Raw genomic sequence first — 134170 nt, 5'->3', positions numbered from 1 at the left:
TATTCGACCTCGATCTAATTGGCTCGCTCAATTCGCGCCAGCGACGGGGATTCCCCTCTTTACGTAAGTAAACACGCGACCTTCCCTCGTTCGCCGGAAACGGAGAGCATCGAGGGTGAAACGATAAAAACGCAGGATCTCCAACCAGGATGTTAATGTTCCCCTCGCGCATCGCGCTCCGCGCGAGGTCGGAGAGAAGCTGGAAAAAGTGTGTACTCTGGATATTCGTAACATCAAGCACGACGGGATGAAATTCGTTTTAGGAACGAGCGGCGAGAGCAAGCTCTCGCTATCGGCGGACTCGATAGACAGCGAGGGCGCGCCGTTCATGGACCGTTACCGAGTGTCGAGATCGATCCTGAAGAAGTCCGACAGCGGCAGTAACTACTACAGCAATGCCGGCGACTCGGACACCGAGAAGCTGATCACGGACAATGTGTCCACGACGAGCGTGTGCGACAACGAGACGAATACGTGTGACGCTTTCGTCAACGTGAACGGCACGCGCGCGCGAAAGCGCCCGGTATCGCCGTTACTCTCGCGACAGGTCCTCGAGTCGATATTCCGCACCAACAATAACACCGAGAGGGAGTACACGAGCGACGAGGGGGACGGGAAGATCGGCGTCACGAGGACACCGAAGATCCTGTTCGGCGACGTTGCGGAAGGTTGGTGCAAACGTCTGCTGATCGAAAGAGAGGGCGTTGGTGCGATAATAACGTATTAGCTTCTAATGACATGAAGTTAATTGATGTTACGTGATGTTGGGTCCGCTCTAATTACAATCAATATTTTCTTCAAAGAAAAACATGCACGCGATGAAGTGGTGGTGGAGAACCAGAATAAAGAACCGGCGGAGGAGCAGCAGCCGCGACGGCCGAGGGTGCGCTTGCAGGAGGATTCCAAGGACAGTCAGACCACGTTGATACTACGCTCATACAAGACGAAGAAGTCGTCCGCGACGGACGAGAGAAGAAAAATCGGCGGTAGCAAGTCCTCGAGCGCGCACGGCTGCGCGACTTACAAGAGCTCGGGCGCGCATGGCCTGCCGCAGGAATACCGTTTCTCGTCGTAGCGTTTCTCTTCCTCCGCTTCAGCAGCAGCAGCAGCAATCTCCTTTGCTATTACGCGCTCTATTACACGCACAGTCGCACATCATCATCGATCGATTAGCCGACGACCGATCGGTCGATACACACTCACGGAGCCGTGTAATAGCTCATCGTCGTCTGTGCCTGATAATTGCGTTACCTTCAGTGCCGGTTGCACCGACAGTCTTGGTCAATTAACCGCGCCGACGGAGTCCTGGTTAATTAACTTCGTCATCCCGCGCCTGTGTTCTCTCTGTTCTCTGGGAAACAATTCTGATGTACCTCCCTCGATCGCAATCGTGGACGGAAGAGGAAGAGGATGAATTAATTAATCACGATGCGCGGTGCAATCGACCCTTAGATATTGAGAGCGAGAGAGAGCGAGAAAGAGAGAGAGAGAGAGAGAGAGAGAGAGAGAGAGAGAGAGAGAGAGAGAGAGAGAGAGAGAGAGAGAGAGAGAGAGGAGAGAGAGAGAGAGAGAGAGAGAGAGAGAGAGAGAGAGAGAGAGAGAGAGAGAGAGAGAGAGAGAGAGAGAGAGAGAGAGAGAGGCGTGTCGAGTATTTTGATGCGTAAAGATTGCAAAATATAACAATCACGTTAATATCAGAGATATCGAGAATTAGATCTATTTTTTCCGTTCGGGTTCACGACTTAGTCATAGATGCCGCGCCAATACGCGTGTTGTCAAAGCGAGCATTTCAGCCGAACACTTCCGAGACAAGACTTCCAGAACGAATCGAGAACCAAGTTCTCACAGACAACAACGGTCTTGCGGAATTGCGATTTCCACGAATCGTGGTTGTCCTGTAAAACTGATACCTGTGATTTTCAACGTTTCACGAATGATACATACCGCATATGTATGCCCATATACGAATCAAAAGAAATCTGCCACTTGATTCGCTCGCGCTGTTGTACAAAGCGACGACAATAGTGGACGGTCATATGTCATCAGGGTGTTTCATCCGAAGACGCAGTCGCGCTAACGGTCGTGCTTCCTGACGGGAAAGCAGAGAGAGAGAGAGAGAGAGAGAGAGAGAGAGAGAGAGAGAGAGAGAGAGAGAGAGAGAGAGAGAGAGAGAGGGAGAGAGGGAGAGAGAGAGAGAGAGAGGAGAGAGAGAGAGAGGAGAGAGAGAGAGAGGGAAAAAGGCATACCTGTAGATCGCATCGTAGTTTGAACCGTTTCAATAATGAAACATGAATGAGATGTGATGTCTCAACGATATCGCCCGAATTCGAATCGCGCCTCGGGTCGCACTCGCGAGTTATCATCTTCACGGCAAGAAGTTCTCGCGATCGACGAGTGAGTATATCTCTTTCGGGGAGGTGCGTATTCCGCGCCGGGGCTTCCTCCGCGACGAGCCCAAGCCGTGCACGCGCGAGCACGCGCACCCCGATTCTAGTCTTATAGATGTTCATCGGTGAAGTAACATATCTGCAACATGTGGCATTTCTAGTCATTGTTATAGTAGTCTAGGGAAGATGAAATACAAAATGTACAAGCGTGTACCGCGTATCCCATGGGAATCGGTGAAGCCCGTGACGCGGCCCGTTGTTACGCTGACGCTCCGTAAATCGAGCCTCAAGTATTTTCTACCACATTCGTAAACTCGCTTCCGCTGCGTATGCGCGCGTTCACACGGCTCACATGTTCGAAGGATAATCCATTTCCGAGTTGTTACCGCGTTCGTTCCGTAGTCTGAAGCGACGAGCAGGGAGACTGTTACGCAACTGTGAACCGGAAAGGGTGCCGCTTTAGCCGGGAAAAACGGCTGAATTGTCAAAGATGTAAATTCAAATCGCATATTTTTACGGGAGGGAAGTTCCACTTTGAGGTAATAGATATATCCTCAGAACACCGTAGCGGGTCCGATCGTCTTAAGACACGCCGAAGGGCCACGATAGGAGCTAAGAGCCTCCGAGGGGAGCGTGATTATATCGGCAGCCAATTACATCAACGTCCATTAGTCCGATCGAAACGCACGATTGCGCCGAGGGAGTAATGTCGAGCGAGCGCATCCTTTCCCATTCACGGGCGTACCCCGTGCGTCGTTTACGTACCTGTTATTCGAAGTCGGATACCTTTTATGCCGCTTAGGATTTCTAAGTAAACGAAATCGATGTCTTCTGCGAGCTAACATAGTCGAATGTAGGAAGTTCCTAGACTGTGTAAGAGAGAATGATCTATCGTTTATTATCGTGTAACTGTAATTTAAGCAACAGTGGTACTGTTTAGCAGCGACATAGTACAAAGGACGCCACGTCGTAGGCATACGCATTGCGAGAGGGAAATCGTTCGCAGACTCTCTCTCTCTCTCTCTCTCTCTCTCTCTCTCTCTCTCTCTCTCTCTCTCTCTCTTTCTCTCTCTCTCTCTCTCTCCACGAAGTCGCTACAGATATGTACGAAAAGAGAAAGAGAGAGGAGAAGAAACGTGTATATTGTCTTCATGTTAATTAAGTTAACGATGCTCGCGAGTTATCACGCTTACTCGAGAAACTTCAATTGACGTTTGCTTACGCGGAAGACGGGTGATTCTGGCCGTTTTCGAAGAACCCCGTCTGAGGAGTCCCTTCGGGACGATACAGATATTACACAGATATTTATTTTTTACTTCGACTTCTATTTCCCGCGCTGACTATATATGGTGCAACAAATACAAAATGGATGGATCGTTATCGCGAAGAAACGGAAAAAAAGTCGACTCTTTAAGCGCTAGCTAGTCTGATTTCGCATTAATCGACCGGCGCGAATCTTATTTTTGTTGGTCTTCTATATTGGCCTATTCCCTCCTCTCCCCCTACCCGTAGCTATAAGGGCTACAGTAGCGTACAAGTGTACAAGAGAAAAATGAAAATAAAGTTGTAACTTGCTAGTTATTGTTCCTTACACAGCTGTGTTCAAATCGTCTCGATCATCTTCTACGAACGCGTCCGTCGCGCTCAATAGCGAGCGAGATATATCGAGAACGAAACGTATCCATTTCCACGTTCTGTATGCCAAGGATTTGATTTATTATTGCATTGTTTTGTTACACATGACCGGCACGTTGTTTCCTGATTAAAACAGGAAGTGTCGTACTGGTAGTAGCGCGAAGTCGTGGTCCATGCGATCCGGAGAAAAGACTGCGAGGAGACGAAACCCGTGGCAATGGCCATCGCGAACATCGCACGTCTTATCATGCTGCGTTACCTATCGAAGCACGTTGTCCTTCGTAAGGAACACAAGATTAACATAAGTACCATTGCGATTGACCTCTGTCACGGTTACAGTCTCGTTTACGAAATTGGGTAAGACTTAAGCCGTCGGTGCGTTTATCATCTCAGTCGTGGTGCTCTGAGCGTCTGCGGGCGGCTTCTCCTGCAGCTCCAGCCACGGCAACCGTTTCTGTAGTTCCAACCTGTTATGGAACAAAATAACAAAAAGTCAAGGAAGATCCCCAGGAAGAGTAGTCGACATAATTCTTCGCTGTATCGTTTACCTGTATCTTGGATGGCTTATAGCGTAGACATACGGGTCCAAGCAGGCCACGAACTTACACGTGCACGCCGGTATCATCGTAATGCCAGGTGTCAACAGCGCTTTGTCCCCGAAAGCGCCAATCATCGCGAGAACGCCGTACGGAGTCCACGAGAGAACGAAGAGGAAACAGATCGTGATCGCAGCCTGCAGCCGAGAAGAAAACAGGATGCAGGGTTGAGAGATTTGACAAACTCACGAATTTGTACAGAGGCAGAGAAAGGGAAATGAGGATATGAGGAAAAAAAACCATTATACCTTGGCTATACGTATCTCCGCGCTCTGAGCGTTGGTGTTCGCATTACTGCGCAAGCTCTCGACATTCATCTTCTTCGCCTGCTCGCGGAGAGCTTTCTCATGATCGATCACATGGCTGACGATTTGGCTGTAGTAATATATAATGAGCGACATCGGTATGCAGTAGGAGAAGGTGAAGATTGTAGCCACGAAATATCGTATCTCTTGCTTGTCCGTCAGGTAGTCGAAAGTGCAGCTCGTGAGAAAACCCTCGGGCACGAAGCGACCCCAAACATGCATCAGCGGCATCAACGCCCAGGGTATTGTGTACGTCCAGATCAGTACGATGAAGAGAATTACTTGACCGCGCGATAGCTTCCCATCCAGTGGTCGGGCTATGGTACTGATAATTGGCGAATGTTAGGAATAGGTGGCACAATCTACCATGTCCAATCTGGCATGTCTGTTTCTCAAATTGGTTGAAGATCAATTTGACACGTACACCAGAAGACGATCTCGCGATACCTGTATCGGTCGTAAGCGATGGCAGCGTTCGTCATGCCTGCTCCGATGCCACTGAGCGACCCCATGAAGGCGAAGATCTGACATCCCACATGACCCGTCGCGAATCCGGTGTTGAAGGAGTTATATATGAAAATAGGCGCCTTCAACATCATGATGAAATCGCAGAACGCCAAGTTCACCACGAACAGATTCGAAGGTGTCCTCAGCGACTTGGCTCTGTGTGCAAAGATGAGAAGAAAAAAAAAGCTTTAGATATGATACAAACTCTCTTAAACTTTGTTTAAATTTGAACTTCGATACTGCAAGTTGTTTGCGATAGTCAGATAAAACACTTACGAGCAGAATATCCATATGACCAATCCGTTCCCAAGCAGCGCGACGAAAGTGAAGAGAGTGTACAAGATGGCTAGCAGGTAGTGAAGGGAGGGATTGGGTTCGGGGTAGACCAACCAATGTTCCGGTATATGGACCAATTCCTCGGCAGGGACGTTCCATCCCAGCAATCGCGGTGGCTCTGCTGGTAGGATCCTCGCCGCCCAACGAATGCTTCCGTTGGACATGTCGATCGTTCGCCAATCCCTCGCCTTATTTCGCTCCTTCGTATCGCCGTATTTTTATATCTTTCTCGCGGTGATTCAAATCCGCGAAACCTCAATTCGCCGGCTTAAATGGCTTCGTAGCGGAGGATCAGCTGAGGATTATCTCTAACTTTGCCGATGGTCAGCAAATATATGCGCCTCCACGCCTGCGTCGGTTAATCATCGACGCTATCTGTTAGCAATATCGCTCTCATCTCACGCTATGGTTGGACAATTCTTGTCGACAGTTTTTCTCTGATTGAATTGATTTATTCTTCGATATGATACATAAGCACTTGCGGACGAAGTGCGCGTTAAAAAAAAAATATTGAGGAAGCTTCAATATTTTTTCAATTGATTGCTAATATTCATAAAACTGTGTTACTCATCTCGTAATTAAAAAAAAAATCGATATATCTGGAAGAAACTTAACAATATTAAAATTAATAAAAATATGTAACAATACTGGTGAACGCCAGCGGTTGTGCGTGAAATTCACTAAGAATACCAAATTCAAATTCAAACACTAATCTTGCTTTGGTGCTTTATCACAATCTGCCTCTTCTTTCGGCAGACTTGTCAGTCAAAGTGTATGCTGGTAAGTAAGACGAAGGATCGTTGGGATCTTTCAGCAGCGGATTCTTCATCGTGCTGCTCCTGTTACCGAGGCTCGTGTATCCCTGATCGTAAAGCGAGCAATAAGGGACATTGTGCTTCAACAGGAACGCCCACACCTGATTGTACGACCAATTTAAAATAGGGTTGGCACGCATCAATTGTGGCCAGTCCGGATCGGTGAGCGCGAACGGTTGCAGATTTGCCGAGCCCGGGTCGTCCTTCCTCATACCCATGAGACTTGCTTTCAAATTGCGCTTCTCTTCCAGTAAAGTCAACACTGCAGATCGCACGGGCCGTGGCTTCCGAATGATCGCCAAACCGTAATATTTGGATGCTAGGTCTACGAATGCTTCCACCTGTGCGCGAATATATAAATAAAGATTAAAGTCTTAATTTTGACACTGCTCAATCGTTAGTCCGGAACTTACTTCCGGAAAGGAATCCGCTGTCACGTATAGACACAACAATGACGAGATATCGCGCGATTTGGCGACAATGGCAGCTAAATGCAAGACTGCCGTGCAGTCCTTACCACCGTTGAAACTTATAAAAATCTCATCAGATTTATATCTGGAAAAATATACATACGTATTGCGAACATATAACGTATATGTTGAATTCAAAATTACAGCTATTCATCGCGCATACCTATCATAACATTCCTGTACTATATTCAACGCACACTTAATATATGCTTCATTATCCTCGAGAAGAGCATTCATTTGAAAATGACTCAATCCATGCTCCAGGTTCATAAGTTTTTGCACTGGCAGATAATATAGAAGTTCTTCCTTTGCTTCGGCCACTGCTTCTTTCGATCCTTCCAAGGTAATTTTCGTAAAAGTCTGTGGTTCTGATTGAACGTAACTGCCAATTCTCACTTTGCCATCCCATCGTTTTGCTTGCTTATCTAATATATCCACTATAGACAATTTGTTCAATTTGATATTTATGTGTTCAAAGTGTAACGGCGTGAATCCTTTTAATTGAGGAACTATCGTGTCTACTGCAGCCTCAAAATATTTAGGAGATCCAGGCAGTATATAAACATTTTTTACACTTATCACTGGAAAAACTTCTGGAAATTATAATATAAAATATCATGATTAAAGACATTAAACTAAATAAAGCTCCATACATCGTAGATTCTTCTAATTTTGATCCACACATTCAAACAGAAGTATATTCTGTGGAAAATATCAAATAATAGAAATATATAAATTTTAATATATCATTATAGAACATGTACCTGTAGACTTGACATTAATTATTTTGCAAGGATTGGGGACAATAGCGAGTCGTTTTATCTCTGGCTGATTAGGATTCATCCGAATATAGGTATCAAGTAATTCTTGATGTGATTCAAGTTTTAATCTGAAAGCCTTTGCTACAGCTTCATAAGTTACATCATCATGAGTAGGACCAACACCACCGGATGTAAATACAACAGGATACTCCTGTGAGGCATTTTTTACTTTTTTAGCAATATCATCCACCTAATAGAGAAACGATTGTAGAAACAACAGAAAAAGCAATAGATATCATAATTATTGATATAAATTACAAAAATTACATAAAGATTAAAAAAAATATGATACGTACCACATCGGGAACGACTGTAACTCTCTGCAAACTCAAACCAGCAGCCTTCAAACTTCTTGCTAAATATGATGTATTGGTATCAACAATCTGTCCATTTAAAATTTCATTTCCGACAACTATCAAGCTTGCTGGACATTGATCCATTTTAGCATGCAATTCTACATATGTAAAACAAAAAAATGAATTTATATATTTTATTTCTTTTATGCAGAAAAACAGAATGTTATAACAATCTATTTTTTCTCAACTATACATAACACACACACACACATTTCTGATACCCTTACTTTATCTATTTTTAGTATTTTGTATTGTAAAATTTCGACAAAATAATGACATGTAAGACCAACTAGATATTAGTCTATTAAAAAGTCTATAAAAGAGAGAAGATAATCGGAAATAATGTCTTAATGCACAACTAGAAATATGTATATAATATCTTAATATATATAACGTCTTAACGTACAATGTAATTCAAGTCTATCAAAGGAATAATTTGCAAATTGTCTATTGTAAATTTCTTATCGAATTTGTTTATATATACATTCACATATATTCACATTCATTCTGGTAACGGTTATTCTTATGAAAAATATATGACCAAGTGAGGCAAGAAAAACATAATATTGAAAGAAAATGATAATTTTATTGTCTTGTACTTTTTTTATATACACATATGTAATGGAAATATATACATATACATACATACATACACACATATATATATCTGAATTAAAATATACATTACATTACATTAATCTATTATTTCCATCAAAGTTGCATTTGTTCTATCATTGCAGCTGTTTCATTCGTTTGCTCTAGTGCAATCTTAGATACTACACGTTTCTTATTTGCCTTGGTATGTTTCTTTTGAGTGGTATTCGCCTTAGAGCTGGACCCTTGCATGTCTTTACGCAAATCCTCAAGTAGCTGGTCCATATTGACTGTTTTATCTTTTTTTGCAATCTTATTTCCCTTTGCATCAAGCTGGTTTCAGAGTATAAAAATAATCGAATTTTCCGCTAAGTATTTTTAACACTTTATTATTGTGAACATTTTCAGGTATTTCTGCATGCATGTGAGTTTCAAATCTTTTGTATAAAAATGGAGATAGTTTAAGAATTTTACACAATTATAAATTGTAATCTTGTAATGATTATTTCACTTGTTAATGCACAATCTGCAATTATCCATTACTTACTTTTTTCAGATTAGTGACTACCTTTTGTGCTTTAGCTTTCAACTTGATACTGCGAACTGTAGCCACTTTAAAAACATTTTTATTCTTTTGATTGCTCTTCTTCTTTCCCATTATTTTCTGTAATATCGTTACATACGAATGAATTATCACACAATACTTCTTCTATTTTAGCTTTCTTCATTGCTGGCTCCTTGCCTTCGAGCATGCTTTCTTTCAGCAAAAATGATACTCGAACCATTTCTTTGTTTGTTGAAACACCTCTAACATTATGTAGACTGACAAGAGAATCATGACACAGTGTACAATCAATCTTTTTTTCAACCAATAATTTTCCAAGCTTACAAATATCATCTGTTTTATCCGTTTTTACAAAACAATATACATGGAATGTAGGTGGTTTAAGACAGACCTTTTTAAGCTCATCTTGTGTAAACCAATCAGGTAATATATCCAAAAATTCAACAGCCGACGAGGGTAAATTCATGATTATATGCTCGGAACCATGTAGTTCTCGATCGCGTCTAGATAGAATATCATTCTTAACAATGTTCCTTAAAAAGTCTCTCCCATCCATGTTAAAAGCTTTGAAGTTATTCTTTATTTTGTTAGCAGTAACATTTATCTGAAGCCATTTGTACGACTCAGGATTTAAGTCATTTGCGAGTACTTTGACACCTTTACGCGCAGCAGGCACAGCAAAGGGTCCCACTCCTGCAAATACGTCATATAGAACATCGTCTTTCTTCATGCATGCTATTAAACGTGTATGTTCATTAGATAGACGTGGATTCCAGTAAACTCGCGCAAAATCAAACTGATATGTACAACCATGTTCTTTTGTGGTTGTTACTGTATTCTTTTCACCAGCTAGGATCTCCATAGTAAAATATCGAAATGTTGTATCAATAGCATTTACTTTGTTTACTACTGTTTGTACATTCGGAGTCTTGTCAAGAAACACTTGACCAATAATAGTTTTGTAGGGTAAATGTATATCACGCAGATTTAATTGCATAATATGTCCTACCAAGCTGTATGCTGCAGGAGGTTGAATGTCTTCTGGCAAAATTGCTTTTAATATCTCATGGCCACGCCAATTCTCATACTTTAGTGTAATGCTCTTAGTGCTAAAGTATTCATACTGACCCACCAGAGATTGTCTATCATTTTCGGTAATATCCTCGAATTTTGTAACAATTTCTGGATTTAGATAAACAATAACTTCGTCGCTTGTCTTATGAATTGGTTTAAATTCAGGTAGCTTTAAGATGTACTTTTTTATGATAGGTTTAATGTTTGAAATAATGGTATTACTTTTTAATTTTAATATTGGTATGTTCACGACTGTTGCAAATGCATCACGATCCAAACAAGTCATTCCACGGACTGACATCGGAGGAACCAGCAAAGAAGTCATAGCAGTTTTATAGAAGTTGTACTGGTTTTTCAAACAGCAGCTAGAATGCACCACAGTACTGAGAGATTTGCCCACTGCCATATATTAACAGGATCAAACACTGCACAATAATACAAATTAGTGATATATAGATATGACTCTTGTATCATATAATTCCCATTGTTCAGTAACGATTAAAAATAATAATATTATCATTCTAATCGAGCCTTGTGTATATACTAATATATTTATATGTAAGTGTTACACTTACAATATTTATAGCATCTTTGCAATTTCTAGTATTTTACTATAGTGTATTTTTTATTAATTCATCAAATATTATATTAAGGTGATTAAAACATACTGTCAATATCTCATTAATGAAATTTATCTATCCATAATCTGGCTCTTAGTTTTAAATTGATTGTTATATACATTTTGCTTATTCTTCAGCAAATAATAAGTAATGCTCTATATTTAACAATAATAAATTTAATAATAAATAATAAATTAAAATATGTTATTCAGTAATATATTACAATTAATATAATATAATTGTAATATAATATATTACAATTAATAAATCTCTCTGTACAGTATTTGATCCTGTATATTAGCAGAGGTCCTTTTCAATTAAATATGAAAATCTTCTTTTTCCACTTTCTTCTTCCAAAATTTAGACACATTTTCTTTTATTTAACAAATTTGTAAAATGTGAAGAGATGCAACAAAGAACAGATGCAACTAAGATACAAGATGCAATCTTGATGCAGCCATATCATCGCATATTTGTATCTTCACGAAATAATGCATGTGTTTTTCACGAATTGGGACAATAATAATTATTAATAATAAAATTAATGTAGAAACCGCAAAGATGAAAAAAATGATGTTTCTCTAAAGGTTATGTCAGGACATACCATTCAATAATGTAGTGTAAAATACCGAACGCTAATAAAAATGAAGATAAAAATGTCATTTACCTTGCTGTTAAAAATCTAGCGGCCGTTAACAAAGTTAAATATGTCCGTTAATTCTTTAATGTATAATTTTCTTTCCAAATCGTTACGTCCAGCAAGATTAAATAGCTTCTTTCATTGGACCGTGGACCAAGGACTGTGATCCCACCGACCATATGTAAAGCCAGCGGCACACAGTGGGTGCATTCAGTACTACAACCGCTCACTGAGTGCTAAGTGAGCTCTTGCATCTGATTGGTGTATATTTTTAAATCTAAAGGAATATACCAATCAAATGTAAAAGTTCATTGAGCGCTCAGTGAACGGTTGTAGTACTGAATGCACCCAATGCTTATTTTCGTGCTGGATTGCTTGCTGGATGAAAATATTGCGTTCTGATTGATACATTTCCGAAGATGGATGGAAATGCACCAATCAGAACGCAGTATTTTCATCCAGCAAGCAATCCAGCTCGAAAACAAGCACCGTGTGCCGCTGGCTTTAAAGTCGAACGATGACTGCGTTCAGCAAAAAAACTATTTTGCAACTGTGTAAAATTTGTAAATTTGATTGATACGTGCTTTTAGATTCAGCTGAAATTAAGAGTATGCACCAATCAAATCCACAAATTTTACAATAATTACAAAACAGTTTTATTTTTTTTCTTGCTGATCGCCAATATGTGCCCAATATCGAATATCGAATCAAATATGAAAGAATCGAGAATGCAATAGAGCCATCGATTTAGCAACGAGTAGAAGAAGCGATTATCGACTCATCGATCGAGTATCTCACCCTCCATGATGAGAGATCGCTGTTGCGTAGTATGCGCGACTTTTGTGTAAGGTGCAAGAGGGCTTGACGGGGAGGGCGAGGAGGAGGAGGAGGAGGAGGAGGAAGAAGAAGAAGAAGCAGGAGACGGCAATATCGCGGTAAGCAGAGCGCTTCTTCGGCGAGGAGTCGGCCGAATCGCGAATGATACGCAGGAGGTAGTAGTGGCGTGCGCTGGTACCCACCGTCACCAGGGTAGCGCAACGGAAAAGTGCAGAAGAGGAGAGAAGTTGTCGCCGACAACAGTGGTGATCTACAATGCGGTGATCTCCCGGTGAGAAAGGAAGAGAGAGAGGGGGCAAGCGGCAAAGAGCGAGAGATAGAGAGAGAGAGAGAGAGAAAGAGAGAGAGTGCATCGACGTGAACCTTGCCCCGTCGTGTGCACCCGGCCAGGTGATTCTCGCGCTGGCGATATCTCGTCTCTCGGACAGTTGTGGACAATTCGCGCAGTGGTAAGAGCGATATCCCGTGTCCCGTCCCTGTGCATCCGGCGATCATCTACGGGGGAGAATCCGATAGGCGCTTTCATGGCGCGCGGCGGACACGGCGGGGATCGTGCGTGCGCCGCCAACGAAATACGAGACAGGACGAGCGACGTGAGAGGGCCACACGAGTGAACGAAGGAGCGAGCGAGCCAGCCAACAACACGCCACCCGTGTGTCAGCAGGAGCATCGGCCGAGAAAAAACACACGACGACGACGGCGACGTACGCGCCGCGCACACAGGCACGCACTGGAGTGCGTCACCGCCCATATGTGATGTGTTCCATGCGTGCAAGCGAATGAGTAATCATGCACTGTCCGGACAAGGGCTCGACTGCCTCCAAGAGCAAAGAGGGTAAGTCGTGCGGATGCGTGCACCGGGCACGCGTTTCCTCATTGCGTTCGTTCAATGACGTTCCGGCTTTTTTTTACCTTATCGGCTTTCAGTTGCTTTTGTGCGCGCATGTGAACGAGGTGAGGGGAGAGAGAGAGAGGGTGAGAGTGACTAAGAGAGAGAGAGAGAGAGAGAGAGAGAGAGAGAGAGAGAGTGAGTGTGAGTGAGTGAGTGAGTGAGTGAGTGAGTGAGTGAGTGAGTGAGTGAGTGAGTTCCGTTCCGGGATCGCGAAGATGGAAGAAGGACGGAGTGACAACCATCGGTAGTGCGATAGCGATGGGAAGAAAGGAAGAGAGAATACATGTACGCTTGCGTGTATGTGTGTATGTTCACACATGTGCACACATGTCCCAGTATCGCTTACCGATGTTACTTCAGAGGAGGAAGAAAGACGAGGCTCCAGTACCTCGCACGAGAGAAACTCCGATCTCGCACGCATCTCGCATCACTTTTCTCACCCGGCGCAACAAACGGATTCGCGTAGATTCGTCGGTCGCGATAGAATTGAGACATGCTGCTACTCATCGGACGCGCTTTTTTATCATCCGGAGACGAGAAGTAGAGAACACGTAGAAAAGAACGGAGTATTGTGCTGCTGGAGAACTATTGTATATTTTCGAATTGTGCGACACGAATGCTACGAGTGGTTCAACAGCGCGATCTTTCGCACGAAATGTAACGTGCGAGGACATGCAAGAAACGGAGGTCGCTATGTCAATTGGCACTCGAAAACCTTCATGTAATTTTGCCTATAATTATTCGACGAGTGGGACTAATATGTATTAGTTCATTGACCTGTGCTGCAACTGCAACGTATGCGTGCTGTATGTGTGTGCGCGCGCGTACGTCGTGTGTGTGTGTGTGTGTGTGTGTGTGTGTGTGTGTATGTATGTGTGTGTGTGTGTGTATTATGCTACTGTTTGCCTACGTGATATGTGTGACTGTACGTGACGTATATATGTATCGTAACGAAGTACCAAAATTTTAATTACGTTTAGTAGCTGTTGCTGAATTCGCTTTGTTGTAAAACTTACTCCAGGAAAAATAACAGTTTGCTGTTTCAGTTGAATTGATGCTATATGCCGAATGCATATACTTGCGTATATAGTCGAGTATATACTTTCACCTTTGTAGAAACCTGTTGTCCTCCATGATCTTATGAATGAACAAATAATCTGTATTCAGAATGAATCGAATCACTCTGTCTTAGTTGCTCCTTACATATCATATTTGTTTTATCAGCTGTGACAGGAACTGAACAGGATCTGTTTTACTTTATTTGTTATTTGTATATATATATATATATATATCTCACCCCTTTTTCCTTTCTTTTTATGTATATTTATACAAAACAGTCTAAAAGTAATATGCTTTGTCCCATCTAAAAATTATCTAATAGGTTTGAATGAAATTTTTCTATAATTGCTTATATATAATTATAATAATTGCTTATACACTTATAAAAATGTTTTCAATGAATCAAGGTAAATAATATGGCCATATGTTTTCTTTCCTAATAAATTATACAACAATTTCTTAAGCCATTATATTCCTTGTATAGTATCACTTAAGAGGAATGTCCGTGATACATATATGCCTCTATCATCATTATTAATAAGATCCAGGAGCACTGGCATAGCATAGTGTATGACATCATCATACATGTAATAATCTGTCATGTCTGAATTACTCTGATGTTCTTGGCCTTCCATCATGATATGTCATGCTGTCTAAACTTACTTGCTTGACTCAGTGTTTCAATTCTATTGCTGTCTAAATATTATGTTCATTGTGTGCAGGGCCTGTGACAATGCGGGAGAAAAAAGGCGGTGCTCTCAGCAGAGTACAAAAATTAAAGAAACGCCTCAGTCACAGTTTCGGGCGACTTTGTAAGTATTTTATGCCAAAATGTTATGTGTAATGTGCAAAAATATATATAAGAAGATATATAAAATATAATACATTGTGAGAGGCTTAAAGTGACCAATATATCATTTATGTTTTCCTTAACATTTTTTTTTAATATTAATAGAGATTGATTTTGCCAAACTAACCATATTATTTTTACAAATAGATTAATACATGAAATATTTTTATGTACTTGATTATTATTGTTACAGATATGCCTTAGTGGAGTATAAAAATCTTCATTGTATAATATTTATTAGTATAATCATTAGTTATTAAATTAAATAATTATTTGCTAGTTAAAAGTAATCATCATAATATCAAAATATTTATTTTGTTAAAGCTATATCAAAAGAAGAGGCTGATGATGCTACAACTAGAAGCCAATTACCGTACAATGGCTATTCTGAGGAGTTCCTAGACCGTTTGGAGCCAAATGGCAATATTCCTGCGGACAAAGATCGCCGTTATGGTGAGTTTATTAAAAGAATAAGCTCTCAAATATATGATATTATAATATCTGATAATAATTACATTATAATATCTGATATTATTCTTTATAAGTATGTAAATATATCTCTGAATCTTTTATATATAAATAAAATGAGAACGAAAAGTTAATTTCGTGTGTAATAACAAAAGGAAACTTTTTGGAAATCATGGGAAATTATTTGGTTAATTTCTGTAAAATAGTTATTTCTTATAATTATTCAAACACGTAGATAACATTGGGAAATGCGTGTGTTACATAAAATAACTTTTACAAATAGGGTATCCATATACTGCAAAATTTTCACATTAATATCGTTGACCCAGCGTGTATTTTCTAGTGCTATTATTTTAAGAATGTTCTAAGGACAGAAATTGGATGTCACAGAATGGACAGGCGTGGGCGATCACGAAAGAGTGCACCGGCAGCTTTCCGTTTCTAGCGATTCTAAGCTTCTCGACGACGACATACGGGAAGAAGCGAGAGTAATCCTACGACCCCGACGTCCGCCGCGACCCAAATCTGAGGTTTTCCTCGGCCCAGACCCACCTCCTAGAAGAACTAAACGATTCTCTGCCTTTGGGGTAATAATAACATTACATTTGTCGCGCGCGTTCCGACGTTATTGAAAATATATATCTCTGATTTATTTTGTTTCTCTTACAGGGAGATTCGCCGTTCGGTAAATCCGAAGCTTACATAAAATTAGAGCAGTTAGGAGAGGGATCATATGCCACAGTGTTCAAAGGCTACAGCCACCTTACCAATCAGGTGGTGGCTCTTAAAGAAATTAGACTGCAAGAGGAGGAGGGAGCTCCTTTTACTGCCATTCGCGAGGCGAGTCTTCTCAAAGAGCTGAAACACAGCAATATCGTGACTCTGCACGATATCATTCATACACGCGAGACACTCACTTTCGTATTCGAGTATGTTCACACCGACTTATCGCAATACATGGAGAGGTACGGGAGCGGCAACGGTGGGCTGGATACACGTAACGTGAAATTGTTTCTCTTTCAACTGTTACGAGGACTGGCGTACTGTCATCGCAGGTAATTACCGAGTAATGTGCCGATATATCGCAATATCTCGCGATGTCCCGTCCCGTGATGTATGTGACTAATGTGTGTTAATACATCTAGGAGAGTACTGCACAGAGATGTAAAGCCACAGAATTTGTTAATCAGCGAAATAGGAGAACTTAAATTGGCAGACTTTGGGCTAGCAAGGGCCAAATCCGTGCCATCGCATACATACTCACACGAAGTCGTGACCTTATGGTATAGACCGCCCGACGTTCTTTTAGGTTCTACAGAGTACTCCACCTCGCTCGACATGTGGGGAGTAGGTTGCATATTTGTGGAAATGTTAACTGGCGAACCAACATTCCCAGGTGTACGTTGTACGTACAACCAACTCGATAAGATATTTAGCGTCTTGGGCACACCTACCGAAGAGACTTGGCCCGGTGTCACGCATCTGCCTGGATACAAGGCACACAGACTGTTATTTTATCCGCCGCGGAAGCTAGGTCTCTCGTTCCCACGGTTATACGATATCGCCGAAGGTGACAGTATGGCGTCGTCGCTCCTACAACTGAATCCTGATCAGCGGATAGGAGCGGAAGAAGCTTTACGACATCCCTACTTTGCCTCTCTTCCTAGGAAATTATATGAATTACCTGACGGTGAGATTTATTCGCACGAAATTCCCTTTTGCACAGAAAATGCTGCTTGCAGGACGATATATCTCACGTGCCTATTCGTTTTTTTTTTTTTATTCTCTGTTGCAGAAGTGTCGATATTCAGCGTAGAAGGTTGTCATTTGTACACAAACTCGAGGCACGGGTGCGCAGACTCTTGTCACAAGACTCTTAAGACTTGAGGTTAAAGTAAACGTTAAAAGGAGTAACTAATAAGTAAATTCGCAATTTACACGTTGAGTGATGAAACGTTCGTTTTCATGAGATCCATATATTCACACGTACACATACAAAAACAGACAACAGACATGCAACACACACATTCACACTTACACAGGCGCACATGCACTATTCCCAGGCGCGTTGTTCGCTCTCTCTCAGGGCTGCTCCATGATTTCCCGCTGTTCTCTTCTTTTTACATGTATAGAAACTCGATGTAATGCTATCTCTTGGCTACTTATCGTTCGTGTATATTTTCACTAATTAGATTCATGCTTCGTCTATGTATCGGAATAGAGCAGCTTGCTGACGTGCAAGTAAAAAAACTAAGTAGTCGCTTGCGAACATCTGCTCTGTCGGTTCTGTGTGTGCAAGTAGCACTTGACATTGACTTGATGTAGTGCCATCTTCTTTATTTTAACAAGTATCTGTCTTATATATAGACGGGACACACAAACGGTATCATTGGTTAAGTTTAAGAGACAGCATAGTTGTATTTTTTCAACGCAATTAATCATTTTTTTCCATTTTTTATTATTTCGTTTGTAGCGATATTTTTAAGTATTAGCACATTTTTTCATAACCAATCCCAAACTTGGGAATAGAGAATGATAAATTTGCTGAAGATAATTGTCTAATAAGATAGTAGATTTCTTGTAATTTAAAAATGCTCTAGAGAGATTCAGCATGAAATTAGATACTCTAATTGGTCGATTTATTCATGGTGCCACTTTTTGAGAATCTCTTTTTGCAAACTGAGAATTTGTTACCCTTACGATTCATACTCGCGAGTCTGGCATTACATCGAGCTTCCGCTGTAATAGCGATATTCTCTTTCTTTTTACTTTTTCTTTCCGAGGATAATACGTATCGTATATAAATTAATTAACAAAAGTAAATCGTAAAACTGGTCAAGGAAAAACAAGAAAGTAAAAAGCTTACGGCTAAAAGTAAGAAGAAAAAAAATGAAAAAAAGATTGTAAGGATTTCGCACGCTCGATTTAGGAAGCAAAAGCACGCACGACCCATCCTCGCACTTCGTCCAAATACTAGATTTAGATCGAATACCAATCAAAAGAGGAAGAAAGAAAGAGAAAGGAAGTACCATACCGCCGCCCCATGCCTCCCGATCCTAGCCCAAGCCAAGTGGGGCGAAGCGGTTGCAGGTTAGCAAAACTATTACTACGAAGTAATTACTACTATCTTAGAAAAATTGTGGAAGACCTGTAGCACTCTATATAAACAAATTGTTACCGCTGTCTCGAGCACGATGTTGGTCGCTAGGACAGTTGATAGAATATTGATAGATCAAATAGGGAAGCGTTGTTTGAATTAAATTAATTGTTAGATGCGTATGTAAAGCACGACGATAGCGGATAGGTAGGCGAGAAACTTAGGGGAGAATGAGTCAGCGTCATTCAGTATTAGTGTCAAGTGTCCGTAGCTGCCGACATCGCGATACGCAGCGAGAAAAAACTAACTGAAAGCTCATCGTTGATAGTACCGATGGTAGTGATTTAGACGTAAGTGATTAGATATTAGCTCGTATTTAATATCGATCGAAGTTTATCGACAACGTCGCGAAACGTAGCATAATTGATAGCGAATCGAGAGGAAAAACAAAGAAAGAAAGGGAAAGAAACGAGATAGCGATTCTAGACTCGTCGAAATTTCATTTGTTCAATTCGCTGTTAATTATTATCGACAGCCAAATGGTGCTCGACATCGTAAACTGTGACGGTTTAGGTCGATTCGTACTCGTGATGTAGAGAATAATCATTTAACGAGTATCCGTTCGATTTTCTAAAACTTGATAAAAATAGCGTTGGCAATAGTAGAAATAGGAGAAAAAAACGCGAGAACAACGGCGTTACAGTTCTTCCAAATTTTGTCTAAGCTACGATGGACTATTGCGATAATATTACTCCTTTTCGTAGGTTTACATTTATACCGATTTTTCAGCACATTTATTAAAACAAAAAAAAATTTAAATATATATCAACGAGGTGAAAGTGAGAGAGAGAAAGAGAGAGAGAGAGTGAGAAAGAAAGGAAGAGAAAGAGAGAGGGAAGAAGAAATTTTGAAAAGATTTGAGATACGTTATTACTATTAATATTATCAATTATTGTTTTATTTCGAAAGGAAAGAAGAAGACGCGCGCGCGCGCACAGTCGGTAAATTGTACATAGAATTAGCAGGTTCGTATTATCGATGATGCTAAAATAGCTGATGCGAGATAATAAATGTGACTTTGTAATAAATTCAAACGTATGGTACTCTGGACCCCGTTCATCTCCGTGCAACCCGGCAGTGGTATTACAGAGCTGGGCGTAATATCCTAAAAGCTGCTCTTTACAAATTAAAATTGTACGAACGATGATTACACATTGTAGAACTACACAACTTCCTGAAACAATGTTAAACCTTAGAGATTTGCATTTTCGATATAAATTTAAAGATTCGTTTTTATTACAAAAGAAAGAGCGCAAATAAGAGCTATGATCAATGATATTTCTTACAACGAAAGCCAAAATTTCAGAATATATAGTACTGTTAGCATAGAAAATTTCGTTTTCATTATTCACGAGATGAGAATTTTTACTTGCTTATTTAGTTTCTGTGGAATATAGTATTGTTAAGAAGTTTCATTTTCCTTTAATGTAAATAGATGTGTAATAGTTTTATCACATTGAATTTACCCGCATATCTAATATCGATTTAACGCGAAATATATCGTATAGCATTATTAAAAATATATTTCTCACGCTATTTTGATGCAGCTCGCATTATCGTTTGTATAAAGTTAAGTTTAAGAGTTTTACGTGTTCAGTAAGATTCTTCGCATTTTTTTATTCTGCCATTTTATGAAGAATGAGCGCATTTATAGCGTAAATTAAATACGATAATAAATGATAATCATAAGTGTTAGGTTCTATATTTATAAAAAAAATGTTCGTAGATCTATTATTGTTTAGACACGAAATGGTACTAAAGTCTTTTGTCTCTCATGTTATACCGGTTATTCAAAGCTAATGGCGCTTGTCTGTTTTGGATTTTATGACGAAATGCGAAAAATATACTCAAAGAACAATTATATTTAAAATGCAGGAAGTGAATTTTAATTTGGCTCTTAAAGTGAGAAAAGATAAAATCGTATTTTGTACTATAAATATTGTAATTTGCATTGTACATATATAAGAGCATTTCTATCTTTCGTACAGGAATGTATGTATACGTTGGTGTGTATTGGATGTATGTGTGTATGTATCTGAGATGTTACACATCTCTAGTTCTGGTGATATAATGAAATCTTTTTGATTTCATGTCGGACGCATTTATCTCTTTCTTTTTTCTTTAGGACTTTTTTTGTCTTTATTTTTTGTCGATGGATATCTAATAAAAGTGTAGAAAGAAAGTTTTTTTCTTTTTTTTTTTTCAAAATGAGCATTGATTTTCGGATAAAATGGAAAAATACCAGAAATTCATACAGATTCTAGAAATCTCATCGCTTCTCATCACTTCTCATCTAATGAACAAATTTACACCGGCATCCATACCACTGCCGAGTTCAGCGTTTACCATACAGACGACGTTTCGTTCACTTTTGTAGGATTGTAAAAGAAAATTGTAATTTTAACACATGTACTTACGTTGTGCCTAGGTGTGTCTCGATTTTGTACGCGCGTTACGTCCAATCTAATTGTAAATTTTATTTGTATAAACTTTTTATACGAAAGAATCGCCGATATATCCAAGCCGCTGCGGAATTGTTTAACAGGAGGGTTAGGGGAGAAGAAATTACGAGAGAGAATTCTGTTTTCACACGTACACCTTGCGTTCGAAAGTGATTTTTCGACACCTCACGTTGTTGCGAACATGTGGTATTGCATATGTCCGACGTTTAGATCGATTGATCGATTCCGGGTTCATCAAGTGCCCTGGAAGCATTAAGTTGAACGTATTGTGCCTGTGCTACAAATATTTGAAATAATAAAGATACAACTCGCTATTAATCGTTCGATTCAACATCAAATGTGCATTGGTTCTCATAATGCGAAACGCACGTCATCACTATTGTCGATCAGTCAAGACTGAGCAATGTTTAGAAACAATTGAAAATGAGTATTCTCTTTGTTTTCACATTATTTTGTATTTTGCATGATTGAAGAGAAGTTCAAAGTAATTTTCTCTTCGTTCGGGATATATTTATTGGAAGCTTTTTTTTATTTTTGTACATAACATGCAAAACAATGATTATAATGTCAAGATACAAAATAGATTAAACTTTTCTGCAAAATTCGTTACTTGTTTGCGTGCAGAAATGCTCTTCCTAAATTTACAATTGCGCAAACGTTATTTAGAATTTGCAAAATGTGGAAAAACTTAGATTTTATTGTCGTAAGACAATCTCTCTATTAAATTTGCGTTACTTCTTTGACACTTGAAATTTCATCATTTCAATTTTGACAAAATCGACGTGAAGTTGAAAGGATGAGATAAAACTGCAATTTTTACTTTTACGTAATTCTCACCGCAGATTCAAGTGTTACAAAGTTTTTTTACAAACCAAACTAATACGAACTTAACACGTTTTTTAATTTTAAATAAATACCAAAGTTATATAGTTTGCGCAGACGCAGTGGCCCACATCGGGATGTATCGCGTGAAGTTGCATCATCGACCGCAGTGTTTGATATCGAAAAGTTCCAGAACGCGTTCGGCGTCCAATGAGGGAGCCAATTTACCGCACATCTTCCGACGAACGGACGCTCCTATTGGATATCGAACGTTCTCTCGAAATCTATCGAAGCGAGAGTATCGCAGTCGTTTCGTCCGCGATTGTAACGTCAGACATCGGACGTGAGCCTTTTGCAACGTGAAATCTCGTCGTGTGCATGCCGTGCCACCAATTACATTTGTGCGCGTTCGTCATGGCTGGCGAGGGATGAATCAGTCGGCTTTGAGCGTCGTGAAATATCGTCGTGTATGCGCGCGTCAGTACTCGCTAGCGAGGCGTATTACGCGTACGCACGATCGCACGACAATGGAGTAAATGTTTATGTTTAGGAGCAGCGCAGCTTTGTGGTACAAGGATCGATGCACGCCGCTGCCAATCGTCGCGACACGCACCGCTTCGCGCGTGGAACATGTTCAGGAACGTTTCCCACACTCCGTATTTAATCAGTGTCACTTGATACAATCACGGTGAGACGCGTGGAGCATTGAGACGGCCTCGACGAATTCTCCTGCAGGTGAGTGCATTCTTACTCGCACTCGAGAACGCAAGCACGCTTGCTCTTCTCTCCCTTTTTTCTCGGGTGTTAAGCACATTCTATAATCTCGCCGAGAATATCTAGAGGATAGATGAGATCGATTTTTCGCTTCGATACACACGACAGTTTCCCGATCCACGGAGTATTATTTTTTCTCTGTGCGATGATTCACGTACCTTTCTTGCTTCGCCACAGTGCCCGGTGATTCATTCTCGTTCCTCTATCTCCCTGTCTCTTCCTCCTGTCTCTCTCCTTCTCATTCTCATGCCGGATTTATGGGGAATGGATATAAGGAAAAATTGCTTTGACGAGACTTGAGCTCACGTAGCGCGCGACCTAGTCGCTCTCGATCACCCGAACGAGAGAATCACTTCGGTTCCGCGATCGCCGTGATCTGATATCGTAAATCAGGCCGTTGTCCCTCACGTTGGAGGATCGTCTGAAACTCGCGCGTCTTTATTCCCGTAAACAAACAAAGAGCACGCAAAGATAATACGATAGAATTCATTTGAGTCTTTTGTGCCTTAATAGTAGCGCAAGTTACCGTCAATTTTGCATTATTAAGCGCCACTGTTCTTTTTACTAAGAAACGATTTCTTACTACTAACACTTCCTCCTCGTTTGCTCCTGTGAATCAGGTATGAATAAGTATGAATAGGTATGAATAGGTATAATATAATGACAAGATCTTCTGGTTACATATACTTACTACGTCAACAATGATAAAGTTACTCAATAGAATATTTCTTTTTATAACTAATTATTTTTTCAAAATTGCACAATGTTCTTTATAAATAAATAGTTATTAACTCATTTATTAGATATTTAGAAAAATATATATCATTCGATAGATAGCTATAATTATTCATCAGGAGGATCCTTGAAGATGTTTAGGATATCTTAAGATAAAAAAAATATACATAATATAAGTAAATGTATATACATACATGTATGTATATACATTTTTTATTTATATATTTATAATCTTTTCAGGCTTGCACAAATATCATGGGTCGTTATACAGGCAAAAAATGTCGTCTGTTAACAATGTTATGGCTGACAGCTTTGTTCTTCTTAGTGGAAATAGTAGTGGGTTATGTGACCAATTCGATGGCATTAATAGCAGACAGTTTCCATATGTTATCAGATGTGGCTGCTTTAGTAGTAGCATTTCTCTCTGTAAAGGTAAGCTCCAAAATTGTTGTCTGATCTTGTCAAACTTTATTTTTTGATATTTCATTGCAATAATGTTAAATCTGTATGTTTTAAATATTTCATTTTTGTATTACAGATGTCACCAAAAAAGTGGTCAAAAAATACTTTTGGCTGGGCTAGAGCAGAAGTATTAGGAGCATTAGTAAATGCTGTCTTTTTAGTTGCTCTGTGTTTTAGTATTACTGTGGAGGCATGTAAAAGATTTATTGAGGTAGAAGAAATACATGAAGCCAAACTTCTCGTGGCAGTTGGAGCTCTTGGTTTATTGGTGAATGTGATAGGCTTATGTTTATTCCGTGGTAAGTATTGTTGCTTGTATTGTACAATAAATTTGATTTGTTTTTAACAAGCTCTGGAAAAGTTTCATACTTATGAATATGAAATATATTTGGAGGCACTCAAAGAAGTGTGATATGTATTCTTCTTGTTTTATAAATACTGTCAAAGATTATTATAATTCAAACATTTTAGATAAAGAATCACATAATAAATATTTATTATTTATATATTTTAAATGCGTATTAAAAGTTTGAAATATTATCAAAAATTGCTGTTATTGTCTAGCATTGTTAGACATACCATTTGATAGACAATACTAATTGTGTGAATAATAATTTGATAGAAAATACTATTTAAAATATTTTGTTAATATCTTATATATTGACTACTTATAAATATATCGAATATCTTAACATATGTCATAATCACAAAAGAAGATATTATGTACTATTTACAAGTACTGTTAATTGTACATATAAATTTCTTTGTCTAACAACTTCATGATGTTATCTTGTTATTGATGTTCAAGAGGTTTTGTCTTGAATCAAGATAAAGAAGAAATGATTATTGAGTGTGTATTTTTATATGTATATGTACATATATACGTATACATGTGTATATCCAATACAGAATAAAAGTATTGACACAGCAGAATTTGAAATACGAAACTGCTGCAGATATATGATAAGGAACAAAAAAATAAAAATGTTTATAATACAGATGCTGTGATGAATTTATATTCAAAAATCACAAAGTGATATATTACATTTATAACACTTGACTAATCTCATATTATAAATTTCCTTTTAATTGATAAAATAGATTAATCTTATCTGTTAAGTAAGACATAGCTTTACTAACGTGTGTGTGTGTGTGTGTGTGTATATATATATATATATATATATGGATATGTTTGATCAAGAGAGACAAAAAGTTAGTTCTAGTGTGCGTGTGTGTGTACGATTGTATTTTGTACAAACAAGAGAGGAAATAGGTTTACTGGTGCAAATACATTTATATCTATTAGAAGTATTTTGTGTTTATATTATCTAACAAGGCTATAGCAGCTTTTTGCTTGCTGTTAATTAGTGAAACTGCCTTATTTGATAGATAAGATTAATCAATTTTACCGATACAAACTGCAAATATTTATACTATTCAATGTAATTGCAGAACATGGAAGTGCTCATGGTCACTCGCACGGTATATCTCGAAGTCATAATAGACTGAGCACTCTAGTAGGTACAGATGATAATGAGAACGATGAAGCTTACAGACCCTCGACACCTCAAGTGAAGAAAGCGCACGGTCATAGCCATGATGCAAGTCAAATGAATATGCGAGGTGTTTTCTTGCATGTGCTTTCTGATGCATTAGGGTCTGTTATTGTGATTGTGTCTGCCTTGATTGTATGGCTCACAAAATGGCAATACAGGTGATTACACATAATAAATACTCTATTACGTATATCTTATATAAATATTTTATCTTAACATATTTTTTTGAATATTTGATTAGTAACATAAAATCGAGATATCGTTGATAAGTTTATTGACAAGTTCATTGACAAGTTTGATTTAAATAATAAGAAAATATTTTACAAATAGAAAATTCTCAATGTAAAATTAACATTTCTCAATGCGTACTTATAACTATACTAAATATAAAAAAAAAATATTCTAAAAAAAATTTTTTTTTTTTTTTCAAAATATGAAAATATTAAAACTATTTCTTTTTAACAATCCACAGTACTCTATATCTCAGAGGATTTTATTAAATCATAATATATTAAAAATGATTATCGTTTAAATATATAATTTCAAATTCTGTTATTTTTATAGATTCTACATTGATCCCGCACTATCACTATTATTAGTCATTCTGATTCTACATTCAGTATGGCCATTACTCCAAGAATCAGCTTTAATTTTACTGCAGACTGTGCCAACACATATTCAGGTAATTTATTAATTTCAGTGCAATTTGTGCTAGTGAACAAAATTTTGTTATAAACTGAATAGAGTATACAGATCGTTTTAATTTGTACATCTTGCTATACAGGTCGATGCTATACAGCAACGTTTGTTAGAAAATGTAGACGGAGTATTAGCCGTACATGAGTTCCATGTGTGGCAGTTAGCGGGTGATCGTATTATAGCTAGTGCGCACATAAGGTGTAGAAATCTTTCCGAATATATGAAAATCGCCGAGCAAGTTAAAGAGTTTTTCCACAATGAGGGTATACATTCTACAACTATTCAGCCGGAATTTATTGACGTGAGTAGAATAATACAAGTGTAATACAAGCAATATACATATAACAGTACAAGAATATTGTGCACAAGATATTAATAAATCAATATTTGTTATATGTGGAGTAAAGGGTAATTATTAATATTTATTTTACTGTATTTCAGTATCATTCTAATAGCGAAATTAAAGAAACTCCCTCGGAAGATTGCGTATTGGATTGCCCAAAGACTGATAAGCCTTGTAATCAAGCGACATGTTGCGGTCCTTCAAAACAAGTGAGTGCCGTAATTTATTTCCGTATCGTTCATATCTCGAAATACTATATTCCTCGATTCTTTAGTCTAATGCGGAGACAGATAGAAATTCCCGATCTTTGTCCCTGTCAAAATACTTCAGCCGATGTTTAGAAGGCATAAAATCAGAATCGAGTACGACTATAGGTGAAAGTTGCGACTACTCGTCTACTATATCCGGAAGCATAAATTCCGTATTTCATCCAAGTAGTTGAAAGTACAGTTATATACATTTTCTGCAAAATAAAAATCTTTTATAAGATAAAGTTTCATTCATACTTGATACGTAATTCGTACGTTGGTATCACACTTGAATTATTCAAAAAATCGACGTCCTATTTTACTCAGATTCATATTCTTTGAGTGTACTCTGACTGTACGAATTTCTCCCAATTGATTTATAAACATAAGAGGATGACGTAATTAATAATACTTTATTATTAATGTATTATTAATGTATTTTTATATTTGTGGAAAAGAAAACTAGAAAACTAACAAACATTCGTTAGTATATTTGATACATGTATATATAACTCGCGTATTATAAAATTAATCTATTTTTTTGCTCCGTTCTATCCGCTAATCTTATATCGATGAAGCTTACAAATATAATATTCATGGATGTTAATTTATTCGACACAGGGTCGTGAAACTCCGTCACCTGGAGAAACGCCGTACATGTGCAGACAACGTAATAGCCTGGCACGTTCAACTGGCTCTATAGGAGGCGTAGAACAACAAGAAGTAAATGAAATGGAACGCGGACATTTGCTGTCACTGCCCACTTCGCATCACTCCGTCCAACTTCCTCACCCTCACGTTAACACACCAACTGTCTGAGTTCTCATTGCATTATCAGATATCTACCTCCATAGCAAAATACGCGGCGCGTCACGATTTATTGTACAAATGCAATAAATGAGTATATCTACATAAAGTTCATTAATATTGCAGTTAATGGCAGAAGTTAAGCCACATATTTACAATCAAGTTTTTACTTATAGAGATGCGTATAATTAAGATATTTGATAATTAAATGCCAAAGGCATGTTAATACCAAATATATCGTGTTAGATAATGTTTTAATATAATAAGAATATTTGTTTTTGGACGTATTCTTTAGAAATAACAAAGCTTCGGATATTCAATGCATAATTTACAATGCAGAAATTATTTTTCTAATTTAAAACTGTAAATTGTGTTCAATAATTAGAAAAATGGTTTTTGTTTAAATCTCATATATTGGTCAATATTATAGTACGGACGCTACTTTGAGTTTTATTTATATGTACTTTTTTATCGATTAGTTTATACTGGGTAGTTTTTAACAAGGTAATATATAACTCTATAAGCGAGAGTACCAAATCTCTTCAGTATACTTATCTATATATGCTTTTCTCCGTATATAATTCTCAAATGTTAAGTATGTATATTTTTTATGTATTTCTAGTAAGCTTGACCAATTACAGAAGAGTATTGCAAAAAGCGAATGTATGAATTGTTTAAGCGTTCTACATGTAATGACCATAACATTTATAATTTCAGAAACCAAAAAATGGCCCTTAAAACTAACAGTCACGATAAGATACGAACATTTTTTTCCTGTGGATTTGTCTCAAAAATTTTTTTCCATTACGTAAACTTAAAGTGATGACGCTACAAAAGATCAAATATCAACAAAAATAAATTATTTTATCGCATAGTATCTATCTTTCTGTTTTCCTTCGGAAGACTAATAATTATACCGATTAAGTAGCCCACCTCTTCTCACTTTTTATTGTCTAATAAAATATTTGACTTTGTATGGCTCGTCGTTTCCTTTTTCTTTGATACAAATTGATACTATAATGATTATAAATTCTAATGTAATAGTAATAGCACATAGGAAGAAAAGAATATAAATTCACACCAATATTTGCATTACTATATATAGTTATCTATTTATAATACTATGTATTAAATACTCTATTCTACACAATGAGAATACACAAGAATAATCTCACATCCGATGAATACAAAATTTATATCTAACAAAAGCTATAAAATAAGTGGCATGGCATCAGATCGTCATTTCGCGGCTTTTACGTCATTTGTTGCATAATCCAAGAAAGGAAGTTGAATACGTTGGTGTAAACACCAGGTATTCCCGCACTCGCGCAGCCAATACCCCACGTCACTAAACCGACGATTTGGAACGGTCCGTTATTTGTCGAACATACCAGCGGTGAACCTCCGTCGCCCTTTAAAAAGAATTCACATTGACTCTTGCTGCAGCCTCGTAATTAACGAATAAACGCTAAATTGAATATAAACGACCCGACGTTCCCGATTTAAATTTAGCATGCTTGTATTTATAAGACACGCATTGTATATCGTATTCTCTTACAGTGCATGCATCTTTGCCCGCTTCCCCGCCGGCGCAGATGAAACTATTATCCAGAACGAAGAATTGACCAAGTCTCGTGCTTCGAAGAGCAGCTTGGCAATTCGCTTGACTCATCATGGGAACATCTACCTCTTTCAAAATGCTCTGGTACTTTCCGTTAGGTCCAAAGGCATCTTTTCCCCATCCCGATACCCAACATCTGAAAGATATCACCATCCTTTTAATGGCAGTCTCGGAGTTCGTTTATCGGAACCTTGTTACAAAATTGGAGTAAAATTCAAATATCTTGGCATTCATTAAGTGTTCAGAGATATAAAATCGTAGCGAGTATAAAAATCATGCGATCAAAATCGCATAAAACAAATATAAATAACAATTGCGTTTGTGGGTGAATTTTAATGTTTTAAGATTCAAACGGTGAGAATTACAAGCGATCATAAACATTTGCATCTTCTCTGAATACAGAGTGCGTTAATTGTGTGAACGTACCTCGTTCCTGCGGCAGGCGCAGCAGACGGTAGACAAGCGGTGTTAATGTTGGGACTAGTTGCAATCGGAGCGGCTGAACTTAACTTAAGCACCGCTACATCGTTTTGCAGGTTTTGTGAATTATACTGAGGATGCAAGGTAACTCTCGATACGGAAATGTCTACGTACGGGTCGGGTTCCGAGGTGGATTGAGCGTCCCACTCACCTAGTCTTGCTTTGATACCGCCGTTTCTGCAACACCGTTTCGATGAACTGTAAACTTGTACTTCTTTAAGATTGCCGGATTAAAATATGTCTATTCACATCTTGAAGGAGAACAAGCAAATGTTCATTTCTTTCAAGATAGAGCTGTATATGATGTTAACAATAAAATCATCTATCTGACAAACCCTTCGTGAATCTATTAGAAACAAAAGAAATATCTTTAGAAGATAAAATCTATTTGGAATATCTAGCAAGATGATTTTATGAAACATTCTTTCAGTATAATGCTTACACATAATTGGCGACTTTATGGGCGACGGTAAGGACATGCGTCGAACTGATCAGCACTCCGCCTCCGATGTAGGTGTTATTGTTATTGGTTAAAATGGCTACTTGCCATGGGTATGCACCATACGCAGCTTGTCCCACCGGATGCGACGAAAGTGCGACTTTTCGGATACCGCAGGATCCACTATTATCAGGTGTACAACAAAATACATATCCAGTGGAGCAAACATTTCCCTAAAAAAAGTTATTGTTAATATGATAATAATGATGTATTTTTATGACAAGATAGATCGAATAACTCGATAGATCGATCATTGTAGCATTTACTTTCGGACCAGCCTAATAACAATGACAAAAAGGATAATAGAAATTATGTGTTATAAACTTTTTTACAACATTGTAACACATGATATATCTTAAAAGTATGAATTGTAAAGACGAATTTTTCCATGTCCTTATAGAATGAATTAGAATTTCTTTCTTTTAGAATTTCTTCAAGTGTATTTTAACTTTTGGTCAATTACAAACAAAATTCTACTACCGTATTGACGATTCTGATGTCGATGTCACCAGGACTGCTGGGACAGGTGCTTCCAGGGATACACATGCATTGCTGGTTCGCGGAAGTAGCTAGAAAAGAATGATAATGAGATATCTCGAAACGTTAACAAAATAATTCACAAACTGAATGAAATGAGCCGCGTTATTAATTTTGTCTCTTTTTACATGTAAATGTGATTTCTGTATCAAATAACTGTTATATCTCTTGCCGTTAATGTGTTATGTCATCTCATAACAATGACATATATACTTAATGCAAAACATGTACTTGTTGCCATTGTAGTAGTCGTAGTAGAACTAGTCGTAGAACCAAAAACGATACCGTCCGTTTGTGGGAAGGCGTAACTTCGCTGCAACAGCTGGCACAGTGGCAGCAAGTACAGCAAGGCTCTATTGTTCATCTCGAAGATGATCCACCGAAAATCCAACGAGGAATGAGCTGTGGTAAACGAGACGCTACCGACATCCAAATAAACCGTACACGGAGCGAGTGTGGGTTTTTACGCATATATATATATAATCATAAATGCATTGATACGCTGCGATGCGACAGAGCGCTTCCGTTGCTCGTATCTTTAGGAGGAATGTATTAGTTCGCGTATCCTGCCGGATAGGAATATAATGGCATGACCTTTCACGGAACGTTAAAACGCGGTTCTCAGTAACGATACTATGCTCGTGTCGCCGCTGTGGCGGTGTTATGAACGGTAGCTAACACGTGTGAAATATCTGGCGTAATATGAACAAAAAGAAAAAAAAAAGAGAATAAAATCGCTTCCGATAATCATAATTGCGCGCATATGTGTGTGCGATAAACCGCAGCACGTGTATTCAGCAGCGCTGGTATTCCCCAGATTGAAATAGCCGCGTGCGCTCAACCGGCATGGAGAAGGAACAAGGTCGTCCCTGTCTCATCGGCAAATACGCGGCGAAGGTCAATAAACAGGACTCACCGGTGCGAGCAGAGATCACGCATCACGCATCGCTGATTTTATTCAGCGTATTCAACATTATGTATCGAAATCCGTTAAGGAGCGTCGATCATCCCGCAAGTAGTAAAATGCTAAATCCTTTCTGTAGATGTACCTGACTCGTACTCGTACACTGACTGAAAAGCGAGATTACATAAACGAGATGCGGATTGAGGAAAAAACTTCAGTGAACAACTCATCCAGGAAACCTCCTATCGAAACATTCGTAATACGTCGGTCGCAGAAATTCTGAATGTGATGTTGATTAACAAGTTGACAGGAAGGAGCAACGTGCCGCATGAGAGGAGAAGTCATTGTTTCTTACTTATACCCTTCACATAATTTATTTCTAAAAATTAAAAATTAAAAATAATAATAGTAAACAATAATATGTAACTCTTTCCCTTTTAAAAGGTATAATACAGACAAAAGTATAAAAATATTACATTATTTCATGTACATATTATCTCTGCAATTATTTGTATATTAGGAATGTTCAAATTGTTATATTCTTTGCAATCATGCATTTTTTTTGGAATCATGTAGCATGTCCCAAATATACTAAGTTCACCTACCGTACGATGACTTACGATGTATAAAAATACATACTGTTAATATATTCTAAGTTTCTCTTAAGAGAATTCATCAATAAATTAGTAAGAGGCACAGAGGCAGATATCCTATCAAGCAATATGTTTATTTTAGCACGGCCATATTTCTCATAAAATGGCGACTTTAAAATATACAGCAGCAAATTTATCTTTCGACTTATCAGTTCTATATTCTCCTCTTTGCTTAACACTGTATTCCGAGAACAGTGAGAAAAAGTGTATAAACTGTACAAAAAGAATATTAATTTAGTTATTTACAAAAGATCACCTGCAACTTATTAATTGCAAATAATATACCACACTTACCTAGTTATATCAACAAGAAGCGATAACATCCACGGTTGCCAGTGCTGTTGACTGGTAGCAGATATACATCCAAGATAAATCAATGGCTTCATTACATAAAGACTCTGGAAAATATAAATTTTGTGCTAAATTTTCAATTGAATTACAAGATTTTGGTTCTTCTTCTGTATCAAGACACTAATTATAAATATCCAATTGTATGTAAAATATACTGTATAATATGATTCAACCAACCTCAGCCAACTTGAGACTTATATCAGACCACTGATTTTTACTAAGATTTTGATTTTCATCTGCATCACAAGGTAGAGCTTTCCAAGTCCGTAACTGTATAGGTTCCGCATATTTTATAGCTCTAACAACAACACCAGATCTTTTTAATTTAAATCCTTCTTTCAATTGTAAGTTACCAGTAGCTTTATTAAAGAATTTCCTGTTAAGTGGTGGTACTGAAGGATTCTTTGTTATACGTTCTTTACATACATAAATCAATAAAAGCCGCAATAGTGTTCTATAAAAGAGAAAAGGATTACTTATATAAAACACTATAAAAATTTAATATTATATATGTGTGTATATATATATATAAATGCATTATATTGTAGAAGACATTAAACACATACTTGGTAAACTGTACAACTGCAATAATTAACCACCTGCCTATTTCTCCCCCCAACTTCTTGCCTGTTGCCTCTAGCAGTGTCTGTGTATATTCCAATACAGTTAACAAAATTTTAATTTTTGATTCATACTGTGGTATCTTTGGGTGCAAGTTATTACTATGATACATAAGCATATCATTAGATAACATAATCAAGTTTGGCATGGAATAAATTATTTCCAAAGCCAAATTTGAATTGTTGAAATGTCCTGTGAAGAGATTATATGTTTAATATTACATTTGTGTAATAAAGAAAAGTTGTAGTAAAATGCAAGATTAAGACTTTTTTTCTCTAACCAACACTGAAGTAAGACAACCATTTGATTGCAACCTCAACTTCCGATACCAGCTGAGGATTTTCTACAATCCGCTTCTTATAAGCCGCAAATAGTTTGTCAATCTTGACTTTGAGGGAATTTGCCATTGTGCTACAATTATTTTAAACTTTATTTCAAGTGTCACAGTGAACGTACTCAATTCTTATCATGACATCACAGAGAGAAGAACCCTTATACTTTTGTTGGTTATAGTTATTCCTTTTCTAGATGGAGCTGCGCGCACAGATCCTACCATAAACAAAATAATTCACAGACGAGGAGCCCAATAAATTTTCTTGCATCATAAGATTTTGTACTTTTATAATATGTAGTACATTTGTTTCTTTCAGCCATTAATATTAAATCAATTCTTCTTTAGGATCCATTAATTCTTTGAAGTCAATTAATTGTTTAAGACCAATTAATTGTTTGAAATCGTCACTATATCAGCTGAGGATCACTACTCATCAGCTGTTTATTGGCTTTGACGATGAAAGAAACGAAACGCAGCGCCAGTGCATTTCACTGCTGCCAACTTTATTTTCTTTACTGGCAGTAGCCAAAGCTATTTTCGAACGGAAAGGATGTCAATAATGGTACTGTATACGCCATAATTACGCGCTATCAAAGCTGTTCCTTCCGAGGTAGTGCGTCGGTAACGTTAGCATTTGTAAGCTCCGTGAACGATTAAAATGCAGTAAAGTATACATCTGTTACTGTACATGATTGTCAAACGATATTGGCACATTGCATTTAGTATTTGATCGTTACTCTTGTACGTTTTGGACAATTGCGTTTAAATAAATTTTCGGCATGTTAAAACCGAAGGGAGATTTAAACTACGGAAAACGACGCTGTAACGCAGTTCATGCTACGCAGTTGCTGTTTTTGTGGAGCTCCCTATCACTATGCCCTATTGGCTCCACAATCAATTTGGTAGTGTTTGCGTTGTAAAGCTGATAACAACATTCCCAACGTACCATAAAGCGTTCTTTTTAGTAGAGATGATGTCTAGATGAAAAATTTGAATTTGGAATCTATGCACATGATGATTTAAAATTTTGAAGAGATGACTATTAAATATTAATATAAATAATAATATAGATATATATGTATATATCGGATCATGAAAGTAATCTTTTAAGTTTAATTTTTCCCTTTGAAGAAGATGCATACAATTAAGTTATTTGAAAGAACAGAAATATTACACACCATGCTAGCTACTGCGTTATTTCGTTCTTTTTATTTTCTTCTGTACTCGTGTACCCTAATGAATTTCTTCTATCGCGGTTTTTACTTCCGTCCCAGTGTAGTTAAAAACAAATATGCTAACGATAATTTCATTGACACGTCGATTATTGTTCGTTTGGCCATACTGATAATGATAAACAATATCTTCAAGAGTAATATACGCGCACGCGTATGGTGGAACGACGTATCGGAAAATGTATAAATAAGCGGGCTCGCTCGCGAGCGACAGCATTCAGTCTGTCACAGTCGATCGGCTGGTTAGTTGGTTTATTATAACAGACTACTGTTGCTGTTGCTTTTGTTTGCCGGTGTCTTACGAGCAGAAATGTCATCGCCTACCCAAGTGGTAAGAGACGATCGAAATCGTAGTGGTTTTACTTAATGACACGTTTCACCATTTCACCTACTACAGTTTCACCTACATTTTTATCAGTTTCATTCTTTGTTAAACCGAGTCATATCATTTCAACTTCGTCATTGTGGTGAACATACCGTTCCATTCAGGAAAAGTTCCTTCGCTTTATCTTCCATATGAATACACATTCGCGTTATATTTATTTGATGGATGTACAAAAAATAATCGAATTTATTTAAAATTTAAAGGTCGATCTATTTTATATGATAGAACCAATTGAAAATCAAAGAATAATCAATTTACACAAGAATTTTGTACAAACAAAAAATTGTAGATTGTGTATAAAAAAAATATTAAAAAATCAGGTAGCTTATATTTCATATAGAATATTTCAATAGAAAAGAATTGTTAGAATATTTCAATAGAAAGGAATTTTTTCACAAAGAATCTAACTTTTAATAAAAATTTACGATTGCAAATATATTTCTTATGCATGTTTGTATTATATTAATTTTTTATTTTTTGTAGAATCTAAAGAAAACAAAACATTTGATACCATTTCTTTAATTATACATTAAAAAATATTTCAATATTATATACATATAACTTTCAACTTATGTATACATTTTTTTTATAATTATCAATATTAATGCTTAAATTGTCTGTAAATATTACATGAAAAATTTAATTTATATGTTTGTAATTTTTTTTCTTTAAATGCCACATATTTAAATGGTAAATATTTTTTTCAATATTTTAAGTGATTAGATAATTAGATAATGTTAAATAATTAAAATATATTTATTAAGTAGTATCATGCTAAAATGTAAGCATGAATAATGTATAAATTAGTTACAGCAAAATGCAAGGACTTTCGCATTATGTAAATCCTGCTTGAAATTCCTTAAAAAATCCAATCCAATGCAGTTGTTATTGTAATAGTGTGCTATTAGAGAAACCACCAGATTGGCATAAAGTGGCTACTCTATATCAGACTATTGTGCATCCTGACAGTACCAGTGCTAGATAATGTATTATCATGCAACCAGCTGAATTAGATCAGTGATTAAACTTCACTGACTATGAATAGATCTTTTTTACGCATGCACTCTTGTTATTCTCCAGTTTCAAAGATTAAGAACAGCTGGAAATGTAATATTAAGCTTATTGAAAATTTAGATACATTATTTTTTCATATATATTTAAATGTAAAATATACATATATATTTAATATATATTTCATATATATTTAAATGTAAAATATACATATATATCAATCTATTTTTTATATATGTAAATCTATTTTATCATATGCATATATCTTTGTTTTTTGAAAAGAGAAAACTAATATCAATTTGATCAGTTTTTAGTTATATATTATTATAATAATGTACAAATTATATCAAGAACTTTAGTATACTATTAATATATTATTAATATACCTGGTATATTGTTAATATACTATTGACAATAAAAAGTTGCTTGCATAAGAAATATTGTATAAAAGTCTATCTTGACATAAATTTTCTTAAATTCCTAAGAGAGAAGTTATATAAATTTATCTTTGGTAAAATATCTAGAGTTATCTCTAAGTACGAAATAATAAAGGCAAAGATCAGTGATAACTGTGATAATAAACGGTTAATAACAGATGTTTATACAATATCTTTAGATACCATATCTTTTTAAAGATATTTAAATTATGTGTAGATTAATTGTCTTATAGTCTTCAGTTTAAATAATAAAATATATTTTTAAATAGATATATCTTTTTTCTGAGAAATCAGGCATTAAACTTGTTAATATGTGATTAAATTGATATTAATATGCAAGTGAATTCACCTTGTAAATTTCTTGCATATAATTGTTACTTTGCATTCATAAATATTTATTAGTTAATTTCGAGTATTTTTACCACCGCATTTTTACTTGTCAGCATGACTTGTCAACAAGACTATCTGTTATGTTTCAGATAAAATGTATTGGACCAAAATTGGTGCCATTCTTCAAGAGCGTGTCCGTGTACTTTGTATTACTTGCTGAACAGCCATCTGTACTGACGGCTTGTTTAAAATGTTTACCAATAATAAGCCTCATTTTTTTTGTTTTGTTACACGGCATCAGTTTGTCCAAAGAGTAAATAAATACATTTACGTCTACGAATATTAGATAACGATTCTATAAGTACATTAAAACTGTAAATAAAATAAATTAGATCAATTTGATTTCGAATTAATTTTCTGGTTCATCATTACTAACGTAAAATTCGTTTCTTTGCAGATATACTTTTTCCAGACGTATACTGACGGGATTGGTGTTTAGTTGCATGGGTGATGCATTTTTAGTATGGCCTAATTGTTTCAACGCGGGGATGTGTATGTTCGCCGTAGCTCAGATTATGTACATAATTGCATTTGGATTTAAGCCCCTCAACTTAACTCTAGGCGCAGTACTGTACACGTGTTGTTCTATTGGTAAGATTTAACGAGTGTTCGATATTTCTTTCAATGACCAGATATTAATCAATTCCTATCAGTTGTTGATTGATGATATCATTATTTTCTAGTTATATATGCTCTGATGCCCGGATTAAACGGCGTTTTAGCGATAGGAGTACCAATTTATACAGTATTACTTACCACTATGTCATGGAGGGCGATATCACGAGTACAATTCGTTGGGGTAAATTAACATGATAATGTACCCCAACTATAAGAATAATATTTAAATATTTTATCTTGACCACTTTTTATCTTATCTTCTTGTTGGAATGTTATACACTTCTCTGATACTATATATGTTTCGTAATCTACATTCCTGATATAATAATCAGTTCCAATTACTATGTATATACGTGTGCTTAACGGTGTATCATATAGTAGTCAGTCTATTGTATGTATTTATTAATTAATTATCACTTAATACTGTATCAGTTAAATAACATGATATTCCTATTTTTTTTTAGGAATTATGGACATGGACTAAATTATGCAGTTGTATCGGAAGCATTTGTTTTGTGATATCCGACACTTTGCTCGGGTTTCACCACTTCCACACTCCATTACCTTATTCTCAGGTATTAAATGCGTAGTCGCTAGCTTATCATAAATATGTATTCGCTAATTTACGTCAACAGATATAATAATCTTTTATTTTTTGCTTTACAGATATCTATTATGTTGACGTACTACGCGGCGCAATTAGGCATTGCATTAAGCGCGGTAGATTCGAAAAACAACAGTAATAACAGAGTACCTGCTAATAAAGGCTGAAATATCTACATTTAACAGGTGTTATCTATCAGATGGAACAAATACAGAGCAAATACGAAGTGGACTTTTAATCTGTCCGCTTTTAACTATATGCATAATTTTCCTTCAGAAATCGTTGTGATAATGTGTCTTAGACATGTTAAATACTTCATAGCCATATTATCGAAATAAAGAAGCTCAAGAGCGTTTAGAGCGGTGGGATGTACCTTTGACTATAGACAGACTTAGACATACATACATGTATATTTTTTGTATCATTAATATGATACAAAGGTAGAGACTTCATACTAACTATATATTTGTTATTGTGATCCTATTTTTTTGTATTTATAGGAAAATATTTGAAAACAATATTACAGATAAACATAGCAAGAGAATATTTTAATAGGAAAGACCAGAATTAGTTATTTCACAAGAAGTAGTGAAATTAATTTACATATTACATAACGTCAGGCGAACCCTCAATGTTAGAATCAATAAGACAGAAAGATATAAAAAGATAGATTAGAAAGATATAAAAAGATAGATTATAATAACTAGTTCTGATCCACTTGACTCGTAGTCAACATCTTTTGACGCATGTTGATGTGACGTTGGTTTTATCATTATAAGAAGTGTCACAGTGTTATTAGAATTATTTCATGACTGAGGAAGATTCCTTTAAGTGTAAAGAGAAGATATATTAGATCGTTACTCTTAAATATTTGTTACGGATATATAATATTGCATTTAAGATAATAGAAAGATTATAAAATTACAGTTCCCTCGTTTATATATTCAAGCCAAAATACAATAGCCTATACGCGACATATGCTGCGAACAACATACATATGTAATATGTTCTAAGGAAAGATATTCTTGTACACATATGTTACATAAGTGATCTACATTCATTATCTTCGTACGTCAATGTAAATTATCATCTTACGAACCGTTAGTTGTAACATAGCTATAAATACATTTTATCCGTATTATAGAAGGACTATATTGATATATGTTGTGCATTATTGTATATATATCATATTACATGATACAACTTGTATCTTTATTGTAATATGAATCGTTAGCACTGCCATTTTTTTTGGCAAACAAAAATTGAACAATTGCATGTAAAAAATACACACACACACATTTTTTTATACACAGAAACTGAATTATGGTTTACAAGAGATTCAACTGATATGTATAGCCAAATTTTATTTACATTCCTATGTAACAAAATTTATAAATTTCCGTATTATGTTACAATCAAAGCCGAAATCCGACCATTTCTCGAATTGACTAAGCTCTTCATGTTCTAAATGATTTTATTAGACACATCACGAAGGAATACACATCAATAAGGAAAATGGATTTCTCATTCTAACCAGAGGGAGAAAGAGAGAGAGAGAGAGAGAGAGAGAGAGAGAGAGAGAGAGAGAGAGAGAGAGAGAGAGAGAGAGAGAGAGAGAGAGAGAGAGAGAGAGAGAGAGCTATAGAACCATGGAAAGTATATTTGTTGAATATAGGCCAATTCGATCAGCCAAATCTAGGAATTAGTTGTGCTTTGGGCTTTGGCCATAATAAAACAAAGTTTTTTAAAACTTTGAGAAACTGATGTTATGAGAATTAAAATAGTAGTATTTGCTCCCCTTATGCTTGTTTCAGGAATGAATGTCATATATATTCTTATTCCGACTGTGCCATAAAGAGAGATTATTAAAGAAACATTTATATGTATATATATATATATATATTTCAATTGTTGAGTTTATTTTATTACATAGATACAATAAAAACGGTTCTTTAAGTAAACTGGTAAGAAAATAGTTATATAATGTAATCTATATAAGTTTATAGAGATATAAATTTTCTGTATGTTTTAATATAGAACTATTTGTAAATGGAACAACACATTATATTATGTATCCATGAAAAAATATACAATTTTTAAATTGTATGAAGTTTCTTTAACGAGGACACATAGCATGTCTACCTCCATCCACAGGTAATGTTGCACCTGTGATGAAACTAGCATCCTTGCTTGCTAGAAATGCAATAGTCTTCGCAACTTCTTCAGGCTTGCCTACTCTTCCCAAAGCATGTGTCTTTCCACTATGTTCGAAGAAGTTCTTCAGTTGCTCATCATTCATTCCACTGGTATGATGAAGATTCGTCACTATGACACCAGGATTAACAGCATTCACACGTACCTTTAATAAACAATACAAAACATCAAGAGCAATATTTAAAAATAACTTCAAAGATGCAAAAAGATCATAATTTTTTACTTGTTTCCCTGCTAGTTCTAAGGCAACACAGCGTGTTAATTGGTCTACAGCTGATTTGCTCATACAATATGCAAGAATACCTGGGAAAGATTTTATCCCAGTAACACTGGAGACATTGACAATATTGCCTTTAGTTGCAACTAAATAAGGTGTTGCAAGCATTGTTAATTGGTATACAGAACGAACATTTAAATTAAAAATTCTGAAAAGATATTTACTTATTGTAAATTATCTTTATTATATACAATATTGTATCTATTATATGTAGTATTTGACATAGATTTCCAGAAAAAAGTTAAATAATATATATATATTCCATTTATCTCTGCTTTGTAAATTATATAACTACAGATAAGTTAATGCTATCAATATAAGTGCACGCAATAAATAAATACTTAAAGTTACTACTCAGGGCTGTTTCTCAGCAAGGAATTAATGTTATACAAAACCATTCTATTGATTTTATATTATCTAAACAATATTCTAAGATAATATGTGACTAATAGGAATAGTTATGTATAAGATAGTGTTCTTTGCTGGAAAAACATGTATTTAATTACTAAATTTTTATTTATCTATGAATACACACACATTTATTAAACTATTATTATGCATACTTGTCATATTGTTCCAAGCTTGTAGATTCTATACTGCCATTTTCCAAACATCCAGCATTATTAACTAAAACATCTAGTTTACCATAGTGTTTAATAGTCTGCTCAATGATATTTTTCACATCATTTTCAACAGTAAGTTCTCCTGTCACAATAAGTGTCTTAGACTGCCCACATTGCGCAGCAACTTTATTCAGATTATCTTTATTGCGTCCGGTTATTGACAATGACGCACCTTGTTTTGCCAGATGAATAGCAGTAGCTGCTCCTATTCCTGAACTAGCTCCTGTTATTAAAACTACTTTTCCCGCAAACGACATCTAGAACAAACAAATATCATTGAATGCAATTACAATTTACAATTACAGATATGTACTTACTATAACTGGATAACAAAATCTTTTCAATAAAAACCGATTAATTAGTGAACAACTGGAGACTTGGAGAACGTAGTATAAATTCTCCAAAAAAAAGTTTGAGGTTGGTTGGTTGGTTGGTTGGTTCTATTTTTGGCTCCGGACTGTTCCGAAACAATGTCCACACGCCATTTTCCAGTTAAGGCTAAAAAGTGATGTCCTGTATAGTCTGATGCGTTTAGTAGGAATTTATTTATTTCCTCAAAAATGGAGATGTTCTTTAAGTCGAATACTTCTTTATGTAATTCCTCTGCTGAGAATCTGGCATCCTTATAAAACAATCTCAATAGAAGACGGTCCGATTCCTCCGAATGTAAAGCGCATTTAAAGAGAATGTGTTCCATATTGCGATGCCTCCAGCCACATTCACAACTTTCATCCATGCGAATATCTTTATCGTAAAGGTGACTCTAGGGCGTGCAAACTCTTAAGGCTCGTCTACAATAGCTGTAAAAGTAAGGCTGTAAGGCTGTAACGTAAGCTGTCAGCGAATGAAAATATTTCATTTCGTGTCTTGCAACCTTACAGCCTTACTCTTACAGCTAATGTAGACGAGCCTTTAGGAATTCTGCGATCTATCGTCAAGGATATTTTGAGAAGACGCCATGTCTTTATCGAAATCGGGGATTCCTTTATCTATGTCCATTGTACTAAGTCAGAATGCAGGTCTTGTTGCGAAAGAAGAAAATCCTTCCGGTTTCTTCACTTATATCCAACAGGAGATTAATGGATAAAACTTTATGAGGATGCCAGGTCTAAGATATATAGTAAGAGATATAGGTTACTTTGATAAGGCGCAAACGAGCAGAACTCAAAAAAAGTTTGAGACAAACCAGATAAATTTCTTAAGACCCATATTCAGAACGTGCTTATAACTATGTTAACGCGCTGTTAACCAATGAAACCAATGAAAAGCCACGCAATATGCCTTCTGATTGGTTAACAGCGCACTAATATAGTTATAAGCACGTTCTGAATATGGGTCTTAAAGTATAACTGGTATAGATCAGCATCAACATGATGAATAACTGGCTCTGTCTTTTATCAATTTCATTTCTTTACCTTTTTATAATTATGACCAATGATGGGAAGCAGTGATTGAAGATCATGGAAATAATGTGACAATGTATGAATTTTTAAATTCTATTTTTTCAATTTCGCTCACATTTTCTCGCGCACGCTCACGCGAAGGGCGGATTCATACCTTGGCAGAAAAGCAGAAAGGCAGCATCTAATCAGTTGCGCTGATAATCTGTCTCTCTCTTGAAAGAAAGAGAGAGAGAAGATAGAGTGAATTCTCTTCTATAATAACGAAACATTTATACGATATTTTGTATCATTAATTATTTGTATTGTCATAGTATTCGATATATTGTATGATAAATGTTCGTATTATCTTCAGCGTAGCTAAAATAGTCGGTATTTGTCATTGGTTACGTTCAGAAAACAAAGTGCTCACTGAGCGCTTAGTAACTATTGGTCCTTACTGTTAGATCCTTACATTCAGACCAATAACGTTGACGAATTACTCAACCGTTGTGTAACCGTTGTGTTTTCTGAACGCAGCCATTGCTCTTGAATTACCGCCAAACATACTGGGGCTCCTATGCCTTCACAAAAATTTATCCAGAGTTGACAGTCTTTAGTATCACCTCGTCGGTGGTATAATTATGCGCGAGCATGTGCTGGAGATGAAATTGAAAACCGTTACATTTGTCGATTCCAGTAATTTCAAATAAAGGTAAAATTAATATATTTTTCAACGTGTATATTAACTGTGATACGCCATGGATGCAAATGAAGGCAAGATAAATGAAACTATAGAAATTCAACTTTTAATTAATTTTTCTAAAACTGAAGGTATGTATGTTATATGATGCTACATAATAAAAAATTTGTCTTGCTGAAGAAAATAAATTTCTCCATTCAATCTCGATTCAATTTTAATCTTATATATATGTTTTAATATGTAAAATGTATGATAATAAAAGTTGTTACTAGATATTGTAAACGAAGTAAAATTTAAGGTTGGGAAACATTACTGTATTATAATTTTTAGAGTGACAGTTCTAAAATTCATTTTTCATGATTGTTGCAAAATATACTATTGTTAAAAAATCAGATAAAAAATTAAATATCCTTACTTTATATTTGTTGAGTGAACTACATACTATTTTTACAATTTCAGGTCCTAATCTGCTGTATGATGTATGCAGTATATTATGTGGTAAATATGAAGATGTAATAAGTAATGAGCTTTCTACATTTATAATCAAAGAAATAAGTAATCATGATAACTTGGAGGAAATTGTATATAAGAGTATAAGTGGAACCGATATGCAACAATCATGGTTGTGTATAGGAATAGCTTCTTTGTTATATTTTGCACAATATAATTGGACTGGTCCATATATTGAGGATAAGGATATCAATTGGTTAAAAAGTGAAAGACATAAAGCACTCAAGACTTTATCGTTACATGATGAATGCAATATAAATATCCAAAAACCAGAGTTACTTTATCTGTCCAAAATAATATTCTCTAACACAGACTTACAACTTAAGTATAAAAGCTGCATTTGGTGGTTATTTAGAACCAATTTGTTACATCAATATATATTAGATGAAAATTCAGGGATAATATTTGAAGAAACTGAGAATCTAATATTGAGAATCAATTCTCTCAATATATTAGAAAACCCTTTCTGCAAGCTTTTATTCAATTTGGAGGCTGCTAGATTTTACTTATGCTTCCGAAGAACACAAGATTCTGAAAAATATCTTGATCATGCACAGAACATAGCAGGCTTAACATTGAATCTACAAGGTGCAATGGGAAAACGTACAAAGTACCAACTGGAAGAAAAGTCACAACTGTACTTGCAAGCAGTAATAAGCAAAGATATTTTTCCAATGATAGATTGTGAAAATATACCATTATCTGTAACTTTAGATGATGAGTTGAGATTAGAACGTATTGAGTTCTCAGAGCATACAGAAGAAACCCATTTAGGTGCAGTGGAAGAAGCTGTAATTTTAACAGAATAGTAAGTATAACTTGTATCTTTATATGTATATAAAATTATGTCATAAGATTTAAAGGATATTAATACAGGTATTAGTGCTCGGTTACAGATGTGTCAGCCTAAACACAAACTTACTCAAGAAGAAATCAGTCCCTATCTGACGGTAAGCTATGATGTTAATTTTCTATTTATCTAATAATTAAATATAAATCAAATATTTACAAAAAAATATTTCAGAAAGTTATAGAGAACACAAAAAATTGGTCATTAAAGATGACTTCTTTGTACTATCGTTGCTCATTAGAGCGTGATCACTTTAGAACTGCACCAAGATGTCTGAAGCAAGGACAATCTTTAGAGCAGGAATATAATGATGGAAAAGCACCTGTAGCCAGAAGAATGGATCTATTTTTTGCAAGTGGTATGAAACCTATTTGGATATTAAGAGAGGAAGTAGCTTACCAAATGCTTCATCTTGACATGATAAAAGCTGCTCTGGAAGCCTATACAAAACTTGGTTTATGGGAAGAAGTGATTACCTGTTACTGCAGATTAAATTTGAATCATAAAGTATGTGTCTGTTGTGCTGCAAATATAATATATGAAGTACATTAGTAAATCTGTAAGTTGAACGTTTGCAGGCAGCTGAGATTATTCAAAAACAATTATGTGAAAAACCAACGGTGAAATTATGGTGTCTACTAGGAGATATAACTGGCGACATGAGTCATTATGAAACAGCATGGAAATTATCTGGCGAGAAAAGCGGTAGAGCACAAAGACAATGGGGTTATTATTATTTCACAAGGAAAAATGTCAGTAAACAAATTTTGAATTTTAATTTTCACTCTGACTCTTTAACATAAATTTTTAATGTGTTATATGTACTTTACAGTACACTGAGGCTGTCCCACATTTGAAGTTATCAGTTGAATTGAATAATATTCAAGAAGGTGCATGGTTTAGACTGGGCTATGCTGCATTACAGATAGAAAATTGGAATTTGGCTGCTACAGCATACAGACGTTATTGTGCCTTAGAACCATCTGTATGTATATATTAATATTTTTGTTAATTTGTTATAACAAAATATGTTAACGATTAAAATTTTAGAGTTTCGAGGCATGGAACAATCTAGCAAAAGCATACATAAGAATGGGAAATATAGCAAGAGCACGAAAATCTCTAGAGGATGCTCTGAAATGTGATTATGATCGTTGGGAAGTGTGGGATAATTTCATGGTCGTTAATACTGATTTAGGACATTTTTCAGAAGTAAGCGATATATAAATATATTTGATAATTTAATTTTCTACAAAACTTCCTTTTTTCATGCTATCTAGATATTTAATAGTATCGCATCCGACATTAAAAATTACAGGATCAAGAAACATCATTTTTATATTAATTACAAAATATTTTTAAATTATTTCATTCTGTTTCAGGTTATTCGATGTTATCATCGTATTTTAGATTTAAAAGGCACTCACTTGGATGTCCAAGTTCTCCGAATATTAACAGCTGCTATAGTCAACGATATTAATGATGCAAATGGAAATCCGGCATCCCGTTTGCTTCAAAAAGGTTTAGAGTTATTTGGAAGACTTAGTTTTAAAGTGGATAACCCACATGTTTGGAGAACGTATGCTGAACTCGTTGCATTGAAAAAGACAGATGTTGATAATGAAAAAGCAACTCATTACTTGCAACAAGCGTACCGCGTTGCCACTTTTGACCCACACTGGTCTGATAACGAAGATCAAACTTTGTACATATTAGAGTTATGTTGTGATATGACACAAGCATATTTACGTTGCACCGCCAACGCGGTCAATAAGAAGAGAAAAATGTTAGGAAGTGCAAAATTATCTCTCCAAAAAGTTGTGAAAGAAGTCAAAAACCAGGAATGGACTCATTCAAATATCCTTGAATCACTGACCAAAGTTGAAGAGTATTTAACAACTGTAATCAATGAATTAGACGAAATAAAAACAATGTAATTGGAAAAACAGGTATACAAAATTTTTCATACACACAGAATTCTTCATTGAATTTAATAAGTGGAAAAATCTGGAAATTCAAATTTTTCTGTCTTATTTGTACGCAAGATTTTAACAATCGTAAACACTTCAAATCCACATATCTATATTGGACGATACGTGTATAAAAATTTTTAATGGTTCACGAATATTTTACATGTATTCATATTACAATTCATCAATAATGTAACAAAACAAATTTGGCCTTACATTTTTTAGGAAGATCTTCAACTTTGTTATAAGTTATGTTACTAATAATTATGTTTATCTAGTAACTTAATACTGAAAACATGCAGCCGCGATACGCACAGTATATTCTAATTAACGATATATCGCTATAATTATTCGAACGAAGTCGTTCGTTCGTAAATAAACTATATAAACAAGATAAACAAGAAAATTGAGATGCAGATTCACATAATCAATCGACATGCGCTTTAAGAATAGCAAAGTAACTTGTTACAGTACAGACGTCTACTGTGATATTCCACCAAATTTATAAATTTACAATTTAACGTTTACGTTTTACGTAGATAACGACAAGATAAAAACGAGGACAAAATTGTCGCTTGCAAGTACATTTTTTGGGAGTTATAAAACTTTCAAAAATAACTATCACTCTCGCTGTTCTCGACGGACTCTTTCTTGGCGGCTATCAGATTTTCCCATTGTGCAATAAGTGTGCTACGACGTCGTGGATTAGGCTGTAAATATATAAGATGTATGTACATATATAACACATTTTATAATAAATATCTCACGAAAAGATATTTTCATCACAGTTGTCAATTCCAGGAGTCAACGGAAGTAATAAGGAAGGAGTATTTACTTTAAATCATCATGATTATTGGACGATAATAACACAGCCCCATAAGAATATATTTGTCCGGTTTTAGGCACCGACCACTTTTTTTTGTGTGAGGCTGTGTAATTGATAGGGTCATTGATAGGGTGTTCTTCATATAGCGCACCTTACCTTATGTTTCCCTTTGTGCTCTCTCTCAATCTCGTCCTCGTTCAAAGTGTTAGTAGAAGCACCGCTCCTGAGCGAACTGGAGCCGTCGTAAATGTCAGAATCATTATCGTTTCCTATATCAAGTAAATTCGGCTGAGACTTTGCCAACATTTGCGATCTCATCAGTCTGCAAAAATAAATGAGATTTTCCTAAATCTGACGTTTGAATTTCACTTTCGTAAATCTAACAATTGAGTATAAAAAATTTTCTATACACGCATTACATACATTCATTGTTTCATTACATCACTTATATATATATATATATATATATATATATTATTATTATTATTACAGACGCACGACGTTTTAATTCTTGGCATACATGATGCTTAAAGCTTTAATTGTTGCAGAAGCAAATATTACAAGAAGGTAAACGGTTCAAATTTATAGTAGAATTTAACAGGATTCCGATCTGCTTTGTTAAAAATAATTTATTCATTAAAATAATTTTAATATTAAAATAGAATAAAGTCTACATCACCTAGCCTGTAAGTTTCGTAACGGCAAAATTCTGTTTGGAATTTTATATAAATCATGTATAAACAAAGAACACTTGAAGATTTATTAATACCTGAAGTGGGCTTTAATTTTGAAATTACTGAAGAAATAAATTAGAATGATAGCAAAAATCGTTCTTTACAAGAAGAAAAGTTAGTATCTCTTGATAGATCTAGAGACGTACATTTTCTCATACCTTAACTCGTTTTCGCGTTCTCTCATATCGTGCAGTTCTTTCTGGATCTTCTGCTCGACCGGCACGTATCCCTTCCTCGCCAGTGGTTTCTTGGGCTCGTCGTCCGGCTCCAATTGTATCTCCAACGTTTGGTTGAAGGCCTTAATACTTAAAGGATTGAGCGTAATAGTGGGCGTTATGGGCGGACTCAGGACGTCGTTGCTTCCCGATTTGTTCCTGTAGATCTTTCCTCGCGTGGCCAGGAACCTGTGCATCAGGCCCTTCTGACTTGGCGCGCTGGCGAAACGCAACGGCGTCGGCGTTGTGCGCGTAGATATTACACCGTTCGTCATCTTTGGCGTCAGATTTGCCGACAGCGGGTTCAAATTTACCGCTTCTAGGATCTGTGGTGTAGATGTTGTCCTTTTCAACTTGCCTGAAGCTAGCGCCTGTGGCATGCGTCGCACCTACGTAGGATGAATTCACTAATGAGATATCACTTCAAAAGAAAGAAGAGTATTTTTCTTTCCAAGAACGTTCTTCGGAAAAAAGATGTTTCGTTGATTCTTCGGGTACTCGAGGCTAATTTTATTTCTACCGACAAAGAGATTCCTTTAGGGACCGGCAATTTCAGACGTCTTATGGATCTTTGCCCAATGCAGGTATGGTCAAATGTGTGCACGTGTATACGAACTGTAGATTTGTGTACGATATGTTAAAGTTACCTTGGAATCCACCGTTTCGTGAGACGTGGTTTTAATGCTACCCACGTTCCGTAATTCGTGTTCCCTCTCGGTGACCTCTTCAATCTCTCTTTGTATTCTGTCCGTTGCCCTCCTCAATTGCTCTAGTCTATGTTCCGCCTGCGTATATGGAATAAAAATTTTTATTATGTAAAAATCATAATAAATGCAATCGTATCTTCGTTTGGTCCTGGACTTCTCTTCGCGCTGAGAGAATAAACGGAGATCTTTTTTATAATTAATTAACTGCAATCATCCCCAAAAAGTCGAGAAGCAAAAAATACAAAAAAGAATTTTGTTAATACGTGTATCGTAATTAACTGATCAATCGAAAGATCTCAAAATATCTCAGATTTGTTTCTTAACGCTCAAAGTGTTAACCGTCAACAATCGTGTTCAAATTTAGGCGGTATTTACCAATATTCCTCCTCCGTGCAACGCGTTCACGTATTGAAAAGATCAATTTATGATTTTTTCCCCCTAATTTTCTCTTGACAAAATCTCTATCTTAAAAATTATGCTTTCAGGAAAAGTCTGGAGATAAGTTCTTCTATATGTCTCTACAACATCGCGTGAGATTGTTCTGAAACATGCGAGCAACAGGTTCTTCACCCGTCGTATTTTCGGCTGTACGGTATGCGGAAGGAAAAATTCCGTGACCCTTTTCTCCTGCTTGTCATCTGCTTACTCGCCCCCGCTTCGCCGTATAGGACGGAAAAATTCAACTGCAAGATGAATGGAACTGCAGGTTTAGTGTCAATAACCGCGCTAACGGGAAACGGATTCCAGAAAACTAGCTGAACGCAATGCCGTAAAATCAGCTATTACGTTTCAATAGGGTTTTTAAATTCGTTGCGTCCCAAGTTCCTACACGGACGGGTTCTCTTTCAGTCTCTCCTCTTTCTTCTCCTACGTTCTTCTTTTTTCCGTTCTCTTTGCTTTATCGTGACGCCAGAGTACGTGTCAGGCCGCTTCACGAACCTTTGAATTTCAATGTGTACATTCTCTATTCTCTCCGGCGCAAAAGTCTGAGAGACGAATTTCTATCATATTACTCGTCGTCGAGCGTAGCGCTTCCGCCTCATATCAATATCTTCCTCGGTGCGTATCTATCTATCCGACATATTTCTCAAAGATCGACGTGTAACTGATAAATCGAGACTGCAATTCGCTGGGGTATCACTACGCCGGCGGTATTTTTTCGTTCAACATGTCACCGAAACACTTTCGGAGGACTACACGCGGCAGAAGGACGAAACGGGTTTCTCACGGATGCTGCGAATCGCTCGCAAGAATGCAGCGGCAATCTGCCGTGTTAGCTTCATCGACCGTGCGTCTCGAGCGTATAATCTCGAATGTTATCAGTTTATCTCCGAAAAAATCTATTGCGTCTCATTATACTTCCCTGTGTGTGTGTCATTGCGAAGTCACACGGCGACTGAATGACACACAAAATGACAAATAAAATGACGTATTGGCCGGAAAGGACAAAATGATATCAGCGAAATCGAAATCGCGATCGCCTGATGGATTTCGATAGAAAATGAAGGCCAATGTCTCGCGTTAGCACCGATAAAATCGTATCTATTCGCACTCTTATCGCGACGCGTCCTCTTTATCTTGTTTATTTTCTCTTGCTCTTTCTACTTCGATATATTAATCTTTCTCTATCTCTTCATCTTTCAGAGATTTACCGAAATTATCATTTAGGTGACAAAGACGCAGCGCATTGTCGCAGCATTCGAGATTTAATCTCTCGGAAGTGCCTTAAGAAAGTATCGTTCACAATCTACTTGTTACATGTATATCCCATAATCCGCGATCTTAACGACAGATTCGGAATCTCGATCTTTCCTCGGTAAGAATGTCGAGGAAGGTCTTCGCATTTACGACGGGAAAACCCGCGTCGTAAAAAAAACGTCGTTCCCGCACAAGCATCGAGACGGATCTCCCTGTTGGTTTTCGTCCATCGTAAAAGACGGCATAAATCTCGTGAAATAATTGCTTTATTGGCACAAAACGCGATAAAATAAAACAGTTCACTTTCAGACCTTTATCTCACAATGTGGACCGGCCGGGCGCTTCCGCGTAGGAACTCGATGATAGTATCGAAACGAGTTTCTCCAAGGAATTCCAGACGAGCAGCTGCAACGCGGTCAGGTATGCCGTACTCAGAAAACTGAGGGCCGGTGGAAGCAGCGGCTGTAATCATCGTTTCCTTTCTAACAAAATGGGGCACAACTCTTCCCACCTCTTTCAAGTCCCCTTCCCCTCTTAAAAGCGTGCTATTTTCATTTCCGTCAAGAGCATCCGAACGACCGACTTTGGGCCCAACGGCTTCCCCGCGGACTTTCGGATTTCCGAAATATTGCAGGCCGAATTTCACCGACGGACACATACGTTCCCCTAACTAGTTTGTCCTGCCGAAAGTACCCTCGATCTCGACGATGCGTTTCTCTCTTGCGATCTCGACTGATGAAATTAGTAAATCGGTCCACATCAAGCTGCACAGTAACATCAAGTGTTTGGGTTTTTTTCTTTTCAGACAATTCAACAAGTCCAACAGTTCGAGTTTCAAGATCGAACTTTAGACCATCAGGATCTCCTGAGTCTGAAGAGAAGAGAAGACACTCGTACGACACCTAATAAGAACAGCCGGATAATTCGCTGACCATCGGCAGGTGAACAGTTTACAGGAAGGAGACTCGTCAGGCGATCTGTCATTAAAAACGAAGTCCGGAGGTGTGGGAGCGACCTGTGCAAATCGTGTTTCGAGCGACGGCGTTATCTCCCTCTCTCTCTCTCTCTCTCTCTCTCTCTCTGTTGTTACGAAGCAAGGTATACGCACAGCGCGATGATACATTTTGCCAGATGCAGCCCGAGACTTACCTCCATCGTTTTCCCGAACGTTTTCCGCCAGCGAGAACTCGCGCGACCGTCCAACGACGACGACGGATCCGAACTGTATCTTTTATCAGACTTCTCCGCGGCAGATACGGTGCGTCGACCTCGAAACGGGGAACAATTTCGTGCGGTTTATCTGATCGCGAGGTGCGCCGACGAGTAACGTCCCCGCTTATTATCATGCCTCGCACAACTAATTACGTCACTTGTTCAATATTTACACCGATGGCTCGCGCTCGATCGTGCTCGTACACGTATGTTACCTGCCGGCAAAGAGAACATTCAGCGTCGTACGAACCGTAATGTACACTAGGCATTATCGATGCCTTTCGATTCTCGCTCGGGATATTCCCATCGAACGCGCAACGCGTTTGTGTCTAGATCCGCCTAGATTGCGTCACATCGATGTCGATTAGAGGACCTAAAGTTTCTTCTTCATCGATTCATCTCATATATTTCATATATGCTTGTAATGTCTTATAGATTTCTGTCATCTCTGAATCTTTTATTATATGCATCCAATTGTGTGTTACTCTAAGGACGTACATGCGTGTAAATAATGTAATAAGTATGTAGAATTCACACGGTATGCGCATTGTGCAAAGATTTCACCAATGTATCGCGAGCGTGTTAACACGGTCGCATTTCTCCTCTTCTCTTTTCCTCTCTAACTCGATTACTCTTTTCTCGTTTTTCCTTCTTATCCCGTGTCTCTATTAAAATAACGAAAAATTTTATATCATTAATAGTATTCGCGCACGAGAAGCTGAAGCAAGTCCCGTTCTTCCGTGATCGTTTCAGGAAGAAAAAAAGAGAGATCTGACGGTGTCGACGTAGACACGCGCTAAACCGTAACAACGTCGGCAATTGTACCGGCGTGGCACTCGTAATCGAGTTCGCATTATTCCCGATATAAAACAGTCAAAAAAGAGGAAAAACGAACGAGAGAAAAAAGGAAAAATGAGAGTACGTGAGGTGCGAACGGCGTTTTCCGCGTTGCAATGTTCAGTACCGATCGCGAACGCGCGATTGTCTACGGGCGTTCCCGTGAAACTATACAATCCTGACGCGATCGTAGTCCGCTCGACGACTGCCATTTTACCTGCTTCGCGACCTTGTTCTCCGACCGTTCTCCGACAACACGAGCAACATGACGATATGCGTCACGGCCGCTAATTCGCGGTCGGCCGTGCATACCGTCGCCGTCGAGAACCGGTTGTGAACGTTGGCTGTTCTGCGAACTTAAAAAAAAAAATATATATATATAAAACAATTATATATATATATATATGTGTGTGTGTGTGTTTTATTTTTCCCGCTCTTCCGCCTGCGCTCTGCCCCCTTCCATTCCTTCTTGTGCTTGCATTTTCCTGCTTTCTCCTCACTCTGCGAGAACCAAAATTTCTTTCTTGGTCGAACTAAAATTTAAAGCTTTTCAGGAACTTTACCGGCTATCATAAATATAGCCGAGACTAATTAGCCGTTTTTGTGAGCTTTTAAAAACTGCAATAGTGCTTGTTGGAACACGTAAGATGGCAGCACTTTTTACTTTCACCGGGTATTTAAAAAAATTGCTTTTTATTCTTCAAATATTATATTAATTTTCATTTATATTAATTTACGCTTCTGATAGAAAGAAAAATTGAAAGTGGTATCGTCTTACGTAATTCTACAAATATTATACAATACGATTCTAAAAATTCACAAAAGACATTAGGTTTAATGCAGGCTAAATTTTATGAAAGCCGGTAAATTTTTTTCGAGACTTAAAATTGTGGTTCGAATCTCTGATAAAAAATAGATTTAGTAAGGATGCACAAGTAGTAAAGATGAAATAAAACCAGAAAAATATGCTTTAGATACATTGTGACTAATTCTGATACTTGGTTATGGGTTATTCTGTGCATAAACTTAGTAAAAAGAAATATAAAATGATATTATAACAGAGAATTGCACGTACTTATATTTTGACAGAAAAATATATAATTTCACATAAATATAGTTACAATTCCTATTAATCATTTTTTTATTTGTTTTCATATAAGATAAATAAAATTTGTTACCTTGAAAATTTTTACTGCAATGGCCTATGACCAGTTTCAGTCAGTAAAAATTCCAATAATATTGTTAAATCTTCAGGTAGAGAAGGTTGATATTGCCATGCCGCAAGATGAAGCATTTTCCAAGAGTCAGTATAATTATGAGCAACATTTTCAAGTATTTTGCGTTTTAACTTAGCTTCTTTGTGATATGCTTCACATATAATTTCTGCTACTTCACCTTCATTTTAATACATACATTTATATTAAAATAGTATCAATATCAAATAATTGTTATATTAAAATAAAATATGCAATATATTACAATAACAAAATCATAATTAAAATTGTATTAGTTATTATTATTTGTATCTATATTAAATGCATAAAGCTTGTTTTTTACCAAATTTAGTTGTTGGCCATGTTATGAATAATTTATCCAAAGTTTTCTGTAAAGCTGGTAAAGTTTTCAATTGATGTTTGATTTGATCTAAGTTTCTAACTTTACTATCCTATGAAACAAAATCCCTCTTAATTATTTAAAAATTTGTATATTGTAAAAATATATTATCAATTAAAGAAAAACTAAAGTTAGCTGACATTAAAAAAATCACAGAGGACTTTAAATGATATAATGTAGAAATATTTAAAAGGAACACTAACTAGGTTATCACAAATATTTTCTAACTTGTCACACAAGTCTTGTAAAATCGTCGAATAATAATTATTGGCCTGTTTTTCTTGCGTTATATTCTTTATACAAATTATTCCTTGAAGATGAAGACTATTCCATTGTTGTATATTTGTATGGATATCTGCAACTAAATCACGTATATGACGTGCTAACCCTGTCAAATTTTTCCCTTGATTCCAATTAGGTGACAACACTTCTGTAATAAATTATTTATTTTAATACAGTTCATATTGAAACTCTTATGCTAAATATCTTCATATTGATATTAACAAATTAACAAATTAACAAAATGACAGAAACTTACTAACTGGAGAAAACGTTTTTCTTGCCGGTGTTGTAAGATCACAACTATTTTCTTTTACACTTTTCATTGTTATACAAATATTCAATAAAAATTTGTATAAAAAATAAATGCTTCTTCTAACTTTATGTTATTTTATATTCTTTTTGTCAATAAATATTTTGTCAATATTTGTCGGTCTGCAATTATTATATGCAAAAGAATTACAAAAGTGTTGATCTACTTCGACTTCCATGTGAATCCAAAAAAGTTAGGTCAGGCTAACCTAAACTTAACCCTTAAAAATACCTAACTTAACCTTTCTGTTTCATATGCACTTCTACACGTTTTACACTTAAAACGGTACAAGTATAGTATGTCCCTTCGGTAGGACAAGATAAATAGAATAATAACGTAGTATAAAAGTGTAGAAAAGTCATTAGACAGATTTTTTATTATCGGAATATGTAGAAAGCGGCAAATTTAATTTAATAATAAAAAGTGATATCAGAATGATCATGAACAAATACGAAAATTATTTCTACTTTCTTGCGTGGCCATGTGCCATTATTTATTCTGCATATCAACTTTATTTGTCAACTAATTGTAAGAGAGAAAGAAAGAGAGAGAAAGATACTATAAAAAGTCAACAAGTAAAAATATAATAATACTCATAATCACATAAATCTTTATTTTAAGACTTCGACAACTACTACGATGCTTACGGTGATTTCGATTCAGGGGGTATGTGGTCCTGGATCAAAAGAAAACGAGATATCTCAGATCAAGAGTGGCGTATATGGCTTATATTGCTTAGTAGACTGGTACCATGTACTTTTATACATCACTTTATCAGTAAAATGATTAAAATTAATAATAACAATATGGTATGATATGATTTGTATGATTTTTTGAGCATTATATATATATATATATATGTAAATTATAATTTTAGAAAGAAGTACATAATATATTTTTCAGATATTATGCTGTTGGTACATCTTAGCGTCTGCAATGTTCCTTTATTATTACTTAGGAATATTAGGTTTACTATGCATATTGTTGCAACCTATATTCTTGCACATATTAACGTGTATGTGCAGCAAGAATATAGCATGGTGTATACATGTGTTCTTCCTATTTATAATACATGTATTGAAAATACCAGATGGTACTTTTCAAAATTGGCTAGGATTTAATGATGAGCATCATTTTATTTTGACACTTACAATGTGTTGGATACATTTAAGAAGTATTAGCCATAATATGGACAGTATTGATGAACAATTAAGTAATAGAAACAAGTTTATTCAGAGGCTGGCCTATTGCTTGTACTTACCAACATTATTTTTGGGGCCACTTATATTGTATCATGAATTCGTAGAGTCTGTATGTATAATTCACAGTTATGTCACACATGTTATGTCATAACACTTTGATAACATTTTATAAGTAATTTCTTATTTTAGATTAATCGGCCACATCAATATTTGAATTATAGAAGAAAACTACAAACTTTTATTTTTAATTTATTGAGATATATGTCCTGGGTATATTTCACTGAACTGTTATTACATTTTCTTTATATAAATGCAATACAATATCATCCAGAGGTAGTTTACTTGTATATATGATATATTTTATTATGTTCATGTTGAATGTATATTTTTCTTTTCCATAGGTTGTACAAAATTTGAATCCTTGGGCACTATATGGTTTAGGATATTGCATGGGACAATTTTTTTTAAATAAATATGTTGTGGTTTATGGAATTTGCGGTAGTTTATGTGAATTGGATGATATAAAAGCGCCACCACAACCCAAATGTATAGGCAGAATTCACTTATACTCCGACATGTGGAAACATTTTGATAGAGGATTTTATAAATTTCTTGTAAGGTAAATATATAGAATCCTATATATATTTATGCTAGGTTTTATACACATATAATTTAAAGATCATAATTATTTTTACAGGTATATTTATCTCCCGATTCAAAAATCTTATGTGTGCTTTGGGAAGTTATTTGCATCATTTTCATGTTTCACATTTGTCCTTATATGGCATGGAGTACAGATAAATATCTTTCTTTGGGCATTACTCAATTTTATAGGAGTAATAATTGAAAGTGCAGGAGTATCAATTAGTAAAAGCGCACAATATCGCAAGATACAAAATACGTATTTATCCTCGATAAATACTAAGAGGTTCCATTGTATATTAGCAAGTCCTCTTTTAGCAATGTCAGCTATATCAAATTTTTATTTTTTCGGAGGGCAAGAAATTGGAAATATTTTTGTATATCACATATTACATGGTAAGTTTCTTAGATATATATTTTTACCTTCTATTAATATAAAAGAAAAACATTTGCTACAAATATGAATTAGTTAATTAACATTTTTATATCGTATGTGTGTGTAGATATGATTTATATTTACACCAATCACTTAAAATTAGAAAGACTTCCGTGATATTAAAGTTAACATTAACCCATTAATTTCTGTTTACAGAATCCTGGAAAGTCTTATTTGTTTTACTTTTTTTCCTTTATTGCTGCTGCCAACTTTCTGTGCACATTAAAAACTGGGAATTGCAACATGTTAAAGGATAAGATTTCTTTTCGTATAAGCTAACAAAATCAAGTTTTGTTCTTAATAACATATTTGTAAGAAAAATTAACTCTTTATAAATATATCTACAATGCCTTAAGACATATTCATGAAGAAACATTGGATGAATATTGGATAAAAGGGAAAGTATATGTAATACATAGTATAAAGTGTATAAAAGCAAAAGTCCGTGCTAAAATATTTTTAGAAATTTATTTGTAAGTACAAAATATGTAGAAAAATATGTTGTGTAAACTTATTGCGACTTATAATATATATGCATTGAATTAAGACTGACTATATAAATGTGATATATGAGTATAATTTTTATAGAGAATTATATAAGGATTCTACTTACTTTATGATTTGTTAGTGTGATATAAATCATATAGGCATTTAATTTTATTAGTCACCATATTTGTAATACGTCGTTCTCTATATCTATGTAGCTGTACGTTTATGTATATATGTATATACATAAATATAAACATACGGATTATTTATTGTTTTTTTTTCATAAAAAGTTATATAAGGCACTTTTTTCATAATATATAAATCTTTCTAGAGATATATATATTATCTATCTTGTTCATTAATATCTAATATAAATGTGTGTACTCTATACATATGTACCGGATTTATTATTTTACCATTATCAATTACTATTAAAATTATAATAGCTATCTGCAATAGCTAATTATATTTAATCGTCTTTTTATTACACGGTGTATCGATATATTTGTACACACAATTAAACAATTTGTATTGATGTTACAAAAAATTATAAAGACAACGTTATACTATAAATGCAACAAAGTTACATATATATGGTATGTGCCATATTTTGTTTTAATGCATCTTATGAACGTTGCAAATTAATTTTATCGACCATTTGTATATGTACATTGTAAATGCGATATTATAGAGAATAGATTTATATTTTATATATATTAAAATGAATATTAAAATGAATATGAATGAAAAAAAACATCTAGAAACTCGTAAATGAAATGGAAAGTATACTACTCGTCGAAAGTCTATGACTTATATTTCCATATCGAATAAAAATCGAATTTACAAAAACATATAGATTTCCGACAGCTTAAACTCAAAAAATGAATAAATCTATAATTGAAAAAAATGCAAGGAAGCTGCGACATTCTGCGGTACGCATTGTACATTTCGCATGGAAAAGTCCATGTTACTTAATATAAAAATCTGTTAAACAATTAAATTTTTTCCTTGAATCAAATGTGATCACAGTAATTTATAAATATCTTTATCTTTAAACATTTCTAAACATAATTTGTTCATTTAAATAAAATAAAATGTAATTGTTTGGAAAATCTATAATTGTGTTGTTACATTTTAAGCAATTTATTTGTAGTAATATCTAATATATACGTAATATTAAACGGAAAACTAAATTTTCTTGGAAGACTTAAATGTATAAGAATTTATTGAGAATTCTTATAATTGTTTATAGATTCCTTTTTTATATATTTCGAATTATTTTGACAAGTGTTAGTTTTAAATATTGTTTCTTCCGATATATATTTTCCCAGAAAAATAGTATTGTAATTTCTTCGTTTCTATAACTTTATAATTTTGAGATAGCAAACATAAGAATTGAGTACTCTCAATCTAACCAATTGTTATGAAAATATAGCAGTATATTTATAATATTCATATATAACCTAACTCTACCAATGAAATTAAAACATTTCATGAAAAATGTAGTAAAAAATTATTTTGATTTACGAACTAAATTAAAAATATGTGTTTGACATATGAAATGTGTTTTCTTCGATTTGGCACGTTAATATTGTATCTTTTTAATTGCTGATATCTAAAAATAACAGAAGAGAGTACTTCTTATAATAAATAAATGAAACTGCTAATAAATTTAAATAATTTGCTTTTTGGACATGCCAGGAATGAAATTATAGATTATAAAACATACTTCTAAATAATTCCTTGTTAAATATACTTCTAACAGAAAGCCAAATAAATTCAAATAATTGATTTTGTACAAGTTTAATCGCATCGCATAATAATTGGGAATAATATATTTTTAAAAGTTGTTAAAATAAGTTCTTGTATGTAGTAAAATGAATAAATGCCTTCAATAACAGTTTTCACTACTCACAGGAACAGCATTATACGTGATACGTTATATAAGAACATATTGTTATTACAGTTCATTTAATTTTCCTGAATTTAGTTATATCTTGTAATTAATCTTGTAACGGAAAAATATAATGAGATAACTAACTTAACTTCTTTCCTCTTTAAATATTATATTTACACAAGAGAGAACGTGGTATTATTTTCTTGACATTATTTTTTTCTTTTAGTATTACTATAAATGTTATAGTGTGTACTTAATAGTATTTTAATCGGTCAATTATACCTCTGCCAATATATTGCTATGTTAGTATAAAATATATCCCATAATGTGACCAGATGTTAACTAACGTTTCAAACTTTTTTGAGTATGCTGTACAATTATTATTGTTACTTACACTTGTGTCTTGCACCCTATCTGTCTGTACCTTTGACGGTGATATTACCTTTGTCAATTTGCAGAATTCCGTTTTGCAAACTGTCGTTGGATACGAGCAAAATCGCATTTTGTTTGTCAGATTGCTCTATATTGATTGCTCGTATGTCGCCATTTAAAACTTTAATTTGCTTGCAGTTATCTATCTTTCCTTTAAATTGATTGTGCTGATCGCGATACAAGTTGATTTGATGCAACGGTATGTTTATGCATTTATTTTGTGCAACGATATCGTCCAATGTTCCAGCATGAAGATATAAGTACTGATTATTTTCTCGTTTTCTGGTTTCTTCCTTTACTGCAACGAAACTTTTCGAAGAAACATTTAACTCTTCTATGTTTAACGTTTTGGTCGCGACAGATTCAAATTCGCTTACATGTTCATCTTGCTGCAATATCATATTTTGGTTTTGCGGAGCAATCTCTTCAACTGTATTGACTGTTTGTAAAATACTAACATTTGCATTTGCGATATGTGCAGGTTGCAAATAAATTTCATTTTTTACACACTCTTTATTCTCGATATTGAAACAATTGGCATATTTGTCAGACCTTTCATTCACAGTTTCGTTTTGTGCGATAATAACTCGTGTGTTAAAATTTTCATTGTCCATCTGATCATTTTTGTTGACATTTGTAGCCTTATCTATTTTTAAATGTATATACGTTGTAGATTCTTCTTGCGTGTCATTGTCATATATTATGTTATGGTAACTAACTTGTTCTTTCGAGGATTCTGTTTCTACTACTTGTTGCGTTATGTTTTCATCTTCTTCTCTTCCCGAAACTTCATTGTTACAATTTGCTTCAGTGTACGATTGTATCACTTCATTGCAATCGTAAACTTTATCACGATCTTCATAATTATGCTGATAAGCGACGTGATTTTCCTCATTGTTAGCAGTTTCTAAATAATCGTAAAAAGGATTTTTCAGTTGTAGCAGATCATTTTGTACGTCGTTTATATATTCCATCTTAATATTGCTATCATGTCTCTCAGAATACCTACAATCTACAGCTATTTCAGTCTCTGTACCGTCAGTCTTATTTAATTGAGATTCCGTACAAATCTCAAAATTTTCAATACATTTGTCAACAACCTGTATCGTACTTTTCGTTCCCCAATTCCGGTTAATGTCGTCAATGTTCTCTTTCAAGACATATTCTTCTACAATTTGCGCTTCATTGTGCTGATTATTAAAATTCACGATCGCGCTGGGCACATTATTGATGTTCGTTGTGGTTTCTGGGACACAGTCCTTTCTTCTTCGATTTGTCCGAATCTTTTGAAAGTCTTCATCAGGAAGATGCAAGAGTTCACCGGTAGTCGTAAGAATTTTGCCATGCCGCGTTTTCAAATGACGTTTGTAAGTGTTTCTTGTTTTAAACCTGATAGAACATATAACGTAATATATTAAGATCGTATATTTATCGATAATCAACTATCGTTTTGTAATTTTTAATTACAATTTCAATCTATTTATATAAAATAAAGCCAATTTTGATTAGTTATTTTTTATATATTTCATTTGCAAAAAACGCAAAATATTTCTACCGTTGCCCGCAATCGTCGCATCCAAAAGGCGCTTCGCCGGTGTGTCTACGCTGATGTTCCTTGAAGTGAGATGGATGTCTGAATTTTTTCCCGCAATCTGTGCATGTGAAGCGTGTTTGATTCTGATGAATCAACATATGGTACTTCAAGCTATGCCTCCTCGTGAAAACAGCTCTGCATATTCGACATTCGTATGGTTTTATTCCAGCGTGACTACGATAATGGGACACTAAAGTCGTAGGCGCTGTGAAAGTGCGAGGCGGATCACAAATCCGACATTGAAGATTGCTCCCTGTAGGATTGCCTTTCTTTTTAATACGTTCCATATACGCTAGTGCCATTTCCCTCTCTTCCTTGCTCGTACCAATAAATTTGGCTTTTCCTTTCGGCTTAGTCGTTGTAGATGCTTCTATATTTTTAATTCGACTTTCGTCTGACCATGATAAATTTATACATATGAACATTATTTAATAATCTATAGTATATTTCTACGATAAAAAATACAACAGACCATAATATTATTAGCTCAATTTGCTATCTAAAATTATAATACCATCTAAATACTAGATAGTTGTGCAGACTTGGTAAACAAAAAGAATTACCTTGACATTTTGCATTTTCAGATAATTTCTGATTAACATGAGAATATTCTTCCATATGCACACTATCAGTGCCAACTACCATCAATACAATCTGAAAAGAAATATATTTATAAAATCAATATTGCGTAACATATGTCTAAATATTTTTACAACTTTTTTCCTATATTTATTTTAAAAGAAGACAGTGAATATATGTAAATATAATCGAATTTGACTAGCAGATCAATACTAACATTTTCTTCTCTTGCTGTATTTTCAAGAACGTTATTAAGAGATGACATCCCTTTTCTGCTGGATATTTTATCATCTAAACGTTCAAAATAACTATGATCCCCAAGAACCTTATAATCCATTTGCTCAGAATTCTTTAAGTCAGAATTGTGCATCTCCTTATTTTCTGGCTTCTGAAAACATTTCTGCTTTTCGATCTCTTTAATATTAATATCATGTAGAAGTATCTTGCGTAAATAATTTGTTGATTTCTCCAATATCACATCTTTGTTTTCTTTATTCAATGTTTCTTGGGGTTTCTTTGTCTGTTGTATCCGACTTTTCTTATTCTGCAGATTAGTTTTTAAATTCTTATGATTTATACCCCTTGCTGTGAATGTATCATCTACAAAAGCATAAAGAAAAGAATATTTTTACAAATCTTGAATACAACATAATTCACCAAATATAAGAAATACCAAAACTTTATCATTTTTATGTTATTTACAAATATTTTTTATTAATTTGGAATTTAATTGCAGAAATTTTAAAAGTAAAAATTTTAAAACCATGAAAGAAAACATCTGTCAGATTCTTGCTATGAGAAAACTAAACTGATAAACAAGTATATAAATGAAGAAAATAGGAATTGTACTAGGAACACAAAAATTAGGAATAGGAATTAGAATAGGAATAAAATTTAAAATATATACATACAGGCCTCTTTGTCTCTTTTGAAATATTCCAAATGTTCTTCTAAATGATTCTTAATGGATGTCCTTGCTTTTACTTCGCTTGCGAAACTAGTATATTTCTGTTGGCATCCAGGCACTAATGCACAAGTATAAGAATAAAGTCTTTTCAGCTCATCACTTGTAAAAATAGTAAATTGTTTAACAAGATGAGAAACAGGCATAGATAAAAGTTGAGGTACAGTGAAGTGTGATTCTTTCCGTTTCATACTAGTTGTTTTAGGTTTGCATTGACATTCATGATTTACATTTGATGCTAGCAATGAATTAATACGCTTCTTTTCCGAATGTAGAGTTTGAGATGCAACTTCAGCAAGCATATCCAGCAATGCTGATGGACTGTCTCTTCCTACAGTATCTATAACAATATTCAGAATGATTAATATTTCTGAATTCCATCACTCTTATATATACATTCTTGATTTATCAACTACTTATTAATTATAAAGTAGTTTGATTCTTAAATAAAGAAATATTTTAATATATAACATTTTTACAAAATTTAATATCAAGTTTAACAAAACATAAAGTAAAACTTTAATTTTCTTTGTCAAACACAAATTTTTATTTTTATTTTATTTATTAGAAAAATATTTGAATTTCTTTTCAACAAACATATAAAAATGATTTTACTTCATCTATCAATAACCAAAATATTTTTGGATGTTAACATTTTTGTATCATTAACAAAATTATAATTATAACGACAACCAATTTATTATCATCATTTATCATGGAGAATCGATATGACTCTCTAATTGTCCTGCATATAAAGTTGTTTAGTTTAATAGCAGACGCCACATAAGGACGCCCAGCAGACGGTTTTTCAATTTACTGTCTGTTGATGTAATGTACGCGCGGTTTTCCCATCTGAACAATAGCGATTCGATGATAATATATTTAAAAATCAACGAAATCAAAAAGAGATTACCTCCATTGTACAAATTCGACGCATGTTGAAGATTTGTTTTGGTGTTCATGATGGCATTCGCGTTCGCGGCGTACCTACATGCCTCCGTCTTCTACGAACAACAGGTTCCCCGTTTGTCGGCCGAATCTTCTTTCTTGTCAACGTCACATTGCTACCACCATATGAATGCAAAGGAGGCTCCAATTATAAAGCCCATTCTATATTATTCCCAAGTCGCAAGGTCGCAAGTAAATTGCCCAATCACAGTCGATAATTCTTCGATTGAAGGAAGAATGATCGATCGTGATTGGTCAATTTGCTTGCAACCATGCAACCTACAATTACACCTATATTCATAGTCAGGCCTTATATTTAAGACTTCCTCAAGTTTATCTTCAGATGGTCTGTAACCAATAAAATAATCCGTGCAGCATCTAAAGATGGATATAAGGAAGCCTCAAATATAAGGCTTGACTATGAATACGGGTATTAATGTAGAATAGACTCAAGAAATATTTTTCCCTATGTGATGCGACTTCTTATTGGATATTGAATCTTTGGAGATCTATTGGAGATTGAATACGTTCTAAAACTCATCAAAACGAAGTGTTGTAACCGTTATATCTACAGTGGCTGCGTTCCGATATTCACTGTCAGCACTGAAAATCTATAGTATACGTGACGTAAACTATGTATTTTCAGTACTGGCAGTGAATATCGGAACGCAGCCAGTATATAAGTGGCACTAAATTTAAAGTCGCAGTCAACATGTGTAGACAAAGTTCGTCGACTATCTAATGCGGCTTCTTGCGATTACGTATATGAGTATAGAATTGTTTTAATTTATAAAAGAATTATCTTTAACATCATAAAATAACGAGCTAGTACTGTTTCATCTTCAATTGAGAAGAGTGAATTTGTAAGTTAAAAATATCTGAAAACTGCTAGTAAACTAAATTAAATATACTTAGGCTATGTTATTACCAGTTGAAAATAAATAATTAAAGTTCTTTTTTATGTATAAAAATTATAAATTATAAATATGTGATGTTTGTAAATTTCTTGGTCAGGTTAAATATTTGTTTAATGTTTATTGTTTTACATATTTAGATCATATATGTTTAATATATTTAAGAATGTTAATTATATTTGTTTATTAGATTTAAAAATAACAAATATTTTAGATTTTCAAAAATTATAAAATCATGTAAAAATATTTACAATTTGCTGTTACTTCAAGCGAATATATATTTCTTATATTCTTATAGCATCTGCTTTTCACAAGAACTTTAATATGCCACCAAAGCGTGCTGCAAAAGCAAAGGTATGAACATATATATGTATATATATTGTTGTAATGTATATATATGTTTTTTTTCAGCTGTAAGTGTAACAAACTGTGACAATTAGAACTCGTGCTATATTAAAGATTAGACATTTTTCAATCGAATTTTCAGTCCATCAAAGTTTACTTTTGCCAGCAGTGATATTGTTTTTAAATCAATTCTGAGTGGGACACAATAAGTTTTTTTTCTACATGTTTTTTTTCTACATATTTTCGACATGTTCTCTTGTATTATTTTAATACAAAGAAAATTGCAGCTAAAGCACATTGAATATTAATGGAAACTTATGGTAACTCTGCTTATGGTGACTGTTCCATCAGAAACAATATGTAGAGATTGGTTTTGATGATTCAAAAGTGATTTTGATGCAAAAGACAAGGAAGAGGTTAGCAGAAAAAGTTTGAAGATGCCAAACTGCAAGCATTATTAGATTAAAATCAGTCTCAGTCAAGAAATTGCTGAGGCACTGAATGTTGCAGTCTCTACAGTTTTTTATCATTTACACGTAATGGGAAAAATTCAAAAGAAAGAAAAATGGATGGGCAATATATAATATATTAAAAGATTTGAGTCTTGTATGTAAAATATACAAAAGATATTAACTATAATATTGTTAGAATCTTTAATTTAACAAGTATGGTATTATTTGGATAAATATGAGGGAGATAGGTTCCCTCACTGATTTTCCTGAAACTGGAATATTGCATATTTGAATGCGCAAAACAAATCTGAAAGTTAAAAGTGTCGCTTTTAAGTGAAATAAGAGTTATGAGATGCTGAAAAGTGATAGTTTTGAGGTTAGGAAATCTGTCATACGACGACAAGAACATGATCTGTAGTTATATACGCGTACGAAAAGCGCGAGTTTAAAATGTATGTATGTATTAAATTTTCGCCTTGTACAGGATGACCAGTGGGAATGTATTGAAACTAAACTGTTATATATTCTCTACTCGATTTTGGCAACTGTCTTACTGATTAGCAATTTAGCTACCGGCGACTCATCAATTTCATTTGAACCGTCGTACAGACCGATTTGCAATGAATGCGCTAAGCATCAAAGAAAAAAATGTTTCTCATTGAGTGCTTCTACAGTAGAGGAAAAAACTATATTAAGGCGTATCGAGGATTTCGTAGCAAATATGGGTCTAAAAAAGTTGCAAGCGAAACTATACTCAAAAGGTATGTTTTCGATACTTTGTACTCACGCTCCCCTTTCCTGAAATCATGCTATAATCCTAATGCTGATTATGTGAGATTTTATTTTTATTTTTCGATATTTTTTCGCAGGATTATTAATAATTTTATTAAGTATGGCACTTTGAACGATCGTAGACATGATTTACCCGGCCCATCTCGTACCGTTACAACAGACAAAACAATTGATAACGTTAGAACATATTTTGACGAAAATACAAATACTTCAATTCGGAAAGCTGCTCAAGCTTTAGATTTAAAGCGAGAAACTCACCGAAAGATTGTAAGAGAATTTGTCATTAAAATATGCATATAACTGCATACATATTAGGTATTTCGATTAATTTCCGTTGTTTTTTTGCTTGAAAAACGCATCTCAGTTACAAAATGAATTGATTAATTAATGCGGGTGGTTGGCCTAGGTATACCCATGATTTTTTGCATGTAGGATTGTCATAATGGATCTACTTTTCATCACCGGCAACAATCCAGTATAAAAATTATTTTTCTGTCACAATCAGAGCAGTGGCGATGGATACATGGTTCAGCATGTTTACTTCAGTTAGTTCATGTGGTATCTATTTTCCCTTCTTTTGAATTTTTCCTATAAATAGTCAGAAACTATCGAAATTGCAACATTTAGTGTTACAGCCAATTCCAGGAGTGTTTGAAATTGATTTTGGTCCAATAATGCTTGCAGTTCAGCATCTTCAAACTTTTTTGGGTAACCTGGACATTCCTTGTCTTTTACATCAAAATCACCACTTTTGAATCGTCGAAATCAATTTCTACATGTTGTTTCTGATGGAGCAGAGTCACCATAAATTTCCACTAATAGTCGATGTGTTTTAATTGCAGTTTTCTTTGTATTAAACTAATGGAAGAGAATACGCCGAAAAGCAACTTATCGTGTTCCATTCAGAATTGATTTAAAAACAATATCACTGCTCGCAAAAGTAAACCTTGATGGACTGAATTCTATTGAAAAATGTTTAATCTTTAATATAGCGTGAGTTTCAGCTATCACAATTCACTACATTTGCAGCTGAAGCCATCTAAATGCGAACAGCGGAAATTAACTGTAACACGTAATATATAAAGTCTAAGATTATTAGAATTAGATTGGGACTAAAATTGAATTTAACATATACAGTCTGTTCCACAAGAGCATACGGCTCCACATTTTATTAATAGATGGCGCACAGATGTTAATTTCAGTTTTTTCGATTCTCTGAACAGTTCGGAAAAATGCTTTGAGATGATATGGGTAATGTGACTTGTTTTGTCTGTAACACAACAGAATAAACACAATGAGTGTTGCGTATACAAGTCGTTTTGAAACAGTGTTTCTTTGCACACATCCGAAAGGACCGAAAATGTCATATGCAGCTGCTGGCCGCTACATGAAAAAGTCAGAGGGGTTCGTTAGAAAGTGGGTGAAACGTTATAACGAAACAAAAAGTGTTGATGACCTGCCGGAACGTGGCACCCAGCGCTCAACGACGAAAAAGGACGACAAAGCTATCATCAAGATATTTGAGAAGAATCCTGGGTGTTCGTTACGGCGAGCGAAGAATCTTTTATTGAAGAAGGATGTAGAAGTGAGCCTTAATACTATTAGGCTTGATTCCGAATACGGCTGGCGGCCGTATTCGGAGAAACAGCCAGTACGCTTTTGTGGAACAGACTATATATATGTAGCAATGTAAGATGTTATTCCAAATTTTCAGGCAAATTAGTGAGGGAGCCCGTTTCCTTCACATTTATCATTATTTGTAATAATCTGTAATACACACGCACACACACACACACACACACACACACACACACACACACACACACACATATATATATATGAAAAAGTTTTATATTAATTCTTTTTCAAATTAGGCTAATTCGTCTAGAGCTAAGCCTGAAAAGAAAACAAATATGAAGGAATCTTCAAGAAAGAAGCGAGGAAATGATACAGATGATGAACCTGCTCCCAAGAAAGCAAAAAATGAACCAAAGGAATCTAAGAAAACAAATAATGAAACCAAATCTACTACGAAGAAAGCAAAGGATGAACCCAAACAAAATAAGATTGATACAAATTTGGATGAGATAGATTTTGAATGTATGAAGCCAAACGTGGAAGGAAAAGAATACAACTTGAAAATTTGCACTTGGAATGTTTCTGGAATCAGAGCTGTTATTAAAGTATGTTAATTTGTCTTAACTAATATACTAAACTTATAATAACTTCGTCCATAGCGTTATTTAAATAATTTGTTTTTACTCAGAAAAATGGATTAGATTACATTGCCAAAGAAGATGCAGATATAATAGCTTTGCAAGAAACAAAATGTGGCAAAGACAAAATGCCAGATGAAATCAAATTATCAGGATATCATCATTATTTTCTTGATAGTAAGATATATTTAAAAATTTGTGTTATAAGAATAATTTCATTGATAGATACATTTTTTAACAGGTAAACAGTCAGGGTACTGTGGAGTTGCTTTGTTCTGCAAGGAAAAGCCAGTTTCTGTGAAATATGGTTTAAATAACTCTAACTTTGATAGTGAAGGTAGAATAATTGCTGCTGAATTTCCAGAATTTTTCATGGTTAATGTTTGTAAGTATTATATATTAATAAATAACTTAAGATAATGTATTATATTGATACTATTCTATAGTCTATGGAAAGTTTATTCTACATATTTCTTAGAATTTAATGTTAATTTAATATAAAAATATATTTATATTTTGGAGAAATATAATAAAAAAATATGTGTAATAGATGTACCAAATGCTGGGCAAAAACTAGTAACGCTGCCGAAACGATTGGAATGGAATAAGATATTTAAGAAATATATTGAAGAATTGGATCAAAAGAAACCTGTTATCATATGTGGTGATATGAATGTTGCTCATCAAGAAATAGGTAATATTATTACATCAATTTTAATTTTATATTTTTAGATTTTTATTATTTGGTATAAAACGATAATAATTACAAAATAAATAATAACTTGTAATTATCTTTTCTAGATTTAAAAAATCCAAAAACAAATACTAAAAATGCTGGATTCACCAAAGAGGAACGAGACGGTATGACTGACTTTTTGGCTGCTGGATTTATAGATACATTCAGGTTATTATATCCTGATAAGGAAGGTGCATATACATTTTGGTCATATTTTGCCAATGCGCGTAATAAAGATATTGGATGGTAAGTGTTATTTTTATTAAAACTGTTATATAGATCATAAATAAAAGTTGATTAAATTTTCTTGTAATATTATATTACCGATTTATATAGTTTTGTAGTTATAAGTTTATTTTTATGTATGCGCGCGTGTGCACAAAACACACATGTATATTGGTGCATTAAAAATAGTTCTAACCATTTATATATCATTTTTTATATACAGGCGACTTGACTATTTCTTGGCATCAGAAAGAATCAAGAATAAAATATGCGATAATATCATAAGAAAGCAAGTTTATGGCAGTGATCATTGCCCTGTAATACTTTATGCCAATTTATAATAAAAGTTGGATTACATTTTTGTGATGCATAGAAATGTCACAATAAAAACTCTTTTCAAATGAATAGAGATATTAATATGCGAACAAGTAATTACATTCTTTATTACATATAGATATTTGAAACATATTCTTTGATATTGTATAGGATGTTCTACTAAATATATCTGTCTTATAATTTAATTTCAATCAGGTAAAACAAACTTAGTGTACTTATTTTATATCTTGTAACGTAATAAATATTTTACTAAAAGTCTGATCACAGTTGTGTTTTAGATTTTTATTTCCCACCTGGATCTACTGTTATAGCTATAATATTAATATATTAGTATATTGTAACGTTTTTACTTAACAATTAGCAATATTGCACATTTATAATATAATGAACATTTATTTTTAAATCATTCGTTTAAAAATCTATATTAGAAAAAAGGGATAAATTGTACTTTGTAAATTAAGAAGAAATTTATCTTATATATATAAATATATATATTTATAGAAAATTTATTAGAACAATAAACTCACGATACAACTCAATAACAAGTCAGTCGCTTCTTATTCCTCAAGTAGTGTAACTCAATGATTCAATAACTATGTGACTCAAAAGATGTCAGTCGGACATTAAATGAGAAACGACTATCTAATTTTCAATCTCATTTATTGAAGCATGCATGAGCAGATATTTATACTAAAATAATCGAATTAAAATCTTCTACACATATGTAAATTAAAGAAAAATATTTACAAATTTGTATGGTATAAATGTCATTTGTCTATAGTTTTTCAAACAAACCTTATCACAAATTTTAACATTGTTATTTTTTAATGTACGTATATATTTAGTATAATTCTATAAAAATTATTAGACTTTATATTCAAAAATATATTCGTGAATTAAGAACTTCAAATTAAAAATAAAATGCTTTTTTACCATCATTTTAGTGGAAATTACAGATTTGATCTTGATTGATTTTTCCTTATTGTTCAAAATATATCCAACATGTAGTTGAATCTTATTACTTGGCAGAACCTAACCTATAGTAGCAATAGTCGAAATTGGGAAAGGCAAACAAAAATATCTCTGTGCGTGTATTATTATTAGTGCACACAATGATGTTTAGTAATAAAAAGAACAGTTTACCTCCAAGACCACTTTTGCCAAATCAAGAACATATGTTGGAGGATCTTAATAATACTGTCGTGGACGACGTAGCGTTCAAAATCATAAGTAAATATGTGATACTTCTTGGATTAAAAAAATCTAAAATTTATCAATAAATTTGTTAAGTTTATATTTAGAGAGATGCAATATATAAAGATTGTGCAGTCTAATTTAATTATATATTGTTTTAAAAGTTTTTCTTTAAAGACTTTAGCATGATATCTTAGATTGGATGCTATTCTTATTAGAAAAAAATATTCAAATATTAACTACTTACACTCAATTAATTGAATTTACTCTCAAATATGGGTATGTATACTAAAATTTGATATACCCATATTTGAAAGAAAAGTTGAACAATTGAGTGTAAACAGTTAATATTTGAGTATTTTTTTCCGTAAATATATTTTTTAGTACAAATATCATTGAGTTATATCCTCATTAATATAATTTCAGATAATTTATGTATAAAGGAATCTTATGGCCTCTCAAGTATTTATAATTCTGATGACATATATAAAAAAGTCAAATCCTATTTAAATACCAAACAACAATTGAGACAATTGGAATTTACTCTGAAGAAAGAAGAACAGCAATTGCAAGCAGATAATGAGGAAATCAGGAGATTAGCAGATGATATTAGAAAGCAGGCCGAAGCTGCTTTAATAACATATGAATAATGAGAGTATAATAACATTGGTATTATATTAAATATTGATTTATATTTTTAAAGTCATTATACATATAAAGATCGTGTAAAATTATTATTATTGAGTTTTTATTAATATATTTTATTATTCACAAAACTATTGAACATTCAGAGTTAGTGGAATCATTAAATATATCCATAAGTGAATATATTAATTAATGTAAATAAATTTCTGTGTTATCTTTGTCTCATATGATTGAAGGAACACTCAATAATATTTTACGTATAGAAGGTATTAAATAATATACATATAGTGGCGTGCAAAAGTTTTGAGCCATAGTGTCTTTTTAAGATCCATGACAATATATTGATGTGCTCTAAAAATTAATTATATAAAATAATTGACATAACATTCTTACAAATGATAGTACAGTTACAAAATTTTGAAATTACATAGTTTCTATTTATTTAGTCATATAATATTTACATGTGTTCAAAAGTATTATTGAGCAGTATTCTTGTTGTGACTTTATGAGCCCGGTTTGTTTACGTTTCTTATGAAACTTCTTCGTAAATATTTACTTTAACTAAGATTCAGTCTATTGTCTACCGCAATGCCGAAACATACAAGCCTTCAGTTACGCGAAGCCGTGATTAATCTTTCTCAACAAGGAAAGGTTTCTCGCGAAATTGCTAATTGCTTATTAATTGATAAAAGTACCGTAAATAGGATTATTGCTAAATATAAATTGATGAACTCTCTAACTGATAAACCACGAAATGGTAGACCTCGCAAAACTACAAAGCGCGTCGATAAAATGATTAAAAGAAAGTCGATAGCAGATGTTAGAAAAACTACCATGGATATTTCTCGAGAATTACGAGAAGAAAATCTTTCTGATGTTAGTCGAAGTACAATATCTCGACGTCTAAAGGAAGTAGGACTTTTAGGACGCGCTGGTGTAAAAAAAACCATTAATTAGTGCAAAAAATAAGAAAGCTCGATTAGATTTTGCAAGGAAATTTGAACATTGGACTGAAGTTATTTGGCGAAAAGTACTTTTCTCTGACGAGTCAAAGTTTCAGTTATTCGGAAGTGACGGTAGAAAGTATATATATGATATCCAACAGGCACAAGATATAACTCAAGATATCAAATTCCTACCGTAAAACATAGTGGAGGTAACGTGATGATTTGGGGATTATTTTCTTATAATGGGGTTGGTCCATTGGTTGAGATCACGGGTACTATGGACGCTATAATGTATCGAGATATATTGACACAGCATATGCTGCCATATGCAACTCGAAACATGCCACATGATTGAATTTTCCAAGATAACGATCCCAAACATTCATCAAAACTAATAAAAGAATTTTTCATCATGAAAAAAATGCGAGTTCTTGACTGGCCTTCGCAATCGCCGGACTTGAATCCTATTGAGCATTTGTGGCAAGAACTCAAACTACGTACAGGAAATAAGAAACACTCCAATAAAGCTGAATTGTAGCAAGATTTGCAAACTCAATGGCAAAATTTACCTCAAGATCGCATTTCTAATTTAATAGCATCAATACCTCGTCGTTGTGCTGCAGTGATTGCTTCTAAAGGCATGGCAACAAAGTATTAAGTTTAAAAAAACGTAGACAACATTTTCTGTTATTATTTTTCAATAATATATTTTCCTTATGCATAAGAATACTTTTTGGCGCAATACTTTTGCACTGTTCGTAATAAGACATTGTATAAAAATAAAGTATTTAGAATTATTAAAAGTTTGTAAAGTTTATATAATTGTAGGATAAATAAATACATTTTGTTTATATATATATATGTGTAAAGTTTTTAGTGCTCATTATGAAATGAATATATAATAATAATTGTATGGCTCAAAACTTTTGCACGCCATTATATATATATTTAATGACAAAATAAGTTTTGTTTGATAATTCTTTTCTATTTTCAACATTGATATGTTGGTGTACCAAATGGCTGATACACGAATTATTTAATGATACAGAACATTTTATAAAGTTATCTCAACAAAATTTATGACAAGGCACAATAACAACTTAATGTCTAATACTACTTATTGAAGTATATCATTACATGTTTATAATTGATCACATTTATCAGGGCAAAAGATGTATGCTATAAAAATGGAATGGTTTTTTGTGTTGCTTTGTGTAAAAACTTACAAATTACTTATTTTAGCAGCAATTAGAGTAGCTCAGTTAATGACTAATTATCTTGACTTAATTACCTTAATTATTCAAAGAGTCAAAGAGAAGTTAGAAATTCTTTTAAATAAATATTATATTATGACAATTGGACAATAAAAATTATAATAATTGTATATATTTAATCTATTTTTCTTAGTTTATTTTACATTATCAGAAAATTGTTTTCCCAAAATCTGAATTTATGCATAGATTCGAAAAATTTGTATATCATGAATAATTTTCTATAACTCTTTGAATAAGTATGTTAAGTGCCACTTGTTTAAGTGGCTTTTTTACATGTAATTGTACCATATACAATAAAAATACATCTATATTATTGTTAACGATACTTATACTTGAATACTCGTCTCGAATACTTGAAGTCGCGCGTAATTATTTTAGAGAATTATTTTATCTCTACAAACTACTTGCGTTTTATAGACTGCTTGCATTCAGATTGAATAAGGTTTCTAACAATTTAATAGATAATAATCTATAATAAATCATTTCTCTTCCTCTCTCTCATATCTCTCTACTTGTGCGACATGTCAAAAATTGCTAATTAACTGGATCAACGACCATGTGTATATATACATATATATATATATGTGTGTGTATATATATAATTATGTAATTGTGTGTATATATGTGTATATATATATGTGTGTGTGTGTGTGTGTGTGTGTGTGTGTGTGTGTGTGTGTGTGTGTGTACATACATACCATCATTAATCAAATTAATTAACAACTTTTTACATATCACATATGTAGAGAGAGAAAAAGAGAGAGAGAGAGAGGGGGAGATTATTTATTATATATATATATATATATACACACACATACATACATACATACATACATACATACATACATACATACATACATACATACATACATACATACATACATATACACGTGCGCATGTGTGTCCTTTCAGATATCCTTAAAGAAAAAGAATATATAATTTATATATATTTAAAATATTATATAAATAATATATATATGTATAAAAATTATATACTTAAAAAAAATATATATTTTTCTTACTGTGCGTATATATGCGTGTGTATAATATTATAAAATCTTATAATATAATTTTTGCTTAAACAAACGGTCTAAAAATGAAATATAGTGTACAAGAACGGAAGATTTGTGATACAAGTAAATACTATAGAAGTTGCTTTATAAACTATATATATATATATATATACATACATATATATATATATATATATATGTATATAAAGGCGAACTATTATAAATATTATTACATTTTTTACATGTAATAGTATTTTTGTTGTGATATATAGCTCGTTTTTCTACAGGTAAATTTAAATCTAAATGCAAACTGATACTATTACACAACCATTAAAGGCAAAAGCTATTTCTAATTGGATGCACTTGGTACCATATCAAATCGAACTACAGGTTCATTAAAGTAGGCACACCATGTGAAACCTGGTGGGTATCCTGAAAAGTCATGTCATTCTGTTAGTATATAATAATAATGGTAATCAGAAATATTAATATAATAATACATTCTACCACATAATTTACACATTACACAGTTTATGCAAAGTGTACTAATACACTTATATATATAAATTAGTAAATATATAATATAAACACCTAAAAAATCGCCTTTTCTATATAATATTCTAATATATAATATTCTCTTTTTTTTTTAATTGAAAAAAGAGAATTTTTCGAATAATGTCAGCATAAAATTACAGCAAACTGTTTGTCTAATAAAAACTTTAATTCATAAACAATATTTACATAAAATCATGTTTTTCCAATATAGCAAATTTCAATAAGTTTAAAATATTTTGTTTTTCTCAAGCGTTATTAAATGCACAGACAGCCACAAGCATACTAGGCAGTAGAAATATTATTTATAATTGCACAATAATTACAAAATTAATCAAATAATGATGGTAAGATTTTTCTACTGATATACGAAAGATATATGAATTCATGATTAACAAATTAGACATATAATTATGCAAGAAGAAATTAGCTATTATTACAAAGTGAAAGTTAATCCTTCCATGCCTCTCTGTGTTAGATACAACCAAGTCTAATAATCTATAAAGTTCAAAAACTATATTTAGTCGACATATGCCTTCAATTCTGAAATATAACCAACTTAATACAAAGTTTCGTATGTATATTTATGATTTTATTCATAATGTTATAATTATTTCCATTTTCTTATGAATTTGTTTTATAAGGCATTGTAGGCATATACTTACATGATATTAAAGATTATTTTTTATGTGCTGATAATATGCGGATGAGGTAATATACCGAGACTCATCATCTTCCGTCCAGCTGCATGCAAGTAATCCCTCAAAATTAGTATGTTAGTTACATATTGACACGTACTACACAAGAGTTAATACGAAGTTTGAGATTCTATAAGCTATAAAAAGAAAAAATAACATTCAACGTTCAATTGTGGTTTTACTGTCTCACATAAAAACGATATGATAAAAACTAGACATATGTAATATATCTTTATTCCATAACATTTTTAACAATTATATAAAAATGTTTTACATTTTGTATATAAAAATCGTCGGTTCTCTATACAATTACAGTTTCTTTCTTTTTTTGTAGTAAGGATGGAATAAGTATTCTGTGAACATAGTATATATAAAAGTATATATGTTACACATATATTAACTACAGCACTTATATCTATGCCAATTTTTTAGGACGGACATAACGGATATGTAATTTCAAAGTCTCGTATAATATTGATTACATTTAAAATCATTAACAGTGATGTTCATATTGTATCGCTAATTGTTTTTAACAATATCTTATAACATAGTTTAATGTATTATTCCATATAACACTTCCGATAATACCTCCATTACGATAACACTTGTACGATTGCACAAAGAAAATAAACCATATATATATATACTGCTCTCAATTTCTTCGGCTTCTAAGTAAAATTCAGATGCTCTTCTCAAATATGCGCAATTAATAGTTAGTTATTGTCTTTTTAGATGCTACTTCTCTTATTTAAAAACAAATGCACATATAGTAAGAATTTATAATATCCAAATTATAAATATATAGTACAATAGTGTGTGTAATATATTCTCTGTCTAGAGAGAGAGTATATATATATCTCTCCCTTCTCAATTGTAGTTCTGTTAAGAATCATATTTTGTATATTCATGAACATTCAAAAACATGATAAAAACTAAAATACGTTTGTTTAATTCAGAAATAGCAATAATATAGATATGAATGGTATATTGAAGGTACCATTCTTTATCTAGTTATACTATTACTCCTTAAATGGGAGAAACAGATAAATCCTGATAATAATAATATATCTAAGTGATATATATACTATATTGATAACATTTAAATAATATTAATTAATTAATTCAAATTGTATAAATTTAAAAAAAAGGAAACAAATATTATATATATCTCCCAAAATGGTGAACAATCTCATTTATTTTAAACTGATATATATTTTGAAAAATGTTTTAATATTGTCACACATTCTAAGTTGAATTAGTGATTCAAATGTATAATTTCAGCAATGTTTCTTCTCTATTTTATATGCATTTGTATGGCCTCAAAAGTGTAGTAAAATATTTAACATGAAATGATGGTGATATGGTGAATATGATAACACATATTACTTAAAAAATTCATTAATATCTAAATCATTGCAATATGAAAAAAATGTTTCAGAATATTATAATCGATAAATGAAACTAAATATAACTGATAATGTACGAATATATACATAATACATAAAAAGCAGTCATATATATGAGATTACAAAGAAAAAAAAGTATATTGTAAGAAATATACCTCTATGCTGTATTGAAGATCTTGTGTTAAATGCATCATGAATATATTAATTTTTCAATATATTGCCAGTTAGCACATGGAATGTAAATAATATAATACAGTTTAAATTTATAATAATCATTTTATAACAAAATATTCTTCTCAGGAGAAAATTTGTATATTTTATTAATAAAAATATTGATAGTAGCAAGATTATTTCGTTTTGTTACATTTCTGATAAGTTTCAGTAAGATTTCCCATTATTAACTTTTTTTGCATATCTACGATCATTACATTCTATAGCGAATCTACTATACAACAATAAAATACATTAGTATAAATATTGAAAATGTAAGTAGATAGCTAGCTTTAAACTATATCACCATAATCGTTCATTACGTTAAAAAATTATAATTTAAAAAAATGTGCTTATTAAATAAGCCATTATATAATACATGATAATTTGAACACACAATATTAAGTCAATCGAAAGCATCAGGAACATGTAGTTTTCATTTGAATTTCTATCATAAGAGACTCTATAGGTAGTTTTCTGATATATTATATTAAGAAAATTCCATTGGCAGTCACCTAGAGGTGAAATCTGGCATTATAAAGAATTTTCGTAACGTCAACTTGCCTCTGGGCTTGTGTTTGAGATGGTCCTCAATAAATTGACAAGGGCAACGGGCGGAGACACAATGGCGCGGTGGAACAGACAGACCTGTGACACCTCTGTCGCGTTCCTGTGAGTCTATAACCAGATCAAGTCTGCGACGCACAAAGTGACGTGCCCAACGAGACGCATACCTCAGCAACAGCAACTCCGCCCGTTCCTGTCAACACACACCATCATTCAATAGCTCCCATAGGCTTGACGTGACAATGATAAGTGTATCTCTTTAAAAACAGCCGCGGTAAACAAAAGATATCTCAGATATCTCATAACTTACATCGACTATAAAAATTACCTAATTGTGTGATTTATGAAATTAATGTATGTGTGTGTGATTCTATGAATAATACATATATATATACATACGTATATATGTGTATATATATATATATATATATATCTAGTGTTCTTTAATGAAATTGTGTAATAACGGAGATATAATGGCTATTAATTATACTATTATTATATTATTAAAAAATTATATGTAGCATGTTTATAAAATATGTATCATATTTAAAAAGCATATGTTCACCATTTTAGAAGTAAATTTATCTTCTATAATATTCTTTATATAATTCTATAATAATATATTTGTGCGATTAAGTTCATAATTAAGTATAATAGTAAAATCCTGAAAAATTTTTTAATACACGAAAACTTAATAAGAGAATTTTCCGCACACATGCGTATTAGATCTGTAAAAATTGGTTCCTATTGTCCTTTATTTTTATTTCGAAAAAAAATAAGGCTTCTTTCTTTTTACTGGAATGTAAAAACAGATCATGAAATATTATCATATTTAGACTATCTCTAGACTATTAAGTAACTGGGCCATATTAAGATTTAATACTAAATTGAAATTTATTTTAGCAATAAATGTGGAATGTGATCAAATATGAGCGGCAACTTGAAATTGAAAAATTAGTTCAATAAGTTCTATTATAAAATATTAAAATTGATATTTAGTGAGTAATCTAATTCTGATGTTACAAGTACAAATTTTTCATTTGCATCTTTTTTATCATATCAATAGAGATTATAAGACACATAATTAAGGCATATTTGTATCATGTTTATAGTATAGGAAGTTAAAGTTAGCAAAATAATAATATATCACTTATACATAGGTGTGTATACATACACATCATAGTATGCATAGTATATATTATATCAAATTTAACTTCCGCTTGTAATTAAAAGCATTTGTCACGTCATATAATTATTCCTAAGCAAAATATTAAGTACATTTAAGACAGTTAAACATTAAACAAATAAATGTAAATGATATAAGATTTATAAACATAATTTTTAAGAAATTATAATAAGAAACAATAATCAAGATATTAAAAAGCAATTACGTTATATATTACATTAATATGCTTTCCAGTATATTGAAAAGCTTCTACCACGATACATAGTTTGAATGTGTAAAATATTTAAAACATTTTTAACGTAACAAAAATTAATTTAAACAAATATGTTTTTTTATAAGCTGCTAAATTGTATAATGTGCGATTTGACTATGTATATGTATTTAATATTAAAAAATGGCCACTTTTTTAGATATAATTACATTCAATTTTCTAAACTATGTATAATAATATAAATTATAATAAGATAAAAATAGACAGTTGTTTTTTTAAAGCTGCTTTTTAAAATGTTCAACATCAAAACTTATATTCGAAAGTGCAAAGATCTCTTTTTTATACTTTATAAAATTCTATATATTGTCCCATTTATTATTTAGAGTAAATTAGGAATAAGTTTCTGTACGTTGCCGTAACAACAATAAAGTAAGCATTATTGTATAACTTCTGTTACAAATGTATACAACTGTAAGAATCTTCTCTTCTCTCTTCTCTTTCTTTTATATAAATTTTATATTATTTTTTATGTAAACTTTTCTTTGAGATATGAAATGCCCTTTTTTAAATGCCTCTATCTCTCAGAAAACTACTCCATCTAGGACAAAAATCTCGGCCCTGAACGCGTGGCTTATTACGTAACCATTCCTCTATATATTGACATGGACACAGTGCGGACGCTAAGTGACGAGGTGAAGAAGGGTTTCCACCCTCCTCGTCAACTGTCCAATCCAAACGTCGACGTAAGTAATCCTTCGCCCAACGTTGTACATAACGGCAGAATACTTGTTCGTTCTTACCCTGGTAGATTGTAATATAATGCATAATAAATGTTTAATACAACTTATTGCAATCGGTAACGACAAATTTAGCAGATCGATAGCAAATCGATCGATTTTATAGCAAAAAAACTTTGAATGTTATAAAAGTCAGAGTGCACTGCGAATTACAATTAGTAAGCGGCATACAAGAATATTTTTTTATCTATAACATTGTATTCTAAACAAGGTTTTGAGTATAGATCTACAGGAATAAAAGTTTATGCTTTGCATGAAAAAAAAAAGGCTAATCATCGAAATTGTAACTGGTAAACTGATGAAAAAACTGGTATGAATCTATTATTTTGTATTATTTTGCATGTTTATAACAGCGAAATAACGCTTCGTTTCTATCTCCTCAACATCTCAACCAAAATAATATATATATATACACACATCCAAATCTCAAATATATTAAAAATGAATTATAAATTGAATTAAAAGAGAAAATTAGAGAATAAGCGAAATATAATAAAGAAAAAGAACTTGAAACTTTTAAACATATAGAATATATAACGAGATAATAAAGAAAACAATTAAGCAACAGTTTATACCTGTTTACGAGATATTCTCGTAGTGGTGCTGCCTTGTATAACAATATCACTGTCATCAATGTCCATACGTTGCTGTAATTCTCGTTGTCGGCTTAATTCATTCGCATCGTCACTATTGCCGATCACTCTACCTTCCCGTTCTTCTCTTTCGATTACTTCTTGTAGTTTTTTCTGTCGTAAATTAAATCATTAATTATTTTCGTACGTATGAGTGTACATAATTATACAATTGTCAAATTTATTTTTGATAATATAGCAACAATATTGACGTATAATTCTTTGACTCGTTAAATATTACTATTTAAGAAAAGAAAAAGAAATTGAATAGTACCGATTAAAATTAAGACTCAGATAAAAGATACAACCAAGAATATATAGCTATTACTTACAACACAGTCAGCAGTATCAAAGTATATAAAACACAGATTAACTTTGTGGCATGAGATCTTCCCTCTGTCATCCAATCCAAGTAATATTTTATGTCTCAATAAATGTTTGTTAACTTGAGCCATACATTTTTCAAGATTGTGATTGAGCTTTATCTTAATGAACATACAAACAAATATTGCAGCTGCATTCAAAATCAACCACATGACACCAAGTCCAAATAAGGTAAGACCAGTCACTCCAGAGAATAGTAGACCAAGTAACACAACAAAGGCGGTGAATATCCAAAGAACAAGAATCCTCTTGTAGCAGACGTTATACATGTTAAAACGTACATCATTCACAAGTAACTCCATTATGTGAACATAATCTTCCACTGTAAGCTGCAATATATGTCTATTATATTAGAATATTGATCATTTAGTTTCTTTAAAATATATAAGAAATAATGAAATTAAAGCAAGATATTTTTATTTTGCAAGTATTTAAATCCATTATTCCTAATTTTATAACTTGAGCATCAACTAAACTTTGTGAATTATTTTTAAGAGAGAACAGTATATTGTTAAATGTGATATTAAGATACATGTTAAAATGTAATATGATTGAATATATATTACATACTGTTAGCCCTTGTGCCATTAATTCTTCTGGTACTAACTCTGGTCTAAATCTAGCTGGAGTAATCCATGGCCATCTAGTATTCACTGGTAAGAGGGTAACAATGGTATCACCATTGGCAAAACCCTGTCTAATATTTCCAATAGATGTACTGATAACATTACTTGATGTACTTCTACCATTTGATGTATCCCTTAGATCAATAGTTTTTAAAGAAGCACTTTTGGCTTCCGTTGCTCTAACATCAGATGGTAATTTAAGATCAGGAGTATCGGACGTGATGGAACGGCTTAAACCTGATCTATCTAAATTAATCTGGACGGATTCAGTTGCTATCACAGCACCTCTATACTCATTAGTTTTCTTATCATTAATATCAGGTTGTTCAATACTTTTACTAATTTTGTCAACTTGCACTGTTACTGACTCAGGTTGTATTACAGCTGGTGTACTATTGTTGGTTTTTCTCTCTGTGTCAGTAGTTTCCTTTGGACCTGGCTCCTCTTCAAACTGGACCCAATTTTTTGTTTTTATAACTACATCAGAAGGATTAGCTGCTGCTGCTGCTGCCGCACTATCAATTGTATCTTCGGAATTCATTACTACAATAACAATAAACAAGTCAAAGATGTTATATTGATTTATATCAAAACATAGAAAAGACAGTATTGCATTATATAAGTTTCTCTGCCAATTTCTAGCAAATAATAATTAATGACGAAACATATTTTGATATTTAATGATAAATTACACGAGACGCAGTCCTGTGAAAACCATCTCAATTCGTATATTTATACTTTTCTGATCTTCAATTAGCTTATTATCCACACTTAACTCGGCAATGGTATTCATCGTAACCGGATACACGATATTACATATATGCCCATTTGTTCGCTTAAAAGCAGGGAGTGTCCGGACATGGAATCGAGAGCGCGAGGATGTCATCGACATTGCCACCGCAAAGTGCCTCGATGCAAAGACATATCGAGAATTTCATGCATCTAATGATCTAGATCGATTGATACATGAGGAGACCGAGTTAGTGTCGTTCCACGATGGCAACGCGCGAAATGCGGGAACTTCGTGGATTGCCGAGTGACGACGAATTGACGCGCGTCTGCGTGTGATTCGGATTTTTATTAAGCGCGCCTAAATAGATACCAACAGCGACGATAACAATGATTAGGGCGAGATTGGCGCGACGAAAAAATCGATAAGAAAAGCCATCGAATTGTTCTCTCACATACCTGCTGCGATACAGTGCGTCTCATGCCCACGAGTCCGAAAGGTGTGCAATGTACGAAATCAAGGTATACGACATGGGACACGGCGGGTAGAGGTGGGACACGTTGAGGTGGGGTCGAGAGTCGTGTACAACGAAGGCAGGCACGAACGTATACACGTATGTATGCACAATCAGGTGTATTAATGTTGTCCGGCGTGTCTACACACTCACATAAAGATCTGCATCACACGACCTATCAATTCTTCCTGCTCTTTCACAAAACGAAACGACTAAATCGTACCGTTGACCATGCAAATGAGGAAACATGTTTCTTGGATATTATCTGCAGAATTTTAACGGGGCCGAGTGCAAGCGCACTGGACAATATTAATACACTCGATTGCGCATACCGCACATATCGGTCGTGTACACACCTGTGCGTGCACATACAGTCACGTACGTGACTGTGCGCCATAACTTATTTATTACAAGCGCAATACGTCTCTTTGCAAATTAGATAAAGATCAAGTCGATCGCGTATATCTATATAGATCGTGATGACAGTTTTTAATTGGTTATTTAATTCAAGAAAAATCTGTACACAAGAGACCTGGGATAAACTCGAGCAAAATCGATTTTACCCGTTTATTATTTATAATTTATACTTGATTACATACATGTATATGTATATACATAGGTATGCTAAGTATATATCAGACATTCTAATCATATTTGCGATAATAGGTCCGTTCTTTTTTGAAGAACTTCAGAACTGGTGCATTATATATATATATATATATATATATATTACATATATTACACATTACCTATTTAAAAAAAATTAAAGATTTATCTCTCGAAATCATGGTAAAATAAGCTATAACTACAACAAAAAAGACAGTAATGAGATAGTTTTAAAAGCATTTTAAAGATTGAAAAATCTCTGGTAGGATGGAAGAATTTAGATATAAATATTAAAAAAAAACATATATGTAGTACAAATATAAGTATAAATTCAATTTAACAATCATCGTCATTTATTTAATGCCACTTTCCAAGTGCATAATATTCTGTAGTTGTTTGCAATATTACTTATCTATAATAAAATCTGTAGTTATTACTAATAACTTATCGGTACAATTGTATTTTCCTTATAAAAGAGTTGAGTTGTTTTGTGCAGCTCGAACACTTGTTCCTACTGAAATGTGAAATCACTACAAATTGAAATATATATAAAAACGATCGAGTAATATACTTTATAAAATATGAAAAAGAATCGATACATTCTTTCAAATTTGGCTTCCTTCTTTAACTTTTACAATACTTTCCCACAAGTTTCGCTTGAGCATAAATTATAATCAATACAATACATATCGAATAACAATTCACGTAGAAAGAAGGGATATAAACTTCGTTATACACAAAAATATATATATATAATCGTAGTCTTAAAAATATACCATTCTTATTATTAGAATAATGTATATATCCCGAAAAAATACACAGGCATTTTAACGCGCACATCACGGCGTTTCCTATATAATATATTAATAAGTTTAAAATTAGGCATTATGCGCTTTTAAAATGTACATAAGAAATATATCTTTCAATCATTTATAAAATCCATGTTTAATGGAAGGTGTGTGTGTATGTGTGTGGTGTGTGTGTATATATCTTATACGTTTATGTTCTACATAAAACGTATTGCTAATATATAAAATAATAATGCTTCAGAAGACATTTTAACTACACATTGAATTCTACACACTGAATAAGGTCATGATATTAAAAAGTATTCGTCATCAATGATGCTAAAAGTATTCTGGTAAGACGTGATCTGAACGATTTACGTACAGTATATTTCTAAATTGCTTCAGAAGACACAATGAATTATTTTCAAGAACCATTTCTCTAACAACAATAATCGTAATACTATCATAGTAACAACGTAGGATTCTTTCTTGAATTATGCAGAATAATTCCGAAACAGATAAATCTGCTACTTAAAAATATGCAGCGAAACAACGTTAGATAATATTTAGTTCAGTCTTCCATGTCACTATATTCGACTCTTTGCATCTTTTGCCTCATAGCACTTTGAAGGAAAATAAACTCTGCGATAATCTTGTCAACTATATACGAATATAGCTCGTTACACATTGCATGGTACCACGAAATGGACGGTCGTACTTTGAAATACTTTATGGCAAGATACTAATTGCTAACCGCAATTTGTTGATAAAATTCAATTGTGCTTCTGTCGGAACGTTTATATATAATATAATCCGTCATTAGAAAGAAAGTTATATCTTTGGTTGTATTGTTGGAGCGTTGAATTTGGTTTGTTTCGTTACTGGGTCGCGTTCTGACTACTTTTACCGCGATTACGCAGTAACGACGCATCTGAGAGAGAATAAGTACTTGGCTCATATATTGGCGGGTATTCCAAAGCAGGATAATCAGGTGGCGGAGACGTCGGTGGCGGTATGTATGGTAACGTTGGAGGTGCCAACGAACTCCTGCTTGTATTGGAACAGCTCTTCTGACCAGCTAAATATCCGCTGCCGTACTGAAAAGGAAAAGAAACTCACACTCGATCGTTTTATCAATGTTCTACTATCGATAGAGTTAACACGAGCTCTTATTTAAAATCAACCACGATTTGTATACTCAACAAGTACCTTTGATATAGTGGAAGGTGTTGACGTATCCGGGCTCCAATCGCTAGCCGAGCTAACTGAACTGATACTTTGACTGAGCGTTTGTGAAGGACTGTTCCCGTTGAAAGAGCTGTGTGACTGACTGATTCCACTGTCGCCAGGACTCTGACTGCCGGAACGAGTGAACAGTCGATGCTGCGACTGATTTGAAGTTTTGTCGCGAAACAGCGCTCTGTGCAATCTCGGTGAACCTATAATAATCGCATCAAATTCATACTCAGATCTCACGAAAGCACAGCAAAAAGCACTTAACGTTTAAATTAGAGATTACTTACCTAATATAGTTTTCTGACTATCCTTAGGAAGATCTAACGTGCAAGGTTTCTGTTGTTTAGTTCCAAACAAGTTCTTCAAACGATTTGCCTTTTGTACCTGATCACTCTTGTCTAGATGCATTTCAAACGCGGCTCTCATGCCTTCCTGTTCGAAAGGTGACATCGGCAAGGGTGGCGGCTGATATTGCGCTACGTTCTTCAAGCGGTTCTTATCGCAGTTCACGGTCTTTTTGTCGCTACGTTTCAACGAATCCAGCCAATGTTTATCGGAGGAATTATAATCGAGACGATTAGTGAGATTAAAACTCCCTTTCCGGCTGATTAACACGTCTTTCTTCGCGCGCTGCAGCGTTTCCGACGACGCGTGAGATGTGAGGTCGCTGCTGGATCCGGAGTAACCTACGATGGAAACGAGAAAATCAAGACTGAATCTCGAATCGTCAACGATCGCTGAGCATAACGGTCTCATCGAAGCGTTGAAACTTTACCGTCGTTTCTAACGAGTCGCTTCGGTACCGCCTTGAAGTCCTCCATTAAATTACCGACGTCCCTCGATGGAAGGTAATCGTGCGTCATGTAGCTCTCGTGATTGGAAGATTGCGGATGGTTGTTGTGCTCGTAGCCCCTGCTATGACTCTGGAAATCTTGTCTACTTGGATTTGTCGCGTTCCTCCAATACGTCGCATCGCCGTTTTTCGCCTGCTGACTATTCGTCAGCTGCTCTTGCGCTCTTCTTTTTTGCACGCAACCCGAATCCCATGTCTTCTTTCCGTGCGCAATCGTCGTTTTGCACATGCCGCAAGACCTGTCGTTCGAGCAGTCCCCTTTACCGTCGATTCGATTGGTACCACTAGCGAACTGACGCGACAAATACATATTCACGTGTCTCGAGTGGCCGTATACGTTGCTGTTGCTCTCGTCGTTGACCCTGCCGTAAGTAGCGCCGATATCGTCGTTCGACGATGCGTCGCTCAATTGCCTGACCTGTTCGCAGCTGCACGCCGCATTATCGTTGAAATTTCTGTGTTGTATGTGCACATGGTCATTGGTCAAAGGCGTCATGCGCGGTGACACCGATCTATTCACGTTATTTTGCCGGTGATCGTCTTCCTGCTGCGACAACATGAATGCCTCTAGCGTAACGAAACCTTGCAGATCGTCCGTTCTTCTGCCACGACCACTGGCGGACCTATAGTGGCGAGGAAATTGCGAGGCTATTGTTACTGAAAAACAAATATTTGCACAAGAAGCGCATACGTAACGTGACACTTACCTATCCGTAGCACGTCGATAATCGCCCATGTCCTGATTACTCGACGGACTCGACATGTCCGTAGTGCTCTGGGAGGCGCTCAATCCGTAAAACGTACTGCCCGCGATGGTCATTTGCAGATCTGGAGAATTTGAGTTGAGATCTTCCTTCCTAGGAAGAACACTCGATTATGATTTCAATCGAATAATTTCAACGACTATCGGAGACGTGAATGAAGTGTTTCTCTGATGTACTCACTTGTTCGGTGTCGACGTGGGCAAGACTCTTCTGTAACTGCGGAACTGCGCCGTTGGCACGGGCATATTTTGATTTTTAGCGCCGAGAAATTTCAAGTACTTGCGATCCAAGCTTGCGCCGCCAATTTCGTGTTCCTTGAACACGATATCCTTCCGTGCGGTCTTCTTCAGAGAGCCGAAAGACTTGTCCAGATTTTGCTTACATTCCAGCGTGTTCTTCATCTTGCATTTGTGACTCTCGCTGTCACTCTCGTCAGTTTCGCTGAAAAGCCCGTTCTGATTGTGACCGTCCGCACCTAGAGTACCCTTGTTGATCGCGTCCAACCACAGGATCAAGCAATCATCGGTATCGGCGGCGAAGTAAAACACCGTTCCTGTGTGGTAGACCTTGAAAGCATACTTCCGTGATTTCACTTCGGCGGCCGGAGATACGGTAAAGCTGGTTAACACGATTAAACAGTCAGCTTTCGTACTGTCTTGTGTCTTAAACCTGGTGAGAGATACAGAAGTAAGAGATTTGCAAATTTATCTGATTATATACGAAATTCGTTGCAACTACTCTCACCTGTACAACGACGAACATTTCAGCACAAACCAAGCCCTTGCCCAGGCTCCACCTGCTCCTCTGCTGCGGTATGTTAACCAGCCTTCTATATCACTAGCACCAATATCTTTCACAGATACATTTCTCCTCTCTAACAAGAAAATCGTGTATCTTTTGTACATCGTGAAAGGAAAGACATAAAACGTTTACTCCGTAGACTACTATGAAAGAATAACATCACACGCGCGCTTTGACAGATGACTTTGAATAAAAGGTAAGTATGAATGTGATTCGTTTTGAGGAACTTTCAAGAGACGGCTTTGTACGCCGAGAAAAAGAATTATATAATTTAATCATATTTACTAGCGAGTAACATGTTCCGTTTCCTGTTGCTTCTTGGACTGCTGTTCGATTTGCTCAAGCTACCGTGTAAACCGATACTTCTGGCCACCATCATGGCTCTATTGACGACGCTCCTCTCAAAACTTTTATCCTTCTCCGATAGCTTCGGTCTTAGCTCCAAAGGCAATATCTGCTTCGAATTGATAAGGTTTTCGGGACATTCGATTTGGCGCGGCGTATGCTCTGACCTGTAGCCGTCTGTCGTGGATTGACTGAAGCAAGCGAATTTTTCTACGAAAGGTTCGTACTTTTCATACGTGTATTTCGTACGTGTATCCTCCATCAATTGCCTGTCGCCGCTTTCATTGTACAAGGAAACATCAGATTGGGTGAACTTCTGATCATTGAGATTTATTATTCGCGGCTCGTCGATGAAATCAAATGAATTCTCTGCATAAGCGAACGAGCAGAAGTCGGGGGACGAATCCTTTCTATCCTGACAATCTGAATCGCTTCTCGCGTGATTCCAAGGTAAAGCCAAGTCCATTTTCCTAGGTTCACGTTTCGCGTTGGGTCTTTCCGGAACTTGGGACTCCGGGAGTTTTGGAGCGGAGTTATTCAGTTTCACGTCGGTCGTTTGCTTTGGATAATAACGAGGCGGCGGCTCCGGTGGTGTCGCATGATGTTTATTCTCGTATTTCCTCACAGACTCGATCTTCGGTAACTCTATGTAACGGCAAGACTGAACGATAGTCAAAGACGAGTTCGACATACACTTGGCATCTTCAGTTTGCGGCTTCGTGCTGATCTGAACTTTCGAGACACTATGAGCGACGTTCGACATGTCGCTTTCGACAAAATTGGCGTTGCTGATCGTTGATGATCGTGATACTATCGTTTCGGTACAATCCTCTCGCGAGATTGTGGAAGACTTTTTCTCGATCAATCTCGTATGCTTAGCTAAAACGCCGTCGAGTGTTCGCGAGACTTGACCGAGTTTCTGCGACAATGTATCTATTTCGACGCTGCTACCGCTGCTCCACATCTCCAAGTGGCTACAGTTATCCTCGCGAGAATTACACGGCGAACTCTTCCTCGAGCAAACAGCTTCAGACTGTTCGTGCGTAGCAACGCTCTCGCACTCGGTACTAGAGTCGTACACGTTGCTGTACTTGTCGCACGCGCTCACGTCCGACATATTGCATTCGATACTGCTTTGGTTTCGCTCCACTATGCTAGCTTTAGGACTCGCGTCGTTCGTCGTGACGCGCACGGGATTCTTACGCGATTCCGATTCCGATTCCTTAGGCATTCCAAAGACACACGGTTGCCCTGCCGCGTTCTCGATCTGGGCGAGTTGCTTCTCGATGTCGCTGATTTTCCGCGCGACATTACCGAATCTCTTGGCAGCGTTGCCTTCTCTATTATCTCTGTTCTGTGTGTCCTTTGGTCTTCTATGTTCGTCAGCACTTTCGGCAAACGTGTGAGCATCCGTTTTCGTTAGAACACCATCTGGCGTACCATTGTTCGAACATTGGACTGGTAAAGTTAATTTACAAAACGGATTCTCGAAGAGCGCTAATTTTTTATCCTCTTTATCTTCGGGGTCCGACAGGTCGTACGCCGGTGTACTGTGACTTTTGTCCAACTTACCCCGTTCTTTCACATATCGCATACCGGTAACCTCTTTGCTTACCAGCGAGTTTTTACTACTAATACTACGCGTATCGCTAATAAAGTTATTACATTCGTCCAAAGGCACGACCGTATCACTTAAATTATTACTATCGCCGGCGTAGTCCGCAGCGCGAGGATGCTCCTTGTTCGTGTCTTTGCTCACAACACTCGTACTGTCGTTTTCACAGATTCCCGTAGGAGTAACTCTCTCTTTCGCATCGTGTGTCACTTTCTTCACGTCGTTTGGATGAACGGCGTTTTCGGTGTCTATCGACTTTTCTTGGAACTGCACCTTTCTATCGTCCAATTGACCGTCAGTCTTTTTTCTCCGTTTCACCGGCTCTATACCTAAACATGTCTGCGGCCGTATGTTCGACGGTACATTGTCCAGACCGTGGGCGCAAGACGCCGCTTTGTCGCGCAACTGAAAGGTCGTACAGTGCTCTTGCTTTAACTCTTTCCAAAACTGCTCAATATCGATACCGTGTTTGGTCGTGGGACTGGCACCTGTTATTGTAGCTCGTCTTTGGACCAAGCTTCTCGGCTTGGTGGAATACAGACGGATAGGAAGAGATGGTTCCACTTCACTGTCCGAATCGCTACTATCTGTCGCCATTGTATCCAACATATTGACTGTATCTAAAATACTTGCCGGTTCCGGGCTGGGATTCTTTGGTATATGTCTACATGAGATGAAATATTTTTGATCAGATATAGAGAAATGAATATCTTGTTCTGAAGAATATAGCAGATGCGACAATAGGACATGTTTGTTAGACTAAAATTTACATACTTTGTATTGTTATCGGACAAGAATTAAATTAGCAGCAAGAAAGACAATCAAAATACATATAGAAAGGCAGCTTACCTAGGTAACGGCATTGTAAAGTCAGGTATTGTTAATAATTCTGGTCTGGGAGATGGAAGATTATGTTGCCATCGTGTTGTATAGGAGGTTTTTTTGTTACTTGGAAGTCTATACGGCTTTATGTAAATTTGTCCATAAACTTTAGTATGCCTTGGCCTACGTTTTAAAGTCAAGAGGATTTCTGCCGGGCTCTCACGAAATAACTCAAGCAGGTTCTTTCTCTCCCACCCAACTACCGTTTGATAATTTACCTAGTAAATTTATACACGTATATATGTGCATGTATTTAACAATTATACAATTTACCGATATTTGATGTCAGAATCAGAATATATTTTACCTGAACAATTTCATCTCCCTCTTCCATTTTGCCACATTGATGTGCAGCAGATCCAAATTTAATTTCAGCTATCTGGTGTGCTCCATGGAAAGATGGTAAAATGTAAAAACCCTGGGGATATTTTTGGATTGTTAAATAAACAATATTATACATGACACAATATTGATGTAAAATTATATTAACTCAATATAAGCATTTTGATTACAAGCTTGCCAAGTATAAATGTTATATCTAGGCAGGAAGTCACAATCACAATATTATGATTTACTGGGTTAGGCCTTATCAATACAGGATGTAATGGCCAAATCATTTTAAAGTAAATATAAGTTACTTAAAATATAAGTAGCTTTACTATTATTTAAAAGATTATATTCTAAAACATAGTACAGACAAAATTTATAACAAACTTAAAAATAAAATATCAATATTATTAGTTAAAAACTTACCAAATCATCACCAGATTTCTTCTTTAATGTTGCTAAATCTAAACTGGCAGGTTGCAAAATCATAGGATCAGCAATGTCTTGAATGATATAATCTGCTAATTTTGCCAATTGACCACAAGTTGTTCTAATTTCTTCGATTGGTTTTTCAGCAAATCTATCTCTTTGTGCACATGTAGCCATTTCTAAAGATAATTTCATTAATTCAGCCTTTTTGTCATTATACTCTAATTGCCCACTGAATGGAGGACGATCCAGCCATCTCACTAGAGGTTTCACCGCCATTACAACTGATGCTACATCTGACAATGTTTGAGTAGTAACAGGCTTTGAATCAGTTTGACGTGACAATTCATTGTGCAAACTGTGTGCCTGACAAGACAGTCGCAATGCCAGCAACTGCAAATTTTCTCTGTCTAATTCAAAGTGAAAATTCCTTAAGAACTCCACAGCCTCAAGTATAATTTCTTGATGTCCAAGTTTCAATACACCTAAGTGTTCTAAATTTTCAGGTCGCAGGCTCAACAATTGTTGCCCATTGACACTATGATTCATAAAACTATGTACATAGGGAAGGATGGAATTATCTAAACCTGTGACACAGAAATATCAAATTATTAGTAGTAGTAGTTGCTAGGATGAATCATAATGGTTATTATCTAGGATGACACATTAACTTGGAAGATAATAAGAAAGGAATTATATAGTACTGTGAATACACAGATATATATAACAGTATTGTAATAATGTATAGTAAAATATTCTATATAGAAATTAATAATTGTATTATATTATCTTATTTATGTATCTCCAAATTATACCAGCTTTCTTGTACATATATCTATATTTCTCTCTTTTTATCTGAGAATAAAAAATATATTTAAAATATACATTGAGGACATCGTTAAATACAGCGATATACCGAAGAAGGTAATAATCTAATCATGGTTGTAGGAGTTTCAGAACATTAATGCAAAATTTTTCAGCAATTAGGCTTGTTTGCAGTTCAACTTATGGCATTAACAATTCTCACATATTTCGGTTCAATAATATTACTGTTTAATATCGCTAATGATATATCGCTGACGATAGAATTATGACGTTTAATCAATCAGTATCGAATTCCATCGAGGATCGAATTCCATCAAGCAGGGAATCATGTGGGAATTACGCAATCGGATCGAATGAACAAACGAGTAAATGAATGAACGAAGGCGGCCTTTTACACCGCTTGATAATTGACAGGCAGCGGGGAAGGGAAGTGGGGTGAACCGAAGGTGGGTGTATGCCGAGAGTGAGAGAATGGATTTCCACAAGCGAAACTGAATGGAATCCCGACATGTTTTTTCCGGGTGACGGGGTGTCGCTTCTCTTTTCCCACGGCTCTTTTCCCCGTTCGCAAACGCACTATCAGCGCTGATAAAACATTTTGTCGCACCTTTCAGCCACTCGCACACCTGATCCGTTTTCCACTCCGCTACATTGACGTACGCCATGATCCGACCGTATATTGATTCCCGCACGAAATACGAAAGTTCTCACGACTTGTCCTCGATCGTTCCAATTTTCGCTCGCCCTGTCGATAAAATTTCACTCTAATGCCAGACTCGAGCGCGCGCGTCGGTATGGTGCGCGCGCACGGTATGTTCGCCATCCGAAGTTAGGCACTGGCGAACCGAAAGCGTCGTCTTCGAAGACCTGTTCAATTTGCACTTTCTTCATCCTACGTCGTTTCTTTATGTTTCCTCAAAGTCTAATGCAGATTTATTTGCTCTTCGGTTATATCTTCTAGATCTTGCTTCTCGGCTCTTTTCTCTCTCTCCTTCATATGAATCGATATGCGCATACAGAGCCGATCACAAGAAAGTCTCTCTCTCTCTCTCTCTCTCTCTCTCTCTCTCTCTCTCTCTCTCTCAAAACCTTGGTCCCAGGCGCCCGTTAAGGTGAATCCCCAACGCCATTGAACTGGAGAGCAATAGCTAGTGTTTTAAATTATAAAATTTGATTTGTGTTTTTGCAGAATTCTGATGTAGGATTCAAAATATTTAAATTCGTTTTCAAAAGCTGCAGCATAGACATCGTTATTTGTGGTAAATCTAGGTTTATGTTAGTAGTATGGTGGATGAAACGATCCGATGCTTCGCTGTATCGTAATGAAATGAAGGAGGATTGGAATTTCCTGAGTTTGACGCTCGAAGAAATGAGCGCAGTCACAAAAATAATAGCAAAGCGTGTTTTTTGATTACTTTTGAAACAATCGAAAGTCACGATATCATCCCACACATATGGACTCTGCATAATGATTCGTCGGTGAGGTGAATAAGCTGCTATCTTCATCTCTCTTTTAATAGTACTTCGAATAACCTGTCCTTGTCGGCGCAAGATACGCACTGTGGAGCGTGCATGGGCATGGGATGTCGTGGTGTACCTTGACTCCTCTCGCGTGAGTCAAAACGCGAATGATCGTGGCAAGATCAACGAAAACAACGGGCGTGTGTCTCGTTCGGCGATCCGTTGATCCGTTCAGCGACTTTTACATATGTACTGATCACGAACTAACGTCGATCGCAGTCGCTCCGCTTTCGCACAGCATAAAGAGACTCTACGTTTGACGTATGAAAAGATGGTGACCGACCGATAGCGGGGTTTAATGATAACGCAAATCCCGAGTGTTTCCATTAATTTTTGTCGTCGATAGGATTATTAATCAAGCGAGGGATGGACGGCAAATCGGTACTGGGGATATCGTGAGCAGCTGAAGACGTCAATCTTGGTTCGTATCGACTGGAGTTGCGAGATATCTTGTTCCTTTGGTCGGAACGTTTTATATACGACAAGCCAGCCAAGTTCGCCAAGTGACAGCATTAACGACCGTGAGATCTCAGAACTGCAATCTTCACCACGTCGTAATTCCTCGTACAAGCTCGTGACAGCTCTCAATCAGTGAGAATTGACGATTTGTGAACGTAACATTTGCCGTAAATTCATTATCGTACGCAGATCGCAATTTTTACATTGCAAATGTCACTTGTCAACAATTCGCGGTGTATTCTCTATTTTAATACTCTTATCTCGCAAAATTTTCAAGAGCAATTCAACTAGATCATATATATTATATAATCGTATTGTTCATTATATTTTTCTTCAAAATAACAGATTTTCAATTTTTTAATTTATTTTTTAAGTAGTATTTATTCTTTATGCTATAAAGTATATATATATTCATTGTAATTAATTAATGGATCTCATATGATTATGATATGAATGTTGAAAATGATCTTGAAAAGCTAACCTATTAATTATATTTGCAAAACCTGCTGCATGTTGCAGATATCATGAGAAAGTAACTTCAGAGAATTATGAATCCTTTAAGACAGTTACTTTGAATTTTAATAAATTCCATACAATGTCCCATTGCGAAGAAGAAGTGGTATCACCTGGTTTTCACCAATTGAGTATTACAAGTGAGTATTATATAGGTTTCTAAATAAGAGATATACTATGCATCAAAATATGTGATAGGCATTTATTATAAATATTTCTATTGTGATCAAATTGATATAAATTGATCTGCATATTAATATCTCATAGAAAACTACAATAAAAGTTTTATGTCTAATATTTCAGACTTTTGTGATATAGAAATAGTATAATATGAAAGAAGTATTATATGTCGTATACAATTATATTCTTTCCTACACTACACATATATATCTTTCAAATATTTTTATCACACAGTATCTTTTTAGCCAAACATTTTCTTATCTATTCGTATAAGATTGATACCAATTATCAGTTTATTAGACATCAATGAAAATAGGTATATCATAATGATTTTATAGCGATGATAAGTAATGATGAAGCAGAAAAACAGTAATGGTTCATTTATTTTGCAAACTATAAATAATGATACAGTATAATCAAGACTATATGTGTATGTGTGTGTATATGTATGTGTATGTGTATATGTATATGTATATGTATATGTATGGTTTTTTCATGTGTATTGAATAATTATATAAAGCAATTTAATTATTTTAGTTGAAGCAGCAATACTAAGAAGTTCAACTTTCCTAAAGCCTAATCCATATATAGAATTCTCAGTTGATGACAAAAGTCCTCGCAAAACAGAAGTGTCAAAGTCTACTTATCAACCAAAATGGAACGAAGAATTTACAATACTTGTCACACCATATTCACAGTTGCACTTTCGACTGCTTGACCATAGTACATTTCGCAAAGACACATTAATAGGAGAGAAACGAATAAGCTTATTTCAAGTATTATCACATTATAATGGGAAATTAGAAAATTTAGAATTGACATTTGATTTGATGAGCGAGAGCAAACACGACTCACAGCTGTGTAAAGTCGGCGAATTGATCACGGTTTTCGATGGACTTAAAATAGATACTACCAATGAGACCTTACTTAATATTAGTGAGCCACCCTGCCAAATACAATCTGATGGTAAGGATTTGATCACGATGTTAAGAGCTTGTATAAATTCAAGTAAAATATTAATATCTAATATAGAAACTCGTGTAAAAGAATAAGAAATATTTGCTATTAACGATTAGGCTTTATGTCTAATTTTCTCTTGTCTTTCACTATATGATGAATCTTGTGCTTCTAGGTGCCACAAACAACGATACAATCAATAATCGAAGTATCCTTAATGGAGGAGTTCGCGCACGTATGAGATTGCACAGTTCGGAGAGTCTCGCTCCGTCTGTATGTCGTCCCTTCACGAATGTTCATCTCAGTCCCAATTACAACAGCGGAAACAGCCAAACAAATAGCAACAAGAATGTCGGGTCCACGTCCGCGATTAATATTGACGGGACATCGAGTAACGTCGGTAGCAGCAGCAGTAGCGGCAGCCTTTCCGCGAGCTCCTTAGCGAATGGACACGCGATTTCGATGGCGGATAAGTCCACGGTATCCCCGGGAAGTCGTAGACGCACCTATGTCACAGACGTACGAACTCTCGCGGATATACGCAGACTAGCTTTGAAGGATCAACCAGCGTCGGTCAGTTACACGCGCAACAGTTATGGCGCGGAGCATTCGTCGATGCTCAAGCCGGATCCGCGTAGTGCGTCTCGATCGGAGCAGTCCGCGGTGATGACCGGGATGTGCACAGATGCTCGTGTAATATCTCGACAGGAACAGTCCGTACTCTCCAACAACGCTGACGCTTCGTCCTCTTCTCATTCCGATCCGAACGTGTCGCCGCACACGGATGGGCGCGGCGTTCTACGAATAGAACAACCGATCTCCGGTGCCGCCGGCGGAGCCGCTTTCCAAGACAGTCGTACGATCACACGATCGGAGCAGTCAAGCAGCGTTCTCTTGGCGGACGATCTGCGCGGAATGAGACAACAACCTGAGCAATCCACTAGTATCCGCGTGAACGAAGACTTACGCACGATGAGACAACCGGAACAACAGTCCACCACGAACGTACGCGTCACCGAGGATTTGCGAGGGATGAGACAGCAAAATGAACAGTCTACAAGCATTCGTATAGGCGAAGATTTACGCGCGATGAGACAACAGCAACAGCAACAGCAAGCGGAGCAATCGGCCAGCGTTCGCTTGGCGGACGATTTACGAGTTTCTCGCACGGATCAATCGTTAAACGCGCCGCTTCTCGATCAACGTGTAGTACCACGCAGTAGCCAGCAAAATACGAATATCCCGTTGACGACGGATGGTCGCACAAGTTCTGGTCGATCGGAACAGTCGGCGGTAATCCCTTTAACGGACAGCCGTGCGATTCCCATGGTGGAACACATGTCACCCGCCACGCTGCCGGATATTCGTTCGGTGCCACGAATCTCGCAAGCTGCAGCCTCATTACCAAGTCAGTCCACCGCTATGCCCATTGCCGGGCAATCTTCCGTCACGCAACCGGGAGTGTTGATAACTGAGGACGTCGCTCATTCAGAGGAACCCTTGCCAACGGGTTGGGAAATGAGATATGATGTATACGGGAGAAGGTAAGATGCGCGTTTTCATTTTAACAAAAAGATTCTGTATCACAACGATTTTTGCTATGGCATTTTTTTTCTTTCTTGTTAGATATTATGTCGATCATAATACTCGAAGTACATCTTGGGAAAGACCGCAACCTTTACCCGCTGGATGGGAGGTCCGTCGTGACCCGAGGGGTAGAATTTATTATGTCGATCATAATACAAGAAGTACTACTTGGCAAAGACCAAACACAGAAAGACTACAGCATTTCCAACACTGGCAAGGCGAGAGACAATATGTCGTTCAACAGGGGAACCAAAGGTTCCTCTATCCCCAAGTATGTAAATTGAACGTAGCCATCTGTCAGAATAATACGTTAACGTACTCTCAATTAATAGGTCAGGTATCAATGTAGTATTTACATATAAAAATGTTCACAATTGTTATTTCTGTGTACTTGAAAAGAAAATCAAGCAAGCTTTGTAGGATTTAAACTGATCTTGACTATTGCATTGTGATAGGCTCATGGGAATCAAGCTGCTGCATCGGGTCCGTCGACGTCCATGGGTGATGACGACGACCCTCTGGGACCATTACCCGCCGGTTGGGAGAGACGAAAGCAGCCAGAGGGCAGGGTTTATTACGTGAATCACAAGAATCGAACTACGCAGTGGGAGGACCCTCGTACGCAAGGTCAGGAAACTGGTATTGAAGAGCCGCCGTTGCCGGATGGTTGGGAGATACGGTTGACGGAAGACGGGGTTCGATATTTCGTGGATCATAACACTCGGACGACGACGTTCCAAGACCCAAGACCCGGTGCACCCAAAGGGTTTGTATCAAATGCGTCGCGCCTAGTTGCATGTGCTGTCGCAAACGTTGGAATATCGCCCATTCTTATCCCCATTCTTTTTCGCGCAGCCCGAAAGGTGTGTATCGTGTTCCGAGGGCGTATGAAAGATCATTCCGATGGAAGTTGTCTCAGTTTCGCTTCTTATGCCAGACTAACGCGCTGCCTAACCATATTAAGATTAGCGTTAGTCGGCAGACATTGTTCGAAGACTCGTATCATCAAATAATGAACGCGGAAGCTTTCGCATTGAGACGACGATTATACATAATATTTAAGGGAGAAGAAGGCCTGGATTACGGGGGTGTATCTAGGTATAGTATATATACAAGAGATTCGCTAGTAGCGCAGCACGTTAGTGACGTCACGTGTTAAGAAAAAGCGCTTAATTTTTCAGAGAATGGTTTTTCTTGCTGAGTCATGAGGTTTTAAATCCGATGTACTGCCTGTTCGAATATGCTAACAAAAGCAATTACAGCTTGCAAATAAATCCAGCATCGTACGTTAATCCTGATCATTTACAGTACTTCAAATTTATCGGAAGGTTCATTGCAATGGTATGTTTCCACTTCGATCTGTGTTTTGTTTTCTTTTAGCGGTATTGCGCGAGAGCGATTATATTTATACAAAATACTCTCTTATCTTTTCAGGCTCTTTATCATGGTCGATTTATTTATAGCGGTTTTACAATGCCATTTTATAAGCGCATGTTGAATAAAAAATTAGTTATGAAAGATATAGAATCTATTGACCCAGAGTTTTACAAGTCGCTCGTGTGGATAAAGGAGAATAATATTGATGAATGTGGCCTAGAACTATACTATAGCGTGGATTTTGAAATTCTCGGTCAAGTAATACATCATGAATTGAAAGAAGGTGGCGACAAAGTTAGAGTAGGTGAAGACAATAAAGAAGAATATATCAGGTATATTTCTCATGGATGACTGTAGCTTAGAGAAGGCAAAGAAGAAGTACGAAAAAGAAAATTCGCAGTTTCTTTGTATATTTGATATAAAGTAACAAGGTGTTATTCAACAGGTTAATGACGGAATGGAGAATGACAAGAGGTATAGAGGAACAAACGAAAGCATTTTTGGAAGGTTTCAATTCAGTCGTGCCCCTGGAATGGCTCAAATATTTCGACGAACGTGAGCTGGAGCTGATGCTTTGTGGCATGCAAGAAATAGATGTTGAAGACTGGCAGCGCAATACTATTTACAGACATTACACTCGCAACAGCAAACAGATCTTGTGGTTCTGGCAGGTTTGTCAATGATAACGATATTAAATCTTATCACAACAGTACTCATGTGCGTGCAGCATTGTACCTGACTGTGCACTGTCTATATTCCAGTTTGTAACAAGGACAGATAGTGAAAAAAGAGCTCGATTATTACAGTTTGTAACTGGCACTTGTCGTGTACCCGTCGGCGGATTTGCTGAATTAATGGGTGAGTTACAGATTTATCAGATTACTCTTTCATCGATTCATCGATCAGTAAAGAGAAAGCTTTAATAGAGTGATCGTTAACTAATTGTACAATTAATATCATCGAGTTGTAAGTTGATGATTACGATAAATATTTGATATTTTGTTAAAGATAATGCACTTATTACCAATTAAAGATGATACACTTTACTACTACATCATTTGTTACTTTATAGGAAGCAACGGCCCGCAAAGATTTTGTATAGAGAAGTTTGGAAAGGATACCTGGTTGCCGAGATCACATACATGTTTTAATAGATTAGATTTACCACCTTACAAGAGTTATGACCAATTAGTAGAGAAATTGAATTACGCGATTGAAGAAACAGAAGGTTTTGGCCAAGAGTAATTGTAAACATACTAATCAATAATATGTGGTAGGTATACTACATCTGTGTATAATTAGTGGATGATAAAAAGGAAAATTTAGTATAGCGCCACAAACTGATGGTAAACGAATTCATGCTACATTCAAAATCCATTGAGGGCAGCTATCATTAACACTGTAAAAGTTCCGAATAATTAAAGATGTTCATAGGTACATTGCTCGAAAGAATTTGTATGAAACGTCTTAAATTATATGCAAATAATGTAATAATCTAAATTATAATACCAATTTATTCCAATATGTTTCATATCTTATTGACATTTTTTACTTAATCGTGGAAACTGTATAAAACGTTAATAAGACATGAAAAATTATATAATAAAGTTTACAACACTATATATAAAAATATTAGGGAACTAAAATAGTTAATAGATATGTATAATTTAATTCTTTTTATTGTAATATTTCATTCATATGTGTGTATATATATATATCATATATATATATATATATATATACATACACACACACATATATATATATATACATGTGTGTGTATATATATCAACCAAAAAAAATTATTTTAATATCCCTAAATTAGTTTATTAAAAAAGAAATGTAATAAGAATTGCAATGAAGTTAAATGCAACCTATGTATTTGTATTGATATGATTACAATTTACAAGTCATAATTCTGAATGAAAATAACAGAATTTAGTATAGTATGTTTTATTATATTTTAATATATTTTAATGCCGAACATAACACACATACACACAGAGTTCGAAAATTGTTCGCTTTTTTTAATATGTAATGTGTATATATTAAATTTATGTATAATTATAACACATAATATGTTAAATATATAATCAACGATTTTGTTTAATTTAAAATATTTATGTTTTATTTAAATTAATCTAAAGGTGAAGTGTGTGTGTGTGTGTATATAGCACAATAGTTCTCTTTTTATATAATATAGCAGATATTGATAATTAATATCTCTTTGTAAGTATACATTATAAATATCTGCTACATATAAACAGTAAACTAATAAAAAAGGATTTCCAGGCATGTTTGATTATTTTTATCATACATTTATGTTACATATTAAGAATTTATTGATACATTACATGTTTGCTTCACAGATATGATAAAGTCAGCTTCAAAATATTATTTCTTAAAATATTTGTAACAAATACGAATTAGAAAGACCATGGGATTGTAATTATAATATTGTTTATTTGTTTATGGCTAATAATTTATGTACATAATATGTATGCAATATGCACAATATTATTTATATGTATGACTGTGCAGATGGATATGCATACTACATGGATGTTGTTTTAAATATGCGTAAAATATTTGGACTTATTAGGACTTATTAATAAGTCATTTAGTTATAAAGAATGACTGATAGTTAAGATTGATCGTGGTGCAAAATTTATGCATTAATGGGATGATGAGTGAAATGGAAAAGTGATATGCACATTGTTGAGTTATTTATATTTAATGAAATATTATTACAAAAGGCTTTCATGAAAATAAGAAAAATAGATGTCAAAAATTTCTTATATAAAATACATTCTTACAATATTCTTTATATATTGCTGTCACAATTGATAGCAGAACATAAAACAATATTATGTTTGTGTTATATCCCGTAATATTAAAAATTATATTAATTTTTATGAAAAAGGTAATTTTAACTCGTAATTAATTTTATGGTAATACTTCACATATTCTGATATTCATTAGTTTATTCGCCTGTGTTTCTAATATTATCTAGAATATGGTTACATAAAGTTGATTGGTATAAATATGGTATTATATTTTTGAGATTACATGCACACACAGGAAATTATAAAAATCTTATTCACAAATTATTCTCATTGCGGTCTATAAAGAATTGTAATTATAACATTTCAGTATTTCATGTTCCAATTCAAAAGAATTGTTGCATACTAAACACCAATTCAAGATCTTTATATAGCTATAAATCTGTGCATACACATGATATCAGAATCAATATCTAATATTTAGGTATTCATACGATATAAAAACAGGTCAAATTGTTCGCAGATATTTCAACACACTTATAGCAATTTTAATTTTCTCCCGATCCAATTATCTTTCAAAATGAAATAAGTCGGTTTTGTAAATTTAAAGAAAATATTCCTTTGCATATAAATTATAAATTTTATTAAAGCATGTATGTATATAATGTGTACAGAATATAATCCATAAAATAAAGAAAAATTTACAGTTAGCAATTAAAGAAGTATTTTATCTTTGGTACAATCGATTTATTGTAGGTATTGATATGGGAAACATATATACTTTATTAACACCTAAAAACTAGACTATATTTTCTCTTTATTCATGTCTTATTATAATTTTGGTCCAGGGCCAAAAAATTTATTCCACGGAAAACAATTTAAATACAGATTTTGCTCATCTCTATTATCTTTTACGGAACGAGCCCATTTTTTATTGAAATCTTCCAATTCACCTGCAATTTAAAAATTAATGCGTACGATATATAAAAAATATATATGAAACGATACGATTATATTTGTATAATTTCTACATACTTACTTTTATCCATGTTAATTAAATTTTCGGATTTGGTTTCAACACCGTACTTATCTGTTTTGGTAGTGACAATATATTTTTGGTCACCAATTTCTTTTGAGACTATTGTTTCCTTATTACCTTCATTATCACTAATCACTTGTTTCTGTACTAAAGTCCCGTCAGGACTACGTATAAGTTCTGTTTTCATAAATTTTCCAATGAAAAAAGAATGAGATGCAGGAGGTTCTACTGTTTTTTCATGTCCCCAGCGCCACATTTTTGAAAAATTTTCTGTACTGATTCTACAATATTCATTGTGAATTAGCAACATTTGTAAGTTGATATATATATATATAATATAATATATATAATCTCCAAGAGATTCAACTTTGTCGTTAGGTTGTAACTCCTGGTATCCTACTATAATCATTAAAAAGCCCATAATATATTACTCAGATACCTACTTTCCATCCAAGTCTGTATCTACTTTCTGATCAGGTGTTATAGCATAGGAATCAGGTGCAGATTTCAACATTCTATCCCGTAAAACTTTTTTTGTTTTAGATACTTCTTTTTCTGCTGGTAGAGCTAATGCTCCCATTCTATCTTCTATAAAATATATTTATTTAAAATAAATTGCTAATAATCATCAATACAACATTAAGCAAAATTCTATGTTTTGTTTGTATAAAAATTTGCACAAGACAAACATACCTGAGAAAGAATAAAAATTATCAGCAAGTCCAAAATTATGTAATATATTATCCATTATAGATAAAAAGTGACGTGTTGCCTCAAACGGATCACTGGAGATATTGAAGCCCATGCTCGTTCCACGCCTTGAAAATAATAAAATATATAATAAATGTAGTTATATAAATCCAAAATATTTCAGTACAAAAGTACAATTTGTTTACCTAAAGTCATCCATGTCATCGTCATCTTCATCGTACTCCCAAATCGGATTTCGAAAATGGTTTCTGTGCGAATAACAATCACCAAGCCTAAAATATAGAGTCGTTATTTTATGCAATATAATGCATATAAAATATTTCGATTATATATATATGTATATATATATATATATACGTGTGTGTGTGTGTGTGTGTGTGTGTGTGTATATAGTCAAGTTCTTGTAACACATATACATTACTGTTTTTATATCGTTATTGTTATATATCATAATTAACTGTAATATTTTTACGTCTATTCGGAATACTCTAAGAATGGTTTGCTTTTTTCTAATCTGGAATACTCTATGGCTTGATATGCATTAATATTTTATGAGTGAAGGATGCATAATATCCTTACCCGCTTGTGCCAGGCTCGTCGCGACGCTTCGCACCGAAAAGATTTCGGAAATAGTCGAAGAATGACATTTCTAAGGTCGGGACGCTATCGAGTACGTAGTATACAAATACTTCTCAGCAAAATAACATGACGACTGATGACGAAATTGCATCACCTTATTCGTGACCAAAGTGTTGCCAAATGTTAGGATTTTTCCCACCCATCGAGTATTCACGACACATGCGCGATAGCGACTTCGATTAGTCGTGAAACATGAAGTTCGTTGCGAACACGCACAGCTGACACGAACGCCGCATTCACTCACGCTTCTGTCGTGTTGCACAGCTGATGTGATAGAATAACAAATAAATTCAGATTTGACGTGTACGAGTGAATTAACGAAAGTTCTCTAATTTTCGCTTTCATAGTAGGGATATTCGGATATTTATGTGGATTCACGGAGGAAATGTTTTCTCCTACGACCCAGATTAAAAAAGCCAGCATGATGTCATGTTTAAACGGCGTTTATATGTGCTAAATCATGCATCCACGAGTTTCGCGTCATAAACGTTCCATAATTTTGTTTACGCGCGTTTTCCGTCCGAATACGGCATATTCAGGGAAATAGTTCAGATTGAATTATCAACGTTTCTGTGTAACTTATCATTTTGAAACGATAACGATAGTATTACCGAAACGAAACGAAACGATAACGTAAGTATTACCTCGTAATATTCTAGCCTCAAAACGTCTTTCATCTGATATAATCAAGCAAAATTATTTTCTATAGAGCTTTTTAGACGATACATTACTTTATCTAAAATTTTTGTTTCTACTATATTGTGCATTGTCTTCATGATTGATATATTTATAGCTACTTTCTAACTTTACAGACATAAAACTCAACAATTTATAGAACAATGAAAGTTCATGCAGTCTCTACTTGGGAAACTTTTACTTCTTGAATGAATGAATTGTTGTCATAACACAATGAGTAATCTTTCTGGACAATTTCGCAAGACAACATGGGATCCTATTCTTATAATCTCCCAGATAGTAGCTGTGCAGACTGTTATGTACTTTTGCCTTGGATTCTGGATTTGGATCACTGCATCGATGTTGGGCTCAACAAAATCTTTGGATTATGCTTTTCAATACAAAGAGATACATGTTCGTGACTTTGAAGGACGATCAGTTATTGTAATTTTTGTTTTTAATGCACTTATTGGTGCATCAGCATTATGGTGGCTAGTGCAAAGAACAAAACAGTGCATGGACTTTGCGTGCACTGCCCATTTGATTCATCTGATCTGTTGTTGGGTGTACAATGGAACTTTCCCAACATCTTTCAGCTGGTGGTGTTTAAATATCGTGTCGTTAAGTATAATGTGTGTTTGTGGAGAATTTCTTTGTATGAGAACAGAATTGCAGGCAATACCATTAGGTATGAACAGTCAGAAGACAGCCTTATGAGATATGGATATGAATAACATTAATTTCTGAAATAAGAAAGTATTACATAAATAAAAGTTTTTTTCAGTAAATATTTTCTATTTTGCTTATGTTAAAGTTCTTGCTAAAAGCAATATATTGTTAAAGCTATTTAATCCCTTATGTATATATATATTCAAAGAATACTCATCATAGATAAATATAAATTTAACATTTAATTTTCCAAGTCTAAACTGCCTAATATAGTTTAGCAGATATCTGATTTATATTAATTTACTGTATATTTTGAAATGTGTATGTTTAGTTTAATAAATACACATTTATTTGTAATCTTGGTACTTTTAATCTATTTATTATTTAAGATTATTTGATATATATTAGTTACTATGTCATACCAATTTTATTTTATCCTGTTACAACAAATATTGCATTCTAAAATATTCATAAATTATTAATCATATAACTACCCATGTACAATGGTTATCTAATGATGGTCCTCCTTGTAGAAGCGCAGACCACAGTAACCACAAATATGATTGCCTGGTTTATCCTACATAAAAATAAAATGTAAATGTTTTCATAGAAAATTCACACCTTTTATTATCACTGGCAAATGATGAAATAGAAATATTTCATATTCAATAATATAAATCTTACTAGATTTATGTAAACTTTTGGGTGTCCAAGTGGACCACCACCACCATCACAAGCCACAATTCTGTCTTTTGCGAGGGCTGGTGGTACTTCATCTATCAATTTGATAGCCCAATTCTCATTGACTTCCTTTGGTCTATTTATAAATCTTACCAATCGATAGTCATCTTTCTCAAACACCTGATGGAACACAATCAAAATGATTAGTCTACAGAAATTAAGTGGTCTTTGAATAAATCAATATTTACATTGTAAAATCTTAATCATAGAACATATGTATGTTATTAAATTAAATGTAATTTCGGAAATTAAATGTAATTGTAGAATTTGAATATAGAATTCACAGTTAAATATAGCAATTGTTCAAAATCAATCGAATAACGCAATCAAATAGGTTAGCAACACCATTTATTTCATGTAACAAAAATTATATCTCACCTGACCCGTATGGGTGACTTTAGTGTCACCCTCATCTATAGTTGCATACGTACGCTGGGTTAATGTACTTATCGTGGGTGCATTTCCTCTATACAATTTAGTAAGAGAAACACATAATCCACCAACCTTCTTGGTCGCCATATTTGACGATTATTGCTATAAATTATCAGCTGAGTAACTTTATGCTTAACGAATATATTAGTCGTCACAAGATGTCGCGATATCCTCCATTCAGTCGATAGAATCGAGATAGTATTCAGTCGATAGAAATTTAAATTGAGCATTCAAATTGCAATGTTTACATAAATTTTTCGTGTAATGAAAAGTGCTAAACATTGGACTTCACAATTGCTATAATTCTGTTATCGCTAATCAACAGGGACTACTCTCATGCTGCAAAATTTTCAAAATTCATCGATATCATATCGATTTTGACTTTGATAATTATCTTAACCATTTCATTCGCGGGACAATATTTTCAAATTGTTTTCTTATTGTGTCTGATTTTCGTCACATTTGCCAGTTTCATCGTTTTAAAAATTGTTGATTTGGTATGATATATTCGCTTTGTGTTTTGCAGTAATGAAAAATGTTGCAAAACGAAAGCTTAGTATAATTTAACCTAAATTGCTTTTTCTTCTCTTTCACAATATCGTTGATTGCATGGTAACGACGAAATTAAAAAGGCATTGACAGCATCCAGAATGTGAGGATGGATATAATAAAAGAGGAACGTCCAGGTATGTAAAATTGATTAAATTTATTAATATTGATGTATAATAAGGATACAGGCAGATCTTAACTTTGCAGGCATAAAAGTCTCTATGTTAATGTAATTTATGAATTTGCATATTTTTCATATGGTGTTGTATTTTTATTTATTATTGCACGCAAATTTCATGTTTGTTTCCAGGTGCTTACATCATATTTACATATTTAGTAATATATGTATGTATACTAAAGGGAATAGTAACAAGAGGAGGAGTACTGGTGACAGACTAAATACATAGTCGTTTATAGTTAAATGTAACTAATGAGCTCAGGAATTAACCTTTAGATTTTGTCCTTTTATGTTTCTACTAAGCTCCTTCTATATTCTGCTGATATGAGTTTATCTGGTTAAAATTATTTCTTCAAACAGATATAATATGTTTGTTACTTTCATCAGCATAAGATATTTTCTAATTATCATAGGAGATAATTTTCTAATAGAATGACATAAGAAAAATATTGGCATGATCAACATCTTTGGACAATGTTATATAACTATGTTATATAACTAAAAAATTCAATTTCTTAATATTAATGTATATATTGTAGCGCATACACCGCCAATAAAGCAAGTTAATGAATCGACAATCTACATTTTAATCACATGAGTATAATTTTCTACCGAAGGAAACAATAATTAACACGTTTATCGCCATTGTAATAGCTACAAGCATGCAACCGTATTTTCACGAACTAGTTTTCACAAACTGCGTTACTAGTAACATTAAAAAAGCATTTCTCTACGTAATTTTCTGTCACGTGAGTTGTATTAAATTGTATTAAATTGTACGTTTACCAAGAAGTTGTCAAAATTAAATATTGCCCAAGAATATTTTTATTATAAGTAGTCGATCAAGTGTTTGCCTGAGTCAATTACATTTCATCATATCATGGAGGAAAACGAATACTTTGTAGATCTCGATTTGAAAGAGCAATACGTCGGACCATAATCGAAACTTCGCGTGCAGCGTTAGTAATGACCTTTACTCTTTTTCACGTGCGATGGAAAATGAGATAAAAGAATATGGAAACAAAGAAAGTAAAACTATATCGCTGCTCACGTGCCGCGCCGACACGAGTGTTTTCACGTGCGAAAGATTTCGGTGAACAACAGCGATATCCGCACGAGAGGACGATTTAGGACACGATTACGCACAAAAATCTCAGTAAAGATATCGATTCGACCTATCAGTCTGGTGGGGTAGTCCGTTGTATTTCCCAGTGCCGGCTTTCAACCAGTCCGATCCTGAACCATGATGTAAACTTTCTTTTTTCTCTCTCTCTCTTTCTCTCTTTTTCTCTCTCCATATCTATATCTAAAAAAATATAAAATACTAAATGCTTAAAACATCTAAAGTGAAAGAAATCGTCTGCGATTATATATTATTGTTACATCGCTAGTTCGAAGTGACGGCCGATTAGCGAATTAACGGTGTTGAAGGTCGTAAAAAAGAATAACCATAGCTTCGTGCGACGCGTTCGCGTTTTGCCTGCAACAATATCAGAGAAATATCTAATTTTTCATACGATACAAGGTTCTTTTTTCACAATGAAAATCTAAGCAGTATTTCTTTAAACGTCGCGTGCATCGTTGATGTCGCAACTATGTCGGTGTGTACGTGTGCTTTCTACCGCTGTTCTCCGCTCTCGCTAACCGACTGCTTTTGCGCACAGAGAGAGAGAGAGAGAGAGAGAGAGAGAGAGAGAGAGGGAGGAGGAAGAGGAGAACCGTCCGAAACACGTTCCTCCTTCCGATTCAAGGTCGCTCGATGATTCTTCTTCGCCAGCGGCTAACAAAACGTACGGGCGCACGCGCGGACACGGACGCTCTTTCTCGAGGGGGTCAGTCTACAGGGCGAGAAAGTGATACTACGTTAGCCGTAGTGTACAGTCACGGGGTGGATATGACCTCATCGGACTCGCCAATGAACCACCCCCCGTCTGATGCGATGTCCTAATGCTGGTGACTCGCTCGTTTTCGGGGAATTGTGGAAACACCCCCGTACGTTCGCATCCGCCCCGGCGATGAGAGAATGATGTAACGCTCGCGCAAACGACAGGGGTGAGTGTACGTATTTGTAAGCCCGCTCTCTCCCGTATGTCGGCCCCGGATTTGCGTCTCGCGTCATTTTCAGAAGTGCGTCTCACGCGTTTTCCGCCAACCGCCTGAGAAGTGTCCCTTTTAGACGACTCGGGCGGATGATTTCTTCCGCCTACCAGCATTTATTGTTACACCGACACCGCTTGGATGAAGCGAGCTTGGCGAGTTTAGCGCGACACGCTAATCCTCCGTTGATCCTTTTTCTCGAACTACGCGATCTCACTCGGGCTGATGAGTAAAGAAAGTAAATTTATCGGAGCAAACGTAGTCGTAAGTGATGTCGGTGCAACCGGTGCTTTCGGTCAGGTCGAACGACAGCTGTTGAAGAAACGCGGAGATAACGATTGTGTGTTAGATCTCCCGATCCGCAACACGAGCGAGAGGTCGGATTTTTGCGTCGAAATGTTGCGTCCTTATCATTTTCGACTTTTTGTGATCCAGGTCTATTAAGATGGATGTCCACGGTGCCGGGGTGGTCGCCGTTCTGGGCACGGTTGGTGCCGCTACCGGAGCAATCTCGGCGGTGATCGTCTACACCATTTGTGCGCGTCGCCGCCGATTGCCGCTGCTTACCACGGGACCGCTCAACTGGCATGTATCTTTCCTGGTTCTCTCCTGATAAAACATGACGAAACATGTATCGTCGCAAGCTCGAATTAGCTTGCCTGCTGATATAATTGATGAAGCTGATAACGCTTATTTGTTACCATACAAAGCTTGTTTCTTAACATGTAAGATGATAAATAACGCAATAATATTTTCTTAAGGTTCGAACGAGACCTGCTGGACAGAGCTGAAGAGGCAGCGAGGTCGTCGAAGGATGTTTTGGTCGGCCTGGGCAGCGGTGTCGCGCTTTCACGGGATAACAAGATCTCCAGGCGTAGCAACAGTCAATCGGACGACGACGAATGGCAATCGGATCATGTATTCGACAGCATCGCCAGCGATTCTCCTAGAAGAGGTAACGTGCATCTTTAGAGATTATGGGCCGGTTGTTCCAATCTCTTGGTAAGTTAACTGATAGTTAGATCATATGTCTGTCTTTGTCTAAAGTAAAGAAAAAAACAAAGATAAATATATGATTCAACTATCAATTAACTTAACAAGAAGTTGGAACAACTGGCCCTTTACCGCGAACAATTTAATTTCCTATCGGCGAATCCCGTCAGCGTATTTCTCTTCCTTTTGCAGTTAGACAACATCTCTCGGAATCGGACGACATTCCGCCGTCTCCCATGAGCCCGCTCGCTCCGCCGCTTCCGGAAGGGGCGGTGGTCGCGTCTGAGAAACGTATGGTGATTGTGAAGCCGCCGACGCGGAGTATAGACGGCTCTCATTCTAGATTGAACAGTGTCGAAATCGAGTCAGCTCCACGGCACAAGGTAACGTCATATGGTTTCGCTGCATCTGATCTGACGATTGCGATCAATTACACCACGCGATTTCGTTGCGTAGCTCTCATCCTCCTCCTCAACCTCATCGTCCGATGAAGTTAGGGGTGAATTAAAACTGGGCTTGATCTACGACGAGAACGCCGGGATACTCACCGTCAGGCTTATCGAGGTGATCCATCATTTCTCACATCGCGTATCGCGCGTACTCTACCAAGTTGAAATAACCCTTCCTTGTTTCAAAGGCGCATGATCTTCGCGCTCGCGAATTGAGCGACATCGCGGATCCCTACGCTAAAATACGTTTGCTACCTGATCGCAGCAACGTGTGGCAAACAACGATACACAGGCGCACGTTGAATCCTGGTGAATATCTTTCCATTTTTTCTTCGCAACTCATTAACTCGAGCATTAAGATCTCTTAATCTAATTATCCTCTAATTGCTGTCGCTCGCTATAGTATTCGACGAGGACTTCGTCTTCGAGGTGACGCCCGAGTCGTCGTTGGCCGGCAGAACGTTGGAAATCCTACTCTACGATTTCGATGCGTTCACGAGGCACCGTGGTTTGGGTTACGTGCAACTTCCTTTATCCTCCGTAGCGGATTTAAGCACGGACCTCGTCACCATCACGAAGCCAGTTCTACGATACGGTGCGGAAGGTGGATTTAAAGCGCCACCGTTAGGAGAGCTGATGGTTTCCATCTCGTATCATCCGTCTATAGAGAAACTGACGATCATCGTCGTCAGGGCAAGAAATCTGCCTGTTCTCGACGATCTCGCGAACGCGAATCCATTCGTCAGGGTGTGTACACGTGAATGCACGATTCTTCTTGATCTATTGCTAACTGCTCTGTTATTTCCATGTTTCAGGTGTCGCTCATCCAGGACGGTAAGAGTCTAAAGAAGAAGAAATCGGGCATACAGCGCGAAGCCACTAGTCCTGTATGGAATGATATCCTCAGCTTCGATATCAGTAGCGACGTTCTGTCGAAGTGCATCTTACAGTTATCTGTTTTGCGATCTAACGGCGACCTCTTGGCCAAGTGCGAAGTATCCGCCTCGTGCCAGAGAGAATTATTTCAACGTATATTGTCCGGCAAGGGTGCTTCGGCGCAATGGTTACCGTTATCGGAGCCGGAAGCGCAACGCGCTGATAACAGCGAATCGAAAGATTAAGAGAAAAGACGTTAAAATAATACTTCCGTTAAAATATTAAGTATAAGTATATGAGAAGGCGTTGGTAAACGCAAAATATCGCTGATAATATCGTGACTACTTTGTTGAAAAAATGTCTATTACTGCAGAGAGAGAGAGAGAGAGAGAGAGAGAGAGAGGGAGGGAGGGAGGGAGGGAAAGAAGGAGAACGTAAGAAAAAGCATGGAAGGGAAAGGATATTTAGTCTCGAGGACTCGGTTTTTTCGAATTTTGTTCTGTCTAATTAGATAAAATGGAAAGAGGTTTTTGTCGGACAGTCTGATATTATATATCTTCCTCGAAAAATGATGCAAGTGAAAAGCTAAATCGTAGCTTTCTATGGTACTATTACTTTATCGTAAATTTTTCAGTTTTTTCGGTTGTAAACTTCCGTGATAATCGATCATATTCATAAAGTGTATATTCTTTGCACACACTCTGTAAGGACAATGTACGTTTCGACTTCTGAAATGCGACTTCTTAGTGTGTAACGAGTATTTCTATAAATGCACAACGTGTTATCAATGAATCACAGAGTCTGCCAAGTGCGTTTTGATGAGATGTTTTCAACAGAGAGCTGTGCAATCACCAAATATCTATCTTAAGCTTGTTTATACCGAAAGTCTCGTGTGTATTATATTTACCGCGGATTATGTTAATTCGCAATCTTACGTGCTGCCGATAATAGTAGCTGGATCATTATTTGTGTATTAAATGACGCTCAATATGTTTCATTACATTTATCATCGATTGTATATCTTCTATTTATAACGTTTTACAAAGAGAAAGAGAGAGAGAGATGATAATAGGATTCGTGATGTGCAATGGGTAAAAGAGGTATTTGCACGTGCCATGGTGTTTTGAAGTAATCTCATACAAAATAGTAAAATATTACTACAAGTCTGTGTGCTCTTATTCAATATATTTATGCAAACGAGGAAAAAATATATTCTAAAATTTTTCAGCGATATTTTTCTTTTTCGATGAAAATTGATTTCAAGGAAAGGGATAGAGTGTGCAAATACCCATATTTACGCGCTGTACATCCACATATTTTTATGTACACCGCAACTTATATAACGACTATTTCCGTTCCATATACACCAATTGATTGATAACGATGACAAAAAACGGGATATCACCGTTTACATAGCGTAAAAGCATGAACATGTGAATCGAGTTGAATTATCACCACACGACACGAGATCGTAATAATAATCTCACCCGATTGATTCTATTTATCGTCGGGAAGCATACGAAATTGCTCGCGCTTTGTTACGGGGGTTAGATGATTAGATTAAATGAAAAATCCGTCAATGAAAGCTGGTTCTTTCAACGGAATAATCGTTACTAAACGCCGCGTAAAGCGCGATCGATTGAACTTATATCGTGATGTATCGCCAAACGGCGCACAAGTCATCGAGAACAAATATAGTAACAACGGCTAGAATCGTGATCCTACTCCATTGATAGTATACACATTACCAAAAACATAGAAATTGGGTGTGTATGTGTGTATAACGCAAGAGATAAAAAATTATATATTTTCATTCTACATAGAATTCACCGAACGTAGTCTATGCGCGTATTTCATTGATATATATAATGATATATATATAATATATATATGTATATTAACATACAATATATATATATATATATATAATATATATATAGAGTGTGCAAAGATAACAAAAAAGAAAAACAAGAAAAGTATATCCTTATTGTGAGATCGCTTTTCTATGATGGAAAAGTATATATATATATATATCTTTGTCAAAATGTTTTATTTATTGTACAATATAACTGTACATACAAATGGAATGGACCAACGTAGTGCGATCCTTGAGCTTAGTCGAATAAACCTGTAACCGAAAATAGTGCAATGTGATTAAAATAGTGTTGATTAGTTCGTTGAATAGGAAACAATTCTTTTATATTCTCATTTTGCTATACGATATCGTCATATATATATTCCGTAGCTAATACATGCTATATTAATCATTGAATATTCTTTATAATGTCTACACTTTAGTTATCTTTGTGAAATTAAATGTTATAAATTTGATGCACTTACCAAAGCCCATATCATCGTCCGATTCCTCTTCAGGTTCTTCCTTCTTCTTTTCTTCTTTAGCTGGTGCAGCTTCTGTGCTGGCAGGTGCTGCAGCAGCAGGAGCTGTAAAATCACAATACATATGTTACTTCTCATATGATATTCTTAAAAAGATATTTTGTTTTCTAATATGAAATATTTCTTGAAGAGATATTTATATTTTAACATGTGCTAGAAAGCCCAAAATTATGTTAAAAATTATAATGTTGTAAACCAAACCTGAGTTATATCTTTATTGATAAAACCAAAAGAGCTATTGTTTTCATTTTTCTTTTTCCTCTGATACTGACCGTACTAGCAACATTTTCTAGTCCGGTGGATGAAGAGGACAATATTGTTTTAAATCACACTTTTATATATATATATATATACAGGGTGTATATTATATATATTAGAGATAAATTTAATTTTTTAAATGGAACCCATATTTTTCATTGCATTTGTGTAGCCTATCTTGATTAAGTACTTTGCAAGTTATGAGGCCTAAAAGTTACAGTACTGCCGGCATTACTCAAGGCATACCGCGTGGAGGTTGCACAGTTGGATTTACACCTCTTTATGTGTGTTGTGTATGTTGCGCGCGAAAATGAAAAGAAATTGAGGGATAACAAGAGATAACAGTCGCTGGCGACTCTTTCGAATAGCGGTAACTCAGCATACGCCGCGTTGTGACAATCACGTGCACTACCGTCGACTCGGTGATCCGGCGATACTGTAACTTTCGGGTCTCATAACTTGCAAAATACTTAATGGAAAAATACTTTATTATAGTGTTTTGCAAAGCTGTCAAGATAGGCTACAAGAATATGTAATGAGAAATAGGGATTCTATTTAAAAAATTAAATTTGACTTCCATGTAACCTTGACAACACTTCCAAGTCTTAATAATATTGCCATGTAATGTGCCTTATAAAACCCTACTAACTTTGTATGAAACATCTTTTTCAAAAATATGTACTTAAAAAAAAAAACATCTGAGATGGTTGTTCTGATACACTTTGTATACATATATGCTATATTTTATAAGTAGGTCATATATATAAGTCACACTAGATTGAGTTTTATAATGTTAATATCTTCGCGATAAAAAAATATACATACCTCCAGCTCCTGCAGGTGCGGCACCAACACCAGATCCAATATTAGTGATCAATTCTTTAACATTGATACCTTCCAAGGCTTTGGCAAAAAGCCCTGGCCAATAAGATTCAACGTTAACGTTTGCAGCTTTCAAGATGGTTTGTATTTTTTCTCCCTGTAGGACACAAGCGTAAAAAGTTCAATATAAATTACTCTGCAAAATTACACTAAAATTATACTGATATATTTGTTTACAATAAAGATATTGAGGACTGCTTTAATCATATACGAATTTAATAAATCTTACTTAGAAAATTTTTAAGTATGAGTCTTATTTCTTTATTTTTAATAAAATGTTGGATTGAGACATAAGCAACGTGTTAAAGCTGGATACAGATTTGAGTACGAACGCGCATGAGGCAAGCTGAGGCCACACTGAATGTCTCGATTTGAAAATTTAAGTCTCCACATGAGAACGCATGAGGCAAGTCGAGGCAACTGTTCGACGTTGCTCTGGTCGTTCGGAGTCAGCAGTTCTGTTCTTAATTTTTCGTGTCGTGCTCGGCTATCTTCCGTACACGTGTTCGAATGCGTCCAAATTGAGCACGAATTATCTTTGATGGACCGACAGGGCTCGGCTCAGTTCGAGCCCGTGCGGCACGTGCTCGGCTTACCTCATGCGTGTTCGTGCTCAAGTCTATATCGAGCTTAAGATCACGCGGCATAACCTCCATAAAATGTACTTACCGTTACGGCGATATCATCGTCGACGAGAATCAATGCGGAATAAACGCATGCAAGCTCGGTCTCGGTCGTCATTTTTTTATGTTTAAAATTTATTTACTTAACGTCGGATGGAACTTAATAATTGGTGCAAGTCGTCAATATGACCTTAGCTCTACGAGAGGACAAGCACACAACTGGTCGCACGACGAAAGAAAGAAAGAACAAAACAGGACCGTAACCAGTTCTGGGAGTATTTATTCCCTCCGCAACCTCCTGCGCATGCGTCAACACGTCACACAAGTTTTGATAGGCTTGTGTTTAGTGGTCTGTTCTTTGTAGCTACATTGCTGAACTGGTGCAATAAGCTAGAATGAGAAAACCTATATTTGTCTCACTTTAACTTATTGCATCTGTTCAACAGTGCAGCTACAAAGAACAGACCATAAATATATAATAAAGCGCTCTTGGGGCGAAACCGTTGGGTGCATTCAGTACTACAACCGCTCACTGAGCGTTAAGTGAGCTCTTGCATCTGATTGGTGTATATTTTTAAATCTAAAGGGATATACCAATCAAATGTAAAAGCTCATTGAGCGCTCAGTGAGCGGTTGTAGTACTGAATGCACTCAATGTAATAATGTAAGATTATGGTTGCGTTCCGATATTCACTGCCAATATTGAAAATACATCATTTATGTTACGTATGCTATAGATTTTCAGTGCTGGAATATCAGAACGTAGCCTATACAGAAAAAAAAATAAATGGAAAAAGAAATGGTTCGGGCTCCACAAAAACCCCCAATATTGCATTTAGGCACGAGTATGTTAAGCAATAAACGCGTCACGTATTGACGCATGTGCAGAAAGTTACAGAGAGAATAAATGCTCCCAACATTTCTTTAAATGGTGGTATTTCCGGCTTTCGGGGCGCATGTGTAATAAAAATTGAGGGAGAATTCAAATATATCACATTTCCCAATTTCTCTCTATTGAATAATTTAGAGTTAAAACGAAATTTCTAAAACTTAATTCATAAAAAACCTGCATGTTTATTGTACAAGTATTCACTATAAATTGACATAAACAGCAAAAGAGAAATTATACAATATATAAAGAACAATTTTCTCTTATATCTCAAAACAATAGCTTTGGTATGTACTTTATTCTTTGCAAATATACACCGGTTGTACGTATCATATACAGTATATATATTATTTGATTTATAAATATTAATATATTATACATGTATAGTTCATAAATATCTATATGTCGTGTTCCCACGTATAATTGAAAGGGAAGTATAATTAATGGCATTCTGGCATTAAATATACAAATATATCGTTTCAACTTGATTTATAGAAAATAAAATCTAACGAGAGAAAGCGAAACATGCTTTCAAGATCGTAAGTACGGGATAGCTATTAAAAATATGTATTTTACATCCGCAAGTTACACGTGTATGGGAAGTAGTAATTATAGATTCCATTACCTGTACACAACAAATAATCGCGCAGCGGGACTTGGATACATTCATTTACATCGTAATGAAAAATTCAGTACCTAACCTAACTAGCACGCTGTATTCCGCATCATGATTATCAAGGAATGTATTATGCAGCAATGTATCAAGTATTCGACGCGATCAACACGCGATAATCAAAGAGAGAGATTTCGTACACATATGCCGAACATTATAAAAGTCACGAATGATTCCTCAAAAAGACACAAGATTCTTCAAAAACTCAACGAGTATCGCTACGTGTTGTCAGTCGCCTTCGGCGATATCAGCGGGAAGGTTTGCGTGTCGATGAGGAGCTCTTCGTCCTGGACGTTTTGCTGCTTCTCTTCCGGTTCGTATTCCTCGATATCCTCATGATCTGTTAACGTTTGCGGTCCAGTTGATTTGTACTGGAATGCGGAATGCGACAGGTCGACCTCGACAGGAAATAGCATCACAGCCGACAGCAGATCTCGCGTGCTAGCGTAATACTTGGCCAAGCCTGCTGCGAATTTCTGCAACTGCCATACGACGTCCTGCACGTGCTTGTTGTCGAGCAACTCCAGTTTTACTAATACGTCCGAGCGGAGTTTTGCGAACCTTGCACGAGCCTCCTGCCGACATCTCAACACTAAGCGATATTCATAATTGCCTGTTTCCACGCGATAAAGTGGTTCCTGCAGAGCCGCACAGCTCTGCTCTTCATCGTCCAATTCCTTCACCTTCAGACAGTAAGATAAATATTCAAACTTCGCATCGGCGTATTTGCTGATGGTCAACCGAGTGTCCGGTATAGCCTTGTTGAGATACGTTCCTAAATCGCTCAATATTGGCTTCAGAGTCTTCAACATCGTGACACCAAACTTCTCCATTTGCCTATGCTGCTCTCCAAATTGTCGGAAGGCCTCGCTGGCGCGTGGCTGCGGTTCTCGCACTCCTATCGCGGCGAAAGCGTCTCCGAATACTGAAAAAATCGGATAAGTTAATGTACAATTACGATACGCAGTTATGTGCACTTGAAAAACATAAATACCTTTATAGATTTGAGTCAAGTCAAAGAAAGCGTGTAATGTGGCCTTGGCGTGAGCGACAAGACCTCTGTAAAAATTCTCCGTGCGTTTCAACGCCATTAATCTCTGGACGAGAGCGTCGTTGCAGAGAATGGCTCGCGATAGTCCCAGCGCGTCAGCCGTGGTGCTGCCCATTCCTTCCACTAATCTATGCTTCACCTGTACAAATTTGAAAATTTGCAATTGTACAATTATCGCGAGATGGATTTATCTAAACGTGCCGTCGCATGGTCAATATATTTTTTACCTTCTTAAGAGCGATGTCAAGGGTGCGTCCTTGTTTTGGATCAGCATGTAGCTTGTTGTAATTGATGCTGACCTGCGAATCACAGGACTGTATCATCTTCGCGACCTCTACTTTAGTTTTGCCCCTCACTGACACACCATTTACTGCCACGAGTTCATCGCCTGATTGAAGAGTGCTATCCAATGCAACAGGTGTATTGTCGAAAATTTGTACAATGTACAGACATGGACAGAGTGGCGCACCACCACCAATGCTTATACCAATAAGATTACTGGCATCTTTCTGTATTATGACGTTCCCAGATGTAATGGTCATGCCCCTAATATTTAAAGAAGGTATAAATTTTTAAACAAATACAAATATACAACTGGATCACAAAATGCATAAAAAATGTTCTAGATATAAGAATGGAAATAAATATATAATGTAGCACACGAATAATAATTTGTATATGACACTTAAAAATTATTTTTGTACTAAAAAGAAAAGTTAAAGTCAAAAACAGATATTGCAATTGTGTTATTTATAGAAGCAATATTAAATAATATCTGTATAAAAGAAACACAGGGAAAATTGATTAATATCACTTAAAGTTATACAGATACTTACTTGCATATCAGTGTAGCAAGCTATATATAATGTTTTTAAACTTTGACAAAGATACTTTATTGGAAAGAACTGGCATCTTTATTAATTTCTCATCAGGATACTCAATATTACTCATATGTATCCACATGATTTTATAATATAAATATATTTCACAATGAAAATGCCAAAAAATAAAAACTTACATTTGATTGGCAGGTCTCTGCTGAATATATTGATCTTGTGCGACCAGCTCTATGTCTGGTCTATGTCCCAATATGATAAGCGACAATAGAGAAGAAAGGAATTGAAATTTGGCAGAGAAAGAGACATATGTAAAGCCAAGAACAGAAGAGAAAAATTAATAGAACTGTGACATAAAAATAGTGCATACATGCGATCTTCCATCATAGCCAGTTGGTGCAATTCGACGTTAGCCGATGGTACGGTGGTCAGAGTAACGGAGACTCTATCATCCGAGGTTGATCCACTCAAATTTTGAGGTAAGCCGCTATTGGCGGATAAAGTTAAATCACCTCTCAAACTGTTCCACCGCACCGTGGCATTCAGACATGCATGTTACAACCAAAAGAAAGCACATTGAGACTGTAATGCAGCGTGACAATAAATTATAGCTAATTGGCAATTAAGATTCGCAATCCTCTATAACCAACATTTTGTCCTCCTCGAAGAAGAAATCATCCTCAAAATCCATGCCTAATCCCGTCATATTCGTTCGACACGAACGGTTAGCACACTCGTTAATTGTTTCCGATTTTCCTCTTGCAACTTCTGTACGACCTTATTCAGTGTCAGTAAAAAATAAACTGTCTTCCGGGATAAGTGACCCGGTGTTAATCTTGTCTAATGAGCTATTTGAAACTATAAGAATGTTATTTGTAGCTAGTATGTCAGTTGATGAAGCAAAACATTGATTGATGTTCAATTCTACATTTAGAAGGGAACAAGGATAGAGTGATTTAACGATCTAACATCGACAATAAACAATATAAATTCTATGCGAGGCGTGTTCCTATCAATTTCCCCGTCACTCGTAGACGTATCCACAAAACAGGTGTCAAATTCGCATTATGATCCATGTAGAAGGGAAACTCAATCGTGCACCGACTCTATCCAACGATATCGCCGAAATCTTGCTCGCTATTCCCTCAAAATCGACGAATCAGAGTACTTCGTTCGTTTGAGATCACGTTGCCATTGGCAATCATAGATAAACACAGGACCCATCGTTGGTCTTGAATTAAACGCGAGAGTTTACCGTCTTGCGAGCTTGGCACACTTCATGGCAATGTCGCGTCGTCGCGACGCGCCGCGCTGTGTCGCTCTCCCGGTTCAACCAGAGAGAAACCTGAGAGCGGTCAATACGACATTTTCTGCGACACCGACTTTCCGCACTGGGAAAGGACGCCATCTGCATCCATTTTGAGAGAGGAACTACGATAAGTACATCCACTTTCAGGTCTCGGTGGTAAAATCTGCATGTAGTGGAAGTCCATGCTACATCCATTTTCAGGTGGTTTATGTCCGTGCTGCAACCACAGTTGCCATCTCTATGCCAGACTATGCCCGGTGGTCTAAAAAGAACAAGGGCGGAGAGGGGGAGGAGCAGAAAAACAAAAATACGTATTAAATGTTAAATCTTCGAATATATATTGCCGTATCAAAGTCTCTTCTATAATAAACAATTTGACATGTATGGAGACGCATGATGTATCATTGCCCGTGTCCCGTTCATTCGTCCTGTTTCTTAATTCAGCATCCCGTCCGTTCCGGACATTCGCTCGTGGCACTGACAGTGGCCGTCGGTGAGCATTCGATCCGCTCGGAGGAGCACGTGTTAATTAACGCGACGAGACTCCGATTATAAATATCCCGCGAGTCGACGAAATATTTGAAATTTTAACAAAAGCATCAAAGTTGATGTTGTCATGGGTAAAATCTCATGGTATATATTTTCTTATTTTCGAAATAAAAAAAGCCAAACGAATGCAATTAAATGTTATTTATCATCATTGAATATTAGATGAAAAGTAGAAGAGTTATTGTCCGCAGCGGATAATCTCCCTGTATAAAATGTCGAACTGAAACATATTAAAAAGTATTGACATTTTGAATACGTCTGAATTCTGCTTTCTGATCCGAAGAAAGGGACTAAAGGTATTAGTTCCCATTAAATTTCACCGCGCTAAATGCGAGATGGCAGTAGTGAATGCTTCGCATTAACAAGAATTCAATTCGTTTCAAATATGCCTTGTATTCAATCGCAATCGATAATTTTTAAATGCGAACTTTCGTATTGAAAAATATTCACTTCTTCTTCTAATCGTTTTCGGATTCAGAGGCATACAAGATTTTCACGTTCTATTCCCCGTCGCATTAAAAAGTATTCACCCGCGATCCAATCTGAGAGCAGAATTCACGACAAAATCTCGTGAATGCGAAACAATACTTTTAAATACGACATTTTATATAGGACTAATATTTAATAAGAGCGCGACTAAATTCGCATAGGATGAAATTCCATTCTTTAACGCTACCATGACCTTTAATTATTCTCTGAAAACGGCGTCACAACAACTTACACTCTGCATAATTGCTAACACATTTTCTAATCGTACACATTCCTCTTTAATTAACATAAAGCTAACAAATGTCCGATGCTTCGACAGAGTAATTTTCTTTATTTTCAGTAATCAATAAATAGAGTGCATCAATGTCGCGTACAGTTGAAGGCCTTCTCGCATTCCCCTCGTCGTTCCGAAACCTTCGAGAAAACAAGAGACGCTCAAAGGCAAGTCTCTTGCTTCAACCGCCGCTGAGGCCCGCAATGTTTACATCGCGCCGATTGTGTTGATCGGCTCGCGAGCGACGACACTTTTTGCCCTTCGTATTATAATACTCGCGCACCTCATGTATTCGACCTCATTCCATCAGCAGCAGCCGTGCGCGACGCTCTCGTCACTTCCGTCTCGTGTAATTAAAAGAAATATATCTCGTCGGTCCTCGAGATACTCAATCAGCATCGCGTCGGCATCTCATTCATTAACTGCACCGTCGAATCGCGAGTATCAGCATTAGAAGCGTGAGCGAGTGAAATCCGGAGGACTTCAGCAGTCGAGAAGCAGAACGCCGGCAAAGATACGTCACGTTTCCAGGTATGTGGAATCATTTATTACGCGGGAGGTCTCCGATAACGAGAGCGTACGTTTGACGAATTTTCCGGGAATAAGAAGTCGGAATTTCGCGCTCGGCATTCACAATCCGTCATCATCCGACTAGTAATCATCACTTTATGAATTTATAATTACTCTCGTCGATCTCTGTCTGTCTATCTATTTATTCCGTTGTTGTATACAAAAGATATTGATCCAGACAGAGACGGATAACGGTCCATGGACGTGGATCTCGAATTCATCATGTTCTCAATCAAACATTCTGAATCATTCCCAATTCCTGTGTGAGAATATTGGTCTTGTGTAGAATATTCAACGTCATATCGCTTCTTAGACTGCGATCGTTTTTGTTTTCGGTCAGCGCTTCTTTCAAGTTTGTTTATTCTTGTTACGGGATCTGAATTTAAATGTCCATCCGTAAAAGAATATTTTCGAGAGCACACAACTGTTGTCTCCGCTTCTTATTGTCATTTTCTTTCGTCAGCTCTTTCAAAAGCTCCTATCTAGACATTCAATGTCAATAAAGAAAAAAAAATCGTAGCGAATATTCTCCACTCATCCCGACCAACCATTTTTTCTCTACCGTAGCTTACCAACCAAGAACGCTAAATTTTTGTTCCAGACGTTGCGGGAAGCAAGTCCGGCGGACGCGGATGCCGCACCGGAGGATCCGGTTCGGGCAGAGCAAGGTCGGCCGGAAGGTAAAGTTTACAAGTTTCCTACACATCTGTGTTCAACTCTTTACGATCTTTGCCTTTGTAACTTGCTCTTCATCAGCTCTCTTGAAAGCTTCAAGTCCCATTTAAATTTTCAATGTTGGAACAAAAATATAAAGATAAAAATTCCGTATCAAAATATATCCGTATTTTCGATTGGTCCCGATCAAAGATATTCTCTCTCTACCGCAGGTTATCAACCGGGAAAATTATTTTTCTGTTTCAGTTGTTGCGGAAAGCAACAGTAATCCGGTGGACGCGGATGCCGCACCGGAGGATCCGGTTCGGGCGAAGCAGAGTCGGCTTGAAGGTAAGTTTACAAGTTTATTATAGTCCTCTGTTTGACTTGGCGATCTAGAGCTGGGATATAATTTCCGGCTCGACTTGAATTACGATCGCAGAGGGTAAACTACTCTTTTACTCGCCCGCACTCGTTGGTCAAATCTGATGAGCAAATGTGAATTTTTTGTTACAGAGTTGAAGCGGAACGTGGCCGGCTCTGACTGCAAGTCGTTTCGGTGAGTCAAAATGAAAAGAGAAACAAAATTCTGCATGACGGATGTGGGACTAAAAAATATCGTTCGAGTCAATGCGAATTGCAAATAGATACTTGCATGTGTGTATTTGTGACGTTGAATAAAATACATTGCTCGAAACAATCAGGGGATTACTTGATCGATAGCCTACATTACATACAAGATTTAAAATACTGAATGATTCTCTTTTGATGTTCAGTCATCTGAATAAGAGAATATTCATATGTACAAACGCGACACCGACATCAGCTGCTTTATTTTTATTTTTCAAGCGGGCCGCAGAATTACTTAACGATTTAATTATTTGACAATATTCAATTGTCCGTATAAAATATATTCATACCTAAATGCCGATATCGTTAGCTACTTTTCTTTTATTTGCAAAACAGGCTGTAGAATTATTTGACAATATTGTCCATTCATCACAATCCCTATTGTCTCGAGTAGCGTATAATGCGCGTAGAAATTGCGCCAGCGTACGCCGAGCTTGAGGTATCCTCGCTCGCGTGCCTTTGAATATCGCGACCGCGGTTGTCAATATACGCGTTTTTACTCGCGTTGCTAACAAAGAAAACTTAAATTCTCATTTCGCCAAAGTATCGCGAACGTAAGCTTCATCGTGACAGAGCTATAATGCGTGAAAACTTTGCCCCGCTCCTCTCTCTTTGCGCTTCCTAAAGGGGACCGGTTTCTGATTGTCTAATCTTTCCTCGCATGCATTCGCGTCGCGAATATTTCACTCGTAGATATCGATAATCTCACATTTTCGCAACTTTTCAGACGCAATCGCGAAAAGCACCGTAAAAATCCGTTGGACGAGTCAATAAATTTTCACACAGTTCTTACTCCTCGCCGATCGAGTTTATAGAGTCCGTTTCGCAGCGCGCAAAAAGTTTCCACCGATGGCGAGTAAAACGTTCGTTAATTGATGTAAATATCGCCGTTCTAATACCGCGTATCGACCGCGTCGCGGAAGTGTGATGAAAGTGTAGCGATCACCGTGGGACGATCTGCAAGATGGATGTTGAGCGACATGGAGAGCGGCAGCGGACATGGGCGGACATTGGTGTATCTGGTTGGATGCAACAGGACATCATCAATATCATCATTGGTGAGTGTCTGACTTAAAGCTCGCAGAAAGAACTTTTATTATTACTTTATTATTACTTTTATTATTACATTGTGCATGTCGCAAATTTGCATTGACTCTTGTAACGAAAAATATATTCCATGAATTATTGTCTTATATTATTGCCATATATTGCTGCCACATATTGTTGCCATATATTGTTGGCATATATTGTTGCCATATATTGTTGCCGTATATTATTACCATATATTATTCCCATATATTGCCATGTATTTTCGCCATATATTATGGCCACTTGAAATCGCGCGAGTAATCAAGAAAACTGAATTTATCGGTAATCGCAAAGGCGCGGCAGACGTTACAAATGGATGTTAGCAGCCGGTCTCAGGGTTGACCGATAACAATACTATTGCTGCAATTTAACTTTAAACAACAGCGGCCTCAGATCGCAAGAAACTTTTTATCGCGGACTAACCTTTCGAACGGAATGTTCCCGAGAAGTGCTGTTGAGATAAATGGAAGTTATAAGCGAACCTCATCGATAGCATATTTAACCTTCGATATCTCCTAAAGGTCTCAAGATACAGGAACGCTCTTTTGCAATATGGTTCTATATCAACCCTAATTTGACCATAAACCTCGACTTTCAATTCACAGTAGAAACGGAGATATTAACATCACAAGTTAAACATTTTAACTTACTATATCTCCTAAACGGTTCAAGATACAGGAACGCGCTCTTGCCACAATGTAGTCCTATACCAACCCTATACCAACCCTAATCTTAGCATAAATTTCCACTCTCAATTCCTAGTAGAAGCGGAGATATCAAAGGTAAAAGTTGGAAAATTTTAACCTTCCATATCTCCTAAAACTAGAAACACAGGAGTGTTTCTTGCACCAAAATATAGTCCTCTCAAAACTCTACATTTCACCATTAATTACGACTGTCAACTCCCAGCAGCAGCGGAGATATCAACGGAAAAGTCGGAAAACTTTAACTTTCGATATCTCCTAAACGACTAGAGATACAGGCCTGCTTCTTGCAACAAAATGTGGTGCTCTAAAAACCAAACATTTCACCATTAATTAAGACTCTCAACTCCCAGTATATGCAGTGATATCTACGGAAAAAATTGGAAAAATTTAATATTCGATATCTCCTAAACGACAAGAGATACAGGCCTGTTTCTGGCACCAAAATAAAGTCCTCTCAAAACCCCACATTTTCCCGTGAATGACGACCCTCTGCTCCCAGTAGAAGCGGAGATATCAACGGAGAAAGGTTCGAAAACTTTAATCTTCGATATATCCTAAACGGTTAAAGATACAGGCCTGGCTCTAGCACCAAATTAAAGTCCTCTCAAAACCCTACATTTTCGACTACATGGACGACTCTCTACTCCCAGTAGAAGCGGAGATATCACGGAGAAGCTGGAGAAAGGTTGGAAAACTTTAATCTTCGATATCTCCTAAACGGTTAGAGATACAGGCCTGGCTCTGGCACCAAATTAAAGTCCTCTCAAAACCCCACGTTTTCCCGTGAATGACGACCCTCTGCTCCCAGTAGAAGCGGAGATATCAACAGAGAAAGGTTCGAAAACTTTAACCTTCGATATCTCCTAAACGGTTAGAGATACAGGCTTCGGACTGGTACCAAATTAAAGTCCTCTCAAAACCCTACATTTTCGACTAAGTGACGACTCTCTACTCCCAGTAGAAGCGGAGATATCAACGGAGAAAGGTTGGAAAACTTTAATCTTCGATATCTCCTAAACGGTTAGAGATACAGGCCTGGCTCTGGCACCAAATTAAAGTCCTCTCAAAACCCTACATTTTCCACTACATGGACGACTCTCTACTCCCAGTAGAAGCGGAGATATCGACGGAGGAAGGCTGGATATCGACGGAGAAAGGCTTGGAAAACTTTAACCTTCGATATCTCCTAAACGGTTAGAGATACAGGCCTCGGTCTGGCACCAAATTAAAGTCCTCTCAAAACCCTACATTTTGCCGTAAGTGACGACTCTCTACTCCCAGTAGAAGCGGAGATATCAACGGAGAAAGGTTGGAAAACTTTAACCTTCGATATCTCCTAAACGGTTAGAGATACAGGACTCGGTCTGGCACCAAATTAAAGTCCTCTCAAAACCCTACATTTTGACTACATGGACGACTCTCTACTCCCAGTAGAAGCGGAGATATCGACGGATGAAGTCTGGATATCGATGGAGAAAGGCTTGGAAAACTTTAACCTTCGATATCTCCTAAACGGTTAGAGATACAGGCTTCGGACTGGTACCAAATTAAAGCCCTTTCAAAACCCTACATTTTGGACTACATGGACGACTCTCTACTCCCAGTAGAAGCGGAGATATCGACGGATGAAGCTGATTCGAGAGAAATGCTGGAAAACTTTAACCTTCGATATCTCCTAAACGGTTAGAGATACAGGCTTCGGACTGGCACCAAATTAAAGCCCTTTCAAAACCCTACATTTTGGACTACATGGACGACTCTCTACTCCCAGTAGAAGCGGAGATATCGACGGATGAAGGCTGGATATCGATAGAGAAAGGTTGGAAAACTTTAACCTTCGATATCTCCTAAACGGTTAGAGATACAGGCTTCGGACTGGTACCAAATTAAAGCCCTTTCAAAACCCTACATTTTGGACTACAATGACGACCCTCTACTCCCAGTAGAAGCGGAGATATCGACGGATGAAGCTGATTCGGGAGAAAGGCTGGAAAACTTTAACCTTCGATATCTCCTAAACGGTTAGAGATACAGGCTTCGGACTGGTACCAAATTAAAGCCCTTTCAAAACCCTACATTTTGCGCTACATGGACGACTCTCTACTCCCAGTAGAAGCGGAGATATCGACGGAGAAAGCTGGTGGAAAACTTTAACCTTCGATATCTCCTAAACGGTTAGAGATACAGGCCTGGTTCTGGCACCAAATTAAAGCCCTCTCAAAACCCTACATTTTGCCGTAAGGGACGACTCTCTACTCCCAGTAGAAGCGGAGATATCGACGGAGAAAGGTTGGAAAACTTTAACCTTCGATATCTCCTAAACGGTTAGAGATACAGGCTTCGGACTGGTACCAAATTAAAGCCCTTTCAAAACCCTACATTTTGGACTACATGGACGACTCTCTACTCCCAGTAGAAGCGGAGATATCGACGGATGAAGGCTGGATATCGACGGAGAAAGGTTGGAAAACTTTAACCTTCGATATCTCCTAAACGGTTAGAGATACAGGCTTGGTCTGGCACCAAATTAAAGTCCTCTCAAAACCCTACATTTTGCCGTAAGTGACGACTCTCTACTCCCAGTAGAAGCGGAGATATCAACGGAGAAAGCTTGGAAAACTTTAACCTTCGATATCTCCTAAACGGTTAGAGATACAGGCCTGGTTCTGGCACCAAATTAAAGTCCTCTCAAAACCCTACATTTTGCCGTAAGTGACGACTCTCTACTCCCAGTAGAAGCGGAGATATCGACGGAGAAAGCTTGGAAAACTTTAACCTTCGATATCTCCTAAACGGTTAGAGATACAGGCCTGGTTCTGGCACCAAATTAAAGTCCTCTCAAAACCCTACATTTTGCCGTAAGTGACGACTCTCTACTCCCAGTAGAAGCGGAGATATCACGGAGAAAGCTTGGAAAACTTTAACCTTCGATATCTCCTAAACGGTTAGAGATACAGGCCTGGTTCTGGCACCAAATTAAAGTCCTCTCAAAACCCTACATTTTGCCGTAAGTGACGACTCTCTACTCCCAGTAGAAGCGGAGATATCACGGAGAAAGCTGGGAAAACTTTAACCTTCGATATCTCCTAAACGGTTAGAGATACAGGCCTGGTTCTGGCACCAAATTAAAGTCCTCTCAAAACCCTACATTTTGCCGTAAGTGACGACTCTCTACTCCCAGTAGAAGCGGAGATATCAACGGAGAAAGCTTGGAAAACTTTAACCTTCGATATCTCCTAAACGGTTAGAGATACAGGCCTGGTTCTGGCACCAAATTAAAGTCCTCTCAAAACCCTACATTTTGCCGTAAGTGACGACTCTCTACTCCCAGTAGAAGCGGAGATATCAACGGAGAAAGCTTGGAAAACTTTAACCTTCGATATCTCCTAAACGGTTAGAGATACAGGCCTGGTTCTGGCACCAAATTAAAGTCCTCTCAAAACCCTACATTTTGCCGTAAGTGACGACTCTCTACTCCCAGTAGAAGCGGAGATATCAACGGAGAAAGCTTGGAAAACTTTAACCTTCGATATCTCCTAAACGGTTAGAGATACAGGCCTGGTTCTGGCACCAAATTAAAGTCCTCTCAAAACCCTACATTTTGCCGTAAGTGACGACTCTCTACTCCCAGTAGAAGCGGAGATATCAACGGAGAAAGCTTGGAAAACTTTAACCTTCGATATCTCCTAAACGGTTAGAGATACAGGCCTGGTTCTGGCACCAAATTAAAGTCCTCTCAAAACCCTACATTTTGCCGTAAGTGACGACTCTCTACTCCCAGTAGAAGCGGAGATATCAACGGAGAAAGCTTGGAAAACTTTAACCTTCGATATCTCCTAAACGGTTAGAGATACAGGCCTGGTTCTGGCACCAAATTAAAGTCCTCTCAAAACCCTACATTTTGCCGTAAGTGACGACTCTCTACTCCCAGTAGAAGCGGAGATATCACGGAGAAAGCTTGGAAAACTTTAACCTTCGATATCTCCTAAACGGTTAGAGATACAGGCCTGGTTCTGGCACCAAATTAAAGTCCTCTCAAAACCCTACATTTTGCCGTAAGTGACGACTCTCTACTCCCAGTAGAAGCGGAGATATCACGGAGAAAGCTTGGAAAACTTTAACCTTCGATATCTCCTAAACGGTTAGAGATACAGGCCTGGTTCTGGCACCAAATTAAAGTCCTCTCAAAACCCTACATTTTGCCGTAAGTGACGACTCTCTACTCCCAGTAGAAGCGGAGATATCAACGGAGAAAGCTTGGAAAACTTTAACCTTCGATATCTCCTAAACGGTTAGAGATACAGGCCTGGTTCTGGCACCAAATTAAAGTCCTCTCAAAACCCTACATTTTGCCGTAAGTGACGACTCTCTACTCCCAGTAGAAGCGGAGATATCAACGGAGAAAGCTTGGAAAACTTTAACCTTCGATATCTCCTAAACGGTTAGAGATACAGGCCTGGTTCTGGCACCAAATTAAAGTCCTCTCAAAACCCTACATTTTGCCGTAAGTGACGACTCTCTACTCCCAGTAGAAGCGGAGATATCGACGGAGAAAGCTTGGAAAACTTTAACCTTCGATATCTCCTAAACGGTTAGAGATACAGGCCTGGTTCTGGCACCAAATTAAAGTCCTCTCAAAACCCTACATTTTGCCGTAAGTGACGACTCTCTACTCCCAGTAGAAGCGGAGATATCAACGGAGAAAGCTTGGAAAACTTTAACCTTCGATATCTCCTAAACGGTTAGAGATACAGGCCTGGTTCTGGCACCAAATTAAAGTCCTCTCAAAACCCTACATTTTGCCGTAAGTGACGACTCTCTACTCCCAGTAGAAGCGGAGATATCGACGGAGAAAGCTTGGAAAACTTTAACCTTCGATATCTCCTAAACGGTTAGAGATACAGGCCTGGTTCTGGCACCAAATTAAAGTCCTCTCAAAACCCTACATTTTGCCGTAAGTGACGACTCTCTACTCCCAGTAGAAGCGGAGATATCGACGGAGAAAGCTTGGAAAACTTTAACCTTCGATATCTCCTAAACGGTTAGAGATACAGGCCTGGTTCTGGCACCAAATTAAAGTCCTCTCAAAACCCTACATTTTGCCGTAAGTGACGACTCTCTACTCCCAGTAGAAGCGGAGATATCAACGGAGAAAGCTTGGAAAACTTTAACCTTCGATATCTCCTAAACGGTTAGAGATACAGGCCTGGTTCTGGCACCAAATTAAAGTCCTCTCAAAACCCTACATTTTGCCGTAAGTGACGACTCTCTACTCCCAGTAGAAGCGGAGATATCAACGGAGAAAGCTTGGAAAACTTTAACCTTCGATATCTCCTAAACGGTTAGAGATACAGGCCTGGTTCTGGCACCAAATTAAAGTCCTCTCAAAACCCTACATTTTGCCGTAAGTGACGACTCTCTACTCCCAGTAGAAGCGGAGATATCAACGGAGAAAGCTTGGAAAACTTTAACCTTCGATATCTCCTAAACGGTTAGAGATACAGGCCTGGTTCTGGCACCAAATTAAAGTCCTCTCAAAACCCTACATTTTGCCGTAAGTGACGACTCTCTACTCCCAGTAGAAGCGGAGATATCAACGGAGAAAGCTTGGAAAACTTTAACCTTCGATATCTCCTAAACGGTTAGAGATACAGGCCTGGTTCTGGCACCAAATTAAAGTCCTCTCAAAACCCTACATTTTGCCGTAAGTGACGACTCTCTACTCCCAGTAGAAGCGGAGATATCAACGGAGAAAGCTTGGAAAACTTTAACCTTCGATATCTCCTAAACGGTTAGAGATACAGGCCTGGTTCTGGCACCAAATTAAAGTCCTCTCAAAACCCTACATTTTGCCGTAAGTGACGACTCTCTACTCCCAGTAGAAGCGGAGATATCAACGGAGAAAGCTTGGAAAACTTTAACCTTCGATATCTCCTAAACGGTTAGAGATACAGGCCTGGTTCTGGCACCAAATTAAAGTCCTCTCAAAACCCTACATTTTGCCGTAAGTGACGACTCTCTACTCCCAGTAGAAGCGGAGATATCAACGGAGAAAGCTTGGAAAACTTTAACCTTCGATATCTCCTAAACGGTTAGAGATACAGGCCTGGTTCTGGCACCAAATTAAAGTCCTCTCAAAACCCTACATTTTGCCGTAAGTGACGACTCTCTACTCCCAGTAGAAGCGGAGATATCAACGGAGAAAGCTTGGAAAACTTTAACCTTCGATATCTCCTAAACGGTTAGAGATACAGGCCTGGTTCTGGCACCAAATTAAAGTCCTCTCAAAACCCTACATTTTGCCGTAAGTGACGACTCTCTACTCCCAGTAGAAGCGGAGATATCACGGAGAAAGCTTGGAAAACTTTAACCTTCGATATCTCCTAAACGGTTAGAGATACAGGCCTGGTTCTGGCACCAAATTAAAGTCCTCTCAAAACCCTACATTTTGCCGTAAGTGACGACTCTCTACTCCCAGTAGAAGCGGAGATATCGACGGAGAAAGCTTGGAAAACTTTAACCTTCGATATCTCCTAAACGGTTAGAGATACAGGCCTGGTTCTGGCACCAAATTAAAGTCCTCTCAAAACCCTACATTTTGCCGTAAGTGACGACTCTCTACTCCCAGTAGAAGCGGAGATATCGACGGAGAAAGCTTGGAAAACTTTAACCTTCGATATCTCCTAAACGGTTAGAGATACAGGCCTGGTTCTGGCACCAAATTAAAGTCCTCTCAAAACCCTACATTTTGCCGTAAGTGACGACTCTCTACTCCCAGTAGAAGCGGAGATATCGACGGAGAAAGCTTGGAAAACTTTAACCTTCGATATCTCCTAAACGGTTAGAGATACAGGCCTGGTTCTGGCACCAAATTAAAGTCCTCTCAAAACCCTACATTTTGCCGTAAGTGACGACTCTCTACTCCCAGTAGAAGCGGAGATATCGACGGAGAAAGCTTGGAAAACTTTAACTTCATATCTCCTAAACGGTTAGAGATACAATCCCGGTTCTGGCACCAAATTAAAATCCTCTACAAAACCCTACATTTTCACGTAAGTGACGACTCTCTACTCCCAGGT

General features: G+C 35.8%; 25 protein-coding genes across 56 annotated transcripts in view; 11 read left to right on the top strand and 14 right to left on the bottom strand.

The window, feature by feature from the left end:
* The window catches only part of Shab (Shaker cognate b), a 36956-nt gene extending 35448 nt beyond the window's left edge, over positions 1-1508 (top strand). For both annotated transcript variants that reach the window (XM_025303682.1, XM_025303683.1), the window contains 2 exons: positions 264-668; positions 804-1508. In XM_025303682.1, coding sequence (XP_025159467.1) covers positions 264-668; positions 804-1075 — 677 coding nt within the window. In that variant the 3' untranslated portion in view covers positions 1076-1508. The remainder of the gene's footprint in view (positions 1-263; positions 669-803) is intronic.
* Positions 1509-3528: 2020 nt separating this feature from the next.
* Positions 3529-6126, bottom strand: Uvop (ultraviolet-sensitive opsin). The gene is made up of 5 exons (XM_011156139.2): positions 5707-6126; positions 5371-5586; positions 4867-5248; positions 4571-4755; positions 3529-4489 (listed from the first exon to the last, which is right to left on the bottom strand). Exons 1-5 carry the CDS (start codon positions 5928-5930, stop codon positions 4387-4389), a joined length of 1110 nt encoding a protein of 369 aa, XP_011154441.1. The 5' UTR covers positions 5931-6126; the 3' UTR covers positions 3529-4386.
* Positions 6127-6303: 177 nt separating this feature from the next.
* Positions 6304-11932, bottom strand: LOC105192185 (FAD synthase). 4 transcript variants are annotated; one of them, XM_025303686.1, is made up of 8 exons: positions 11749-11932; positions 10684-10886; positions 9971-10569; positions 8169-8318; positions 7816-8062; positions 7215-7644; positions 6995-7136; positions 6304-6922 (listed from the first exon to the last, which is right to left on the bottom strand). In XM_025303686.1, exons 2-8 carry the CDS (start codon positions 10865-10867, stop codon positions 6497-6499), a joined length of 2178 nt encoding a protein of 725 aa, XP_025159471.1. In that variant the 5' UTR covers positions 10868-10886; positions 11749-11932; the 3' UTR covers positions 6304-6496. The 4 variants fall into 4 exon arrangements, with proteins under 4 accessions (XP_025159471.1, XP_011154443.1, XP_011154444.1 ...); XM_011156141.3 differs by lacking the exon at positions 9971-10569 and having other exon boundaries at positions 8169-8326; positions 11749-11930; XM_011156142.3 differs by lacking the exons at positions 9971-10569; positions 10684-10886 and having other exon boundaries at positions 8169-8326; positions 11749-11930.
* A 656-nt stretch (positions 11933-12588) lies between these two features.
* Eip63E (cyclin dependent kinase Eip63E) lies at positions 12589-21540 on the top strand. 2 transcript variants are annotated; one of them, XM_011156138.3, is made up of 7 exons: positions 12589-13393; positions 15232-15321; positions 15684-15812; positions 16218-16414; positions 16497-16882; positions 16973-17517; positions 17623-21540. In XM_011156138.3, exons 1-7 carry the CDS (start codon positions 13348-13350, stop codon positions 17712-17714), a joined length of 1485 nt encoding a protein of 494 aa, XP_011154440.1. In that variant the 5' UTR covers positions 12589-13347; the 3' UTR covers positions 17715-21540. The 2 variants fall into 2 exon arrangements, with proteins under 2 accessions (XP_011154440.1, XP_025159437.1); XM_025303652.1 differs by lacking the exon at positions 12589-13393 and adding an exon at positions 13631-14171.
* Positions 21541-22410: 870 nt separating this feature from the next.
* On the top strand, positions 22411-28554 carry ZnT63C (solute carrier family 30 member 1). 2 transcript variants are annotated; one of them, XM_011156135.3, is made up of 8 exons: positions 22411-23003; positions 24018-24209; positions 24316-24538; positions 25692-25953; positions 26360-26477; positions 26580-26795; positions 26936-27046; positions 27707-28554. In XM_011156135.3, exons 2-8 carry the CDS (start codon positions 24033-24035, stop codon positions 27902-27904), a joined length of 1305 nt encoding a protein of 434 aa, XP_011154437.1. In that variant the 5' UTR covers positions 22411-23003; positions 24018-24032; the 3' UTR covers positions 27905-28554. The 2 variants fall into 2 exon arrangements, with proteins under 2 accessions (XP_011154437.1, XP_011154439.1); XM_011156137.3 differs by lacking the exon at positions 22411-23003 and adding an exon at positions 23471-23662.
* A 258-nt stretch (positions 28555-28812) lies between these two features.
* LOC105192180 (phenoloxidase-activating factor 2) lies at positions 28813-32039 on the bottom strand. Of its 2 annotated transcripts, XM_011156131.3 has the most exons (7): positions 31946-32039; positions 31261-31431; positions 30973-31061; positions 30436-30665; positions 29940-30170; positions 29451-29649; positions 28813-29304 (listed from the first exon to the last, which is right to left on the bottom strand). In XM_011156131.3, the coding sequence occupies exons 2-7, from the start codon at positions 31391-31393 to the stop codon at positions 29146-29148; spliced, it is 1041 nt and encodes a 346-aa protein (XP_011154433.1). In that variant the 5' UTR covers positions 31394-31431; positions 31946-32039; the 3' UTR covers positions 28813-29145. The 2 variants fall into 2 exon arrangements, with proteins under 2 accessions (XP_011154433.1, XP_011154435.1); XM_011156133.3 differs by lacking the exon at positions 31946-32039 and having other exon boundaries at positions 31315-31571.
* A 163-nt stretch (positions 32040-32202) lies between these two features.
* On the bottom strand, positions 32203-34083 carry Pex16 (peroxisomal biogenesis factor 16). The gene is made up of 6 exons (XM_011156134.3): positions 33839-34083; positions 33504-33750; positions 33115-33391; positions 32881-32984; positions 32573-32799; positions 32203-32312 (listed from the first exon to the last, which is right to left on the bottom strand). Exons 1-6 carry the CDS (start codon positions 33963-33965, stop codon positions 32275-32277), a joined length of 1020 nt encoding a protein of 339 aa, XP_011154436.1. The 5' UTR covers positions 33966-34083; the 3' UTR covers positions 32203-32274.
* A 1085-nt stretch (positions 34084-35168) lies between these two features.
* On the top strand, positions 35169-39916 carry LOC105192178 (lysoplasmalogenase-like protein TMEM86A). The gene is made up of 6 exons (XM_011156126.3): positions 35169-35455; positions 37437-37600; positions 37745-37938; positions 38031-38146; positions 38430-38540; positions 38632-39916. Exons 1-6 carry the CDS (start codon positions 35435-35437, stop codon positions 38734-38736), a joined length of 711 nt encoding a protein of 236 aa, XP_011154428.1. The 5' UTR covers positions 35169-35434; the 3' UTR covers positions 38737-39916.
* A 664-nt stretch (positions 39917-40580) lies between these two features.
* Positions 40581-42360, bottom strand: LOC105192179 (3-oxoacyl-[acyl-carrier-protein] reductase FabG). 2 transcript variants are annotated; one of them, XM_011156128.3, is made up of 4 exons: positions 42001-42360; positions 41624-41940; positions 41007-41208; positions 40581-40928 (listed from the first exon to the last, which is right to left on the bottom strand). In XM_011156128.3, the coding sequence occupies exons 2-4, from the start codon at positions 41938-41940 to the stop codon at positions 40686-40688; spliced, it is 762 nt and encodes a 253-aa protein (XP_011154430.1). In that variant the 5' UTR covers positions 42001-42360; the 3' UTR covers positions 40581-40685. The 2 variants fall into 2 exon arrangements, with proteins under 2 accessions (XP_011154430.1, XP_011154431.1); XM_011156129.3 differs by having other exon boundaries at positions 42035-42360.
* A 1333-nt stretch (positions 42361-43693) lies between these two features.
* Positions 43694-47801, top strand: LOC105192175 (tetratricopeptide repeat protein 27). 2 transcript variants are annotated; one of them, XM_019845566.2, is made up of 9 exons: positions 43694-43896; positions 44225-45083; positions 45159-45225; positions 45300-45632; positions 45704-45877; positions 45958-46110; positions 46176-46337; positions 46508-47074; positions 47635-47801. In XM_019845566.2, exons 1-8 carry the CDS (start codon positions 43824-43826, stop codon positions 47060-47062), a joined length of 2376 nt encoding a protein of 791 aa, XP_019701125.1. In that variant the 5' UTR covers positions 43694-43823; the 3' UTR covers positions 47063-47074; positions 47635-47801. The 2 variants fall into 2 exon arrangements, with proteins under 2 accessions (XP_019701125.1, XP_011154423.1); XM_011156121.3 differs by lacking the exon at positions 47635-47801 and adding an exon at positions 47321-47401.
* Positions 47101-53055, bottom strand: mdu (mitotic spindle positioning protein meduse). The gene is given in 6 exon segments (XM_011156124.3): positions 47101-47805; positions 48078-48243; positions 48814-49259; positions 49518-49655; positions 52425-52570; positions 52573-53055. Coding segments are annotated over 6 exon segments (1047 nt in total). The 5' UTR covers positions 52622-53055; the 3' UTR covers positions 47101-47703.
* A 184-nt stretch (positions 53056-53239) lies between these two features.
* Positions 53240-55640, bottom strand: LOC105192177 (cyclin-dependent kinase 2-interacting protein). 2 transcript variants are annotated; one of them, XM_019845567.2, is made up of 5 exons: positions 55477-55640; positions 55142-55368; positions 54882-54990; positions 54503-54719; positions 53240-53680 (listed from the first exon to the last, which is right to left on the bottom strand). In XM_019845567.2, exons 1-4 carry the CDS (start codon positions 55541-55543, stop codon positions 54514-54516), a joined length of 609 nt encoding a protein of 202 aa, XP_019701126.1. In that variant the 5' UTR covers positions 55544-55640; the 3' UTR covers positions 53240-53680; positions 54503-54513. The 2 variants fall into 2 exon arrangements, with proteins under 2 accessions (XP_019701126.1, XP_011154427.1); XM_011156125.3 differs by lacking the exon at positions 53240-53680 and adding an exon at positions 53710-53825.
* Positions 55641-55826: 186 nt separating this feature from the next.
* rasp (protein-cysteine N-palmitoyltransferase Rasp) lies at positions 55827-58547 on the top strand. Its single transcript, XM_011156190.3, has 7 exons — positions 55827-56058; positions 56152-56339; positions 56434-56841; positions 56922-57065; positions 57134-57351; positions 57430-57770; positions 57967-58547. The coding sequence occupies exons 1-7, from the start codon at positions 55965-55967 to the stop codon at positions 58065-58067; spliced, it is 1494 nt and encodes a 497-aa protein (XP_011154492.1). The 5' UTR covers positions 55827-55964; the 3' UTR covers positions 58068-58547.
* Positions 58548-59981: 1434 nt separating this feature from the next.
* LOC105192174 (uncharacterized) lies at positions 59982-64817 on the bottom strand. Of its 2 annotated transcripts, XM_011156119.3 has the most exons (7): positions 64679-64817; positions 63713-64105; positions 63019-63401; positions 62786-62876; positions 62184-62616; positions 61740-62017; positions 59983-61535 (listed from the first exon to the last, which is right to left on the bottom strand). In XM_011156119.3, exons 1-7 carry the CDS (start codon positions 64725-64727, stop codon positions 60607-60609), a joined length of 2556 nt encoding a protein of 851 aa, XP_011154421.1. In that variant the 5' UTR covers positions 64728-64817; the 3' UTR covers positions 59983-60606. The 2 variants fall into 2 exon arrangements, with proteins under 2 accessions (XP_011154420.1, XP_011154421.1); XM_011156118.3 differs by having other exon boundaries at positions 59982-62017.
* Positions 64818-65423: 606 nt separating this feature from the next.
* On the top strand, positions 65424-70986 carry Rrp1 (Recombination repair protein 1). 7 transcript variants are annotated; one of them, XM_011156112.3, is made up of 9 exons: positions 66626-66800; positions 66909-67185; positions 67294-67483; positions 69091-69399; positions 69483-69609; positions 69674-69817; positions 69983-70126; positions 70234-70414; positions 70617-70986. In XM_011156112.3, the coding sequence occupies exons 2-9, from the start codon at positions 67073-67075 to the stop codon at positions 70732-70734; spliced, it is 1326 nt and encodes a 441-aa protein (XP_011154414.1). In that variant the 5' UTR covers positions 66626-66800; positions 66909-67072; the 3' UTR covers positions 70735-70986. The 7 variants fall into 7 exon arrangements, with proteins under 7 accessions (XP_011154416.1, XP_011154414.1, XP_019701138.1 ...); XM_019845579.2 differs by lacking the exons at positions 66626-66800; positions 66909-67185 and adding exons at positions 67649-67774; positions 68059-68209 and having other exon boundaries at positions 67317-67483; XM_011156114.3 differs by lacking the exons at positions 66626-66800; positions 66909-67185; positions 67294-67483 and adding exons at positions 65424-65576; positions 65926-65981.
* A 722-nt stretch (positions 70987-71708) lies between these two features.
* LOC105192172 (uncharacterized) lies at positions 71709-72645 on the top strand. Its single transcript, XM_011156110.3, has 2 exons — positions 71709-71959; positions 72350-72645. The coding sequence occupies exons 1-2, from the start codon at positions 71842-71844 to the stop codon at positions 72571-72573; spliced, it is 342 nt and encodes a 113-aa protein (XP_011154412.1). The 5' UTR covers positions 71709-71841; the 3' UTR covers positions 72574-72645.
* A 3370-nt stretch (positions 72646-76015) lies between these two features.
* LOC105192170 (transmembrane protein 268) lies at positions 76016-84753 on the bottom strand. Of its 7 annotated transcripts, XM_011156105.3 has the most exons (7): positions 84260-84462; positions 83016-83614; positions 82394-82774; positions 82005-82175; positions 79233-79428; positions 77020-77098; positions 76064-76234 (listed from the first exon to the last, which is right to left on the bottom strand). In XM_011156105.3, exons 2-6 carry the CDS (start codon positions 83610-83612, stop codon positions 77040-77042), a joined length of 1404 nt encoding a protein of 467 aa, XP_011154407.1. In that variant the 5' UTR covers positions 83613-83614; positions 84260-84462; the 3' UTR covers positions 76064-76234; positions 77020-77039. The 7 variants fall into 7 exon arrangements, with proteins under 7 accessions (XP_025159444.1, XP_011154411.1, XP_019701132.1 ...); XM_025303659.1 differs by lacking the exons at positions 77020-77098; positions 84260-84462 and adding an exon at positions 84469-84753 and having other exon boundaries at positions 76016-76234; XM_011156109.3 differs by lacking the exon at positions 77020-77098 and having other exon boundaries at positions 76016-76234.
* A 498-nt stretch (positions 84754-85251) lies between these two features.
* On the bottom strand, positions 85252-94741 carry cnk (connector enhancer of ksr). Of its 2 annotated transcripts, none has more exons than XM_019845569.2 (12): positions 94394-94741; positions 92959-93548; positions 92513-92623; positions 92173-92423; positions 89649-91987; positions 89307-89436; positions 88743-89231; positions 88506-88667; positions 87721-88421; positions 87233-87631; positions 86919-87148; positions 85252-86806 (listed from the first exon to the last, which is right to left on the bottom strand). In XM_019845569.2, exons 1-12 carry the CDS (start codon positions 94449-94451, stop codon positions 86588-86590), a joined length of 5679 nt encoding a protein of 1892 aa, XP_019701128.1. In that variant the 5' UTR covers positions 94452-94741; the 3' UTR covers positions 85252-86587. The 2 variants fall into 2 exon arrangements, with proteins under 2 accessions (XP_019701128.1, XP_011154406.1); XM_011156104.3 differs by having other exon boundaries at positions 86588-86806; positions 88506-88655; positions 94394-94740.
* Positions 94742-95335: 594 nt separating this feature from the next.
* Positions 95336-101985, top strand: Su(dx) (Suppressor of deltex). Of its 4 annotated transcripts, XM_019845572.2 has the most exons (13): positions 95336-95568; positions 95654-95898; positions 96286-96419; positions 96997-97425; positions 97592-98960; positions 99043-99274; positions 99459-99769; positions 99859-100101; positions 100185-100344; positions 100438-100712; positions 100826-101051; positions 101142-101238; positions 101453-101985. In XM_019845572.2, exons 3-13 carry the CDS (start codon positions 96362-96364, stop codon positions 101623-101625), a joined length of 3573 nt encoding a protein of 1190 aa, XP_019701131.1. In that variant the 5' UTR covers positions 95336-95568; positions 95654-95898; positions 96286-96361; the 3' UTR covers positions 101626-101985. The 4 variants fall into 4 exon arrangements, with proteins under 4 accessions (XP_019701131.1, XP_011154405.1, XP_011154404.1 ...); XM_011156103.3 differs by having other exon boundaries at positions 95336-95728; XM_011156102.3 differs by having other exon boundaries at positions 95336-95828.
* Positions 101986-103847: 1862 nt separating this feature from the next.
* On the bottom strand, positions 103848-105596 carry LOC105192167 (uncharacterized). The gene is made up of 6 exons (XM_011156098.3): positions 105493-105596; positions 105099-105185; positions 104896-105020; positions 104646-104790; positions 104203-104483; positions 103848-104116 (listed from the first exon to the last, which is right to left on the bottom strand). The coding sequence occupies exons 1-6, from the start codon at positions 105558-105560 to the stop codon at positions 103995-103997; spliced, it is 828 nt and encodes a 275-aa protein (XP_011154400.1). The 5' UTR covers positions 105561-105596; the 3' UTR covers positions 103848-103994.
* Positions 105597-105732: 136 nt separating this feature from the next.
* Sys1 (Sys1 golgi trafficking protein) lies at positions 105733-107105 on the top strand. The gene is made up of 2 exons (XM_011156095.3): positions 105733-106185; positions 106365-107105. The coding sequence occupies exon 2, from the start codon at positions 106441-106443 to the stop codon at positions 106942-106944; it is 504 nt and encodes a 167-aa protein (XP_011154397.1). The 5' UTR covers positions 105733-106185; positions 106365-106440; the 3' UTR covers positions 106945-107105.
* A 199-nt stretch (positions 107106-107304) lies between these two features.
* ND-13A (NADH dehydrogenase (ubiquinone) 13 kDa A subunit) lies at positions 107305-108182 on the bottom strand. 2 transcript variants are annotated; one of them, XM_025303655.1, is made up of 3 exons: positions 108016-108182; positions 107581-107757; positions 107305-107477 (listed from the first exon to the last, which is right to left on the bottom strand). In XM_025303655.1, the coding sequence occupies exons 1-3, from the start codon at positions 108154-108156 to the stop codon at positions 107469-107471; spliced, it is 327 nt and encodes a 108-aa protein (XP_025159440.1). In that variant the 5' UTR covers positions 108157-108182; the 3' UTR covers positions 107305-107468. The 2 variants fall into 2 exon arrangements, with proteins under 2 accessions (XP_025159440.1, XP_011154398.1); XM_011156096.3 differs by having other exon boundaries at positions 107305-107473.
* Positions 108183-110563: 2381 nt separating this feature from the next.
* LOC105192163 (synaptotagmin-5) lies at positions 110564-113614 on the top strand. 2 transcript variants are annotated; one of them, XM_025303653.1, is made up of 8 exons: positions 110564-110854; positions 111329-111478; positions 111655-111848; positions 112079-112269; positions 112343-112450; positions 112524-112644; positions 112739-113082; positions 113151-113614. In XM_025303653.1, the coding sequence occupies exons 2-8, from the start codon at positions 111339-111341 to the stop codon at positions 113454-113456; spliced, it is 1404 nt and encodes a 467-aa protein (XP_025159438.1). In that variant the 5' UTR covers positions 110564-110854; positions 111329-111338; the 3' UTR covers positions 113457-113614. The 2 variants fall into 2 exon arrangements, with proteins under 2 accessions (XP_025159438.1, XP_011154396.1); XM_011156094.3 differs by having other exon boundaries at positions 110565-110848.
* Positions 113615-115240: 1626 nt separating this feature from the next.
* Positions 115241-117622, bottom strand: RpLP1 (ribosomal protein LP1). Its single transcript, XM_025303667.1, has 4 exons — positions 117418-117622; positions 116692-116845; positions 115552-115653; positions 115241-115339 (listed from the first exon to the last, which is right to left on the bottom strand). The coding sequence occupies exons 1-4, from the start codon at positions 117487-117489 to the stop codon at positions 115326-115328; spliced, it is 342 nt and encodes a 113-aa protein (XP_025159452.1). The 5' UTR covers positions 117490-117622; the 3' UTR covers positions 115241-115325.
* A 917-nt stretch (positions 117623-118539) lies between these two features.
* PICK1 (protein interacting with PRKCA 1) lies at positions 118540-121868 on the bottom strand. 3 transcript variants are annotated; one of them, XM_011156092.3, is made up of 6 exons: positions 121471-121868; positions 121191-121340; positions 121003-121062; positions 120212-120530; positions 119928-120123; positions 118540-119858 (listed from the first exon to the last, which is right to left on the bottom strand). In XM_011156092.3, the coding sequence occupies exons 1-6, from the start codon at positions 121524-121526 to the stop codon at positions 119152-119154; spliced, it is 1488 nt and encodes a 495-aa protein (XP_011154394.2). In that variant the 5' UTR covers positions 121527-121868; the 3' UTR covers positions 118540-119151. The 3 variants fall into 3 exon arrangements, with proteins under 3 accessions (XP_011154394.2, XP_025159439.1, XP_019701134.1); XM_025303654.1 differs by lacking the exon at positions 121191-121340; XM_019845575.2 differs by lacking the exons at positions 121003-121062; positions 121191-121340 and having other exon boundaries at positions 118541-119858.
* Between the last annotated feature and the right edge of the window lie 12302 nt (positions 121869-134170).

Source organism: Harpegnathos saltator, unplaced genomic scaffold (assembly GCF_003227715.2).
Source record: "Harpegnathos saltator strain DR-91 unplaced genomic scaffold, Hsal_v8.6 scaffold56, whole genome shotgun sequence".
NCBI lineage: Eukaryota > Metazoa > Arthropoda > Insecta > Hymenoptera > Formicidae > Harpegnathos > Harpegnathos saltator.
Note: the sequence above shows the minus strand (reverse complement) of the source record. Positions and strands in the feature narration are given on the sequence as shown.

What these genes read in the sequence shown, in the direction of transcription:
- Uvop (XM_011156139.2), bottom strand. Translation starts at nt 5,930, where the DNA reads ATGTCCAACGGAAGCATTCGTTGGGCGGCGAGGATCCTACCAGCAGAG. An exon ending in CGGAGATACGTATAGCCAAG is followed by an intron (nt 4,756 to 4,866) that starts GTATAATGGTTT and finishes TCTCGGCTGCAG; the next exon opens with GCTGCGATCACGATCTGTTT. An exon ending in ATAAGCCATCCAAGATACAG is followed by an intron (nt 4,490 to 4,570) that starts GTAAACGATACA and finishes GTTCCATAACAG; the next exon opens with GTTGGAACTACAGAAACGGT.
- LOC105192185 (XM_025303686.1), bottom strand. Translation starts at nt 10,867, where the DNA reads ATGGCAGTGGGCAAATCTCTCAGTACTGTGGTGCATTCTAGCTGCTGT. An exon ending in TTACAGTCGTTCCCGATGTG is followed by an intron (nt 8,063 to 8,168) that starts GTACGTATCATA and finishes TTTCTCTATTAG; the next exon opens with GTGGATGATATTGCTAAAAA. An exon ending in AATTAATGTCAAGTCTACAG is followed by an intron (nt 7,645 to 7,815) that starts GTACATGTTCTA and finishes TATAATTTCCAG; the next exon opens with AAGTTTTTCCAGTGATAAGT.
- Eip63E (XM_025303652.1), top strand. Translation starts at nt 14,123, where the DNA reads ATGCAAGAAACGGAGGTCGCTATGTCAATTGGCACTCGAAAACCTTCA. An exon ending in TCACAGTTTCGGGCGACTTT is followed by an intron (nt 15,322 to 15,683) that starts GTAAGTATTTTA and finishes ATTTTGTTAAAG; the next exon opens with CTATATCAAAAGAAGAGGCT. An exon ending in AACGATTCTCTGCCTTTGGG is followed by an intron (nt 16,415 to 16,496) that starts GTAATAATAACA and finishes TTTCTCTTACAG; the next exon opens with GGAGATTCGCCGTTCGGTAA.
- ZnT63C (XM_011156135.3), top strand. Translation starts at nt 24,033, where the DNA reads ATGGGTCGTTATACAGGCAAAAAATGTCGTCTGTTAACAATGTTATGG. An exon ending in CTCACAAAATGGCAATACAG is followed by an intron (nt 25,954 to 26,359) that starts GTGATTACACAT and finishes TTATTTTTATAG; the next exon opens with ATTCTACATTGATCCCGCAC. An exon ending in GTTGCGGTCCTTCAAAACAA is followed by an intron (nt 27,047 to 27,706) that starts GTGAGTGCCGTA and finishes TATTCGACACAG; the next exon opens with GGTCGTGAAACTCCGTCACC.
- LOC105192180 (XM_011156131.3), bottom strand. Translation starts at nt 31,393, where the DNA reads ATGAACAATAGAGCCTTGCTGTACTTGCTGCCACTGTGCCAGCTGTTG. An exon ending in ACATCAGAATCGTCAATACG is followed by an intron (nt 30,666 to 30,972) that starts GTAGTAGAATTT and finishes AACTTTTTTTAG; the next exon opens with GGAAATGTTTGCTCCACTGG. An exon ending in CATAAAGTCGCCAATTATGT is followed by an intron (nt 30,171 to 30,435) that starts GTAAGCATTATA and finishes ACGGTGTTGCAG; the next exon opens with AAACGGCGGTATCAAAGCAA.
- Pex16 (XM_011156134.3), bottom strand. Translation starts at nt 33,965, where the DNA reads ATGGCAAATTCCCTCAAAGTCAAGATTGACAAACTATTTGCGGCTTAT. An exon ending in GTTGTCTTACTTCAGTGTTG is followed by an intron (nt 33,751 to 33,838) that starts GTTAGAGAAAAA and finishes ATCTCTTCACAG; the next exon opens with GACATTTCAACAATTCAAAT. An exon ending in AAACTTAGAATATATTAACA is followed by an intron (nt 32,313 to 32,572) that starts GTATGTATTTTT and finishes TTTAATTTTTAG; the next exon opens with AAATAAATTATGTGAAGGGT.
- LOC105192178 (XM_011156126.3), top strand. Translation starts at nt 35,435, where the DNA reads ATGTCATCGCCTACCCAAGTG. An exon ending in GGCATCAGTTTGTCCAAAGA is followed by an intron (nt 37,601 to 37,744) that starts GTAAATAAATAC and finishes GTTTCTTTGCAG; the next exon opens with ATATACTTTTTCCAGACGTA. An exon ending in CACGAGTACAATTCGTTGGG is followed by an intron (nt 38,147 to 38,429) that starts GTAAATTAACAT and finishes ATTTTTTTTTAG; the next exon opens with GAATTATGGACATGGACTAA.
- LOC105192179 (XM_011156128.3), bottom strand. Translation starts at nt 41,940, where the DNA reads ATGTCGTTTGCGGGAAAAGTAGTTTTAATAACAGGAGCTAGTTCAGGA. An exon ending in AGCTTGGAACAATATGACAA is followed by an intron (nt 41,209 to 41,623) that starts GTATGCATAATA and finishes ATATCTTTTCAG; the next exon opens with AATTTTTAATTTAAATGTTC. An exon ending in TAGAACTAGCAGGGAAACAA is followed by an intron (nt 40,929 to 41,006) that starts GTAAAAAATTAT and finishes TGTTTATTAAAG; the next exon opens with GTACGTGTGAATGCTGTTAA.
- LOC105192175 (XM_019845566.2), top strand. Translation starts at nt 43,824, where the DNA reads ATGGATGCAAATGAAGGCAAGATAAATGAAACTATAGAAATTCAACTT. An exon ending in GATTAAATTTGAATCATAAA is followed by an intron (nt 45,633 to 45,703) that starts GTATGTGTCTGT and finishes GAACGTTTGCAG; the next exon opens with GCAGCTGAGATTATTCAAAA. An exon ending in ATTTAGGACATTTTTCAGAA is followed by an intron (nt 46,338 to 46,507) that starts GTAAGCGATATA and finishes ATTCTGTTTCAG; the next exon opens with GTTATTCGATGTTATCATCG.
- LOC105192177 (XM_019845567.2), bottom strand. Translation starts at nt 55,543, where the DNA reads ATGAAAAGTGTAAAAGAAAATAGTTGTGATCTTACAACACCGGCAAGA. An exon ending in AAAATATTTGTGATAACCTA is followed by an intron (nt 54,991 to 55,141) that starts GTTAGTGTTCCT and finishes TTTGTTTCATAG; the next exon opens with GATAGTAAAGTTAGAAACTT. An exon ending in ATGGCCAACAACTAAATTTG is followed by an intron (nt 54,720 to 54,881) that starts GTAAAAAACAAG and finishes ATTAAAATGAAG; the next exon opens with GTGAAGTAGCAGAAATTATA.
- rasp (XM_011156190.3), top strand. Translation starts at nt 55,965, where the DNA reads ATGATCATGAACAAATACGAAAATTATTTCTACTTTCTTGCGTGGCCA. An exon ending in ACTTTATTTGTCAACTAATT is followed by an intron (nt 56,059 to 56,151) that starts GTAAGAGAGAAA and finishes CTTTATTTTAAG; the next exon opens with ACTTCGACAACTACTACGAT. An exon ending in AAATTAATAATAACAATATG is followed by an intron (nt 56,340 to 56,433) that starts GTATGATATGAT and finishes TATATTTTTCAG; the next exon opens with ATATTATGCTGTTGGTACAT.
- LOC105192174 (XM_011156118.3), bottom strand. Translation starts at nt 64,727, where the DNA reads ATGAACACCAAAACAAATCTTCAACATGCGTCGAATTTGTACAATGGA. An exon ending in CAAAAGAGACAAAGAGGCCT is followed by an intron (nt 63,402 to 63,712) that starts GTATGTATATAT and finishes ATGCTTTTGTAG; the next exon opens with ATGATACATTCACAGCAAGG. An exon ending in TGAAAATGCAAAATGTCAAG is followed by an intron (nt 62,617 to 62,785) that starts GTAATTCTTTTT and finishes TATCATGGTCAG; the next exon opens with ACGAAAGTCGAATTAAAAAT.
- Rrp1 (XM_011156112.3), top strand. Translation starts at nt 67,073, where the DNA reads ATGTTTCTCATTGAGTGCTTCTACAGTAGAGGAAAAAACTATATTAAG. An exon ending in GAGAAACTCACCGAAAGATT is followed by an intron (nt 67,484 to 69,090) that starts GTAAGAGAATTT and finishes TTTTCAAATTAG; the next exon opens with GCTAATTCGTCTAGAGCTAA. An exon ending in CGTAATAAAGATATTGGATG is followed by an intron (nt 70,415 to 70,616) that starts GTAAGTGTTATT and finishes TTTTATATACAG; the next exon opens with GCGACTTGACTATTTCTTGG.
- LOC105192172 (XM_011156110.3), top strand. Translation starts at nt 71,842, where the DNA reads ATGATGTTTAGTAATAAAAAGAACAGTTTACCTCCAAGACCACTTTTG. An exon ending in CGTAGCGTTCAAAATCATAA is followed by an intron (nt 71,960 to 72,349) that starts GTAAATATGTGA and finishes ATATAATTTCAG; the next exon opens with ATAATTTATGTATAAAGGAA.
- LOC105192170 (XM_025303659.1), bottom strand. Translation starts at nt 83,612, where the DNA reads ATGAATTCCGAAGATACAATTGATAGTGCGGCAGCAGCAGCAGCAGCT. An exon ending in TAATGGCACAAGGGCTAACA is followed by an intron (nt 82,775 to 83,015) that starts GTATGTAATATA and finishes CATATATTGCAG; the next exon opens with CTTACAGTGGAAGATTATGT. An exon ending in CGAGAATATCTCGTAAACAG is followed by an intron (nt 79,429 to 82,004) that starts GTATAAACTGTT and finishes GTGTGTTGACAG; the next exon opens with GAACGGGCGGAGTTGCTGTT.
- cnk (XM_019845569.2), bottom strand. Translation starts at nt 94,451, where the DNA reads ATGGCGTACGTCAATGTAGCGGAGTGGAAAACGGATCAGGTGTGCGAG. An exon ending in GGTGTGCGAGTGGCTGAAAG is followed by an intron (nt 93,549 to 94,393) that starts GTGCGACAAAAT and finishes TCTGTGTCACAG; the next exon opens with GTTTAGATAATTCCATCCTT. An exon ending in CACCTTCCACTATATCAAAG is followed by an intron (nt 86,807 to 86,918) that starts GTACTTGTTGAG and finishes TTTCCTTTTCAG; the next exon opens with TACGGCAGCGGATATTTAGC.
- LOC105192167 (XM_011156098.3), bottom strand. Translation starts at nt 105,560, where the DNA reads ATGTCATTCTTCGACTATTTCCGAAATCTTTTCGGTGCGAAGCGTCGC. An exon ending in GACGAGCCTGGCACAAGCGG is followed by an intron (nt 105,186 to 105,492) that starts GTAAGGATATTA and finishes TCTATATTTTAG; the next exon opens with GCTTGGTGATTGTTATTCGC. An exon ending in GATACAGACTTGGATGGAAA is followed by an intron (nt 104,484 to 104,645) that starts GTAGGTATCTGA and finishes TGAATATTGTAG; the next exon opens with AATCAGTACAGAAAATTTTT.
- Sys1 (XM_011156095.3), top strand. Translation starts at nt 106,441, where the DNA reads ATGAATTGTTGTCATAACACAATGAGTAATCTTTCTGGACAATTTCGC.
- ND-13A (XM_011156096.3), bottom strand. Translation starts at nt 108,156, where the DNA reads ATGGCGACCAAGAAGGTTGGTGGATTATGTGTTTCTCTTACTAAATTG. An exon ending in AAGTCACCCATACGGGTCAG is followed by an intron (nt 107,758 to 108,015) that starts GTGAGATATAAT and finishes GTGTTCCATCAG; the next exon opens with GTGTTTGAGAAAGATGACTA. An exon ending in CAAAAGTTTACATAAATCTA is followed by an intron (nt 107,474 to 107,580) that starts GTAAGATTTATA and finishes ATTTTTATGTAG; the next exon opens with GATAAACCAGGCAATCATAT.
- LOC105192163 (XM_025303653.1), top strand. Translation starts at nt 111,339, where the DNA reads ATGGATGTCCACGGTGCCGGGGTGGTCGCCGTTCTGGGCACGGTTGGT. An exon ending in CAGCGATTCTCCTAGAAGAG is followed by an intron (nt 111,849 to 112,078) that starts GTAACGTGCATC and finishes TTCCTTTTGCAG; the next exon opens with TTAGACAACATCTCTCGGAA. An exon ending in CAGGCGCACGTTGAATCCTG is followed by an intron (nt 112,645 to 112,738) that starts GTGAATATCTTT and finishes CGCTCGCTATAG; the next exon opens with TATTCGACGAGGACTTCGTC.
- RpLP1 (XM_025303667.1), bottom strand. Translation starts at nt 117,489, where the DNA reads ATGACGACCGAGACCGAGCTTGCATGCGTTTATTCCGCATTGATTCTC. An exon ending in ACGATGATATCGCCGTAACG is followed by an intron (nt 116,846 to 117,417) that starts GTAAGTACATTT and finishes TGTGTCCTACAG; the next exon opens with GGAGAAAAAATACAAACCAT. An exon ending in CGCACCTGCAGGAGCTGGAG is followed by an intron (nt 115,654 to 116,691) that starts GTATGTATATTT and finishes GTGATTTTACAG; the next exon opens with CTCCTGCTGCTGCAGCACCT.
- PICK1 (XM_011156092.3), bottom strand. Translation starts at nt 121,526, where the DNA reads ATGACGGGATTAGGCATGGATTTTGAGGATGATTTCTTCTTCGAGGAG. An exon ending in TTGACATCGCTCTTAAGAAG is followed by an intron (nt 120,124 to 120,211) that starts GTAAAAAATATA and finishes AAATTTGTACAG; the next exon opens with GTGAAGCATAGATTAGTGGA. An exon ending in CTTGACTCAAATCTATAAAG is followed by an intron (nt 119,859 to 119,927) that starts GTATTTATGTTT and finishes CGATTTTTTCAG; the next exon opens with TATTCGGAGACGCTTTCGCC.